This window comes from Anguilla rostrata, chromosome 12 (genome assembly GCF_018555375.3).
Source record: "Anguilla rostrata isolate EN2019 chromosome 12, ASM1855537v3, whole genome shotgun sequence".
In the NCBI taxonomy this organism is placed as follows: domain Eukaryota; kingdom Metazoa; phylum Chordata; class Actinopteri; order Anguilliformes; family Anguillidae; genus Anguilla; species Anguilla rostrata.
In genome coordinates this window covers 930,765-1,045,403 of record NC_057944.1, presented here as the reverse complement: position 1 = coordinate 1,045,403, position 114,639 = coordinate 930,765, and the positions used below count along the sequence as shown (strand labels likewise).

The 114,639-nt window shown below is 44.3% G+C and overlaps 3 protein-coding genes and 1 long non-coding RNA gene across 12 annotated transcripts; 1 reads left to right on the top strand and 3 right to left on the bottom strand.

The window, feature by feature from the left end:
* Positions 1-26,022: 26,022 nt before the first annotated feature.
* On the top strand, positions 26,023-28,780 carry LOC135235503 (heat shock protein beta-1-like). Its single transcript, XM_064301039.1, has 3 exons — positions 26,023-26,410; positions 27,611-27,674; positions 28,079-28,780. The coding sequence occupies exons 1-3, from the start codon at positions 26,077-26,079 to the stop codon at positions 28,215-28,217; spliced, it is 537 nt and encodes a 178-aa protein (XP_064157109.1). The 5' UTR covers positions 26,023-26,076; the 3' UTR covers positions 28,218-28,780.
* A 15,657-nt stretch (positions 28,781-44,437) lies between these two features.
* On the bottom strand, positions 44,438-68,449 carry LOC135235502 (14-3-3 protein gamma-1-like). Of its 9 annotated transcripts, none has more exons than XR_010324390.1 (3): positions 68,205-68,449; positions 45,764-51,379; positions 44,438-45,701 (listed from the first exon to the last, which is right to left on the bottom strand). XR_010324390.1 is itself a non-coding variant. In XM_064301038.1 (2 exons), the coding sequence occupies exons 1-2, from the start codon at positions 68,289-68,291 to the stop codon at positions 50,723-50,725; spliced, it is 744 nt and encodes a 247-aa protein (XP_064157108.1). In that variant the 5' UTR covers positions 68,292-68,449; the 3' UTR covers positions 44,438-50,722. The 9 variants fall into 9 exon arrangements, 1 of the variants encoding a protein (XP_064157108.1); XR_010324392.1 differs by having other exon boundaries at positions 45,876-51,379; XR_010324385.1 differs by having other exon boundaries at positions 44,438-46,067; positions 46,123-51,379.
* An 8,818-nt stretch (positions 68,450-77,267) lies between these two features.
* On the bottom strand, positions 77,268-105,484 carry LOC135236713 (scavenger receptor cysteine-rich domain-containing group B protein-like). The gene is made up of 8 exons (XM_064303210.1): positions 105,368-105,484; positions 95,824-96,220; positions 94,436-94,504; positions 87,046-87,430; positions 81,864-82,051; positions 80,658-80,969; positions 80,399-80,476; positions 77,268-79,938 (listed from the first exon to the last, which is right to left on the bottom strand). The coding sequence occupies exons 1-8, from the start codon at positions 105,482-105,484 to the stop codon at positions 79,622-79,624; spliced, it is 1,863 nt and encodes a 620-aa protein (XP_064159280.1). The 3' UTR covers positions 77,268-79,621.
* Positions 105,485-110,205: 4,721 nt separating this feature from the next.
* Positions 110,206-110,916, bottom strand: LOC135235509 (uncharacterized). Its single transcript, XR_010324398.1, has 2 exons — positions 110,401-110,916; positions 110,206-110,278 (listed from the first exon to the last, which is right to left on the bottom strand). It is a non-coding gene; the product is annotated as an uncharacterized LOC135235509 (long non-coding RNA).
* Between the last annotated feature and the right edge of the window lie 3,723 nt (positions 110,917-114,639).

The window sequence follows — 114,639 nt, the reverse complement described above, 5'->3', positions numbered from 1 at the left end:
GGAGTTAATTGGGAGTTAATTAGCACCTGTGGCTGTATTTAAGGGTCTACCTTTAGAACCACTGCCTTTTTGCCCTTGAAATTTTCTCTGTAAAGAACATTTGTTACCCTGCTCGCAGCGCTGAATCTGTGAAGGAAAATTTGTATAATAGTCATCGCTTAGACAGGGGGCACGAATCAAATACCCAAAACTTGGTGTATACCCTGTGGTGTTGAGCAGCATACCTGTGCCTTAGAGCTCTCAGCCCTTATTCACAAAACATCTTAACCAAACAACTCTTAAAAATAATGGGCGTCAGTCCTAATTTTAGGACTCCTAAATTTTTGGTCTGAGAGTATTTCACAAAGCGTTGTAGCGCTAAAACCAGCTCCTAAATCTGTGAATAGTTAGGGGTAGCCAAGAGGACTCCTAAATCACTAAGACCAAATCACAAACAATCCGAAACTGGCTGCTGCAGGCAACCCGCCTCGTAATCGCATCAACATTTTAGAAGCGTTTAATGATACTGAGCTTTTAAAAGGGTATCGCCTTAACCACGAGGGTATTATGATAATACTAGAGCTAGTCAAGGTTGCAGTCACTTCCCCAACAAACAGAAACAATCCAATTAGACCGGAGATCAAGGTTCTGACAACGCTACGCTACTTGGCCACAGGGAAAATGCAGATATGCAGCGCAGACGAACCAGGTATATCTCAGTCATCTGTCAGTAGAATAAATAATCAAACAATAAATGCCCTCTCCAGACCCCACATCGTCCGACAACTCATACGGTTTCCTCTCGATGTCCGCCAACTACAAAGAAACAAAGCCCACTTCATGGCCATAGCTGGACTACCCGGTGTAGTTGGTGCTATAGGTGGGACACATGTCCGAAGTATTGCACCATCACAAGATGAACACGCATTTGTCAACAGAAAAAAAAATCATAGCATCAACACACAGGTGGTTTTTGATTCCAACTACAATATTCCTGACATTTGCACCAAGTGGCCAGGCGCAACACATGACTCCCGGATCCTACAGGAGAGTGGCCTGAGGCTGCTGTTTGAGAGGCATCATGTCCCAGCTGGATGGGGGGACAGTGGCAATCCCTGCAGAACGTGGCTACTCACGCCTGTTCCAACAGAGATGCTGATGGAGCAAGACCACCATCAGCTGCTTCAGGACTGGCAGGAGCAGGGCCTGGAGAGAGGGGGACAGGAGCCAGTGGGGAAAGAAAAGGGGGCAGGAGCATTGCCATGATTGGCAGCAGAACTGTTGGCCCTAAAAATTATTATTATTATTATTATTATTATTATTATTATTATTATTATTATTATCATTATTTTGAAAGTCATTGTAATTATATATGTGTAATTCTGTGACTTTGATTAAATATGAGAATAATTAATGTTTGACTGGTTTGTGTCCCAGTTGTGAATAATTATATGAGGCAAATCTTCAATTAGAAAAACTTACTCATCACGTTCATTCAGCAATTGCATTGCAGGGTCAATGCTCCCCTCCAGCCCTATTATGCTGGTGTCTGAGTGCCCAAGGACACTGTACACCACTGAGGCAATAGGCGATAGAGCCTTGGGTGCTGAGCCTCCTCCTAATAAATGCAATTAATATTTAGAATTAAAGATTACACGTTAATATAATCTGCGATGACATGTATAGCGAGGTTCATTTATGTATAAATACATTTATGTTCATTTTTGCATAGGCTAAATACACTGAATGATAGAGAATAAAACATTGTGGTCTAGTGTAGTTGAAAATAATTGGACTACTGTCCTATTACCTGTGGCAGGTGTTTGTCGCTTGAATTCTGCAATCTCTGCCCTTGCCTGAGACTGCAAAGAATACCAGCGCTTTTCAGTCATCGGTGGTTCTGGACAGAAGTGGGAAAGCCGCATTTATTTGCAAAGATATATTTTCCCACGCTTCTTTTTTGGTTTTTGAAGTTATCCCAACTCCAGATTTTCCTTTAATAATGCCCTTCCTTTCATGCACAAGTTGGGCAAGAAGGAAAAGCTGTTCTTGTATCCAGTTTTGTTTTCGTTTTCGTTTGCAGTGCAAACGAAAACGAACACGTCTTCTTATTACCAGCCATGGTTATTCTAGATAATTAAAAGGCTGCTTATAGCATATTCGATAATTGTTTACGAGATACAGACATGTAAGAGGCTGCTGACAATTAGCTGAACATATACTTGACTAGTCAGTACATTATTCTTGGTTTCATGTTTGATCAGTGACACTTAGCCTACATTTTTCTTTTAAAATCTTTATTTGAATATGGCAACATGATACCTCTTTCTACAGTATTGCTAGTGCAGACGTCTTTTCGCTATGATGAAATCACTGACAGAGACCCATCCCCTATCAGCCAATCACTGTGGGCATAGTAAGTAAGCTTGTTCATGAAATATGACATCATCCATAGCAACAAGGTCAACCCCGCCCTTTCTCTTAGCTTAAGATTTCTCCACATTCCTTCGTAAAAGTTGGTCTCAGCAGCTTTGTGAATAGGTTTTAAGAGGAAACTCTTAAAACCAGGGTTAGCCTAGCATGGCTGTATAGTCTGTACATCACCAGGGTTAGCCTAGCATAGCTCTATAGCCTTTACATCACCAGGGTTAGCCTAGCATAGCTTTATAGTCTGTATGTCACTAGGGTTATCCTAGCAGAAGTTTATAGCCTGTACAACACCAGGGTTAGCCTAGCATAACTCTATAGCCTGTACGTCATCACTAGGCTTAGCCTAGCATAACTCTAAAGCCTGTACATCACTATGGTTAGCCTAGCATAACTCTATAGCCTGTACATCACTAGGGTTAGCCTAGTGTAACTCTATAGCCTGTATGTACACTAGGCTTAGCCTAGCATAACTCTATAGCTTGTACATCACTAGGGTTAGCCTAGCATAACTCTATAGCCTGTACATCACTAGGGTTAGCCTAGCATAACTCTATAGCCTGTAAGTCACTAGGGTTAGCCTAGCGTAACTCTATAGCCTGTACATCACTAGGCTTAGCCTAGCATAACTCTATAGCCTGTAAGTCACTAGGGTTAGCCTAGCATAACTCTATAGCCTGTACATCACAAGGGTTAGCCTAGCAGAACTCTATAGCCTGTACATCACTAGGGTTAGCCTAGCAGAACTCTAACAACAAAGCACAAAACTGTGCTTAATCATTGCAAGGTTTGCTTTGAAGATTTACAATGCACTCATCTTTGAAGTGGCTATATCCGTTCCCTTTTCAAAGGTAATGAGCAGCAGTTCAGCTCATCCCCAGTCAGCTCAGCTGGGCTTTTCTGCAGGTAATGCAGCCGCCCTGCTTTAGTAAGAGACCTGGGTGAGACGTGTAGTGCAGTCTGTAGGACAGCGGCTCTGAGTCATATGTGATTTCCCCCATGTGAGCGGGCACTCGATCCCCCATGGCACTTTCTCAGCTGGGGTCCCTTCTGCGTCAAACACGTATTTGTTTTGGATTCAAATACTTTTCTGTGCTCTATTGATCTTTCCTGGTGTAATTATGCCAATATGACAAGAAGGCGGTCTCAACCTTTTAAGAGTATTTAATTGGTTCCAATACACCAGACATGATCAGTAAAATGTATTTGACCCGTGACTGTCTCTGGTACCTTCTCTGCTTTGTATCTGTCTGAATAGACTCTCAGACTGATGGGAAAAGGATCTGCTTAGAAACTGCACAACATCCGCATTTTACGAAATGCCCTCCTGAGGGAAGTTAAAGGACTGAAACCAGAAAAGAGTGTGTGACAGGAAATAGACCTGCGGAAAAGCGTTGGTTCATTCGCTGTCAGTCGCTGTGCTGAAGAGAAGCTCTCTCATCACCCAGAGTTGTTTTGACAGCTTTATTATTGGCATCCGACTCACTTGCTTCGTTGCCCTACGAATCAATCTGACAGGACGTACAGTATTATCCCAAAGTGTGCTGCAGCTTGATAACAGCGCTGTAGGTCATTAGAGGAGCATCTATGTCACATTTTAAGAGGCTACTATTGCCAGTTTGGGCAAAGGCTGACATATTGTTTTCTTTCTGTCTGGGGTCCAGTGTCTTTTTCTACTGTAATGTTAATAAACCCTGATGGTTCAAAATGAGAAGGAAATAGGTTTAATTTCAGTGGGGAGTTTTTACATACAGTGACTAGAATGCCAGAAAATAATGAATAATGATGATCTTATTACCATCTTTGAACTGTTCTGTTCCTTCTAAGGCCAAATATTGCGTTATTTTTCACTCACACATGCACACGCACACGCACACGCACACACAAAAAAACACACACATGCACACACACACACACACCCACACACACACACAGATTTCCTGGTCTTTGAGATTTGGCCAAGCTTTTGTTTACTTCAGTATTTAATTATTATATGATGAATGAATTGTAGTATTGACATGAATTAAATTCTGTTTACAAATTCAAGATACAAAAAATATATTAGATTATCTCAGGAACAATATCAGATGTATATTTTTAAAAAAGCTTGAATGTGAAATCTTGAGTGTGAAATCACCTATACACGCATGCTATGGTGTAAAACTGCTGAAATATTTACAGGCAAAGATGGAGGGCAGAGAAACAGTGTGTTGTGGTTTGTGAGTGACCTTCTCTCTGTGCTGTAGGTCTCTGTCAGGTTCCAGGAAGAACAGGAGGAACAGTTGAGCATCTAACCTGGGCCCAGGGGAAACTGGAATCTGTGTTAGAATGTATGCAAAGAGGAAAGTTCCAAATTTCAGACCTGAATGAATGATGTGCTCTCCAGTTAATTATTCACTTCCATTTGAATAGCTCCTCCCACTCAGTGAAGGATTATGTTAGCTGTGGTCCTGCAGTACCCTAACACAGAAGGGTTATGACCTTAGCTGTGGTCCTGCAGTACCCTAACACAGAAGGGTTATGTTAGCTGTGGTCCTGCAGTACCCTAACACAGAAGGGTTATGAGCTTAGCTGTGGTCCTGCAGTACCCTAACACAGAAGGGTTATGAGCTTAGCTGTGGTCCTGCAGTACCCTAACACAGAAGGGTTATGACCTTAGCTGTGGTCCTGCAGTACCCTAACACAGAAGGGTTATGAGCTTAGCTGTGGTCCTGCAGTACCCTAACACAGAAGGGTTATGACCTTAGCTGTGGTCCTGCAGTACCCTAACACAGAAGGGTTATGAGCTTAGCTGTGGTCCTGCAGTGCCCTAACACAGAAGGCTTATGTTAGCTGTGATCCTGCAGTACCCTAACACAGAAGGGTTATGACCTTAGCTGTGATCCTGCAGTACCCTAACACAGAAAGGTTATGTTAGCTGTGGTCCTGCAGTACCCTAACACAGAAGGGTTATGACTTGCACTTTTCTGCTGTTCCCAAGACCAGTTCCCTGTGTTCTTTATCAGGTCTGGGAGCCCAAAAAACACAAACAAGGCCTACTCTAAATGCAGGAAAAAGTAATTACATTTTCTGAATCTTCTTCCAAATCTCCAAGTCTTTTTCTTCTCTCTGTTTCTGCCTATATATCCCAAGGCCTTTTTTTAGCTACAGGGAATTGATTACATGCGTCATCTGTCAAATCTTGAAAATACTCTCTATCTACCCCAGGGCCTGACACACCCCTCATATAATATTCTGAAAGACATCCTAATGATACAAACATTTTTATATGAATGTATAATAAACAAATGTTAATGCACCACAGATGACATTTCAGAATGCACTGCAGAGGGAGACAGACTCCATCCTGCAACCTTAGTCAGAGTATCTGAAAGCCCCTCTCCCGCACATGGCTGAAATGGCATTTTCCATATGCTCGAATGCATGCGTTAATGTGCACACATCTTCCATTATGTACACTAGAGTACCTTTTTATATGTATGATGACTGTGTGTGATTGTTTGTGTGTTTGTACACTCCGATCTTTGGTAGTGACTGCCAGGTGATGTGTGTCTGTCTGTCTGTAGGTGTCTCACTATGGAGATGGCTGATGTCTGTCTGTCTGTCTGTCTGTCTGTAGGTGTCTCACTATGGAGATGGCTTAAGTCTGTCTGTCTGTCTGTCTGTAGATGCTTGACTATGGAGATGGCTGATGCCTGTCTGTCTGTCTGTCTGTCTGTCTGTAGATGCTTGACTATGGAGATGGCTGATGCCTGTCTGTCTGTCTGTCTGTCTGTCTGTAGACTCTTGACTATGGAGATGGCTGATGTCTGTCTATCTGTCTGTAGACGCTTGACTATGGAGATGGCTGATGTGATGTGTGTCTGTCTGTCTGTCTGCCTGTAGACACTTCACTATGGAGATGGCTGATGTCTGTCTGTCTGTCTGTCTGTCTGTAGATACTTGACTATGGAGATGGCTGATGTGTGTCTGTCTGTTTGTCCGTCTGTCTGTAGGTGCCTCACTATGGAGATGGCTGATGTCTGTCTGTAGACGCTTGACTATGGTGATGGCTGATGTCTGTCTGTCTGTAGGTGCATCACTATGGAGATAGCTGATGTGTGTCTGTCTTTCTGTCTGTAGGCGCTTCACTATGGAGATGGCTGATGTGGGTTTGTCTGTCTGTCTGTAGGTGCCTCACTATGGAGATGGCTGAAGTTTGTCTGTCTGTCTGTAGGTGCTTCACATGGAATGGCTGATTGTGTGTTCTGTCTTCTGTCTGTAGGCCTGACTATTGAGATGGCTGATGAGTGTCTGTCTGTATGCTGATGTGACCTCATGGAGATGGCTGATGTGTGTTCTGTCTGTCTGTCTGTCCTGCTATGGATGGCACTCTCTTAGTGACTATGGAGATGGTGATGGTGTCTGTCTGTTCTGTCTGTAGATGCTTGACTATGGTGATGGCTGATGTCTGTCTGTCTGTAGATGATTGACTATGGAGATGGCTGATGTGTTTCTGTCTGTCTGTCTGTCTGTAGGCGCCTCACTATGGAGATGGCTGAAGTTTGTCTGTCTGTCTGTCTGTGTAGACGCTTGACTATGGGATGGCTGATGTTGTGTCTGTCTGTCTGTCTGTAGGTGCCTCACTATGGAGATGGCTGAGTCTGTCTTCTGTCCGTAGACGCTTGACTATTGGAGATGGTGATGTCGTCTGTCTGTCTGTAGGCGCTCACTATGGAGATGGCTGAAGTTTGTCTGTCTGTCTGTCGTAGACGCTTGATTATGGAGATGGCTGGATGTCGTTGTCTGTCTGTAGCGTACTATGGAGATGGCTGAGTTTGTCTGTCTGTCTGTAGGTGCCTCACTATGGAGATGGTGATGGTGTCTGTCTGTCTGTCTGTGAGCTGCATGATCGTTGTCTGTAGATGATTGACTATGGAGATGGCTGATGTGTCGTCTGTCTGTCGTCTGTCTGTAGGTGCCTCACTATGGAGATGGTTGAGTTGTCTGTCTTTCTGTCTGTAGACGCTTGACTATTGAGATGGCTGATGAGTGTCTGTCTGTAGATGATTGACTATGGAGATGGCTAATGTGGGATTGTCTGTCTGTCTGTAGACGCTTGACTATGGTGATGGCTGTGTCTGTGTCCCTTGGAATGCGTGTTGTGTCTTCGCTTAGCCTTCACTATGGAGATGGCTGATGTGGGTTTGTCTGTCTGTCTGTAGGTGCCTCACTATGGAGATGGCTGATGAGTGTCTGTCTAATCTGTCTGTCTGTAGACGCTTGAATATGGAGATGGCTGATTTGTGTGTGTGTGTCTGTCTGTCTGTCTGTAGGTGCCTTACTATGGAGATGGCTGATGAGTGTCTGTCTGTCTGTCTGTAGGTGCCTCACTATGGAGATGGCTAATGTGGGATTGTCTGTCTGTCTGTAGATGCTTGACTATGGTGATAGCTGATGTGTGTCTGTCTTTCTGTCTGTAGGCGCTTCACTATGGAGATGGCTGATGTGGGTTTGTCTGTCTGTCTGTAGGTGCCTCACTATGGAGATGGCTGATGAGTGTCTGTCTAATCTGTCTGTCTGTAGACGCTTGACTATGGAGATGGCTGATTTGTGTCTGTCTGTCTGTCTGTCTGTAGGCGCCTCACTATGGAGATGGCTGAAGTTTGTCTGTCTGTCTGTAGGTGCCTCACAATGGAGATGGTTGATGTGTGTCTGTCTTTCTGTCTGTAGATGCTTGACTATTGAGATGGCTGATGAGTGTCTGTCTGTAGATGATTGACTATGGAGATGGCTGATGTGTTTCTGTCTGTCTGTCTGTCTGTCTGTAGGTGCCTCACTATGGAGATGGTTGATGTGTGTCTGTCTTTCTGTCTGTAGACGCTTGACTATTGAGATGGCTGATGAGTGTCTGTCTGTAGATGATTGACTATGGAGATGGCTGATGTGTGTCTGTCTGTCTGTCTGTAGGTGCCTCACTATGGAGATGGCTAATGTGGGATTGTCTGTCTGTCTGTAGATGCTTGACTATGGTGATGGCTGATGTCTGTCTGTTTGTCTGTCTGTCTGTAGGTGCCTCACAATGGAGATGGTTGACGTGTGTCTGTCTTTCTGTCTGTAGACGCTTGACTATTGAGATGGCTGATGAGTGTCTGTCTGTACATGATTGACTATGGAGATGGCTGATGAGTGTCTGTCTGTCTGTCTGTCTGTAGACGCTTGACCTATGGAGATGGCTGATGAGTGTCTGTCTGTAGATGATTGACTATGGAGATGGCTGATGTGTTTCTGTCTGTCTGTCTGTCTGTCTGTAGGTGCCTCACTATGGAGATGGCTGATGAGTGTCTGTCTGTCTGTCTGTCTGTAGACGCTTGACTATGGAGATGGCTGATGTGTGTCTGTCTGTCTGTCTGTAGGCGCCTCACTATGGAGATGGCTGAAGTCTGTCTGTCTGTCCGTAGACGCTTGATTATGGAGATAGCGGATGTCTGTCTGTCTGTCTGTCTGTAGGCGCCTCATAATGCCTTGTGTCTGTAGGTCCCCCACAGTCGTGCCCTGCAGAGGGTCCCCCATAGTCGTGCCCTGCAGGGGGTCCCCCATAGTCGTGCCCAGCAAGGGGTCCCCCACAGTCGTGCCCAGCAGGGGGTCCCCCACAGTTTTGACTTTCAGGGGGTCCCATCGCAGATGAAGCTCCTGCAGCTTCCACAGTGCATGTGCTGGCAGACCCTCGCCTCCCTGCAGCTGGTCCTGCACAGCACCAGTCACTATGCACCTGGTCAGAAAAGCCTGTCTCCATGACAACTGTTTCCACGGAATTATGACTGTTATATTCGTGTTGTCCAGGCAGAGATTTCACTGGTCTTTTCTTAACTGCTTCAGGAAGAGTGCCATACTACTCAGTACTAGGGCCTTGTGAGGCCTCTTGGTCATAATTCATATGATGGTGGTTATCTACGAGGGGAATTGACTTGTGCAGTCAGTGCAATGTGAATACTGTGTGAACACATCTACATGTCGGTGCACAAAACAGTCCTGGTTTATGTATTTCCAAACAGGATCTGAAAAACCATATGACCTGTTGTTGACTGTAACTGAAACCCTCAGATCTACTCTTAAACCAAATGCGGAAGCTCCAGCTTTCATTGTTCATTGTTTAAGAGAAATGAGCCGTTATTGTTCCGGGATGCTGGGGCTTTTCGGTACACTGGGTCCATTGTGCATGTGTAAGTGTGATGTCATCCTAATCACAGCACTTTTTCCCCTTTATAACAGACCGGTCTCTGAACACAGACTGCATGTTCACCAGCCACCCTTCAGCAGCTCAGACTCTAACTGCAGCCTCAGCACGCCACTGTCCCAGTCCCAGCCCAGCCCCAGCTCCTGCTCCTGCCGCTGTCCCAGTCCAGTAACAGCCCCTGTCCCAGCCCCAGCCCCAGCCCCAGTCCCAGTCCCAGTCCAGTCCCAGTCCCAGTCTAGCCCCAGCCCCAGCCCCAGCCCCAGTCCCAGTCCCAGTCTCAGTCCCAGTCCCAGTCCAGTCCCAGTCCCAGCCACAGCCCCAGCCCCAGCCCCTGTCCCAGCCCCAGCCACAGCCCCAGCCCCTGTCACAGCCCCAGCCCCAGTCCCAGCCCCAGTCCCAGTCCCAGTCCCAGTCCCAGTCCCAGTCCCAGTCCCAGTCCCAGTCCCAGTCCCAGTCCCAACCCCAGTCCCAGTCCCAACCCCAGTCCCAGTCCCAGCCCCAGCCCCAGTCCCAGCCCCAGCCCCTGTCACAGCCCCAGCCCCAGTCCCAGCCCCAGTCCCAGTCCCAGCCCAGTCCCAGTCCCAGTCCCTGTCTCACACCACCAATCTCGCCAAGGCCTGGCAAAATGGGCGTCAAGATGGCAGCAGGAACAGGCAAGACAATGACCCTAACCAGACCAGAGGACAGAAATCTCAGGATGTATGTCCTACTTTCTATTTTGCCCTCTCTTAATCCTCTTTATTTGGATCTTCCGCACTATCTTCCATGCCAATTTAATTTTCATTTTTAATCTGATCAACTGTTGATCAGCGGTAGATCATTTCTTTTTTAATTCAACTTAACAGCCTTTACACAGCCTTTAGTACTTAACACAGAACTCCATAAAGGCTGTGTACTTAACACAGAGCTCCATAAAGGCTGTGTACTTAACACAGAGCTCCATAAAGGCTGTGTACTTAACACAGAGCTCCATATAGGCTGTGTACTTAACACAGAGCTCCATAAAGGTGGTGTACCTAACACAGAGCTCCATAAAGGCTGTGTACCTAACACAGAGCTCCACTAAGGCTGTGTGCCTAACACAGAGCTCCATAAAGGCTGTGTACTTAACACAGAGCTCCATAAAGGCTGTGTACCTAACACAGAGCTCCATAAATGCTGTGTACCTAACACAGAGCTCCATAAAGCACACAGCATTTATGGAGCTGTGTGTCAAGTACACAGCCTTTATGGAGCTCTGTGTTATATTCACAGCCTTTATGGAGCTCTGTCTTAAGTACATAGCCTTTCAGGAGATCCATGTTAAGGGTGTTTCTGATCCATTGCTGCTTTAGGAATGTTTTCTTGCTGTGATACTCCTTTCACTCCTCCTAGCTATGCCTGTGCATTTGGAAGTTGAGGAAGGGTCATAGTTAAATTATTTAGTGGAAGAGTGAGTGGGCTGCTGGGACCAAACATAAGGATGAAGTTTTCCTCCAGTTTGGTCTTCAGAGGAAAGGCAGCCATCATAATGATAATGAAGCAGACCCCTTCTGGAGAACCTGAGTTCTTACATACAGATCGTGGGGACATCACTCAGACTCATTATACCTGCTCCTAATTGCACACAGCACATGCCTATGGGATATTTATATGTAGTTTGAATATATATTTATAAGTATGAAATCTCCTCAAAAAACATTTCTGTATTGTTAGGACAAACATCGAGCCTCGCATGTAACGTCCGGCATTTTAAATACTGTAGAACTGAAGACTGGCTGATCCTATACTGCAAGCATGTAAATGTGTCTTGCGTACTTCAGCTTCTGTGGCAGTTCCTAAATTTAATTGAATCTTTCCTGAACCCCTGGCTCTCAGGTAATTATTTTCGCTCTCAGGTTTTCCTTCCACAGTCATCTAAATTGACAGCAAGCTTTATTTGAGCTAACAGGCTAAATGAAGGATTGGCCTTTCATTACTGGGGCAGTGTGGGCCTGCTATTAGCCCACACCCTCACCAGAACAACGCTGACTGCAGGCACGAGGGGACTTTTCTAGGCTGCCTTCAGTCTCAGAGGCACGTTAGAAATTAAGGTTTTTTTCACTGATAATTTGGAGGTTATATGTGCCATTTACTTGACATATGATGAATAGGCAGCATTTTGTCTCATTTCTGAACTCCTCACATTAATTTAATAATATTCTTTTTGGATTCTACTTGGTGTGGGCCTGGCATGTCCAAAGAAGTGCTTTCGCTTTGTTTCACAGACAGACAGACTCCTGGGAGTGAATTTAAAATCATTTGACAGCTTCCAAGAGAAACTCAGAACATTCAATTTACATAAATCTGAATCTAATACATTTCTGTGAAATCTCCTGCTCCCCCCCCCACCCCCCATAAAAAAAATAGTGCACAATTTGAGGGTTGTAATTTTTCTTGCATCCATTGGTTAATTACTATTCATGTGTGATTACTTTTCATTGGAATTGTATTTATCATTAGGTCTCTAACATTTGATTGTACTTTTCAAAAAAGCACCCATCACTGCAGGAAAGAGTACCTTTAAATTTTATTTTAATCACCTCTGTAAAGGACAGCATTCTGCTCAGTAAGCATCACACATATGCTGGAAGAGCTGACAGCTATAAGGTGCTGGAAAGAGGTGTTTCACGTTCTGAACAATCTGAGCTTGCTAGGCTGGCTGTGCATTATGGAATCGCCTGTCAGAACGCGCACTAATGTTGACATGTCTGTGAAACGATGTCCTTGTGCTGTCTAAGTGAGCAGGCACATATAAGAGGCACCTCACGGAGAGAGATACATGTCCCTCTCATCCACTCCAGCTGTTCTATTTTAGCCGCTGGATGAAGCACTTTACAGCATTCTTCCTGTGTCTGTGTGTGCAGTGTTTTCCAAAGGGGTATGAAACGTGTTCCAGTTCTGTGGTGTCAGCTCAATTTGGGCAGCACAGCACTGCCAAGAAGACAGTATGGACTGCAACTGGTTCAAATTTACTTCCCCACTCCCTTGCACACACACACACACACATGCACACACACACGCGCGCACACACACACACACACAAGCAAACACACGCACACACACACGCGCTCGCACACACACACACACAAGCAAACACACGCACACACACACATGCACACAGGCACACACACACACACACGCACGTGCACACACACGCACACAGCAGAGGCAGCCTTGCAAATTAGGCTTTATGGTGATTACAAATTGCAGATACTGACATTGATTCTGTTGTCACTAGGATGCAGAAGCAATTTTAAGGGCATTTACATTTAAGAACAGGGTCAACTTCAAATGTAACCAATAAAACAGATAATATTCTATTCATTTTTATGTCACAATCGCCACTAGATTTTATTTAAAAAGCCAGGATGAATGCTTATCTGAGATTGTATATGAGAGGAGGGTACAGTAAGATACTCTGGATAAATCAGATTACAGTAAGATACTCTGCATAAGGCAGATTACAGTAAGATACTCTGCATAAGGCAGATTACAGTAAGATACGTAAGATACTCTGGATAAGATACTCTGGATAAGGCAAGGGAGATTCAGGTTTGAAAGGCATCAGTGAGGTGTCACAATTTTTTTTCCCCTCAATCTTTAGGTGTGTCTCAAAGTGTTCCTTTAAAAGCCATCTTCTTGAAGAAGAGTCTCTCGAGTCCCCTTTAGACAAGATGGCGCCAGTCACGTTTTCCACCCTGACAGTGAGAGCCGTGACTTCTTTATCAGCTTCTCTGTCAGCCTTGCACCCTCTTTGTCAAACCCCCCCATCCAGCCATCCTGTTCTCCCCTGCCAACCCCCGTGCCACCTGTCAAACCTGCATGGCCGTGCTGTATATATGACTGTGCCCTTCAACCATGTGCCCTGCATCCATGTGCCCTCCATCCATGTGCCCTGCATCCATGTGCCCTGCATCCATGTGCCCTGCACAGTGTTTGTGGTTGTATCGGTGTTTTTCCCTTTCTGTGGTTTGCATTGCTTGCTTGTCATTGGTTGACATGAAAGGTGGGCAAGGCTCTGTTTAAGCATGTGCTCCTTATGCAGGTGAATTTGAAACTTATCCTCGCCTGACTTCAGTGTTTTTGTTTTTTAATCATCCTGTGATTTCTTTTTTCAGATTATTATTATTATTATTATCATCATCAATAGTACTGGAGTTCAAACTGCCACCGTTAGCCCTTTCATTTGGCCCTGTCTCCACTTGTCTGTGTATGATACAGGATATCCATTTAATGGCTTTTCTTCACAGCTCTATCTCCTTGTTTTACCGTAGGCATGCTGGGAAATGTGTTTGGTATCAGCCATCCTTTGGTCGTTGTCATGAATGTCTGTTCTCTTCAGAATAACACAGTAAGGTTTTTACTTGTTTTAATTCACCAAGCACAGAGTCGTGTGCTCATATTTAGTACACACACTGTCTGAAAATGTCACATATAACTTATAATCATTTGCCTCATTTACCTTATAGTCATTAATAATGCAAACCTGACTCTGTGCTGTCACACAGAGGTATACATTACCACTCTATAAGGAGCGCTGAGCATTGCCAGCACCCCCCCTTACATAATCAACATACAATTCTTCCTATCAGCCAATCACAAGCGTTTTGGACTCTGTGTTTTTAATTCCATCATGAGTTAATTAGATTTAATTTGGATTTGTATTTTAATATTATTACATAAAGCTGGCATCTGGGAGAATATCTGGGTGCTGTGTAGCATGCAGGTATCTGGCTCCCTAAAAGCAGACTTTTTAATTATAAAGGGGTATTGTTTCCCGTCTGCCTAGTAGCAGTTTATATTAAAAGAAGTTTCACAGCCGATGCTAAAGATCTGTGCTCCAGATATGAGGTTCCATCTGTTGGCTGCAGATATTCCACTGAAACAGGGAGGCGCAACATCAAAGCAACAGAAAGCAGTAGAGAGGCACTTGAGGATCAGTCATGCTTCTCTGTCATTCTAAACAACTGAGCTCGGAGGGTTTTCGATATAAACAGACTGTCACAATACTGCAGCGAAGCAGGTTGACTTTAAAAATGCCAAGATTAGATTTCATTGTGTGTAGCCCATCCAAAGGGTTCCATTATTCATTTCACTTAGAGTCATAGGGCATTCTGGAGGTCTAGCTAAAGATCAGGTGAGGAATGAGATTTTTGTTTGTTTCACTAAGAAAACTCTTTGTCCTGATTTTCTCTTTTTTCTTCACTGTTATACTGTAGCAAGGTATCCATGTACACACACACACACACCCAATATACTCCTTTAGGCTTTTAAAACAGAGCATTAGAATAGACACTATATGCCTGAATAGACTGAAACAGTCACTCAATCACTATGCCGTAATCCTATAGGTATGCATTTATATCTGTATTGTGTACGTGTAATCACATGTATTTGTGAAACATGGCTTTGCATTTAGAGGATTGAGGTGTATTGTCTGCAGAGATAAGGCACTGCCAGGTCCCTGTAAGGGAAAGCATTGTGTTCAGGGTCAGAGAACAAGGGCAGACCTTTTTTGGTATGCGGTACCACCACATGTTCACACTAGGACATGCTAAAAACAGATGTGTTGATCATGAAAGAACACATGCGTGTCATTTATTCTGTGGGCTGTCAGTGCTATGCAGGGGGTTGGAACCAGGCGTAAAAGGTTCCCACAATGCATTGTGCTGCAATGATGTCCTTGCCTGCAGCAGAGTGGGAAACAGTCGTTTGTATACGCATTTTCCCCTCCCCATATTGTGTTCCTGTTACCACCAGGAAAGGGTTTTGTGTCTTTTTCTCTTGCATTTTGTGACTCTAATGATGCACTTATGTTAGCCCACTTTTCCCTTTTCTTCATACCTAACCTACTAAAGGAGGGAAAGTGTCTTCATTGGTGAGTGCATGCTAAGCAAAAGGGATGGAAAAGGTTCACCAAGAAACGGGTCACTCTCACTTCTCTGCAGTCTGCAGGACATAAAAATCCACAAACAGAAATACGATGAATTGTTAGATTTTTTTTTTTCCCACTTGATTTATTTTCATATTTGTGAACCTTTTTGAATTTCTTCCTTTCATGTCCATGATGTTCTCTCATCTTTTTCTCTTTCATTATTTAGTTTTTGCTAGAGTTCTTGTCTTCTTCTCATATTAGTTTTGCCCTTGGTCATAATCTTTGCTTTACTTTCACATTTTCAGTCAAGTCTAATTTCATTCATTCTTATTGTAATTTTTCCTCTTCTCATTTAGTATTTTTGAGTTTGCATGCCCAAACATTGCATGTGCTCCACCAAAGGGGACTGTCTGTGAGCCTAAATCTAGGGACTATTTTTCATTTGGATATTTTTTATCTAAGAAAAAGTTATTTTTCACCACACCAACTTTCAGGGGGACTCTTCTGAGGAAATGTTTTGTTTGTTTGTTTCTTGGCCTTTCTCTACAGAATGAACCAACCACAGTGTGTCTGTACCCACGGGCTTCACTGTCTCTCCACCCGAAAGATGCAGAGGCAGTCGGGGTACCTGTCCCCACAGCTGCAGCGGGAGATGGGGGTGTAAGGTCCCCCTCAGTGTGCCCCGGTAAACGTAGGGGTCAGCGGGGAACATCGGAAAGGAAGTCCCATTCCCCTGCCCACAGCAGCGACTCACCCCCCTCGAGCCAGAGAGAGCTGCAGCCGGTCCTCCTCCTGAGAGCTGCAGCTGCTCCACCTCCTGAGAGCTGCAGCTGCTCCACCTCCCAAGAACGGCAGAGCCGGACCAAGTCCCCACGTTTCCCCACAGAACAGCCCACGGTGTGTTCCTGTGTCCCTGCCCTTCTGTCTTAGTTAACCTCATTAACCCTTTAAGGGGTAAGGTCACCAGTATATGATTTCAATGTTCTTAACTGAATGCTGATGCAACAATCACTTCTGGCAATTGAAAGCACTGGAGTTCCAGAACACTGGCTTAGGATTCTGAAATTGAAATTTTGGCTAATTTTCACAGATAGGATTGGGCAGTATAGTAGCAAAACTTTTGCTTACTATTTCTTAAATGGACCAACCAATTTTGTTATAAATGCCCTGGTAATATGTAAAGTCTTAGTGCCTTTGACTCTGATCAATTGTATTTGTGCTCTGGTAAATTTTAAACCCTTTGGTTGTTCAAAGAATAGGTTGGCTTTGTGACAGCCCTATGTAGCTCCTGTACTTACACAATGACCTTGATTCAGTTCACATGTGTCCTAACTTTGACTCAACATTAATTTGCGTTTATGTCACACAATGAGAATGTATTTGTCTGGGCCTGTCTGTGGAACAGGATGCTCCTGAACAGGGTGATCTTGTGACCAATCACAGGCCCTGTGCCCTACTCCAGGCTGCCTGCTTCAGCCCTCACATTTCCCCTTCGGTAAGAAGCACAGATCATATTGGACTTTACTAACATGTGGAAAATGTGGCACCTCCTCACAACTGCTGTTAAATGAGTGATAACCATGTACCAGCTACGCAGGAGCTTCTTAGGTAACTAGTCAAATTACGTAAAGAGTCCTGGGTGAATATGGGCTTGTGGTTTGGTGCTATCATGGGGGTAGGGCTGGGATTATTCTGATAACTGGTTTAATCTTCTGAACCATACAATTTTTACACATTGTTGACGTTCTAACAAAACTCCAGTCCTGAAGCACTGATGTGTTGGCTGTTTTTGTGTTTTAAACCTTTATTCTGGACTAATTTGCCGGACAGTACACACTAATACTTGTTGTCTCCAATAGTGAAACGTTTTCACCGAGGATGCGTGTGCAGTCTGTGTCTGTAGCTCACTGTTCTCAGGCATGTCAGAGCAGATGAATTACAGGGCTGGTGAAAGCATCAGGAGCACAGGCTGCTATGGAATCATGGGATATATTTGGCCTTGTTGAGCATGCCCATGTGAAGGCTTTGCTCTGCAATGAAATGCACTGACAGCACTACCGTTATTGTAGCATATTATATTTACCTTCACATTCATTTGGCCCTGATATTGATGAGGGCAGGAGGTTCAGGAGAAGCGCTGATGCTTGCGTGTGTGTGTGTGTGTGTGTGTGTGTGTGTGTGTGTGTGTAAGTGTGTGTGGTCTGCAGAGAGAAGGACAGCAACGGCCACATTCCCCACTCTCACACTGACTGCAGGGCCCACCATCACTCAAGAAGCTACTCCCCCATCCACAAACAGAGGAGTGACTCCCCATCCACAAACAGAGGAGTGACTCTCCCATCCACAAACAGAGGAGTGACTCCCCCATCCGTAAACAGAGGAGTGACTCCCCATCCACAAACAGAAGAGTGACTCTCCCATTCACAAACAGAGGAGTGACTCCCCATCCACAAACAGAGGAGTGACTCCCCATCCACAAACAGAGGAGTGACTCCCCTATCCACAAACGGAGGAGTGACTCCCCATCCACATACAGAGGAGTGACTCCCCATCCACAAACAGAGGAGTGACTCCCCCATCCACAAACAGAGGAGTGACTCCCCCATCCACAAACAGAGGAGTGACTCCCCCATCCACAAACAGAGGAGTGACTCCCTATCCACAAACAGAGGAGTGACTCTCCCATCCACAAACAGAGGAGTGACTCCCCATCCACATACAGAGGAGTGACTCCCCATCCACATACAGAGGAGTGACTCCCCATCCACAAACAGAGGAGTGACTCCCCATCCACAAACAGAGTGACTCGCCTAGCGTTATGGAGGCAAGGAGGATGACTAGGTGAGCTGCAGATGCGCAATGTGGAGACAGCTTCCTTGCTTCTTTTTCTGACCACCAGATGAGGGACTGCAAATGAACTGGGTGGCTATGTTTACACACTCAGGTGGAAATATTACCCTTTAAGCTCTGAAACAGTGAAGTATATATTTTCGAAACAGTGTCATCTACTGAAGAGATCTTGGGCTTCTCTTTGCAGTGCTGTAATATTTTTAAAATGTACCCATTATCCCATTGTAATTAAATCTTATTTTATGAAAACTATTCAGCATACATTTCTTGCTGAATTTACATATCCTGACTGTTGGGCATAGGTGTTGTGATATTCTTGTTTGGCAGTTCATCCTCATATTTTTTCACATGACACATTGTAATTTTTCACTTATTTCCTCCCCACTGTTGTATCAAGGTTCCTCCCCATGAAGAAAGAGGAATGCTTCTGAACTGTTACTATGGTAACAGGTGCCATGCAGCAGGGCTTGTTTTCTCGCCCCCGATCTGATCGTGTCTCCTGTGCACAGACGCCCTCCCGTTAAGTCCTTATTTAAAATTCACTGAAGCTTCTTATTTATCGTGCCAATAACAGTCCCCTAAGGCTAAATATTGTGTTGCTTCTTACAAGTGCTATCAAGAGTATATCCCTTCTGCAGAATTCTGCAGTGCGTCCATCTTATGTGGCTGTGCCTTAATTCGTTTCTGTCAGGGAATTTTCCTGGTAGATTTCATATTCATATGCATTTATACTGTACCCATAAGCAAGTGCAGAATAAGTAAAAGCATTGTCCACACACTCAGGACAAGGACTGAGAAAGGGAAGCCCTGTCTGTTCATTGTCTCACATTGCTCAACACATGGGAAAAAGGATGCACCCCTATCAGCACAACAGCGTATCCCAGGGATCATGCACTTCTGATCATGATTATTTGCATCAGCGTGTGTGTAGCTGATCACTGTCACTGAAAGGAGAGGTCCCACATCAAACCGTCGATGAACGGTCATAGAAATGGAAAAGTTTGTTGGCAGACAGGCTGGTTCCACACAGAGATTAATCAGGGGCGACATGGCTCAGGAGGTAAGAGCGATTGTCTGGCAGTCGAAGGGTTGCCGGTTTGATCCCCGCTCTGGGCGTGTCGAAGTGTCCCTGAGCAAGACACCAACCCCTAACTGCTCTGGTGAATGCGAGGCATCAATTGTAAAGCGCTTTGGATAAAAGTGCTATATAAATGCAGTCCATTTACCATTAATCAGAGCCAGAAGAACACAGTCCTGAAGTGCTGGAGTTTGTTTCTCTTTCCCTTGATCTGTGACCACCAGTACTCGTACGCTGGAATAGCTTGAGTTGAGATGGAAGCTAGAATATGGCAGTTCTCCCCCTTCCCTCTGCTGACCCTCCACCTCCTCCCGTACCTGAGCCCTGACTTTATTCTCCTCCTCTGCCCCTCCTCCTCCTCCTGTTCCTGAGCCCAGACTTTATTCTCCTCCTCTGCCCCCTCCACCTCCTCCTGTTCCTGAGCCCTGACTTTATTCTCCTCCTCTGCCCTCCTCTTCCTGTTCCTGAGCCCAGACCTTATTCTCCTCTTCTGGCCTCCTCCTCCTCCTCCTCCTGTTCCTGAGTCCAGACTTTATTCTCCTCCCCTCTGTCCTGCTGCCACACCTGAGCTGGAAATGAAGCAGGACTAAGTGCTCATAGAAATCTTACCTTGCAAGGGGAAAGAAACAGCAGTAGATCAGCGTAAGGCTTCCTTAGTCTTTAAGACCAAGAAAATGGTTCTAAAGCAAAAGTATTCATCCTTCTTATTGTATTGTCATAAGGGGGAGATCAACAAAAAAATAAAACACAAAAAAACTGAAATGGCTTCACGTGACACTGACAGCTATTTTTTAAGGAGGGGTGCTGTGTCCTATGTGGTTTATGAAAGGTTTACTCTGACTGTAAGTTATCCACTGTACATACCTTTATTTGTGTTAAAGCTGTCGTGGTCAACACTAGGCCCGGTGGCAGGATGAAGTGACTGAGGGGGCAGTTAAAAATGGCAAAGGGGCAAATCTTTTTGTGTAGTAAAACAGTGGGTTATCGGCCTGCTACGATCTTAAACCGGTTTGATTTTATACGAACCGACTGAACCGGCTTGTCATTATGAGACATTCTGGCAAATGAAAAAGTAGCCTACATCAGCAACCTGTGCTAAATCCAACTTGTATTGCATTAGTAATATGACAACGTGATTAACATAATATTATGTCTGTTTATAAACGGAGCCACTAGTGTCTGAGTGCAAAAAAAAGAAGCCATTTACTCATACAATCGCATTTCAGCTGGAAAATAACCCATTAAACCAGTTAAATTGCTGAGTTGTCTTAGAATCTTTATGGCCAAAGAATTTAGCAAGGCTGGCTGCGTTGGCATAGCAATGTACTGTCCAAATTAGTTATCTGGTTTCACAATGCTGACACAGTATTTTAGGAAAGTTTTTATCCATGTTTGATGTTCAGATTGATATCTTTTCAGATTGAGCTATTTACAGATTAAATGCAATTGCAAACTGATGATGATGAGGATAATAATAATAATAATAATAATAACAATTGAAGTACCAGGATTCTGTCATAGGATGTGCAGTGCTTTATGGCCTGCGGCTGATGTAGATGCAGAGATTCTTAAAAGTAGGATACTTTCTTGTTCAGTTTAATACTTGCAGTTGTGGGTCACTGGTTCACACAGCCTGTGTCCTCGTACTGTCTTTGTCTCTTTAGCGGGGTCCCTGCTGACTCTATGGGTCTGTCTACCTGTGCACAGATACTGTATGTCTCTGAATTTCTAAGTGTACTGATTTGAGCACTGGTGACACAATCAGGGAACCTCAGTCTTCTTTGTCAGTTATTATCTTTGTTTGTAACCTACCAATTGGTACATTAAAATGTAACCTTGTTCTGTAGTATGTTAGTTATACTCAAAAATACGTTTAACATGTTTTTACATTTTGGGCTATAGTTGTAGTAGTGTACTACTTATACAGTACAATAAAATGTAAACCAATGGAATTTTATCTTTTAGTCTCATTAAGTGAGTAGTACTTTACTCACACCGGTGTCTGCCATCAATATGAATTTATACAGTATGGCACTAGAATGTTCTTTCCTAGTGAAAGTACTGTGCTCACAGTATTATTAGAATGAGTCGTGTCGTCCCTGGCTGTAGAGCATGGGGCTTTGCTCATATCATAAAGTCAATTTCCAGACAAATAGCAGTTGGGAAACACCCTATGGGTGTTTTACACACAAATAAAACAGATTGCTTTGCAGCACATGAATGTAAAGGGCTGGGAAGATATTCCTTGCATAGAGTAACGGTTCTCTTCTTCTGTTCAACTCATTTACAGAGTTGCTGACTTGTTACGAGAGAAGCAATAAGGTCTGGCATGTACTGCACAATAAAGGGTTAAATGCAGCCTCACTAAGTTGCTAGGTCATATAACACAGCTGCCGCTCCTTCACAAACTGCCATGATTTCTAGTGCACAGCTGTAAACACCCATGGATTCCTCACACATGGAGGAGATGGTGTGGCTCTTATCAGGCCTGCGGAATGCCACACCATGCCAAGACAGAGTAATAATATGCCCTGGCTCGGTCTGCAGCTCTGCCTGCCTTGTTAAAACATTGCACTAAAAAGACATTCCAGACAGCTGAAACCTGGCACACGCAAGTTCATGTTTCAAGGATTCCTTCGTTGCCCAGTTGCTGCCTAAAATACCTGTTAAATCCTTTGTGCATCACATTAATTTTAGTGCTGTTTCTATGTCGTGTCCATGTTGGACTGCAGGCATTGCCATGACTGGTGTATCTGATTTAACCTTGACTTACTGTCATGCACTCTGTCTTTGCACGTCCCGCTGATGTCCTGGCGGTGTTCTGGTCTTACTGCTTTCCTGGGACGGGCCTGCTCTTTCTGTGCTGGATCGCCTATCATCACATCTTTACATTCAGCTAAGCTAGCAAGGGGTTTCTCCTTTAGGCTGTGCGTGTATTAGTGTCGTATTACTTGAAAACTCTAAAGTTGCGTGAGGAAGTTATACTGTGGAGAGTATTTGTGTGCTGCAATGGACATAAGACAGATAAAACCCATACATTATGGGGTATTCTGAGGAAAAACAACTGGAGGACACTGGTGAGTGTGTGTGTGTATGCGTGTGTAGGTGTGTGTCTGTATGCGTGTGTGTGTATGTGTATGCATGTGTGTGTGCGTGTGCGTGTGTGTGTGTGTGTAGGTGTGTGTGTATGGGTGTGTGTGTGTGTATGTGTGTAGGTGTGTGTGTGTGGGTGTGTGTGTGTGTGTGTGTGTGTGTGTTTTTCCTGGGATTTAAATTTTGGATCTAATTGGCTAACATCTACAGTCGATTGTGTCAACTCTTCACAACCTGCAACCCATTAATTAATTACATTTAAAGAGAAGATCATTTCATTTCTGGAGAGCATACAAGTTTTCCTTATTCTTTTTATATCATAATGCCTTCGCCGAATAAGCACAATGTTTATCATGGAAACTGAGTGGTCGATTACTCAGATGCCAATTGGATGCACAGAGAAAGAGGGATTTGTGCATACCTCTGACTAAGTTAAGTACCAAGGGCTCTGAGTTCATGCAAACATTTCATATCTCCTACTAGTAGTGTACTTTACAACACACCTGTCCTTTAAATAAAGTTACACTGCTGGCCATAAGTCCTGGTCCAGGACAGCCACAGGCTGTTCAGCAGATCTCCTTAAATTCCTGTATGGTCCCAAAAAGAAATTGCGTAATGAACTATTTTAATAAGTAACATTTTTTTTTGTAATTAAAAATTATGCATTTTTGTCCACTTTTTGGACATAAAACTATAATCTTATGTATATTGGAGTTTCATCACACGTTTCATTTAAAATATCTGAAAGCACATTTTATTCACATATATTTCGTTATGGTGGTCAACATGATTTCCAATCTGCATTAATCAAAAAATGACATTAAAAAAAAACAATACTATTTTTTTTTCGATATGAGACTACAATCTTTTGCTTTTTGATGTTTTTCAAAAAATATTTTATGATAAGTTTTGCCACAAACAATTTTATTCATTTATTTCACCATGGTTGTTAAATTACTGTCCAAATTTTACTGTCCATTTTAATGAATAAGTGACTTTTTAAAAATGTATGCATTTTCCCACTTCTTGGAAGTAAGGATTTATGTAAAAAAAAATTGATGTTTTTCAGTGAAACATTTTGTTCTTCATATATTTTGTAAAACACAATTAATTTCACTGTAGTTGTTTACACATTTTCCTATTCATCTGAATAAAAAAAGACATTGAAAAACATTTGTAATTTTTCATTTTTTGTACATAAGACTATAGTCTTATGTATTTGGATGTGTTTCCACAAAAATACAAGTTTCATCAAAAATCATGCTCAATCATAGATTATGAGAAACACATGTCTATTCATTTACTTCACCATGGCTATTAAGTAAACATTATTTCTTGTGCATCTGAATCAAAATCAATTATTTTTTGCATATTCTCACTTTTTGGATGAAGGGAGGAACATTTTCTTTATTATAAAACTACAAGCATGTACTGCAGCATCTACTTACATCTTCCAGCAAGGGCCCCAAGCAGAGAGAGAAGGAAAGAAGAAAAAAAGGAAACAAGGATGGAAAAAAGGAAACAAAGATGGAAATAGCAAACAAAAAAGGAACCAGGAAAACAAAGAATTAAACATAAAGGTAAACAAGGAAGGAAACAAAAACACAAGAAAGGAAACAGGGAAAAATGAAGGAAACAAAGAAAACAAGAAGAAACCAAGCAAGGAAGGAAACAAGGAAGCAAAGAAAAAAACAAAAAAGGAAACAAAGAAACAAGTAATGAAACAAGAAAATGTTTCAATCATGCTCAATAATAATTAGTAAAAAAACACATCTCAATTATTATGTTGTGCATCTGAATAAAAATTTCATTTATTATTTCAATTTTTTCACTTTTTTTGGATGAAGGGAGGACCATTTTCTATATTATAAATAACCAATAATTTATTTTGTTACATTTTACTATATACTTGTACCATACATTACATACTATGTACCATGTACCAATCAAATGTAGAATTATGTATGTTATTAGTAAAGCCCATTTGCTAATAAAAAGTAGGGACCACCCCAGCTTTCAATTTGGGCTTGTCCATCTGTTGTTTGTACGTGTCAGGATTTATTTCAGCAGAAAGAGTCTATTTATTATATGGATATACCTTGTTGTAACTGATTATTTCAAGGGGAGAATTTTCTTTTTTGGTGTCATCAAATTTCTTCAAACACATTTCAAATCATTTATTTTACCATGGATTTTAATGTACGGATAAAGTTACCATGATTTACACTATATATGAATCACAAAATATTTTTTTTATTTATTATTATTATTATTATTATTATTATTATTATTATTATCATTATTATTATTCATTTTTATTTTTATTTTTTTACATTTTTTGCAGTTTTATCACTGTTTGGACACAAAGTTAAAAACATTTTTTACTGCTATCACAAAAAAAAAAAAAAAACCTCAAATGGTTCAAATCTGATTACCTTGGTCATTTTTGGGTCCTGGTTACAGCCTTGAATACAGATTAATGGAATGCACCAAGGCACTGCAACCCTGGTCCTGGACAGCCACATCGTTTATGTTGGTTTTTCATTGTTACTGTGCAGTTAATTAATCAAGTAAAGGAGTTAACACACTTCACCTGGAGTTAACACACTTCACCTGGTTCTGTGGGTCTGAAGTGGGTGGTGATTTCAAGATAAAAATAAAAACCATCAGAGCTTGTTGCTCTACAGGACCAGGACTGCAGACTCCTGCAATTAACAAAGACATTCATCTCCATGTGGCAAAATATAACAAAATGGTGAGGGTGAATAGGGCAGCTTTTCTTAATGCAAACTCCTTGCCGAAAGAAAACAAAATGGCTTCTCATACTCCTTCTGAGCAGAAACAGACCATCTGAACTCTCCAGGCTTGCAGTTCTTCCCCTCATGGATGGTAATTAAATAAGCCTCTCTTCAACAGACCAGAAGGGTCTGAAAGTTTTTTTTTTTTTTTTTTAAGATACAGAAATTGATTCAAACAGATCTCCATTTTGAATGCATGCACTGAGGGACCCAGAGACAGGGAGAAGAAAGCTACTTAGACCTGGGTCAAATACATACCTGAAATACATTAACTCTTTAGATGATTATAAAATATCTTATATTTCCCCCCAACAACTTCTCCTTTGCAAATGTGTTTTTACCAGGTAAAAACCCAGAATGGCTCCAGGAGGCGAGGTCAAAAGCGGGAGGCAGCGGGGCTGGAGCATGCTCAGTGGCAGCTCCTACTGTAGCTGCGGCTGTGCTGAGTCGGGCAGCCTGCGCTGCACTGAAACAGCAGCGACAGGCCCCCGGATTCCTCACTGAGCCTGTAATGACAAGGAAGAGATTACCATTGTCTGGCAGCTGTGGCAGGGTGGGATTTTCACTCAGATTCCCTTTCGGCGGCATACTCTCTGTGAATAGACGCCCCTGGCCCCTCTAAAAATACCTCCCGTGGGGGCGTGAGGGGGGTGTGGTGGTGTTTATAAATCCCAGAGGTCCGAGCAGCAGGCACTACCTTCTCTCTCTCTCTCTCTCTCCGCTGTGTGAGGCAGAAGCCATGGGCGAGCGACGTGTCCCCTTCTCCTTCCTGCGCCACCCCAGCTGGGACCCCTTCCGCGACTGGCACCACGGCAGCCGGCTCGTCGACCAGTCCTTCGGCATGCCCGCCCTGATGGAAGACTGGTACCCGCATCCGAGCGGGCACTGGCCCGGGTACCTCTCCTCCGGCCCCATGGGCAGCCTTCCGATGCCAGCCTATGCTCGGGCCATGTCCCGGGGCATATCCGAGATCAAGAACTCCCAGAACACGTGGAAGGTCACCCTGGACGTCAACCACTTTTCCCCCGAGGAGCTGGTGGTGAAGACCAGGGATGGAGTCGTGGAGATCTCTGGTGAGTTTGGGTCTGCGGTGTTAGTGTTATTACATTACATTACATTACAGGCATTTGGCAGACGCTCTTATCCAGAGCGACGTACAACAAAGTGTATAACCATAACCAGGAACAAGTATGACGAAAACCCTAGAGAGAAGTACCAGTCCAAGTGCAGGGAACAACCGCATAGTTCAACTTGGACCCTGAAGGTTAAACTGATTAACACTAACACAAACGAGAGCAGCAACAATGGTCTATGGAAAAATACAAGCAGTAGTTAAGACAGGTGCATTAACTAAGTCACCTTAGTTATAATAGGGCTTGCAGACAGAGGAGCTGGTGGTGAAGACCAGGAATGGAGTCGTGGAGATCTCTGGTGAGTTTAGGTCTGCGGTGTTAGTGTTATAATAGGGCTTGCAGACATGTCTCAGTGGCCTTCTTCACCGCATCACTTGGTGCTCCAGTGCTAAAGGACCAGGAGGTGTGCTATGACCTGATCACTGGCTGTCTGATGCTTTAAACCAGGGATGTCCAACTCCAGCCGCAGTGTCTGCAGGTCTTTGTGGTTTCCTTATAAATAACTGCCAGTTCAGGCCTTGAGAACAAGGTGTGCCGCTTCTTTATCCAGTCAGTGCCTTAAAGAATCTCTGGTGCTGAAACGCTCTGAAAGTCAGCGAACGCTGTGGCCCCCCAGGACTAGAGTAATTCACCCTTCTGTCAAACCTTTCCTGTTAACTGTCCAATGCATTCAGAGCTGCATGACTTCTAAGCTTGTTCATCAAATAAATATTGTTAATATCCCATATTCCTTTAGAGTATATATTCTTGTTATTGCATTATTATTATACAGGTTTGCATTTTATGCTTTTATACACAGTAATGCACCTGACTGAGTTTGTAGCTTTGTGTAGACTTTTTCTTCCACACATCATGCCAAAACAGGCAGTTCCAAACCTTGGTTCATACAACCTGACCATAAAAGACTGGTGATTAGTTCAGCAAAACAGAGGAGCTGTCTGGTGTTCTCCTCCAGCAGCCAGAGATCTCATATGAGCCAGCAGGGAGAATGTTCAGACACGGCATTCCATTATCACGGGGTCATTGGAATGCCACCTTTAGTTACAGACACAGAAAAGTAAATAAAGGGTGCCTGACATTGCGTGCATATCCCTGACCTCAGTAGCAGAACTTACCTGTCAATGTCTATTGTATCTGTAGGGACTCATGAGGAAAGGAGAGATGAACATGGTTATGTGTCCAGATGCTTCACCAGGAAATACACGTGAGTATCTTCCTCTCTTACATATTCTCTGTTCTCAGGAACATATCCAAGCTCTCACCACCACCATACTTTTCCTCTGCATGTATTCCTGCAGCATTCCATACAAAATTAATAAAGGACAGTCAAGCTGAATACTGTTTCATGCTTTGTGGGATGAAGACTGAATTCACTGCAAGGATTCTGAAACTACACTTTATACTCAGCCTTTAGCACAGAGCAAAGCAACAGCTCGTGTTGGATTTGCGCAGGAATGTTGTTGAAGTTCAGCTGTAAGCGTCTCTGGAGTTAAGGCCAGGATGCGTTTGATTAACGGTGCTGTGTTGATTATGTGGGGCTGGCTCTGGGGAAAGGACTGCAGAGTCAGGCGTGGGTAATGCGTGTGCTGTGATCTCTCCCTGCTGCAGACTGCCCCCTGGTGCTGACAGTGAGAAGGTCGTCTGCTCCCTCTCTCCTGAGGGCCTGCTCATACTGGAGGCCCCCCTGCCCAAGGCAGACAACCCAGGAGGCGATGTCAGCATCCCTGTGTTCAAGTCCAAGAAGTAAAGCTTCCCAGGCGGGGCCCTGTCATTGGAGGAGGGGCCCTGTCATTGGAGGGGGGGCTCTGTCATTGGAGGGGGGTACCAGCTCACAAGTGCAAGCCATCACAAGTCAATGCAGCTGCTCCAGCTATGTTTTATTGTGTGTAGAGATACGTCGATTGTACCATCAAGGCATCTTTCCTTCTTAAAGACCTCAGTATTAAGACCTGTGTGAATACATCTGGAAGTATACTCTTATATACTCATATTCTTGAGAAAAGCAAACTGAAAACTCTCCAGCATTCTGCCTCTTCTCAGTTTCTCTGATCCTGTTGCTTAGCTGAGGAGCAGTTTGAGGAGTCTCTTTTATGTCAGTTTGTTTGGTGAGGTTTAATTTGATTGACACAGTTAAATCAGCTTTTTGGTAAATCAAAGCAAAGCCATGCTACTGTTTTGTAATCATTTTTGCTACTTTTTTCATATTGTGAAATGTATTACTTTTATTGGTCATGCATTTTAATATCTGGTCTGTGGTTGCATTTGTGGAGCTGTATCTGTTACAGGTGGGAAGTAATAAAATCAGTTTTTGACAAACAATGATACATTTTCTTGAAGTTTTTTTGAAATTTTAAGGTTATAAGGAACTTATATTTCAGCAAAGCATATCAATAAAAAAAAAAAAACAATCATTGAGGATTGTGTGATAATCTGACTTGAAAACATACAGATTTGGGTGTTCATTTTGGTGACTGCGAAGCTCACCAGACTGTAGGCAAAGTTAAAATAACGTGGAGATACAGCATACATTTTTCTTCTATAAGGAGAAATGTTTTTGATTGGTTACAGAAAGCACATTATTTCTCCACCCACTACAGTTCCTAAAGCCTCATCCTCCCTTGCCAGTTACAGCATGTCTATAAAGCCAACCAGCAATCTGTTACTGACATTAACAGTCTGATATATTCTCAAGTTATTCACTCCCAATCAGGTGGGAACACAAAACTAAGTGGGGAAAGGCAGCCTGAAGAAAAGCCTAACTGAGCTCAATAGCTTATTTTTGAATAAATAATACATGTAAAAAAAAACAGGGGACAGTAAATAATTGATGGCATGCCAGCCATCCATGAAGGCTGGCCGTATGTGTACTCCCTGCTGTACACATATTTCATAGGCATTACCATATTAAGATTAAGAGACCGAAGCTCCAGGTCACATCTGCAGTGTCTTTAGCAGTGTACCCATCTAAAAACACAATTATGTGAATTTATGGTACAGTTACAAATCAATAAAATCATTTCTGTCTCAACTGACCTATGATGAAGAGTTTCATAACATGGTTACCTGCTGAAGTATTTATATCTGGAGAAATACTGGTGCTTTATCTATTTTAACCTTCAGCTATTTTAAAGAGGAAAGCTTTCCAAGTGAGACACCCCTTCTAATCCCTGTTACAAAGCCCGTCAGTGAAATTCATCTCACATGGGCAAAGTTATATTACAAGTAGGAAAAGAAAAAAGACATCCAGGTTATTTCGGTTATCATATTTTCATTAATAAAGGGACCCCTGGATTTAATGAGCCCTACTGAGCACTAGTTTGAATCTGGGGCTTAGAAAAACTGCGGGGTCTTGGAAAAACCCAGGCAAATATTGGTAAGCAGTGGTAAGCATTGGTTAGCATTGCTATGCTTTGGTAAGCATTGGTTAGCATTGGTCAGCATTGTTAGCATTGTTAGCATTGGTAAGCATTGGTAAACATTGCTTAGCATTGGTATGCATTGGTAAGCATTTGTTAGCATTGGTTAGCATTGGTAAGCATTGGAAAACATTGGTATGCATTGGTATGCATTGGTAAGGATTGGTAAACATTGCTTAGCATTGGTATGCATTGGTAAGCATTTGTTAGCATTGGTTAACATTGGTATGCATTGGTATGCATTGGTAAGGATTGCCTCTGAAAGAGAACATGGGATTCTGATTTCAGCTTGGTCAGCAGGAGAGCGGCAGAAGGCACCAGTGTACTGAGCATTCCCCCATATATGTTTCTTTTTAATGGCTCTCCACTTGGCTGACGCACAGTATCTCTGAAACTGTCCCAGGAGCCTCGGCTACTCATTACTTACTGTCACATCCCACCTGTCCCATGATCTTAATTTAGCTGATGCATAAGCATATATATTTCACATGTAAAGAGAAACCAGCAGTACAAGGACCCGAAAGATTTTTCATCAAAGCCTGACTTGTGATCCATCCATATGGCTCAGATAGATGGTGTTCCCATGACACCAGACTACATTTGTGCATGTGGCGTCCCTGAGGTACGAAAGCAGACATGGGGAATGCCTGAGCCTTGGGGTCAGTGCAGTGCAGTGCTGAGGGAAGCTTACCCGTGGGTCCTCCAGTCAGATCAGACCGTGTACAGTGTAGAAATGTGCTTAAGGGCTTATATTTAACAATCAGAAATGAGAAATGAGCGGTAGGTAGTCTTAGCATCCCAGGGAGGATGGGTTTCAGTCACTGAGACATCCTGCACCTCACTGCACACTAGCAAGACCCCTGTAGTCTTCCTGCACCTCACTGCACACTAGCAAGACCCCTGTGGTCTCCCTGTGCCTCACTGCGCACTAGGAAGACCCGTGTAGTCTCCCTGTGCCTCACTGTGCACTAGGAAGACCCCTGTAGTCTTCCTGTGCCTCACTGTGCACTAGCAAGACCCCTGTGGTCTCCCTGTGCCTCACTGTGCACTAGCGAGACCCGTGTAGTCTTCCTGTGCCTCACTGTGCACTAGCAAAACCCCTGTGGTCTCCCTGTGCCTCACTGTGCACTAGCAAGACCCCTGTAGTCTTCCTGTGCCTCACTGTGCACTAGCAAGACCCCTGTGGTCTCCCTGTGCCTCACTGTGCACTAGCAAGACCTGTGTAGTCTTCCTGTGCCTCACTGTGCACTAGCAAAACCCCTGTAGTCTTCCTGTGCCTCACTGTGCACTAGCAAGACCCATGTAGTCTCCCTGTGCCTCACTGTGCACTAGCAAGACCCGTGTAGTCTCCCTGTGCCTCACTGTGCACTAGCAAGACCCGTGTAGTCTCCCTGTGCCTCACTGTGCACTAGCAAGACCCGTGTAGTCTCCCTGTGCCTCACTGTGCACTAGTAAGAGCCGTGTAGCCTTCCTGTGCCTCACTGTGCAGTTCTACAGCACAAAGACCATGTGGCTCAGCCACTTTGATAGTGGACTGAAAAACACTGTGAACTGTTCAGTGGCAAATCAAACAGGGTGCTCTGTTAGTGTTCAGTCATTACTGGGCATTTTACTGTGAAATAGGGGATGCTCATGCTTTGGAGGGCACACATGATTGTATTTCTAGAGGGTCCTGTATTATCCAAAGGGGTCAGTTAACAATTGCAAATGGGCATTCCAAATAGAAAGAAAATTTTTAAATGGGAATAAAATGATAAAAACACAATTAAATAATGTGTTCCACTTCCCTGTTTTAGGCGTGTTGCATATGGAAGCTAGTCCTCATTGCTTTTGTACCCTGAAGAGACGGACAGTAAAGCATGGATTAGGTCCCGGCAGATCAACTGTTCTCCTGTTGCCGTCTATCATGCTTCTCATCAATCTTTGGGGGTTACACCACAAAGACCTCAGTAACAGGACTACAAAGCCTCACCCTCCCAGAGTTCCCTGTATAGAAAGCCTCCGTATGCCCCTCACCACCTCTTTCACAAGGTCACGCAGCACTTCGCCCCGGGTTGGGCAGACCCTAAAATGGAAGCGTGGTTAATGCAGCATTTTTGTTCTTCGCAGGTGAGGTCCTCTCTGAATCACCTCTTTCTGCTGCCGCGCTGTTCTGATCATGCTCCTTAACCTGCGATCGAGGTGAGCACAGGATAGAAGCTGCCTACTGTGCCTGTTGTACCCTGAATACATGTCCCCGTTCATCTTTGAGCTCAGAATACCCCCCTGTTTCAGCATCAGTACACGAGGCTCACCAGAGGGATGGAACATTCTAAAAACAGCTGAGCTAGCAGAGAGGGCAGGGGGCTGGCTGTGTGGCTATGTGCTGAATGTATATCTATATGCATCACTCTATACTCCCACCCCAGCGGACTGGCACACGATACGGCATGTGCAGCAACCGCACTCATTGTCACACCTACATCATCAGCTCTATTTAACAGATGCTAAGGCTGGAACATACCCAGGGCTGTAGGAGAAATCCAGCAGGAGGACTCTAAAAAAGCCATCTCCGCTTCGCCGCCCTGAGAGGTCTAATTCCCTGAGTCCCTTCACATGCTCACGGTGCACATTCCTCGTGCCAGTCTGAGTCCAGGGGCCAAGCAGTCTTCCACATGCCAGCCTGAGTCCAGGGGCCGAACAGTCCTGCACATGCCTGCCTGAGACCAGGGGCCAAACAGTTCTCCACATGCCTGCTGGTGGCTTCCCTCTCTGCACCCTGGAGGACAAAGCACATGGCAGCTGTTCCAGCACATGTGAACATGGAACAGTATGTTTCCAAAGGCTGTATGTATGAACACCTTAATCACTTAGCCATCATTCAAAATTATAAACATAAATATTCATTTTAATATTTTGCAAGTAATTCTTTCCTTACGCATCAGTTTAAAATAAGTGAACATAAAATAAGACTGAAAATAAAATAAAACATATTTTTTTTTTAACAATGCCACTGCACAAGCTGCTCATGAGACTTGCTGTGTTTTTTTTTTTCTTTAGACCACAAGCTCGTGAATGCACCCATGCAGTCCATTTCAAAGCACGCAGACCGTAAGAAACTTCTGTAAGCATCTAAAACATCCTCCATCACAAATAAAAATATTATGGGCCAATCCAAAACATTCACTAAAAGTAATGTCAAGAAGTGAACCATCCTTTTAAAACTCTTGATAGCACTGTTACAGTTAACTTTTCCCTGCAAGTAATGTGAATTTATATTATGTAACTGAAATAAACCGTTTCATCTTTTCTTATGAACTCTTTTTTCTCACAGACACTGCATTTTTCCTGTCTGTGTTTATTCACAAATGGGCTGCAGTTGACCATGGTCCCTCACAACTGAAGTCGAGAAAAAAAACCTTTTAGACCCTGATGAGCAGAGAGGTTGTTCATAAAAAGATTCCAGTAGTGTATAGCCTTGTGGTGCCATCTGAAATTCTCACAAACTGCAAGGCACCGTATCATTGTACATGTAAATATGAATATGTAACAGTCTATATATATATATATATATGTAAAGCTCTTGCAGTGTTGAGGCTTAAAGAGCACACTGTACAAATACCAGTATGTTTGCTTTAAAACTGCATAAGATGATTTATTTATTTATTTATTTATTGATTGGGCTTGACGGTAAAAAAAAAAAAAAAAAACACTTTTCATTACAATTTCATAGAATTAAAAAAATGCATATAACTAATGCTACACCTTTCTTGGGCTTAAACCAGATAACCCAAATTCCATATAGTGTCCATGTGAAAAATGATTGATTAATTCACTAAGAAAAATCATTGGTATATCTGTACAAGAGCGGAACGTAAATTCTCTTGAAATAAGACTAAATCTGTTATAATCAAAATTGCAAGGGCAGTTGTACTTCTTTCCATCATTGAGTTATCCAACTGTTTTACACTCCACAGTCTGTGGCCTCTGCTGCCATCTAGCGTCATACAAAACTTCCTGCACCTGAGAGGACAAAGAAGATGTGCCAAACTCCAGTCCTGGAGGGCCGCAGCGTTCGCAGGTTTAACTCCAGTCCTGGAGGGCCGCAGCGTCCGCAGGTTTAACTCCAGTCCTGGAGGGCCGCAGAGTCTGCAGGTTTAACTCCAGTCCTGGAGGGCCGCAGCGTCTGCAGGTTTAACTCCAGTCCTGGAGGGCCGCAGAGTCTGCAGGTTTAACTCCAGTCCTGGAGGGCCGCAGGGTCCGCAGGTTTAACTCCAGTCCTGGAGGGCCGCAGAGTCTGCAGGTTTAACTCCAGTCCTGGAGGGCCACTGTGTCTGCGGGTTTAACTACAGTCCTGGAGGGCTGCAGTGTCTGCAAGTTATACTCTGGATTTTAGCCACCTTTCCTTCAAAGGCGGCCAGAAAATCATCTGCGGAAAAGTAAGAGGGAGATGGGGGTGGAGGAGGAGAAATGAGGAGGGAAGAGAAGGTGAATAATATTTTGTGTGGGTCAGAGACACATGCACTGATCTTTGACTGGAAAAATTAGGCTTTAGCTGATGTGAGGGCAGATGTGAAAGTTGCCAGCAGGGTATGATATGCGGTCAGGTCATCAGAGGATCTGGATTTCCTCCACTTCCTCTCTGCAGCCCGCAGTGATGTTCTGCTGGAGCGTAGTGACTCAGTCAGCCATGGGCAGGGGGGTGAAGAGCGTGCTGGTTTGCAGACAAGAGGACAAAGTGAGTCGAGGGACTGGGAGAGGAATGTGTGCTCTATAGGGCAGTGTGCTCTACAGAGACACAACAGCACTGTGCTCTACAGGGCAGTGTGCTCTACAGGGACACAGCAGCAGTGTGCTCTACAGGGACACAGCAGCAGTGTGCTCTACAGGGCAGTGTGCTCTACAGGGACACAGCAGCAGTGTGCTCTACAGGGACACAGCAGCAGTGTGCTCTACAGGGCAGTGTGCTCTACAGGGACACAGCAGCAGTGTGCTCTACAGGGCAGTGTGCTCTACAGGGACACAGCAGCAGTGTGCTCTACAGGGCAGTGTGCTCTACAGGGACACAGCAGCAGTGTGCTCTACAGGGCAGTGTGCTCTACAGGGACACAGCAGCAGTGTGCTCTACAGAAACACAGCAGCAGTGTGCTCTACAGGGACACAGCAGCAGTGTGCTCTACAGAAACACAGCAGCAGTGTGCTCTACAGAGACACAACAGCAGTGTGCTCTACAGGGCAGTGTGCTCTACAGGGACACAGCAGCAATGTGCTCTACAGGGCAGTGTGCTCTACAGGACACAGGCAGTGTGCTCTACAGGGACACAGCAGCAGTGTGCTCTACAGGGCAGTGTGCTCTACAGGGACACAGCAGCAGTGTGCTCTACAGGGACACAGCATCAGTGTGCTCTACAGGGCAGTGTGCTCTACAGGGACACAGCAGCAGTGTGCTCTACAGGGCAGTGTGCTCTACAGGGACACAGCAGCAGTGTGCTCTACAGGGACACAGCAGCAGTGTGCTCTACAGGGACACAGCAGCAGTGTGCTCTACAGGGCAGTGTGCTCTACAGGGACACAGCAGCAGTGTGCTCTACAGGGACACAGCAGCAGTGTGCTCTACAGGGACACAGCAGCAGTGTGCTCTACAGAAACACAGCAGCAGTGTGCTCTACAGGAACACAGCAGCAGTGTGCTCTACAGGAACACAGCAGCAGTGTGCTCTACAGGGACACAGCATCAGTGTGCTCTACAGGGCAGTGTGCTCTACAGGGACACAGCAGCAGTGTGCTCTACAGGGCAGTGTGCTCTACAGGGACACAGCAGCAGTGTGCTCTACAGGGCAGTGTGCTCTACAGGGACACAGCAGCAGTGTGCTCTACAGGGACACAACATCAGTGTGCTCTACAGGGACACAGCATCAGTGTGCTCTACAGGGACACAGCAGCAGTGTGCTCTACAGGGCAGTGTGCTCTACAGGGACACAGCAGCAGTGTGCTCTACAGGGCAGTGTGCTCTACAGAAACACAGCAGCAGTGTGCTCTACAGGGCAGTGTGCTCTACAGGGACACAGCAGCAGTGTGCTCTACAGGGAACACAGCAGCAGTGTGCTCTATACAGCGGACCGCAGCGTTGCTCTACAGGACACACAGCAGCAGTGTGCTCTACAGCAGAACACAGCAGTGTGCTCTACAGGGCAGTGTGCTCTACAGGGACACAGCAGCATGTGCTCTACAGGGACACAGCAGCGTTGTGGCTCTACAGGGACACAGCAGCAGTGTGCTCTACAGAACACAGCAGCAGTGTGCTCTACAGGACACAGCAGCAGTGTGCTCTACAGGGCAGTGTGCTCTACAGGGACACAGCAGCAGTGTGCTCTCAGGACACAGCGCAGTTGCTCAGGGCTCTCTAGGGACACAGCAGCAGTGTGCTCTACAGGCAGTGTGCTCACAGGGACACAGCAGCAGTGTGCTCTACAGGGACCAGTGTGCTCTACAGGGACAACACAGTGTGCTCTACAGGACACAGCACAGTGTGCTCTACAGGGACACAGCAGCAGTGTGCTCTACAGGGCAGTGTGCTCTACAGAAACACAGCAGCAGTGTGCTCTACAGGGACACAGCAGCAGTGTGCTCTACAGGGCAGTGTGCTCTACAGGGCAGTGTGCTCTACAGGGACACAGCAGCAGTGTGCTCTACAGGGACACAGCAGCAGTGTGCTCTACAGGGACACAGCAGCAGTGTGCTCTACAGGGCAGTGTGCTCTACAGGGACACAGCAGCAGTGTGCTCTACAGGGCAGTGTGCTCTACAGGGCAGTGTGCTCTACAGGGACACAGCAGCAGTGTGCTCTACAGGGACACAGCAGCAGTGTGCTCTACAGGGACACAGCAGCAGTGTGCTCTACAGGGACACAGCAGCAGTGTGCTCTACAGGGCAGTGTGCTCTACAGGGACACAGCAGCAGTGTGCTCTACAGGGCAGTGTGCTCTACAGGGACACAGCAGCAGTGTGCTCTACAGGGACACAGCAGCAGTGTGCTCTACAGGGACACAGCAGCAGTGTGCTCTACAGGACACAGCGCAGTGTGCTCTACAGGGCCAGTGTGCTCTACAGGGACACAGCAGCAGTGTGCTCTACAGGCACAGCAGATGGTGCTCTACAGAACAGCAGCAGTGTGCTCTACAGGACAGCAGGTGTGCTCTACAGGGACACAGCAGCAGTGTGCTCTACAGGGCAGCATGTGCTCTACAGGGACACAGCAGCAGTGTGCTCTACAGGGACACAGCAGCAGTGTGCTCTACAGGGCAGTGTGCTCTACAGGGACACAGCAGCAGTGTGCTCTACAGGGACACAGCAGCAGTGTGCTCTACAGGGCAGTGTGCTCTACAGGGACACAGCAGCAGTGTGCTCTACAGGGACACAGCAGCAGTGTGCTCTACAGGGACACAGCAGCAGTGTGCTCTACAGGGCAGTGTGCTCTACAGGGCAGTGTGCTCTACAGGGACACAGCAGCAGTGTGCTCTACAGGGCATGGCCTACAGACACAGTCCAGGCAGTGTGCTCTACAGGGACACAGCAGCAGTGTGCTCTACAGACCACAGCATCAGTGTGCTCTACAGGGACACAGCAGCAGTGTGCTCTACAGGGCAGTGTGCTCTACAGGGACACAGCAGCAGTGTGCTCTACAGGGACACAGCAGCAGTGTGCTCTACAGGGCTGTGCACTCTACAGGTACACACACTCCTTGCTGTGGTGCAGCCTGGCGCGGGGGGGGGGTGAGCACAGAGAAAGTGTGTTGCCTCATACTCAGGGAAATAAATAATGCAATTCACTGAGAGAGAAAGTGAGAGGATCTCATTATCTGAAGAGCAGCTGGTTGCAGGCTGCTGGGAAATGGAGCTGTCCTGCAGAATTCTGAGATCAAATCCATATACCCGGGATGCAATCAATGCTACAGCCACTGCCGCTGCAAGGATGCAGGTATATGCTACATTATCATGTTCTCAGAACATTGGGCTTCATTCACCAATATCTTCCTAAGTTTTTTCTTAAATTTGATCTTGAGAAAGGTCCTAAGAAAAGTCTACATCAGATTCATGACGTGTTCTTAAACGCAGAATTGTTCACAACTGTGTTCTTATAATGTTCGTAAACTGAAAGCGTGTGCCAGTTGTTCCCAATTAGCATAGGTAAACGCCCCGCCAATCCCCATAAAAGGGCATGAGACTGCAGGGCCTTGTACACACACAGAAATCACACACAGAAATTGAAAATAAAAGTTGAGAGAGAAGTCAGGAATGCCAAATGAAAATCTAAAAACGGTGGAGCACTAGACTCCAAACGTAAGAAAAACTTCAGTAGTTCTGAAGTGGAGGTACTGCTGCAGAAAGTGAACAGCAAACGACCTGTCATATTTAGTAGCGTCAGTAGTGGATGTAAAATAACACAAAAAAAGATGCATGGGATGCTATTACTCGTTCAGTGACCGCTGTATCCGGAGAAGGAAAAAAAATGGTTTGATGTCAAATCTGAGGCAAGAAAAGCGCTTCTCGTCACATTAATACCGCTAATTACATCAACTGGCAGCAAACTGCACAAAAGATTTATTGCCAGTCATTTTGGTGTCACCCCCCTCTGATGGTGTCACCCGGTGCGGTCCGCACCCCCCTAGTGAAGCCTCTGAATAAGTGTTCTCTTCTTCAACATGTCCATGTGTTTAAAAAGTGTTACCTAAGTGCTTAGTTTGTATTCAAAATTTAAACATTTGCTTTTGCAGTACAGACCAAACATTGCATAATTGAAACCCCCAAATATAATATAATATAATATAATATAATATAATATAATATAATATAATATAATATAATATAATATGTTCACTACAATGGTTTGATTTTTATAATTTATTTACAGATGAACTCCCGCTGAGGCAACCACCCTCTGAGGCAGAACCTGGCACCTTAATTCTAATGCACCTTAAAATAATGAAAATAATAATTAAAAAATATTATAAATGATAAAAATATTATTGTAATTTAAATCCTATAATATTATACAACTGTAGAATTGAAGAAAACGCAATAACCAATTATTTTGCACAAACAGGTCAACACTCAAATGTGCGTAAGTGTGCTCTTGAGTGTATATAGATTCTGTTCTTATCTAAGAACAAATCCCAAATAAGAAAACATTGGCGAATGTCAGAATCTTTGTGAAAACTGCTTAAGTGAGTTTTAAGAACGGTTGGTGAATGAGGCCCATTGGTCTTAAAAGGAACCTCCACACAGAAAAATATTCATGGGAGATCGATAAGAAAAAAGAATGATAAAGCTCTCCACTTTTCTTACAATTTCTATACTACTTATTTATTTTTGTTAATTACATTTTAGTTTTTTGTCAGCACAGGCTGAGACCTACACCATGGGACTGTACACATCAGGACTTCTACCTCCCTGGCTGGCTCTCTGTAAATGATTTTAAGCCTGATATAGGTGGGCTCACAGGGTGATGGCTCACAGGGTGGTGGTCTCACAGGGTGGTGGTCTCACAGGGTGATGGGCTCACAGGGTGGTGGTCGTCTTACAGGGTGGTGGTCTCACAGGGTGGTGGTCTCACAGGGTGATGGGCTCACAGGGTGGTGGTGGTCTCACAGGGTGGTGGTCTCACAGGGTGGTGGGTTCACAGGGTGGTGGTCTCACGGGGTGATGGGCTCACAGGGTGGTGGTCTCACGGGGTGATGGGCTCACAGGGTAGTGGTCTTTTTCTCATTTTGTTATTTTAGTTTGTTTTGTTGTGGTTCCCATCAGTTTGGTGCAGACCTCCTATTTCAGGGAGGCCCAGACCTCCTGTTGCAGGGAGGCCCAGACCTCCTAGCGCAGGGAGGCCCAGACCTCCCTTTTATGTTTATTTGATTTATTTGCTCACCAGCTTATTTTCTCTTCTTTGTTCTTTTTAAAATAAAAATTTTATTTTAAAAGTCTAACATTCCAACTTTGGCAAGTCATGTAAAAGCCTTATCATATGCACAGCACCAATAAGCCCTTATGCTGGCTATTAGTGTTGAGTAACCGATATAAGACATGCAGGATAGTCCTCTAAACAGGGCATTGAGTTGTGTAAACTTATATATCCCACCCAGAAATAACCATGTCTGTAGTTTTATTTTTTCACAGAATGTTATTCACTCTACCTTATCATCAAGGCAAACCACACACAAATTCAAAATAACTTGAAGGATCTGCATGGTACATTTGTTTTGATAATGAAATACATGGATTTCTGTTTAGAACAAAAGTAATCTCTTCAACAAAAACAGTTCTGAGAAGATGACATATAAGACTGTGTTAACGCAATAATGCATAATAATTCAATAAGCTATTTATGTCTCCCATAGAACAATATAGACATATTAGTACAGACATTGTTTGGAGTGTTGGGGAACTGACCATGATACAGCATTAGTGGCTGTAGTATAAATGGCTTCAGCAGGAAAATGATTTATTTGAAATTTTACTTTGACCAATATAAGGACCATTACCCAGAATACTGATATCCATTATTACAGGCATACGCCAGTGTGTCTGTAAACATAGTTTGGCACAATAAGAACAGTATTGTGTGCAATGAAGTTTATTTTGGCACCTGATTGATTTAAACGTGCAGGTCGGGGGTGCAATTCAGGGGCAAATGAACAAGTGAAAATAAATGAAAACTATACTAAGCAGTCAGATCAGAATTTTTTTGAGAATGATAAAGTTTTTAGGATGATTACGGTGAAATATTCTGACATTGTTTGTACCAAAAGCAGTTTTTTGTTTGTACTTATTGTTTGGTGGTTTGTTTGTTTGGAAGTAAATGGACATCACAGACTCAAATGGTGTCAAATGGTATCAATGTAAACCCCTTAAGAGTAGCTTAATCTGCACAAGCAGTGGGAAAGCCAAAGCAAGTATGGGCAGTCAGTTGGAATGCTGAGGGGGGACCATTCCAATGTCCTTACGTGGAATACCGAGGTAGAAACCACAAAAGGTTCTAATTGTGCATTTCCTTCAAGTCATTCATTCAACTTGCATTTGTTCCATGAAACAGCTGGAGGAAGGAAACATGTAAGTAAGGAAAATTGTCTTAGATGGCAAAACACAAAATTAAAATTGATCTATTGATTCATGTAGTCCAATGCTTGGCTAAAGACCGTTAAAAAGTGCTTGTCTGCTATTTAGAAATTAAAGAATGACCTTGAATTAATTTTCATAGGTACTATTTTTTCCCCCTCCAATATTTATTCTATTTTATTTGTTTTTCTTATACAGACTCTTGAGCAGACGATTATTCAGATTATGTAGGGATTCATAAACTCTCTTGTGTATTCTGGACCTTGGTTTTTGTTATTCTTCTGAAAATTTAAAGAACAATGAACACCCAACAAATGTGAAACATACTGCTAGCTCATTAGGCCGTGCCTTATCTGTAAAGAAAATTGTGAAGTCATCAGCCCTTGTATCAATTCTCAAAATTGCAACTGCCACAAACGCATCAAACGACTGCCATTGAAAACTGTTTGCAACAGCGCTTTAATGCGCTATTTCTTGCCCAGTTTTTTTGTATCTGATTGTCCCAGAAGCGCACTGGAGAGGGGGTTGGCTGAGGCAATATGTGATACTTATTATAGCCCTAGCAACAGGAACGGGATTGGTTACTTTGCTACTTTCACAAACCAGCTATTGGCTGAAAACGGAGACAGCAAAGCATAGAAATTCATTTCCTGAAAGAGGCATTCGGGAAGCTGTGGCTGAAGTCGGCTCGTCATCGGCATCTCGTGCAACCAGCCGCCAGCCTTCAATAGAGCGCGAGAGTTCCCTGGCTTCACGTGAAATAGAGAATAAGCATGACTACTTATCGGCTGTCTTTTCCGAACAAACTCCTCCGTGAGGGATGGAGCATTTCATGTAAATGTTGTCAAATGAATGGTAGTCTGATGACAAAGAGCAGGTAGTCAGGACAGTGTGGCTTGAACATATTAAGACAGTGGAAAAAATTCTAAATTAATTGGCTAAAATGAGTGAAAATTATTGATTGGAGATCAGAGCCTAAACCTGAGAATTATTTGCGTTTTATTGCTCCTGTTGTTCGTTTGACAAACTAAAATATTTTTTATTTCTGCGGAAAAGCAGAATGGATGTAGCTGATATTAAGAAGTGAGGCCATTGTCCAAAAGAATTACAGCTTTTTACATGGCTGGAAGGTAATTTATATTAGTGTTAGCGTAAAATGATTTTGCATGCAATGTTATTATTTGAATGATCATAGCGATGTATTAATAAATATATTTATAAAAGTAACAGAGTCCTTTTGTAAATTCAGAGTAATTTGTAATCGTTTATGGTTATTGATTAGTGACGTTATGCAGCATTACAGTTGGATTGCAATAGCAATGCTGTCACATGAGGGAATTTAGCCTCATTATTACTCTTAGCTGAGCATTAACATTAGTTTATTGCTTTATCCTGTGTAAAAGGCACACTACTCCATATTTAGAAACCATAAGGCAACCAAACAGCTGGTTTACTACGCCTCATTGCCCAGGAGTAGCCCATTGTTCAGCGATCATTGATAGGAGGCGGATAGCTGCTGCGGTTGCGGCTCTGTGCTCTGCATTGCAGTACCGTGCCGACGAAAGCAGGGAATCTGCCGTCACAGCACAGGTCCCCTCTCCTGGAAGTGCAGCAGGTGTATGTACCTGAATATAGCACACAGATACACAGTATTTATACCCGTTCACAGTATAAAATGTGCTTATCCCTAATTTTTTATTAATTTTTTCTGTGCAAGTCTCAAGGGAGGTATATAATTGGTGATTGTTTATTTGGCATTAGATTACACCCTGGCAATGTGTTGTACTTATCCATGCTGTTCTCATGACTGTAACCGGCCTTCAGCCAAAACATCAAACATTTTGCCTATGGAATATAAAGATTACAATGATTCCATTCCATATAATTAAGACTTTTAAGCCTGTTAGATGTCAGCCAACCTGTGGCATATTAACTTCCAGAACGTGTGGGGTGGAAACATCTTTTTTTTCAGGTACCTTGTTGTGGCAAGTGAGTGCCACCCCTCCTGCCCGCCAACAGACTCACTTGAGACAAGGTTTTTGGTTTTAGCACTGCGTGCTCTTATTTCACCACCGGCTTCGCCTGGCTACAACGTACCACAGATCTTTTTCGTTTTCGGTAATTCGGTGCAGTTCCGTCTTCTCTCCGGCGTTTTTCGCTCTCGAAGACTCCCGGTCTCCGCTTTTAAAAACCCCAGGCTCACTGTTGAAAACAATCAGAGGCAATCAGTGCAATTAAACAATTGACAATTATCGGCGCTGATTACCTCCACCTGACAGTTGTGACGAAGGATCCGAGAGCCGCTCCTCTCACTCAATCTCTCTGCAGCCGACGCTCAAACCACGCCCACCCCACCACACTTGTATTCCAGGGAAACATGTGGAAGTCAGTGTATTTCCTGTACTGTAATAGTTCTTACAATAAGAGGTAATATCACGGCAGGTATCAGATCAGTCAGTCGGTCCTGCCGTGGACATGTGCTGATTCCAGGCTCTCTTGTGTGAAATCAGATCAAGTACAGATTACATGCTGTTTTGGAGCAGATGGATTCTTTTTTATTTGCCAAGCTATGTTGGAAATGGAAAAATGCACAATCATATTATGTTCTTGGTCAAACCTTTTTATGAAGTACCTGTATGTTTGAAATACATCTGTGAAACATTCAATCATCTATCAACAGTAGAGGTTCAGCTATTAATAATAATAAAGGCATGTAAACAGGACAGTGGTAGCCACAGCTTAAAAAAGCTGAAAAAGATGTGGTTATGATGTTTATGCCGACTCACAGTGTCTAGGAGGGGACAGAGTTCAGCAGCTCCACCCTGTTGTGTAGCCTGGCAATCACCCCTTGCTAAGATATCCTCTCCACCAGGAATGTGCTTAAATACAGGACGTAAACTGAGCTGAAGGTCACATTTATGTGCCACGTTCATCCTATTTCACAATCGATTTGACAGTTTCATCTGAAACTGTGCTCAGAGGAGCTCTGTACTTGTGTAGCCCGTTACTCTCATGAGAGATCATTAATCCTGTTGGTAATTTTCCCCCAGTAAACAAAGCAAAACAAAAGGAGCACAGGAACCATGGGAAAGCAGTGTTTTCTGTCTGTGTGTGGCCTACTTTTCTGTGCGTAAAACCGAAAGTTTTTTTATATTACAAAAATGCCACATCTTACCACTTCTTCGACAGCTGAGGAGAAAGTGAAGCAACTCGTTTTAAATGTACATTAAGGCAAATCCAAACTTTAGCAATGTACATAAAATGTCACCCAAGCCTTACTGTATCTGAAAAGGTCAACAATCCTCAAATCCAAACCAGTTGTTCCCATGTCCCCAATGTAATGCATAAGAGTTTCTGTGTATGTAAAAGCAATACATCCAGGTAGATGTAGCATTACAATGTTTGAGTCCAGAGGAAAGAGTCTTGGCCCCGTGTGATCACAATGAGAAAAATGACCAAAAAGGTGATCATTTATGCAAAGAAACCAGTATCTTTAATGAGTGACACAATGCAACCAACTTTCCTAGAAACATACACATGCTTTTACAACAGTACTCTGTTTCCCTCCTGATGTCTCCCCCTCTCAATGGGGCTTTTTAAACATTTTTCTTTTCAGTTTTTTATGGTGAAGTTTATGTCCTAGCCCTTCCGCTAGACAGTGCTTATCACAGACAAAGACAACATGGTTCCTTCCACTTTTAAAATCTCATCACCTTGGTAACTCCAATGATCTTGCTTTCCTGATCTCCCACTTCTATGAGATGATGCAGTTGAGCATGCATACAGTACTGTGAAATGCCATATGATCAGCTAAGAGCATCTGGTCACCTTCTGATTTTCTATTGACTTATCTAAGGACTAAACAATGTGGTAAAATGAGAGAATACAAAGAAAAATGTACCGTACAACATATTATATATCAAAATGTCCACGTAAACCACCTAACTTAAAACACACATTGTACATTTAAAGAAATGAAGGGTGTGGCTTTCATGGGGCAAGAGCCTGATTGTGTTTAGTGGCCCAGTACACATGAATGCACCTAGGAAAGGATGCTGTCACCTGTAACTCAAACGCCACTCCTCTCCCTCTCCTGGCCAAAATGGCCACATGGTCATACAGTCTACAATCACCCCTCTGCCACGGCCATACAGTCTACAATGACCACTCTGCCAAGGTCATACAGTCTACAATCACCACTCAGCCAAGGTCATACGGTCTACAATAACCTCTCTGCCACGGTCATACAGTCTACAATTACCCCTCTGCCATGGACATACAGTCTACCATGACCCCTCTGCCACAGTCAACAATGACCACTCTGCCACGGTCATACAGTCTACCATGACCCCTCTGCCACAGTCTAGAATGACCACCCTGCCACGGTCTACAATGTCCCCTCTGCCATGGTCAAACAGTCTACAATGACCCCTCTGCCACGGTCATACAGTCTACAATGACCCCTCTGCCACAGTCATACAGTCTACAATGACCCCTCGGCCACAGTCATACAGTATAAAATGACTCTTCTGCCACAGTTTACAATAACCCTCTGCCACGGTCATACAGTCTACAATGACCTTCTGTCACGGTCATACAGTCTACCATGACCCCTCTGCCATGGTCATACATTCTACAATGACCCCTCTGCCACAGTCTACAATGACCACTCTGCCACGGTCATACAGCCTACAATGACCCCTCTGCCACGGTCATACAGTCTACCATGACCTCTCTGCCATGGTCATGCAGTCTACAGACATCTCTGCCACGGTCATACAGTCTACCATGACTCCTCTGCCATGGTCATACAGTCTACCATGACCCCTCTGCAACAGTCTACAATGACCACCCTGCCACGGTCATACAGTCTAACATGACCCCTCTGCCACAGTCTACAATGACCCCTCTACCACGGTCATACAGTCTACAATCACCCCTCTGCCATGGTCATACAGTCTACATTGACCCCTCTGCCACGGTCATACAGCCTACAATGACTCCTCTTCCACGGCCATACAGTCCACAATGACCACTCTGCCAAGGTCATACAGTCTACATTGACCCGTCTACCATGGTCATACAGTCTACAATGACCTTCTGCCACGGTCATACAGTCTACAATGACTCTTCTGCCACAGTCTACAATGACCTTCTGCCACGGTCATACAGTCTACAATCACCCCTCTGCCACAGTCATACAGTCTACATTGACCCCTCTGCCACGGTCTACAATAACCCCTCTGCCACGGTCATACAGTCTACAATGACCCCTCTGCCACGGTCATACAGTCTACAATGACCCCTCTGCCACGGTCATACAGTCTACAATGACCCCTCTGCCACGGTCATACAGTCTACAATGACCCCTCTGCCACGGTCATACAGTCTACAATGACCCCTCTGCCACGGTCATACAGTCTACAATGACCCCTCTGCCACAGTCATACAGTCTACAATGACTCTTCTGCCACAGTCTACAATGACCTTCTGCCACGGTCATACAGTCTACAATCACCCCTCTGCCATGGTCATACAGTCTACAATGACCCCTCTGCCACGGTCTACAATAACCCTCTGCCACGGTCATACAGTCTACAATGACCCCTCTGCCACGGTCATACAGTCTACAATGACCCCTCTGCCACGGTCATACAGTCTACCATGACCGGTCTGCCACAGTCATACAGTCTACCATGACCCCTCTACTACGGTCTACAATAACCCCTCTGCCAGTCATACAGTCTACCATGACCCCTCTGCCACGGTCATACAGTCTACAGTGACCCCTCTGCCACGCCATACAGTCTACAATGACCCCTCGGCCACGTCATACAGTCTACAATGACTCTTCTGCCACGGTCATACAGTCTACAATGACCCCTCTGCCAGTCATACAGTCTACCATGACCCCTCTGCCACGGTCATACAGTCTATAGTGACCCCTCTGCCACGATCATACAGTCTAGAATGACCACTCTGCCACGGTCATACAGCCTACAATGAGCCCTCTGCCATGGTCATCAAATCGCTGCGTCTGCTCATTCAACCGCAGGCAAAGTAAGGCGCACAGAATCACTTAGACAGAGCGGAACCTTCCAGCGAATATCATGTTGCATTTTGGTGGGGGATAATTACTCAGCTCTAATTACTCTGCTTCTTTAAGTAAACTCAAAGCGGATATGAAAAGCATTATCTCAGCATCTCTATAGTAACACCGTATGACACTACGCTCCTTAGAGCTGTCACGTGTGCCATCACCACAACACCTCAGATAGGGGGACCCTGAATTCACCTAGACCTCCCAAACAAATGAGAACTCCTCACCAGAAAGGGGGCACAAAATGTGTAGTCTCATTTATTATTAAACGTCTCTGCCAGAAACAAAAAAAATGACATCCTAAAGACTTTTCCCAGCTCTACCATTATTCTGCTTTTAACCTAAATTTCAGAAGGGAGACCTTGTGAAATTGATGTCACTGATAGTGATATAGAGATGGTTCAAGGCACTCTGTACACATTTTCCCCAATCTGCAAGACTACTGCTTCAGTGTCCGACTTGAGGTTAGTTGAGGACATTTTGTCCAACACCCCCCCCCCCCCCTTCCAGTTTGTCCAACACTAATATTTCTTAAAATGCTCCATTACCTGCATGAGACCTGCAAGCTGTACTGTTGCCATAGATACTGAGGGATTACCATTCCTATCTGACATGCAGGTCTTTTCTGTGTGTTTCACCAAAGGAAGGTACATCACTGTCACATGTGAAAGAGAAAAAACTATTTAGTTTATAACTGGGTTTGTTCAGCATTTACAGTATTTTACTCAACATTAAGGTTCATAAAATTACTTAAGTTTTTATAGTAAATCTTTTTGAGGAGTAATCCTATTTCTCGTTTTCCTCCCTTTCATTACACTGTCAGATTATACTGTCCATTACATATATATGATAATAACAACAACAACAACTAAAAAAAACTTGAAACTGGCTGAGTTGACATTTTGTTCCTTCTCACAAGAATCAATGTAATGCCCATATTTGATGGCTTAATTTTTTTTCTTAATTTCTCACTGGAATTTGCACTTGCAGAAAGATAGGAAATGGATTCCCAATTCTCAGTGTACTGCTTTGTTTGTGTCTACTTTATAGCACATTCTCTTAGCACACTGAACAGCATTTTGTCTTCTCTTCTGAGTTCACTCTTAAAGACCTACAATAAAGCACCCCTTGTCCTCTATCCTGTGGCTGGGCCTTCTCCATTCCAGCTCCACGTCTCATTCCCCCACAGCTCGCACTGTAAAAGTCCTCAAAATTCAAAAACACAAGCGGACTTAGGCAGGACTAAGGCCCCATGTGTCTGCTTGTGCATGACAACAAAAGCCGTTGTCTAGTGGGGAAAAGCAGAATGAAGCCAGAATGGAAATGGCCAGCTGTGGTATTCCAGCCTGGTTATCTGTTGCATTTAGTCGATTTATCTAACAGTGTCATACTGTGCTCAACAGCTGTGGGGGAATTAAATGGCAGAACTTTTCCTATATAAATTAAGGAGGACAGGAAAACACACTGTGGTGACACTGCAAAAATGTATTTTCCTTAATATGTGCATCCCAATTCAGTTTTGTTTTTTTTGTCACTCATTATTTCTTTGCAAGGAAACAGTATTCTATAGTGTCAATGCTAGTCACTTTTAAATTGATTTAAAAGCACAATGCAGCCATTCACAAAAATCAGATTCAAACCAGTTTACAATGCAACAGTGCATTACAATTACTGCAGTGTCCACAAATGCCACACATGGAGAGGAGGGTTAACATCAGTTTCAGAGAAAAGTGTATTCACCAGAGAATTCCCATTCTTCTGCCCACACAAATAAGAGCGAGCCTTTTACTCTGGAGCCAGAGAATAAAAACCTGAGACATGGCAACAAAATAAAATGTCATAAATGACAAAATAAAACATTAATAAATAGTCAAACTTGAACATGTCTGCAAAAAAAAGTACTGTGTGTACTAGGTCTTATGGACACTGTGTCCGAGCCACAAGCCATCACAGAAGATAAACAAACTTAAAAAACAACAACCGTCAGCCACACAGAGGAATAAAATTGTGTAAAACAAACATATTTTCTCACACATCACATTTATCATTGCAAAACAAAAGTGTACCACAAGATGACAATGCAGTGCAAGAACAGCCGGAAAATGGTGCAGTTAGAGCGTAGTCATATTTCGTTTTTTTTTATTATAATTATTATTTTGTTATTATTATTTTTCTCTTGTGCAACTGCTACATAATCACTCACATTCAAGATATTTATCACTTATGAGACAGCTAGAAAAACCGAAATTATTAAAACATACCATCAGAAATAAATTATGGTCCGTGTGCAAACACTGATTCTGAAAGTTTTACCACTGTTCACCCTCACTGCAGAACATGGCTGAAGAAGCACAGACAGAGAGGTCATTCTAACGACATAAGAACATATTGTTTTACAATGTCAGAATTATAATTTCACCATGACAAACACCAGACAGTAAGATTAAGCTAACACTGGTGTTTTCTTCTTTTTTTTTTCTTCCTTGTTTGCGTTAACAAATCAGATACAAGAATTGCGTGTCACTATAGCAACATCCATAACAGATCAATTAATTGTTAACGATCACTGTTTTGGTATAGCATATAAGCAAATGGAAAAAACAACAAAAAATAATAAATTAAAAGTAATCTGATTTATGCCTAGTCATTTTCTTGTTCATAGGAATACATAACACCTACATTACAAGTTAATAAAGTCAAGCTACTGTATATAAATACATCACCAGCATGCACAATATTGAATTATCAAGAATATTGAAGATGTAATCGTCTTACACTGAAGAAACAGTATAATAGATAGCAAGTGCATTTATCTGAAAAAGAGTAGACCAAACTTCAAAGCCGCTTGAAGATCATCATTCACTTAGGACTGTTAGTCTCTGCTTTCAATTGTACCTTAGTCAGCAAAAGACTGGTTCCAGTAGACTCTGTAGTGTTTAAGGGGTAGACTGATTTTAATATAGGTTGGACACCCAGAAGGCTAATCTACACATTTTAAATTTCAGGAATATAGTAATAGAGAGGAATCCAGTATAGGGGGAAACAGGATCACCCTTGTTATCACCTTCTGTCATTTACCATTCCTTTACAAACTGGGTTTATATCTCAAATGGATTTATATTTTCTTGTATTTAACGTGCATCTATATATCTAAATCTTTATCACAGGGTTAATTTTGATGTGTAAATTTGGGCAAATATTCCTTAGAAGTACTTCTTAAATGGCAAAAACATGGCATATTCATCGTGCATACTGGAACCACTGCAATCCCGATTTTGCGAGGCTACCACACTCAAGCTTTTTAAATGCGTCTTCCACCCCTAAAGTTAAATAAGCAGCTCGTCTTTGTACTACAAGAACAGTCTGTATGCCAGCGTGAGGCTGTTGTTCCAACCCAACAGCCACTTCTGACTGACTGACTTTTTCCTCTAAGTGGTTTTGGCAAATATCGAAGAGGCCACGAGGAAGGAGATTTTTGTTTAACTACATATTTTCCAGCTAAGGTTTGACCTCCCCTCTCAACTCCTCTTTTTCATTTGTTTATTTTACTCTTTAAACTCGTGGAAAAATAAAGAACTGCTGCGGTAGTAGCATCGGCAAAAGTGGCTGCCAAAGTCCACCGGCCCCGGGTAGCGCTGCGGGCGGCTCGTTCCTAATTGTTGGCCTCGCCTCCCTCGTCGTCCTGCTGGTCGCTTGTCCACAGTGTGAGGTTGTCCCGCAGCAGCTGCATGATGAGCGTGGAGTCCTTGTAGGAGTCCTCGTTGAGGGTGTCCAGCTCGGCGATGGCGTCGTCGAAGGCGGTCTTGGCCAGGTGGCAGGCCTGCTCGGGCGCGTTCTGGATCTCGTAGTAGAAGACGGAGTAGTTGAGTGCCAGGCCCAGGCGGATGGGGTGGGTGGGCTGCATGTGCTCCTTGCTGATCTCGTGGGCCTCGCTGTAGGCCTTCTCGGAGGACTCCACCACGGCGGCCCTCTTCTCGCCCGTGGCCACCTCGGCCAGGTAGCGGTAGTAGTCGCCCTTCATCTTCAGGTAGAAGACCTTGCTCTCGTGCTGCGTCTCGCTGCAGTTCTTGATCAGGAAGTTGTCCAGCAGGTTGAGCACGTCCTGGCAGACGGCCTCCAGCTCCTTCTCGATCTTCTCGCGGTACGCCCGCACCATCTCGATCTTCTTCTCGTTGCCGTCGGCCGAGGTCTTCTGCTCGATGCTGGAGATGACCCGCCAGGAGGAGCGCCGCGCCCCCACCACGTTCTTGTAGGCCACGGACAGCAGGTTCCTCTCCTCATTAGACAGGGCCTCATTCAGCTCAGTCACCTGGAGACGACACAGACCGGGGAGTCAGCGTCAGACCAATGTCCCCAAACTTTCCCAAGACCCACTTAAGGATTGAATATGTTTCCCGCGACCCGCTGCTAATTAAACTGTAGCTGAGGCCCAAGGGTATGTTTGACTACAAAAATACATTTTACAAAGTATTTACCAACAGTCGTCACAACAGGATTTACAGTGACCCCTGGCCTAAACCCCCATAAGAGAGTGTGACAGTTACACATTTGCCAGCTCATAAATGACATCATCGGTTTAAAAATATGGTAGTTCTGGCGTTACGCAGTAAATATGTGATCTTACTAACAAAATTTAACAACTGTTACAGCTTACACAAAGGTCTACGACAAGCATACACATAGGACTTCTTACATGGGACCAGATCACAGCAATATAATTTAAAATCGGTACTGCAGTACAAATAGTGTCAATCTGCAGTGAGGTGGAGCAATTAAGAATATGAACAGGCATTCCACATCTAGGAGGAAAAAGGGGGAAACGTTCTACAAAGAGATTTGAGAAACTGGAGATAATTCTCAGATCATTCTTACTGCATGCCAAAAAACTTGTACAAAAACGACTCATTCTTGTTCAGGAGAACATTACAATCAGTTTACTACAGAACACCATCAAGGGTATTTCAAACCTCCAATTACTTTACAAACCTTGGACACGTCACGACTGGCAAACACACACACGTACACGCATGTACACACTCGTAAAAAATACACTTGTGACCGATCAGGTCCAAAGAGCATTTCTTAAAACCAAGAGTCAGCACAGTTCAGGTTTGGTCCATTACTAAGTCTTTTTTAACGCCTACAGCTCTAGCACCTTAATTGTATTGATACAGCCTAAAACCAACTAATAGCTATACGCACATCCCATCTTGGGTGCTGGGCTCAAAATCAGACCCAACAAAGAAAAAACAGGACTCTGCTCCAGCTATATCTCTGATTTTATACGTTCTCTTCGTTGCACTGACACAGCCCATCTATTACTTGTAATGGCATAGTCAATTCATTTTTAATGTGAAGGTAACTTTTAAACAGTTCTTATGAATGTGCATGCAGCCGATGGTGCCGTTAGGCCAGGAGACCAGGGGGAGGGGACCAGGCGTGCACGCGTGGCCGAAACAGTGAGAAGAAGGCAGGCGGTTTTGCAGTTTGCCTTGTCGCCCACAGGAGAACCATCTGTGTGGCAGCAGAGATCATTATCAGAGCAGCAGGTGAAGGTGCCATCGTGTGTGTGCAGAGCAGATCAAAGTGAGCTGGATTCTGACAGCAAGGGAACAGGTGACTGATCACTGCAACACCGCATGGGCTGTGGATGAGGCAGCAGCCAGGAGCCCACAACAGCAGCAGCAGCACCAACACCAACACCAGCAGCACCAACACCAACACCAACACCAACAACAGCAACAGCAGCTGCACCAACACCAACACCAGCAGCACCAACACCAACACCAACACCAGCAGCACCAACACCAACACCAGCAGCACCAACACCAACACCTGCAGCACCAACAGCAGCAGCACCAACACCAACACCAACACCAACACCAACAACACCAACACCAGCAGCACCAACACCAACACCTGCAGCACCAACAACACCAACACCAGCAGCACCAACACCAACACCAACACCAACACCAACAACACCAACACCAGCAGCACCAACACCAACACCTGCAGCACCAACAGCAGCAGCACCACCACCAACACCAGCAGCACCAACACCAACACCAACAACACCAACACCAGCAGCACCAACACCAACACCAGAAGCACCAACACCAACACCAACACCAGCAGCACCAACACCAACACCTGCAGCACCAACAGCAGCAGCACCAACACCAATAGCAGCAGCACCAACACCAACAGCAACAACAGCAGCAGCAACACCAACACTAACACCAGCAGCACCAACACCAACACCAACACCAACAACAGCAACAGCAGCTGCACCAACACCAACACCAGCAGCACCAACACCAACACCAACACCAGCAGCACCAACACCAATAGCAGCAGCACCAACACCAACAGCAACACCAACAACAGCAACAGCAGCTGCACCAACACCAACACCAGCAGCACCAACACCAACACCAACACCAGCAGCACCAACACCAATAGCAGCAGCACCAACACCAACAGCAGCAACAGCAGCAGCAACACCAACACCAGCAGCACCAACACCAACACCAGCAGCAGCAACACCAACACCAACACCAGCAGCAGCAACACCAACACCAGCAACACCAACACCAACACCAGCAGCACCAACACCAGCAGCAGCAACAGCAGCAGCAACACCAACACCAACAGCAGCAGCAACACAAACACCAGCAACACCAGCAGCAGCAACACCAACACCAACACCAGCAGCAACACCAGCAGCAGCAATACCAACAACAGCAACATCACCAACAACACCAGCAGCAGCAACACCAACAAAAGCAACAGCACCAACAACACCAGCAGCAGCAACACCAGCAGCAACAGCAGCAGCAGCAGCAGCAGCAGCAGCAACAACAGCAGCAGGAACACCAACACCAGCAGCAGCAACAAAAACAACACCAGCAACAGCAACAAGCAGCAGCAGTAGCAGCAACAGAAACAGCAGCTACAGTAGCAATAGCACGAGCAGTAGCAGGAGCAGCAACAATAGTAGGAGCAGCAGCAGTAGCAGAAACAGCAGCTACAGTAGCAATAGCAGGAGCAGTAGTAGCAGCAGCAACAGCAGTAGCAGGAGCAGTAGCAGTAGCAGTAGCATTTGATCAGTCGAACATCAGAAGAACATTAGTGCTGCAGCAGCCAAAGAAATGCGTGATAGATGTGTTAGCTCATGCTGAGAGGACAATTTGTCTATTTTGAATGATTACTTCAGATTTAGTAGGTTTTTAAATAGTATTTTTGGAAATGGCAAGGGCTGGAAATTGCTATTTAATATATGTTTATAATACATACATACAGTGAGCGTCACAATGTTTGGGAAAAGACATATTTTTAATTTATTTGGTTGTGTAGTCAACAATTTTAGATTTGTAATCAAATAATTCACGTGGTTGAAGTGCACATTCCCAGCTTTTATTCATTGGTATTTTGAGGCCGAGAAATAAGAAATACCAGTCAGAAACGTAGATCAAACCTTAGGTAGGGAGGTCAAACCTGTTTTGACGATCTTTCAGAAAACATATTTTGACAGTTCATTTTTCACGCATAACATCCTAAATGCTACAGCATAATCAAATAAAACATATAAATCACTAACATGCCAGAATATATTGATTGTTTGCTTCATTATGACGTTAAAAATTAGCCACTTCCCTCTGCATGTAATCACTACTGTTGGAGGGAAACGCATCATCGGTTGTGTGACTTTTAAGGTGGGGTTATCTTTTTTCATCAATAACATGAACCAGTATTTAATGGCATTCGTACAGTAAAACCAGTACACTGTAGGTATGTACTCGTATTGTGGGATGCAACGTTTAATGAAAAGTGTACCCTCATAACGCATCACGGGCCAAAATGCCTCCGTTTCAAACAGAGGCCCCGGGACTTCACAACTCCACTGCAGCCGGGGACTCAAATCAACCAGGCTCTTGTCCCCTTATTCACTGTAATTAAAAAATACCCATTTGTGAAACTGAAAGGCTTTATACCACACTGCAAACAAGATCTTGGCAACGAAAAACATGTTAAAATGTTGTTCCACCAGGTTCTCCCGATGACTTAGCCACTGTGGCACACTATTCTACCTGCAGGGGATTCGGAATCCAGAAGGTGCCACATGCCTCCTTTTCACCGTAATTACTAGCGATGGCAAGTTCGATTTTTTTCCCCTGACTCATTCACTTGAGTCAGCAACCCCCACTTCCTCCCAGCGCATAGGAACCCTCCCTACCAGCAAATAAAGATCTCAAAATGTTGCGATTCTTCTTCAGAGCCGGCCTTACCATTCACAAACCGTTCATTCAGACACGTCTCGTTCATTCAGTGGAGATAGCTGTCCTTTGGAATCGTTCCGACTCTAAACACAACTACATAATGTACCTGAACAGATTATTCTTGAGCCCTGAATGAGTTCTGATTATTGGTCATTTTGTTCAGTAGCCTAGGGTAATTCCCATTCGTTCGCTCATAAAACACAAGTTTAGGCAGTCAGCAGCTAATGGGTTTACTTTTGGTTTTACAATGTTATGTCCTGCAACATTGCTTCATTTACTGCAAATGCATTTGCACAACGCGATAAATTATCATGTGTAAAAACATGTTTGTTGGAAGCTGAGTGCAGATGTAGGCGGTGCTGCTTGGTCAATTGAATGAGTAAGATGCACTACTCAACTGAGAAAACAAATCATTACTCCCGTGTCAATAAAAAGAGTTGTTCAATTCGAATGGATCATTTGCCAACTGCACACCACTAGTAATTACAAAAAACACCCATTCGTAAAACTACAATGCTTTATACCACACTGTAGACAAGATGACGGCAAATATATAAATGTAAAAATATTGTTGTTAAATCTAGGTTTAGCTGTCTAGCCATGTCAGTAAACATTTCACAGGGCCTCTTTCCCAGCATAACTTGGACAAATCGGATTTGAATAATCTGGATGATATCAAGACAGGGGTTGGCTACAATTTGAATAACATTTCATTTCAGCAATACAAAATCCCTTCTGGGGTTATTTTGAATAAGATAGCGAGCGTCGCCTTTTTTTGGTGCCATTTCGAAATAGTGGTAAAATTTAAGTCCCTCAGGATGCTGGCAGCTGTAACTTTTTTTAGGCCACCGAAATATACGAATGTATGAATAAACAATAACCAATTAACATCTAAGACATTTCACAGTGAGTTTTTCTTGTGATGAAATGTGTAATAATGCCTTCAATGTGGTTAGATCTTTTATAATGGCCCCACTGATTTTGGTGAAGCATCAAGTGCAGGCACAAATGCTCATAAAGAGTCAAATTAGCAAAATAATTTCTAAAGTAAAAAAGTTACATCGCTGAACTGTCAGTGCTCTTTTGAATCGATTTAATAGCTCTAATCTATCTAGCTCAATCTAGTCTGATGTTGTATATTTTCTTGTTAAATTACCTAAAATGCCTATTTTGTTTTATGTTTGTGTGAGGAACACCCATTGTGATTACACTGCAGGCAGAACACTGGGCCCCCCTACCTTACGCTAATACACGTGCACATCACTGTACATATAATTGTATTCATTTATTTCATCAACGCTGAAGCCCTGCACAGACTATGTGGTGCTCAGGCAATGAATTCTGCACAATTTGGACTGTGGACTGAGGCCTATTTTTCAGACATAACAAAAACACAAAACACACATGCGCAGGCACACACACACATACACATCCACGCACACACACACACTCTGTCAGATGCATCTGGATAAGGGTCGATGAGTCACAAAAAGCCCTGAATAAAACAGTTAAAATGATGAATAAAAGTTAATGATGGCACAGCCACAAGTGCAATGATGTTCATTAATTACTCTGGGAGTGCAATAATCATAAAAGTGCTAAAATAACAAGTGTAATAATACAAAAACAAACCAATAAATAAGCAAAAGAGCACATGCAAATCCATGGCCCATATATAGGCCATATATAACCACAGCCGTACTCTCTAAGCTCTGCCCCATAGGACTATTCCAATACATTGCACAATCAAATAAGAGCACTCCAACACATATACAATCATTAAGACTGAAGAGGAAGAATTGCTCCAGTCCTGTCCTTTGCTTCATGGTCATGGACTGCGTCAGCCCTGTTCCTCCCCTGCCCATGCCTTGATGCTGTCTGGAGCTCCAGATCCATCACCCAGCTCCCCTGAACTGCACTATACTGAACTATACCATTTGGTCTTCTACTATTCTTGTTAGTTTTCACCTCAGATGTAACCTATTCAGCCCATTTTATTTGCTGTCTTTTACTCTACACCAGGCCAGCCATTGTAGGATGGGCTCCCCCTCTATAGCCAGGTTCCTCTCGAGATCTCTTCCCATCAGGGAGTTTTTTCTTGCCACCGTCTGAAGGTTTTCTCCCCACTAAGAGTTTTTACCTTATGTACTTGCTATTTGGGGGTTCAGGCCTGGTGTTTGCTGTTTGCTCTTGTTGCTCTGTCTGTTGCCTTGCTACACTGTAAAGTGTCTTTGTGACAGTTCTCTGTAAAAAGTAGCATGCAAATAAAATTGAAATAAAACTGAAAAAAGTGGAGTGCTGCCACAGAATATTTTAAGTAGATAAACTCCAGGTAGAGCAAACCAAGGTGCTCTTGAGGGTAGGGTACTTACAGAGTCGCTGGAGGAATAAAGTTGTAAAGAATTTAACTTACTAGAAACCATGATGAAAACTCTGCGAGGTTGAAAACGGTCTGTTTTTTTTAACCTAATATCAGCAGATATGCCACTATAATAAAGGCTTTTGAAGTATTTTATTCTACGCGTGTGCCTGAAGTTTCTAGTAAGTTTCCTCCTGCGACAAGCCCAATCATGAGGACCCACACGATCACATTTTGATATCATAGGACTGATCCAGGCAAGCCAGTGATACATTTCCGTCTGTTAACACAAAACATTTTAAGGTAAACAAGCACTACTGGAATGCTTTGGAGCAAATTTGCATGCGCTAAGCTTGCAGACATTATCAACGCTGCCCAAAAGGCTGTTTGTGTTCTTCAAAGAAGAAGGAAACAGGACACTTTCTAATAGTTTATTTCACCTCCTTGCATCCATTCCTCGCGTCCTTTCCTCGCTTCATTAGCTCCACCCAAGGAAGGACACAAGCAAAATGATGCAAAGAAAGGATGCGAGGATGGAGGAATCAGGGAAAAGTGCATTAGGCAAATGCAACTTCCTTGTTCAGTCAAGCATCACTTTGAAGCCACATCAATTACAGGCATGGCAGATGGGGAGAGGTGGATCCACGGGTCGATCATTTATGTGTTACATGTTCAGAGAAAAGACTTCCACAAAGGATGCATATGTTTCCCTGCTCAAGCATCCTTCGGTACGCCACTAGCTCCTTGCTCCTTCAAGCAGCATTAAAAGGGTTGTAATGTACTGTAAAAAGATGGCGAACCTCGATTGATTTCCATGTCAGACGAGGACTGAGGAGACAAGGGCGGATAAAATGAGCCCATAGAAGACAGACAACAAATACTGTGCTGTGTGATAAAGAAATAAAATTTAACACAGCAACATTTAAACAGAAAGACACAATCACAACACACATATACTGCATCAACACACATATCTATCTTGCATATGTGTCAATCAATACAGATATTATTTTAAATTGGAATAATCCATGTAAAGGCTTTAGAGGTTACTCTGTGAAATGAGAATTTTTATTTTCTCTATATATCAGCATAGATCCAAAAGAAAGGGGAACAGGAGAACTGGAGGAACGGTATGAGCATATAACCCCGAAGGTTCACCATGTGCGTTCATGCCCTACTGTACAGTATAATCATATTAATAACGTTCTCTTTTGTGCTGGCGGGGTGGTGAAATGTCTGAATCGTACAGCGTTTTTTCGGGGGAGCGAGCGTGCTATCCCTCGTTTCCATGACGAACCCACCACTCATTTAGCACAGCAGCCCAGCTCAGTAATTGCATGTGAGTGCGCTGGAGACAGTGGGGGGGGGAGGGAGGGTAGAGAGCGGGAGGGGGAGGAGGTTAGAGAAGCGGGTGAAGGGGAGGGAGGGAGGGAGGGAGGGAGGGGGAGGTTAGAGAAATGGATGAACGGGAGGGAGGGAGGGAGGGAGGAAGTGCACTGGAGACAGTGGGGAGGGAGGGAGGGAGGGAGGGAGTGCGCTGGAGACAGTGGGGAGGGAGGGAGGGAGGTTAGAGAAACGGGTGAAGGGGAGGGAGGGAGGGAGGGAGGTTAGGAGACAGTGGGTGAGGGAGGGAGGGAGGGAGGGAGGGTGAGAAGTGGGGGAGGGAGGGAGCGAGGGAGGTTAGAGAACGGTGAAGGGAGGGAGGGAGGGGGAGGGAGGGGTTGGAGACAGGGTGAGGGGAGGGAGGGAGGGAGGGAGGAAGTGCCTGGAGACAGTGGGGAGGGAGGGAGGGAGGTAGGAAGCGTGAGACAGGAGGGAGGGAGGGAGGGTTAGAGAAACAGAGTGAAAGGGAGGGAGGGAAAGGGAGGGAGGGAGGGAGGGAGGCGGGAGAGGAGGGAGGGAGGGAGGGAGGTTAGAGAAACGGATGAAGAGGAGGGAGGGAGGTTATAGAAGCGGGTGAAGGGGAGGGAGGGAGGGAGGGGTTAGGGAGGATGAAGGGAGGGAGGGAGGGAGGGAGGGAGGTTATAGAATCGGGTGAAGGGGAGGGAGGGAGGGAGGGGTTAGAGAATCGGGTGAAGGGGAGGGAGGGAGGGAGGGAGGTTATAGAAGGGTGAAGGGGACGGAGGGAGGGAGGGAGGAGGTTAAGAAGCGTGAAGGGAGGGAGGGGGAGGTTATAGAAGCGGGTGAAGGGGAGGAGGGGAGGGAGGGAGGTTATAGAAGCGGGTGAAGGGGAGGGAGGGAGGGAGGTTTAGAAGCGGGTGAAGGGAAGGGAGGGAGGGAGGGAGGAGGTTATAGAAGCGGGTGAAGGGGAGGGAGGGAGGGAGGGAGGGTTATAGAAGCGGGTGAAGGGGAGGGAGGGAGGGAGGTTATAGAAGCGGTTGAAGGGGAGGGAGGGAGGGAGGGGAGGGGGGGATATTCTCAGGAGCTCTCTGGGCCAGCTGTACTGTAAGCAAAGCTGAGCGGTGCATGGGCAGCTCACGTGTCACATGACATTTCCCCCCAGCACAAACTGACCTTTTCACCTGCTTGACTCCGAGCCCCGTCCGTTTCATCTCAGCATGTTCTCCGAGTCTCTGACAGAGAACTTCACTGTTTCAACAGCAAGCGAGGGCCAAAGAGCAACTCCGGCCAATACACACCAGCGAACCAGTTCAGGGTCTGAAACCTGCTTTCTCTCTTCTAATAGCCTAACTGAATTACTGTAGGGTCACCTAAAAACTTATAGTACACGTTCCATGTCATGACTGCGTTGCGCTACCACACTACTTCTGCACAAAACTGCCAAACAGACATTTCACTGCATCTTAACTTCAAAATAATCTTTGGGGAGCGACAGTGAGATTGAGTGTATCAGCATTATTGCTTGCAATACTTGCTGGCTACCAGAGCAATATAGATGTGCAAGCAGAATTCTACACAATTCTGTACAAACTGAAATATTATTTTGTCCTGTCGGCTATATTTGTATGCAAAAAGGAGGATTTCTGCCCAAAGCAATACATTCATACTATTAGATCTAAGTTGTATTGCATAATAAAAAACTACATAAAGCATCACTTTCTTAAATGATAAGTCAGCTTGTGCATTTAAAATATTTTCATGATCAAAGGGGAGTATCACAACAGAAAAAAATCATTGTTTCGCTTAATGTTTAATTTGCAAGAAAATATTCAAATATCTTCAAATCTGTGACTATATGAAAGAGATCCTCTTCATCATATATTGTAAAGAATCTGAAAATGTGATAAATTGCAGACAATGATACAATTGCTTGGTGTATAATTATCCTGATAATAAAAGTGTTAAGAATTAACCTTGCGAATGATAGTTTAACAGCTTTGGAAATCACCAAGTAAGTATTGAATTTAATTACATAAATAAAAATAAACATTTTCACCTTCATGCATAAATTATTTAATTAAGCCAAGCAACGGTAAGCCTGTTTATTTTTACTGTCATATAGTTTTCAGAAAACTATAAATCAATTGATTAAATCATTACCGGCTGAAATGTCAGGATGTTCATTTCTTGCATGCAAATCTGTAAACATGAGGGAATAAGTCAATCTAACCTGTTTTCCCTTCCCCTATAGCAAGCCAACAGCAAGTCCTTTGTTGCCTCACAAATGAACACATACTGTTTTCAATACAAGCTTTTTCATATATATTTCTTCCAAAAACTGCAGTTATTACTTGCTGAAAATGAGACTGGAAAACTGAGAGTCTGTCACTTAAACAGACTGCAGGTAGGAACAGAGCTTATGGAACACGCATTGCAGTGAAACCAGTGAGAGAGACTTAGGGCTGGAGGGACATACATGTTATTCCTCTATATTGTGTCTATTTCGTGTTATATTTTTTTATTTTATATTTTCCTGTTTTAACTGTTTATTATTATTATTTCCTTGGTGTGAAGCACTCTGGGCTGCTACTGCTGTATGAAAGGTGCTATATAAATAAAGTTTATTATTATTATTAGTATTAGTATTATTATTATTATTATTATTATTATTATTATTATTATTATTATTATGTGAGAACTGTGGGGTAGAGAAACAGACCCTGCTACAGCGTATCCGTTAGAAAGATTTCAGCATTAATATTAAGACAGTCAATGGCCATTCTCACATGATAAGGGGCTGCTGGTCTGTTTCAGGAGGTCTGAAGCAAAAAAATAAATAAAGATTTTCGATTGAATAAGCAATTTGGTGAGAAAACAGTTAGTGTCTCTGATAAACATCTGCCCCCACCTCCAAAAGCTCATGCCACGATTCAATATCATATTTTATTATGTATACAAATATGTACACCACTGGTATAGTCTGGATCACCCCACTTACACTACTGTCCATGTCAGTGCTCCTCCATTTCCACATATAGCTGATGGCATGGCCAACTTGTCAATGCAATCTATAATGGTATCACACACAACTCGTGGCGCTATCCTTAATATCGACCGAACATCCAGTCACAGGCTACCTCTAACCCATTGTTTATTTACACAAAGTATACAGAGGGCATATATTTGACTGGAGGAGACCCCCTGTGCTCAGTGTCTTTCCGTTTACTGTAGTTATCTCAGCTCAGACTGCTTACTGATACTGTAGAGGACGAACATCACCAGTAACATCACCAGTAAATCAAGGTTTGAACACAAGGGTTCCCAATCTCGGTCCTCAGGAGCCCCTGTTACCTCTTTCTGTGTAATTGCCTGTAATAGGACGGAGTGTGGCACAGTGGGTAAGGAACTGCGCTTGTAACCGAAAGGTTGCAGGTTCGATTCCCGGGTAAGGACACTGCCGTTGTACCCTTGAGCAAGGTACTTAACCTGCATTGCTTCAGTATATATCCAGCTGTATAAATGGATACAATGTAAAGTGCTATGTAAAAAGTTGTGTAAGTCGCTCTGGATAAGAGCGTCTGCTAAATGCCTGTAATGTAATGTAATGTAATATACAGCAGCACAATAAGCACATGCGAACTTAAACTAACATAGGAATTGTATCCTTGCATAGCTATTTCTCACATAATGTGGCTTAAAAGGGTTAATAATCCATCTAACTATGAAAATCACCTAATTAAGAAAACATAACAGCTTGTTAAAATTCTGGAATCGCAATTGCGGCTGGAATGAAAACCAGCGAACACAGTGGGCCCCCAAAACCAAGCTGGGGAACGACTGCTTTAACAGGAATAACCACCTTACAGCAACCCCACCATTCTGATCTTCTCATTAACACCCCCACCGAGCGCCATGTTTCACTGAGTAAAACCCTCCAGCATCCCAGGACTGAGCAGGGAACTCATCAAGGAACCTGGTCTCACAAACATCTTCAGACAGATTCTGCGTTTGATATTTATTTTTTATTTTTTAAGTATATGCCCGTTGTAGTAATGTTCTGCAGAAAGGTGTGAGGAACAGTTTCCTGCATCGTGAGGCTTGAACAGGAAAGAGCGACGTTTTCAATAATGGCTGTCAAATCAGCATGAATGCCTGTGTCTTACAGTAGCACTGGAGCGGGAGGTGAGTGGGAACATTAGCATACACGTAGGAGTAACAAAAGAACCCTGCTGCTGAAATTTTATTAATGCCCTGAAAGTCCGCTGATTACATCATAAATTAGCTGCTCTGAAAATCAGTTGAAAATGTGCACATAATCTGAGCAGAGGAAATAAGAGCGTCGCAAAGATGTGCACTGAGCAGGTAATCGTGAACTGGCAGAGCACAGCTAGAATGCAGAGGCATGATTCCTCCTGCACAAGCTGACGGGGATTCCTGCCTTCCCTCTCAAGAAAAATGCTGCACCAAAATGGCCTGTGCTGCCTGAGCACACAGCTCCTGCAGGTATGGATGGCCTGTGCTGCCTGAGCACACAGCTCCTGCAGGTATGGATGGCCTGTGCTCCCTGAGCACACAGCTCCTGCAGGTATGAATGGCCTGTGCTATCTGAACACACAGCTCCTGCAGGTATGGATGGCCTGTGCTACCTGAGCACACAGCTCCTGCAGGTATGGATGGCCTGTGCTCCCTGAGCACACAGCTCCTGCAGGTATGGATGGCCTGTGCTACCTGAGCACACAGCTCCTGCAGGTATGGATGGCCTGTGCTACCTGAGCACACAGCTCCTGCAGGTATGGATGGCCTGTGCTACCTGAGCACACAGCTCCTGCAGGTATGGATGGCCTGTGCTACCTGAGCACACAGCTCCTGCAGGTATGGATGGCCTGTGCTATCTGAGCACAAAGCTCCTGCAGGTATGGATGGCCTGTGCTACCTGAGCACACAGCTCCTGCAGGTATGGATGGCCTGTGCTGTCTGAGCACACAGCTCCTGTAGGTATGGATGGCCTGTGCTACCTGAGCACACAGCTCCTGCAGGTATGGATGGCCTGTGCTGTCTGAGCACACAGCTCCTGCAGGTATGGATGGCCTGTGCTACCTGAGCACACAGCTCCTGCAGGTATGGATGGCCTGTGCTGCCTGAGCACACAGCTCCAGCAGGTATGGATGGCCTGTGCTATCTGAGCACACAGCTCCTGCAGGTATGGATGGCCTGTGCTACCTGAGCACACAGCTCCTGCAGGTGTGGATGGCCTGTGCTACCTGAGCACACAGCTCCTGCAGGTATGGATGGCCTGTGCTACCTGAGCACACAGCTCCTGCATCTATGGATGGCCTGTGCTACCTGAGCACACAGCTCCTGCAGGTATGGATGGCCTGTGCTACCTGAGCACACAGCTCCTGCAGGTATGGATGGCCTGTGCTACCTGAGCACACAGCTCCTGCAGGTATGGATGGCCTGTGCTACCTGAGCACACAGCTCCTGCAGGTATGGATGGCCTGTGCTACCTGAGCACACAGCTCCTGCAGGTATGGATGGCCTGTGCTACCTGAGCACACAGCTCCTGCAGGTATGGATGGCCTGTGCTACCTGAGCACACAGCTCCTGCAGGTATGGATGGCCTGTGCTACCTGAGCACACAGCTCCTGCAGGTATGGATGGCCTGTGCTACCTGAGCACACAGCTCCTGCATCTATGGATGGCCTGTGCTACCTGAGCACACAGCTCCTGCAGGTATGGATGGCCTGTGCTGGCTGAGCACACAGCTCCTGCAGGTATGGATGGCCTGTGCTATCTGAGCACACAGCTCCTGCAGGTATGGATGGCCTGTGCTACCTAGGTATTTATGGTCTGTGCTACCTGAGCACACAGGTCCAGCAGGTATGGATGGCTCACTAAAACACTTCAGATGAGGAGAAGGTTCTCACGGCCTTGCTCTCTCCTGGCTTAGCTTTTCATAAACGAAACACGTGAAAAATCAAAGAGCGCAAACAAATTCACAAGCCAGCGTTGGTGACTCACACTGCAAGCGGGTCCGCGGGAGGTTTGTTTTGTGCGTGTCAAAATTCAGAGCAGACAAACAGACGAGTCTTCAGCGCAGGACAAACGCAGAGGAAATGTGGCCGCTGCTCGAAACGTGCTCATTAAGCAGGTCCGCACAAAAAGGAAACGGATTTTATTTCAACGATTGATTCGGATTTATTCGCTTTTAAGAAATGGTGTCATATGAGGACAGACTTGCCTTGGCATTAATAAGAGGAAGGGCTTCTCAGCCTCTTACGTTGTTTTTACGAGCCATTTACTGGGAAGGAACATGAGCAGGTTCAGTAGTTCTTAAAGGCCTGGGGCCTGTAACCATGACAATATTTCCTCACTTTAAGCTGCCTGACCATATCATCTTCTGCATTATCAAAAATAAGCTATTAAATACATTAAATATGTAAAATTCATTTGGAATAGAAAAATGAAATAGCTCCAGAAACTAAGGCTTTGGCTTTTGTTATTGCGATCTGACACTGATATCATGGATGGATGCATCCAGGATTACTGATTCTGTAATTAAGTTTCCACTAAATGGTTGAAAGGGAAATGCTCAATTTCTGAAGTCCTGGCTGTGATAGAGCAGCAAATCATATGTAGTACACCAGCTGAGATTGGGTGCAGTTACTACCACTGCATACAGCAATGCAGAGATGAAATCAAATGAACAGCAAGCATTGTACATGAGGCATTAGCATGAAAACAAATGGGTATTGTGCCAGCAGACACAAGATAGCTGTTTATACAACCTCCAGAAAAGGATATTCGACTATATCACCTCATGAACAAATGTAGTAGCAGTACTCGTAGTAGCAGTATTCGTATTAGTAGTAGCAGCAACATCAGTATTGGTAGTAGTAGTAGTAGTAGTAGTAGTAGTAGTAGCAGCAGCATCAGTAGTGGTAGTAGTAGTAATGATTGTAGTAGCAGAAGTAGTAGTAGCAGCAGCAATAGTACCAGTTAAATTAGCACAAGATATTTACTATGTACAGAATGGTACTATGCCCTCACAGGGTCTTCACAAGCTCTCACGCTCCCTTACACAGATCTGTTGGTGCTACTGGAGGGCCATCAGATCTGCAGCAGGCAGGGGTTTCCCGTGGCTCACTGGGCGAGGCTGGGGACACGCCCCTCTGCTGCACTGAGGCCCAGGGGCCACTGCACTGCCCAGGCACACACTTTTAACAGGAAATACACACAACATGGCCACCGTGACAAGCAGCCTGACATTAGCACCTTTTTCTCCGTACCCACAAGGAACTTTGGTTACAGGTTTTACACCAATTAATCAAAGAATGAAATCCCAATATGAACTGCAATTAATGTCAAATATCTGTTTAATGTGGTAGCATATCTGCACATCTGAATTAATTATGTATAAACCTTGAGCATATGATTTACCAGCACATTTGCAATGACTGGTGAGGAGGTACTGTTTCTCTGTATTGCACAAAGGATCTCGACTGACTATGTATTTATCATTAAGATTTACATTATCAAGTCCTGTGCATTTGACATTCCAAATGAAAGTGTAAAGATATATATATATCAAAAATGAATAATAATAAGCACTCTTGTCTGGTGACCCGCTAGAAAACCAACGGTGAAGCAGGATGTGTGCAACATAATGCAGCCCGCACAGCCCGAGTCTGCTTACTATTACGCATTAATAACACAAGGCCGTGGAAGACCCATCTCAGGCGGAGCGATGTAACGTCTTCGGGGTATTATCGTGCAATATGACACGTATTTCTATGAGTAAAATAATTGCTTGTACAGAATCAACAACCAAATTTCATCAAAAGTGTTGAAAAAGAATACGTTAACTGCAAGAAGACCATATAAACCAGGATAGCCTACGCCAAAGTCATCTTCCGCAGTTTCACCACGTTCAACAATGCTAGTATTAACCTGTGTCTAAAGTCGTCTGCCCCTGAAATACTGGTCCTGCCTAAATACCCACAAATACAGTAATATTGTGGAGAGGAAGGAAACCGAGGAATATCCAATCTGAATACCGACTGTCACTGCAATATGACAACTAGGGAACATTCTGGAAGGAATACTGCTGCCTCCAACGTTTGTTTTGTGTAAAGAGCTCTTATATTTCCAACGTGTAGACGGAAATATCGAATGAAGGTTATTATTGATGGCGACGCGTCAAACAGTTTTATCGGAGAAAAATGAGCCATTGCTATACATCAGCAATGTATAGCACAAATCTGAGATTTAAATCGGCGCAGTAAACCCCCAACACGATGTACAAGCCTTGTTTAGCATGACAAGCTAATAAAGAATCCCCGGGGATGTTATCAGAACGCAATCTTACAATGAGAGAAGCTCAATTCAAATGACCGATTCAGACTTCCAACATCTCTAAATCCAGCTCAGTTCTCCTTATGCCACATTAGAGCTCAAAAACTTAAATGTAGGCTACATCATCTTTATATTCACGCGAGAATATTTCAGTAACTTGCTCTGTTTCATTTTTGCAACGTCTTGCTCTATTTTATTCTTTGTAAAAATGCTGAGTTATTGTATAAGCCATAGCAGAAGGCACCGCCCCAAGATCAAACAGTGCCATCAGTAAATTTTGGCTTCAGTTGTATTTTATAGCCGTCCATATACTATTCAGTGTTAACGTAGGCTATGCCAGTGCACAGTACAAATAATGATTTTGTAGTATTATGCATCTACGACCATATAGCAGCATACAGTGATTGAGAGAGAGAAGGTGGGGGCGAGAGACAGCTAGATACTAGGACATGTTGTACAGACGTGCTCCCGGCATATCAAATTTTTACATTTTATAACGTTTTGGTTCGTAATCTGTACAAGTAAGGTACGATTCCACGTAACCCCGTTGTATTCGCAATACACCGAGTTACCTGAAAATGTCCTTTTTCAAATTGTTTCAGTCAGGACCGCAAACATGTTAACATGCAATAAACATAGGCTAATAGAATAGGCTACATGGTATCCGCAATAGTGAGTCTTGGGGGGACATAAAGAGAACTTTGAAATCTAAGGAGCCATATAATAATAGTAGCCGCCGCTCTTTGCTCATATGCTATTTTAAAATAGAGAAATGTGATTTTGAAGGATAAACTCACCGATTTCATGGCTGCAGCCATATCATCATATCTTTCTGCCTGTTCTGCCAGCCTGGCTTTCTGTACCAGTTGCTCGCGATCTACCATTTTAATTGTCGTTGGTTTTGAGCCTTTATCTGTCTTTTTAAATGAAATGTCAAAATGTTGGCTGCTCGCAAAACGCTGAAACGCTACACGATCTTCTTGCCGCAGCTGCTCTCTGCTGTCTGCGCGTGCCGACGGGACACCCCTACCCCCTCCTCGCACTTTCTCTAGGCTGCGTCATCACTCTAAAAAGGCGGGTGCCTGGGTCATATGTGACCATCCTTATTCGGTAGTCCGGGTTTCCTGAGAAGCTGTAGTACAGCGAATCAGACTCACGGGTTTGAGTCAGACTCAGACAGGAGTTTTGTCAGACATGGCAAACTCCATGGACTACATGCTAATTCAGCTGACAGTTTGATGTAGTTTATCCCTATTCCCTTCTATTATCCTCACCCGGGAATCTGCCATTTTAAACGGCCTACATTACTTGTGTAATTGTATTGTATTAATTTCATATCAGCGTTCTTCATGATCTCTCTTATAAAACTAAAAAATAAAAAAAATCCCTGTAAACCATCTCTGTTTGAAAACAAATCTACTCTGCCATGGTAAACATACACAATGGTGAGTGGTAATACATAATTTACAAATGCTTGTGAAGGCCATAACCTATACCAAAAATAAATATATTGGCATATATTTCCATATATCCATAATATATGTGTACTATATGTCAGTATATGTTTATTCCTGTTCAAATTTGAACAGGAATTAACATATACTGACATATAGTACACATATATTATGGATATATGGAAATATATGCCAATATATTTATTATATTCATATTATAGATTATATTCAGAATATACAGAACATATATTTGAATATTTGAATATATGCTTAAAATATGTCGCAGTATATTTTGGTTAGAGATATATGGACAAGAATATATGCATAAATATATGTCACAGTACATTTTGGTTAAGAAATATATAGACAAAAATATGCAAAGGTATACAATTAGCCTACACTCCTAGCTATGAAATGTACACTAAAATGAATGTATGTGGCATGTTTAGGCCAACTACTTGTGCTTGAATAGCTATTGTATATTTGATTCTGTGGGTCAAGGAAACCCCAAACATCCTTGTGTAAGTTAGGTCCCCTGCAAATGAGGAATAGTTAAGTTTCACTAATTTATCACAATGGCAGACAATTAAGAATCAATTCTAATCATAGGTTTAACTATCCACCGTTAGTTATAATCATATCTAATTAAAATTTTCTCATATGGGGTTCCTGGGACAAAATCTCAAACCTTGACATTAAATATTTTTTATGATTGATATACAACATTGTTTAAAAATAAATTCTATGTAGATTGTCTTCACAGTCATTATAATAGTCAGAAAACATATGTGGAAATATATGTGGGGGGCAAACCCAGGACAAACAGAGCTCGGAGTGCTAGCCATCAAACAAGAGCTATGGAAACGTCCAACCTGTGGTATTATTTTATTTATTTATTTTACCTTCATTTTACCAGGAAGTCCCATTGAGATCAAAAATCTCTTTTACAAGAGAGACCTGGCCAAGGTAGCAGCCGTACAAAATCACAACATATTAAAATACAACATATACAACATGATAAACAAACATCCACAATAATACAGAAGAACAGCTCTTCAAACACAGTGGCCTCTCAACAAAAAAACAACAACATGCCTCAGTCACTACATTCTTTATGATGCATTTAAATTCATCAAAGGATATAAATGTGTCTAATTTCAGATCTTTTTGCAGATTATTCCATGCCCAAGGTGCATAGTAGGAAAATGCAATTTAACCCAGATCTGTCAAAGCCCAGGGAACATTAAAAGCAACCACTTGGAGGAGCGTAGCTGGTAACTACCAGAGCTGAGACAGAGAAGGGTACAGAGGTAAGCTGGAAGTTTACCCAGTATCGCTTTATAGATAAAAATATACCAGTGCTGTTGTCTGTGAGTGGTCAATGATGTCCAACCCACCAAATCATAAAGAATGCAATGGTGAGTAAGGGACTTTGCATTTGTAATGAAGCGTAGAGATGCATGGTACACTGAATCAAGGTTCCGTAAAATGGAGTAGGCTGCATGCATATACAATATGTCACCGTAATCAATCACAGACAGAAAAGTAGCTTCCACAAGTTTTTTCTTGGCATTGAAAGTAAAACAAGATTTATTTCTAAAATAAAAGCCAATCTTCACTTTGAGCTTCCTAACTAGATTAGCAATATGTACATCAAATAAAAGCTTGTCGTCTATTCATATACCCAAGTACTTGTACGAGGGCACCCTTTCAATGGATTTACCATCGGATGTGAAAATGCTAAGATCATCAAGTAACTGTAAGCGAGCTTTTGAGAAGACCATGAACTTTGTTTTCTGAGCATTTAAAACCAATTTTAAGTTCAGCAGAGCCATTAGTAATGGCTGAAATGCGGTCTGAAGCTCTTGTCGCCTGTACTAGGGAGGGGCCATGTGTATAAATTACAGTGTCATCAGCATAGAAGTGTATTTTTGCTTGAATGCCCTTACCCAAGTCATTTATAAAAATAGAGAACAAAATAGGTCCCAAAATGCAACCTTAGGGGACACCTTCAGTTACCTCAAGAAAATCAAATTTGTGCCCCTCTGCATGGACACACCGAGTTCGATCTTCAAAATAATTTCTGAACCATTTAACAGCCTTAGGACCAAAACCAGCATCCGTAAGTTTGTTCAGCAATTTGTGATCCACTGAATCAAACGCCTTAGATAGATCCACAAATAAGGCAGTGCAATGCTGTTATTTGTCACAACTATAGCAGCAGTAATGGTACTGTGTCCAGTTCTAAAACCAGATTGAAAATCACTTAAGATGTTATTATCAAGTTAATTATTAAGTATATATATTTTATTTTTCTCTTTTGTTCCTAGACCACCCGTGTCTCTTTTGTTACAGTCAAAGGCATTAGTTCCTGTATTGAGGTTAAGACTGTATCCCAAACCTCAATTGCTCTCTGCCACAGCCTCCGTGCCAGTTTGACTGGAGGCTCTGTGAAATCACTTGAAATGTTATTAAAATGAGGCGCATCCACTTCAAGGCCAGATGAGGTAATAAGCAGGAAGTTTAAAGTAATTGGTTCTATATGGGAGACCAGTGTGTGGAGGTTCTGATTCTTGCCAACGAAAGATGGATGTATCAGGACACTTCTTCAGAGTCCTCTTGGATTGCCCATGAGAGGCTCTCCCTGTCACGGCTGTGACGCCCAGCTCTTCTACTAACCCTGTCTCCCTCTCTCCTCCCTAGTGTCTCTCCCTCTGGTGTTCTACCCAGGGGTATAATTGCTAAATTAATGCAATGATTGATTAATTGATTGTTTGATTGTTTCCCTCATGTGTAGCCCTATCTCTCTGTGTGTCACTGGCTATCTGCAATCAGTCATTACCCCCATTTTGTATTTAGGTCTGTTTCCCCCATTCAGTCAGTGCTTAGTTGTCAGTCTGCCTAGTCTGTATTATTCTGAGCCGCTACGTGTCGTAGTTAAACTTCTGCCTGTCAGTTTTTGTTTTGAGTCAGCCAGAGATCTCCTTCTCAGTGCTCTTCTGTACCTGCCTGCCTTCTGCTGTTACACAATAAATACCCCTGAATTGGATTTACGCTTCATCTACATCCTGCCAGTTTTTTTCTGCACTTGGATCCACACCTTTCAGCCTGCTTACAGTACAACTAAGCCAGTTATGGATCCAGCAGAAAGTGAGCCACAGCAACAGCTACAGGCAGCCGTCCAGGCTCAAGGGGCGACCATCGGTCGTCATGACCAGATGCTTCGGGAGATCATGAACCAACTTCAACACATCTCCATGTTAATACAGCAGGACCCCAGGCCCCCTGCTGCATCAGCTACCCCGCCGCCCGCTGCTACGGCTGCCCCCCAACCCCCTAACCCACCGGTTTTCCGTGAGCCACACTTACCTCCACCAGAGCGCTATCATGGTGATCCTGGGACCTGCCGAGCCTTCCTCACCCAGTGCTCCTGGGTGTTTGAGTTACAGCCCTCCATGTTCCCAACCGACCTCTCCCGCATTGCCTACCTCATCACCCTGTTGTCTGGTAAGGCCCTAGTTTGGGCACCGGTGTTGGGTGCCGTCGATCGCCATTACACTGTCAGGCAAAGGGTTACATTATCAGGACCTGATCTCTTGGTGCCTCTCCACCTGCCTAGCCTATACTTCAGCCTCAGTGGTACCTAGCTAGGATAATTTGATTATGTTAGTGTATCTGGTAGGATTGTTTTTGTATGATTAGGGTGATTCCAGTGCTAGTTGTACTTTGTACTTGGGTAGATTCTTGCTGCTGAACAAGCTTACTCTACAGGGTTGGAGTCTGATCGGTGTCACTTCTGGCACTACGATCCTTACTTCACTCTAGTGTTTCTTTTGCGCCTCTAAATCTTGAAACCTATGCACTTGTTGTACGTCGCTCTGGATAAGAGCGTCTGCTAAATGCCTGTAATGTAATGTAATGTAATCTAAGGGACTGTTCAATCTACGCCAGGGTCAGCGTAACGTGGCTGATTATTCCATTGAGTTCCACACCCTAGCAGCGGAGAGTGGCTGGAATTCTGAATCCCTGTTAGGTGCTTTCCAACATGGCCTGACTGGTATCCAGGGAGCTGCCTGACAGTCTCGATGCCCTCATTTCCCTTGCCATTCGAATTGACAGCAGCCTCCGTGAGCGCAGGAGAGAGAGAGGCTCTGGGTCCAGGTACAGCGCCAGGTACAGCACCACGCCGTGTCACGTTCAGCTGCCCCCGCCTGTCAGGGTCTGGGGTAGGACTCAGAAGCAGACCAGAGTTAAAAAGACGTGGCGATTTATTTCCAAAATACAGAATCCAAATCCAGGAAATCAACACGATCAGGCAGAGGTACAAAACGGGAACCGGGAACAGGTCAGAAAATACAGGCGAGAGTCGAAAAATCCAAAACTAAGGGCAGAACAGGCAGACTAATCTCGTAGTCAAAAACAGAACAGGCAAAAAGTTGAAACCGGGAAAGACAACACACTAGAAATGCTCGAAAGGCTACTCAGAAAAACAGAGGCACGATCTGGCGAAAACTAAAGCGCTCACAGAAACTAAATAGCAACAGTAATGAGTGGATGATGGGACGCAGGTGAAGATGGCTTGTGGAGGCTTGATTGAAGATGAGGTAACAGGCGGGACTGGGGCGGGGCGTGGGCAGGAACCAGGAACCTAAGGGGGAAAAAATAACTAACGCACACCTAAGCACACGAACACCGAAAACACAAACGCAAACGAAACAAAGTAAACTGAAAATAAAAAAATTTAAAAAATTAAAAATAAGAAATAAACAAAAAGAAACAGGAACACAAAGAGAATCAGGCTGAATTCCTGACACCGCCGCTGTCGGTCAGGCCGACTCCTTCCGACGGGAACCGAGGGGATCCGAACTCTCGTCAGAGGAGGAGCCCATGCAGTTGGGCAGGACTAAGCTGTCCCCTGCAGAACGCCAGCGGAGGATGCTGTCTCTATTGGTGTCTCTATACCCAGAGGTGCTGCCTCTATTGCGGCCAGGCCGGCCATTTCATTACTTCATGCCCGGTAAAAGAGTCGGCTCACCAGTAAAAGAGGCAATACTGTTGAGCCGATCCAAGACCTTATCCCTCCGCCCTCATTCCTTCTTCTCCGCCATTCTCACCTGGAAAACCTGGACCTACCCCTGCATGCTTTTGTGGATTCGGGAGCCGATGAAAGTTTCATTGATTCAGCCCTGGTGCGTCGGCTGGCTATTTCCACCATGCCCATGAAGTCCCCGTTTGAGGTTAGTGCCCTGGATGGGAGGGTCATCGGGTCTGTCACTCACCTCACGGTTCCACTAAACCTCTGTGTCTGTAACCATCATGAGTACATCCAGTTCTACCTGTTGGATTCCCCGTTCACTGCTGTCATTCTGGGTCGGCCCTGGTTAGAGAAGCACAACCTGCAGATCAACTGGACCACCAGCACAGTCACGAATTGGAGTTCATTCTGCCATCAGCATTGCCTCAGATCAGCCGTCACCACCCCCCCCCATCTGTCCCCCCTGCTCCTTCATGCCCTGGTGAGTTCCCAGACTTATCTTCTGTTCCCTCTGTTTATCTAGACGTCAAGGAGGTGTTCAGTAAGCAGCGCGCCACATTACTGCCCCCTCACCGTGCCTATGACTGCGCCATTGACCTCCTCCTGGGTACCATGCCTCCTCGTGGTCGTCTGTATTCCCACACTGCTCCAGAGAACGCAGCCATGGATAAGTACATCAATGATTCTCTGGCAGCTGTTCTTATCCGTCCTTCTTCTTCCCCTGCTGGGGAACGACATCACTATCAAGAACCGGTATCCACTTCCCCTCATCTCCTTTGCATTCGAACTTCTCCAGGGAGCCACCATCTTTACCAAGCTCGACCTGCGCAATGCTTACCACCTAGTGCGCATCTGAGAAGGAGATGAGTGGAAGACGGCTTTCAACACCCACAGTGGCCACTACGAGTACCTGGTCATGCCGTTTGGTCTCACCAATGCACCAGCAGTGTTTCAGGCCCTTGTCAACGATGTTCTCCGTGACATGCTCAACCGGTTTGTGTTTGTCTGCTTGGACGACATTCTGATCTTTTCCAAGTCCCAGCAAGACCATGTACAGCACGTTAAGCAAGTTCTCCACCGGCTGCTGGAGAACCAGCTGTTTGTGAAGGCAGAGAAATGTGAGTTCCATGTTTCCACCGTTTCATTCCTGGGATTTGTAGTGTCTGACGGTCATGTGCACATGGACCCAGCCAAAGTCAAAGCAGTGGTGGATTGGCCCGTCCCATCTTCTCTGAAACAGTTACAGCGTTTTCTGGGATTCGACAATTTTTACCGATGCTTCATCCGCAACTACAGCTCCATAGCCGCCCCGCTGACTGCCCTCACCTCCCGTTCTCTCTTCTTCATCTGGACCCCTGAAGCTGAGAATGCCTTTCTCAAGCTTAAACGTCGGTTCACCTCTGCCCCCATTCTGGTTCACCCTGACCCATCTCTCTCCTTCATAGTGGAAGTCGATGCGTCAGATGTGGGAGTAGGGGCCATCTTGTCTCAGCGCTCACCCACAGACCAGAAAATCCATCCATGCGGCTTCTTCTCTCGTCGCCTGTCTCCAGTGGAGAGGAACTACAGCTCTACACTGCTAATGTGTGTGGCTCTACACTGCTAATGTGTGCAGCTCTACCCTGCTAATGTGTGCGGCTCTACACTGCTAATGTGTGTGGCTCTACACTGCTAATGTGTGCGGCTCTACCCTGCTAATGTGTGCGGCTCTACACTGTGTGTGGCTCTACCCTGCTAATGTGTGTGGCTCTACACTGTGTGCGGCTCTACATTGCTAATGTGTGTGGCTCTACCCTGCTAATGTGTGCGGCTCTACACTGTGTGCGGCTCTACCCTGCTAATGTGTGCGGCTCTACACTGTATGTGGCTCTACCCTGCTAATGTGTGTGGCTCTACACTGTGTGTGGCTCTACCCTGCTAATGTGTGCGGCTCTACACTCTGTGTGGCTCTACACTGCTAATGTGTGCGGCTCTACTCTGTGTGTGGCTCTACACTGTGTGTGGCTCTACACCGTGTGTGGCTCTACCCTGCTAATGTGTGCGGCTCTACTCTGTGTGTGGCTCTACACTGTGTGCGGCTCTACACCGTGTGTGGCTCTACACTGCTAATGTGTGCCAGAAAAACTGCTGGAACTGTGTTGCTGTGCAGTCAGCATGGACTAAAATGCCTTAGGAATTTTTCCAGAACCTTTTTGAATCCATGCCATGAAGATTTCAGCCTGTTCTGTAGGCAAAACGGGCTCCTGCTCCTACTTCATAGGTGTACCTATTAAATGGTATAATGATTGAGTATATTCTTATTCTACACATTGTCTCTCTACATTTCAGAAATTGAATAATTAATTCTAATGGTGGTTTCAGGAAGTCACACCATTAAGCATACTTATTTTTTACAAAATAAATCATATAAATTAGATCTGACATAGTGGAGATTCTAAAAAGTGTGAAAATGCATTTGCAATAAAAAAAATCCAACCCTTTTTGCTGGAATTGTAATTTTTTACCTTCCAAAATTAGTTTTCATTTATTCTTTGACAAAAATACCTCAAATACTACAAACGTGATGATAATAATAATCGAACATGATGAAGCAGAAGAAGTAGGTGGAACTCTTCTTCTTATGTTGTTTTGGTCCCAGGACTTGTGATGTCACTGTATATAGTGTGTAGTCTCACTGCAGCCAGGTGTTTTTTGTCTACTATGCCTGAGAGCACCCTGCATTTAGTTTCCATGGTGATTGGGCTCAGGTAAAACTGAGGAATCAGATCAAACTGAAATGATTTGTATTATGCTGATAAATCATTGTCCTACAGTAACAGTATTATATTTGTAACTGAATACATTTAATTTATGAATACTTTGATTCATGTCTGAATGATAAAATTTTTAGCCAGAATGTAAGCCAAGTACTGTAAAGCCTTTTTAAAATAATGGACAAAAATGCGTAGTTTTAGATTGTTAGGTACAATGTCAAATAATATTCATAACTGAATTATTGAAGCTGATTGTGAAATATAAAAATTCAACATACATTTGGATGCTAAAAAACATGACATTCCTGAAATAGAAGAGTTACAACTGCAGAGGGGATTAAACCGTATTTTTGATTGATACCGCCAGAAATACCATTGCTGTGAGTCTAAAATGGAAATAAAATAGGAAAATAAAAATGTAAATTTAGTGTTGTGAATACAATCTGAGCTAAATACAGTTTCCCAGATCAACATGTATAGTTGCCCAATATAAAATATATACTTTATGTACTGTAGAAAAGCATGCTTGTGTTATTCTGGATTTCCTCATTAAAATAAGACTGTACTGAATAAAATATTAAAATGCTGCTACTGAAAATGAATTATATAACGGCAAAAAGGAATTAGCAGAGAACAGAAAGAGTGCTGAACTCATGCGAACACTGTTGTTTTTATCAGAGTGGCGAGTGTCTGTAATGAGTGAAGGGCCTGAGGATGGGAGATGGGATCTGTACGCTGGGCATCTTCCGGAATGCAGGCCTGAAAGGCTCTGTCCTCAGCTGGGCTTGCTCTGTGTGCACATTTGTGGTTGTAGAGGGTGAGGGAGGACATCTTCCCCCTATACATTATTTACGTCCCAGCATCTGTACACCTTAAAGATTTTTAAAGCGTGGAGTGTGTGGTAAATATTTCAGTACCTTGAGAGGAATAAAGTAAAAGAGTATCGAGCTTTAGTTTCTTTTGCGAAAAATGAAAATTGTTCACATACAATCCAACATGTAAGTATATACTGATCAGTCGCAATATTAAAACCACCTGCCTAATATTGTGTAGGTCTACCTTGTGCCGCCAAAACAGCACTGACCCATCAAGGCATGGACTCTACCTCTGAAGGTGTCCTCTGGTATATTTGGATTTCTGTATATATTTGTATCTACTGTATATTTATATCTGATTGTGTTACTTTTTTGTCTTTGATACTGCAACAGTGCAAATTCCCCCCTGGGATCAATAAAGTATACTACTACTACTACTACTAATTTCATTATTGGTTTTTATTACATTACAAATTTGAAATGTATTACATTTTGGGAGTTATTACACTATTGGTAGTTTATTACATTATTAGTTGCTACAGGGCTATAAAAAGCTAAGATATTGTTAGAGGGTGAATTATTTCCACATTATTTAAAAAAACTCTCAACTGGTTAGAGCTGTCTTGGTGGTACAAGGGGGACCTACACAATATTAGGCAGGTGGTTTTAATGTTGTGACTGATCAGTGTATTTACTTATAATAATGTACATACAATGCTGATCACAATAGCACATTTGCTTTCATTGCAAAATTTGTGAGGTGCTATCAACAAAATGTACAGGCTGTGAAGGTCCTGGGTTCCCTCAGTAGGAGAGTGTGATGGTCCTGGGTTCCTTCAGTAGGGCAGTGTGAAGGTCCTGGGTTCCCCCAGTAAGAGCGTGTGAAGGTCCTGGGTTCCCTCAGGAGGAGAGTGTGAGGGTTCTGGGTTCCCTCAGTAAGACAGTGTGAAGGTCCTGGGTTCCCTCAGGAGGAGAGTGTGTAGGTCCTTAGTTCCCTCAGGAGGACTGTGGGACTGTACACAGGCTGTGAAGTTCCTGGGTCCCCTCAGTATGAGAGTGTGAAGGTTCTGGGTTCCCTCAGTATGAGAGTGTGAAGGTTCTGGGTTCCCTCAGTAGGTGCGTATGAAGGTCTTGGGTTCTGTCAGTAGGACAGTATGAAGGTCCTGGGTTCCCTTAGTAGGATAGTGTGATGGTCCTGGGTTCCTTCAGTAGGACAGTAAGATGGTCCTGGGTTCCCGCAGTAGGACAGTGTGAAGATTCTGTGTTCCCTCAGTTAGAGAGTGTGAAGGTTTTGGGTTTCCTCAGTTAGAAAGTGTGAAGGTTTTGGGTTCCCTCAGTAAGAGCATGTGAAGGTCCTGGGTTCCCTCAGGAGGAGGGTGTGAAGGTCCTTGGTTCCCTCAGGAGGATTGTGGGACTGTACACAGGCTGTGAAGGTCCTAGGTCCCCTCAGTAGGAGAGTGTGAAGGTCCTGGGTTCCCTCAGTAGGACAGTGTGAAGGTCCTGGGTTCCCTCAGTAGGAGAGTGTGAAGGTCCTGGGTTCCCTCAGTAGGAGAGTGTGAAGGTCCTGGGTTCCCTCAGTAGGACAGTGTGAAGGTCCTGGGTTCCCTCAGGAGGAGAGTGTGAAGGACCTGGGTTCCCTCAGTAGGACAGTGTGAAGGTCCTGGGTTCCCTCAGTAGGAGAGTCTAAAGGTTTTGGGTTCCCTCAGTAAGACAGTGTGAAGAACCTGGGTTCCCTCAGTATGACAGTGTGAAAGACTTGGGTTCCTTCAGTACGGCAATGTGAAGGTCTTGGGTTCCCTCAGTAGGACAGTGTGAAGGACTTGGGTTCCCTCAGTAGGACAGTGTGAAGGTCTTGGGTTCCCTCAGTAGGACAGTGTGAAGGACTTGGGTTCCCTCAGTAGGACAGTGTGAAGGACCTGGGTTCCCTCAGTACGACAGTGTGACGGCTCTGGGTTCCCTCAGTAGGAGAGTGTGAAGGACTTGGGTTCCCTCAGGAGGAGAGTGCGAAGGACTTAGGTTCCTTCAGGAGGAGAGTGTGAAGAACCTGGGTTCCCTCAGTAGGAGAGTATGATGTTTTTGAGTTCCCTCAGTAGGAGGGTGTAACGGCCCTGGGTTCCCTTCGGAGGAGAGAAGGCTGGGAGGTTTGGCTGTGTCGAGTCACCACAGCATACACGTCACACCCGCGTCCTCTGAGTGATCGCAGTTGTGCACGTCCCACCGTACGTGGGAGCACTCCAGCAGGGAGGCCTCCTCGCCCCTACATTTGAGGTTGTCCAGCAAGATTGTGCCTCCACCTCTTCCAAAAAAGGCCTCATCCTTGGCGTCCTTAGCCTTCCCACAGCCCACCTGTCTGCAGACCACCTGGGCGTCGGGCAGGTCCCAGGCGTCATCACACACCGTCCCCCACTGGCCCTCCAGGAACACCTCCACACGCCCTTCGCACCAGTGGGTCCCATTCACCAGCCTCACCTGCCCTGGGGAAACCAAGGAAGACCTCCATTACCCACAGCACCACCCTCATTTTCTACCCAACACAGCTGAGCTCCAGCAGTTGCTGCGCCAGAGGACTGAAGGCACTCAACCAACCAGAGCGGCCATTAAGGACAGAGAGAGCATGGAGACTGCTCACCTGATGCTGTGGCTAAATATGTGTTGATTGTAGGACTTGTGTGACTACAGTTGGCGCTGGTATGATCCAGATACTGTATGATTTGGAGTACGTGGTGCATCACTGTGCCTCTGGGGTATATGCCTTTCCAGAGACCCTCAGATCCCATTGCCAAATGTCTATATGGGATTGCACAGAGCTGTCCTACCAGCAGAATGGTCATTGCATGTATTTACCATCCTTAGACCCTGCAATAATAGCCCAAGTGCTTTAGGGACTGCACACTCTGCAACGGAAACAAAATCTCCAGTATAAATAAAACTCACCCTCCGCTGGTAATTCTGTAGTAACCGCCCTTGCCGTTGAGCCAAATTCATGTGAAGCTCCTGCAAGGCTTTCCAATGCTGAAAAAAGAGAAGCAAATTTTATTATCTTTGGGTTTTTTTTTTTTTTGTATGTATTGATGGCACAGATTCATGTTATTATGCCTGAAAACAAGCAAGAATATCAAATGACTGTTCAATTAAAAACTGTGTTTTAAATAAGCATTCTGTGCCTGAAGTTGTCTGTTGGAAGACGTCTTACACAAACAGATGATGCCTGCATCTTCATGGTGGCCACAGTTATGCTGTCCCCAGCCCAGGTGGAAGCAGTCCATTAGCTGCTCCTCGTTTCCCCTGCAGTCCATGTTGTCCAGCAGGATGGGCCCCGAGCCATAGCCGAAATAGCCCAGGACCTTGGCGCCCGCGGCCGGCCCACACCCCAGCTGCCGACAGGCCACCTGCGCATCGGGCAGGTCCCAGCCGTCGTCACACACCGTCCCCCACTGCTCCGCGTGGAACAGCTCCACACGGCCCTGGCAGCCGCTGCTCCCATTCACCACCCGGATGGCTCCGCCTACCCGGGGCAAAAAGAGCAAATGCAATGATTCCTTTCTCACCATGGTATGGTTTCTCTTCTCACCTAATTCCTGAGGTCTAAACTGGTTATTGATTGTGTTATGTTCTTCTAGCACTCCTTTGTTTTTTCTTGCACATTTCCCCAGGAGTCAGTCTTACTTGTACATGCCAGGACTGAAGATACCTGAATTAATTATATCTGGGCTGCATCCTATATAGAGGCTTTTCTGTATATACAAAGTTCCTGTACATAGAGATTTCCTGTATATAGAGGCTTTCCTGCATATAGAGATTTCCTGTATATAGAGGTTTTCCCGTATATAGAGGCTTTCCTGTATATAGAGATTCCCTGTATACCGAGGCTTTCCTGTATATAGAGATTCCCTGTATATAAAGGCTTTCCTGTATATAGACATTTACTGCATACGGAGGCTTTCTTGTCTCTCTTGCGATTCTGACCTGTTGCCAGTTATCTGAACTCCAGCCAGGGTGGATGGTTTTTTGTGTGTTTGTTTATATTGGCTGTGCTAACTGGCAATACTTGTGTACCAGCTGAGGTGAGGGGAGCCAGACAAGCAGCAGCACCCATTCTGGAATATGTATTTGAGTCTGTCACATTGGTGTGTGCGTATATCTGTGTGTGCGTGTGTGTGTGAGTGAGAGTGTGTGTGTGCGTGCATACTTGTAACTGAGGTAAGATAAGATAAGATAACACTTTATTAATCCCCAGGGGGGGAAATTCAGGTGTTACAGCAGCAGAGAGTGAGTACAAAAGAAGCAGAAAAAGCCAAGCATACATAGTAATAATAATAAACAAGTGAAACATAAAGGAAAATAAATAACTATTTCAATGTAAAGTGACAAGTGTTGAGGGGGAGGGGGTCTCAGGCACTGTTGGACAGTCTGATGGCTGTTGGCACAAAGGAGTGCCTGAACCGCTCCGTTTGGCACCTGGGAGGGGTGAGCCTGTGGCTGAAGGTGCTGCCCATCTGCCACAGCTCCTCATAAAGGGGACAGGAGGGGTTGTCCAGGATGATCTTCATCTTGTCCCTCATCCTCCTCTCCACCACTGCCTCCAGACTAGGGTTGGGTATCGTTTTAAAATTTTTGATACCAATACCAAAACTGATACCTTTAATTCGATACGATACCTTCACGATACTTTTTTTTCGATACTTTATATTATGAAAACCTTATAGGATTATTGGCCAACTATTTTTCTATAAATGATCATACAGTGAGCACCATAATCTGTACTCTAGCACTTTGAGATTGAAAGGATACAATGACAATGAGGTCAACGTGCAGACTGGCAACTTTAATGTGAGGACATCTTCATACATATCAGATGATCATATATAAAAAACACGTTTTTTTATATTTGCCATCTACGTGGTCACTAATGTTAACCCCTTAGTGCACATGCCAAATCTGGCCAATCCTTGCCCATTTAGGGGGTACCCTATTTAAAGCTTTATAACTCCAAATGTGAACACCACAGAGACTTGAAAAATGGATTAAATGAAGCAAGACATTTGTACCATTTACAATACTAGCTTAAATTACTTTATATTCATAATTTTGGAAGAAATAAACTGCCACAAATGCAATTGTCTAGGCAAAAAATCTAAAATGAATTTGTTCTTTTTAGTTCGCAATGAAATACTGGGAGATTGCATATATACAGCGGGTTAAAGTATACATGCCCTGGATCAAAAGCTTCTTCACCACAAGTTAATAAAATCTAAGGGTGGATATGTAGAACTACTAAAGATCTATGAAGCAAAAACTAAGCAGTGTACCCAGCGTCTCCAAATCTGCCCAAAATGCTAAAATTATGCATTGCTATAAATCACAACAGATTCACATATTTCACTGAAAATCAACTGTTTTTACTCAAGAAACTCACTATTGCATCATTTTCAAGTGGGAATTACAAGCTTTCTGTCAGTACAGTGGTCTAAAATAGCTATGGGTCCAGAATGTCCAGGGTCCAGGATTCTGCCTTTTTTGTTTCTGTTTTTCCTTTCAGTTCAGTTTTGTGTTTCAGTATTATTGTTTTCCATTATTCTATCCTTGTTTCTGTTTGCGTCTCGTTATCCCTTCCCTGTCTGGTGTGATTGTGTATTGCGCTCACCTGTGTCTTATTAGTTGCCTAGCTATTTAAATAGTTATATTAGGCAGCTAGATGCCCAAGGTTGAGGAGACTTATTTGATTACAAATAGAGTCTAAGGGATGCAAAGTCCCGCTAGTACACCTTTAATTCATCATCTTCTAAAAACCAAAATGGTCTTGAACTCAGATCTTACAATATCCGAGAAGTCATCGGGCGAATGGTAACATAGGAAGGAAAAGCTAACACAATTTCAGCATACAGAAGTTTGCTTTGCTTTATGTGCTGGAGATGTATTATCTGTGTATGTCATTTAGGATGTTTTTCAGATAACAATCTGAAATCTAGCATCTCACTGCCACTCCCAACCCAAACAACATTATGCAGATGCTGTGTCCCTACCAGTACAGGAAATGAGACAGCCATGGATAAAATGTCCTAATTAATTACATTTAGAAAACAACAGTAAAAGTTGAGCATGTGAGACTCAAGCACAGCATTCAAATCCCCTGCCTTTCATGCAATACAGACGCTACCCATCTAACTTCATGGACAGTTACTGTATTGAAATTATAGTGCAGCACGCTTCAGAGAAAGATTAGTCAAATTCATAGAAAATATGCTTTGGTTGATCATGATGACAGTTACCATATCAGATGTCCTAGAAATGTAATAATGCTGGTTCTGATATTTTTCTTTTGAAGGACATTGTGTGTTACATTACCTGCTGGTGGCAGCTGGCTGGCGGGTTCTCCTGTGGTTTCACTGGCTACAGCTGTGATATCTGTTACTGAAACACAGCGGGGTTGGGGGGAGGGTGAGGCTCTCTAATGTGGATCCTTTACAGAGTCACTGAAACACAGCGGGTTGGGGAGGGAGGGAGGGAGGGGGTGAGGTTCTCTAATGTGGATCCTTTACAGAGTCCCTGAAACACAGCGGGCTGGGGGGGGTGAGGTTCTCTAATGTGGATCCTTTACAGAGTCACTGAAACACAGCGGTGGGGGGGGGGGGGTGAGGCTCTCTAATGTGGATCCTTTACAGAGTCACTGAAACACAGCGAGTTGGGGGGGGTGAGGCTCTCTAATGTGGATCCTTTACAGAGTCACTGAAACACGGGGGGTAGTGAGGCTCTCTAATGTGGATCCTTTACAGAGTCCCTGAAACACAGCGGGCTGGGGGGGGTGAGGTTCTCAATGTGGATCCTTTACAGAGTCACTGAAACACAGCGGGCTGGGGAGGGGGGGGGGTGAGGCTCTCTAATGTGGATCCTTTACAGAGTCACTGAAACACGGGGGGTAGTGAGGCTCTCTAATGTGGATCCTTTACAGAGTCCCTGAAACACAGCGGGCTGGGGGGGGGGTGAGGTTCTCTAATGTGGATCCTTTACAGAGTCACTGAAACACAGCGGGTTGGGGGGGGGATGAGGCTCTCTAATGTGGATCCTTTACAGAGTCACTGAAACACAGCGGGTTGGGGGGGGGTGAGGCTCTCTAATGTGGATCCTTTACAGAGTCACTGAAACACAGCGGGTTGGGGGGGGATGAGGCTCTCTAATGTGGATCCTTTACAGAGTCACTGAAACACAGCGGGTTGGGGGGGGGGGTGAGGCTCTCTAATGTGGATCCTTTACAGAGTCACTGAAACACGGGGGGATGAGGCTCTCTAATGTGGATCCTTTACAGAGTCACTGAAACACAGCGGGTTGGGGGGGGTGAGGCTCTCTAATGTGGATCCTTTACAGAGTCACTGAAACACAGCGGGCTGGGGGGGGGGGGTGAGGTTCTCTAATGTGGATCCTTTACAGAGTCACTGAAACACAGCGGGTTGGGGGGGTGAGGCTCTCTAATGTGGATCCTTTACAGAGTCACTGAAACACAGCGGGTTGGGGGGGTCGGGGGTGAGGCTCTCTAATGTGGATCCTTTACAGAGTCACTGAAACACAGCGGGTTGGGGAGGGGGGGGGTGAGGTTCTCTAATGTGGATCCTTTACAGAGTCACTGAAACACAGCGGGTTGGGGAGGGGGGGGTGAGGTTCTCTAATGTGGATCCTTTACAGAGTCACTGAAACACAGCGGGTTGGGGGGGGATGAGGCTCTCTAATGTGAATCCTTTACAGAGTCACTGAAACACAGCGGGTTGGGGGGGATGAGGCTCTCTAATGTGGATCCTTTACAGAGTCACTGAAACACAGCGGGTTGGGGGGGGTGAGGCTCTCTAATGTGGATCCTTTACAGAGTCACTGAAACACAGCGGGTTGGGGAGGGAGGGGGTGAGGTTCTCTAATGTGGATCCTTTACAGAGTCACTGAAACACAGCGGGTTGGGGGGGGGGTGAGGCTCTCTAATGTGGATCCTTTACAGAGTCACTGAAACACAGCGGGTTGGGGGGGGGTGAGGCTCTCTAATGTGGATCCTTCACAGAGTCACTGAAACACAGTGGGTTGGGGGGGGGATGAGGCTCTCACAGAGTCACTGAAACACAGTGGGTTGGGGGGGATGAGGCTCTCACAGAGTCACTGAAACACAGTGGGTTGGGGGGGATGAGGCTCTCACAGAGTCACTGAAACACAGTGGGTTGGGGGGGATGAGGCTCTCACAGAGTCACTGAAACACAGCGGGTTGGGGGGGGTGAGGTTCTCTAATGTGGATCCTTCACAGAGTCACTGAAACACAGCAGGTTGGGGAGGGGGGTGAGGTTCTCTAATGTGGATCCTTTACAGAGTCACTGAAACACAGCAGGTTGGGGAGGGAGGGAGGGAGGGGGTGAGGTTCTCTAATGTGGATCCTTTACAGAGTCACTGAAACACAGAGGGTTGGGGAGGGAGGGAGGGAGGGGGTGAGGTCTCTAATGTGGATCCTTTACAGAGTCACTGAAACACAGCGAGTTGGGGAGGGGGGGGGGTGAGACTCTCTAATGTGGATCCTTTAAAGAGTCACTGAAACACAGCGGGTTGGGGGGGGGGGGGTGAGGCTCTCTAATGTAGATCCTTTACAGAGTCCCTGTTCCATCACATATTGTAAACAACCCTTTTTATGAACAATAATTTAACACCTGCTATACTTCAGTATTTTGTGAAGGGCAATTCTGAATATTTATACATCAGGCTTTTAGACTGATAAATTTTGATATCTCCTTCCAAAATCAGGAACCTGCCCTAATAATATTTAGCTCTTCATATCTTTGGTTCTCTTTAATTCAAAATGTATGCCACCTACCACAATTAATACAACAGTTGTATCAGTATTTATACAATGCACATACTGTAGCTCTGACTTTGTCCTTTTTAAACCTTGTTTTTATATGAGGATGACTAATTAACTAAGTAAATACAGAGAAGCAGCAGTTTAGGAGGCACCAAAATAATTTTTACTTAATTTGTTCAGCACAATCACATATTGTAATTCAGCCTGAATGATGCCCTCTGTTGGTAAATATTGGGTCAGGCAGCTGGAGTCTATGAACTGCCTGTAAACTGTAATGTCACTAAGAGCATGGATAACAGGCTAAAAAATCATTACATTTTGAAATCTGAGAAAAAAGGGTTCTGTATGTAGACATACCAGTTGTGCTTTCTGTCTGGAAGAACTTGCCATTTCCTCCCATTTCCGTTTCCAAAGGAACCTTAATTGTTGCTGCTGAACCTGGAGGTACCATAGAGTTTACCACAGTGAGGCAGAGTGAATGTCACCCATCCAATGAGATATGATAATGCTGAGACAACTGAGACTGAATTAAAACATTGTGTGACCATGTCCATTTCCAAAGCCTATATTTAAGTCCAATTCTTTAGTGAGAACATCAGTTGCAACTCATTTAGTAGGGGAACAAATGGTTCTTAATATTTTCTCAAATGTAAGCGTAATCTAGGGGCACAAGGACAGCGTTTACACCCTAAAATGCACCCTCAGAAATTAACAGATTAAAGGGAAAAAAAGAGCAAACCCCGGCCTATCCTCCCACCCCCGCCCCAGTCTCTTGCCCTGGGTATTTTTTAGGTTGTGGTCGCGCCCCGGGCCGGGGGCGGAGCTACCTGTGCAGATGACCCCGGCATCCTCATGGTGGCCGCAGTTATGAACCCCCCAGCCCAGGCTGTAGCAGGCCGCCAGCCGCTCCTCGTCGCCATGGCAGTTGACGTTGTCGAGGAGGATGGGGCCGGTGCCGGAGCCGAAGTAAGCGCTGGCGGTGGCGGTGACACCACGTCCGCACCCCGCCTGCCGGCACACCACATCCGCGTCCGGCAGGCCCCAGTCATCATCGCACACCGTGCCCCATTTCCCCTGGGAGTGGACTTCCACTCGACCCTGACAGGGGGTCAGCCCCCCCACGAGTCTGACAGAGCCCTGCGCTGCAACACAGGAAGGTGACTGCATTACTGCCCTCTGCTGTTTATCACACGCAACTACACACTCTGAACACAGGGAGGTGACTGCATTACCGCCCTCTGCTGTTTATCACAAGCAACTACACACTCTGAGCACAGGGAAGGAACTGCATTACCACCCTCTGCTGTTTATCACACGCAACTACACACTCTGAACACAGGGAGGGGACTGCACTACTGCCCTCTCCTGTTTATCACACGCAACTACACACTCTGAACACAGGGAGGGAACTGCATTACCGCCTTCTGCTGTTTATCACATGCAACTACACACTCTGAACACAGGGAGGGAAGTGCATTACCACCCTCTGCTGTTTATCACACGCAACTACACACTCTGAGCACAGGGAGGAGACTGCATTACTGCCCTCTGCTGTTTATCACACGCAACTACACACTCTGAGCACAGGGAGGGGACTGCATTACCACCCTCTGCTGTTTATCACATGCAACTACACACTCTGAACACAGGGAGGGGACTGCATTACCGCCCTCTGCTGTTTATCACACGCAACTACACACTGAACACAGGGAGAGGACTGCATTACCGCCCTCTGCTGTTTATCACACGCAACTACACACTCTGAACACAGGGAGGGGACTGCATTACTGCCCTCTGCTGTTTATCACACGCAACTACACACTCTGAACACAGGGAGGGGACAGAACTACTGCCCTCTGCTGTTTATCACACGCAACTACACACTCTGAGCACAGGGAGGAGACTGCATTACTGCCCTCTCCTGTTTATCACATGCAACTACACACTCTGAACACAGGGAGGGGACTGCATTACTGCCCTCTGCTGTTTATCACACGCAACTACACACTCTGAACACAGGGAGGGAACTGCATTACTGCCCTCTGCTGTTTATCACACGCAACTACACACTCTGAACACAGGGAGGGGACAGCACTACTGCCCTCTGCTGTTTATCACACGCAACTACACACTCTGAACACAGGGAGGGAACTGCATTACTGCCCTCTGCTGTTTATCACACGCAACTACACACTCTGAACACAGGGAGGGGACAGCACTACTGCCCTCTGCTGTTTATCACACGCAACTACACACTCTGAGCACAGGGAGGAGACTGCATTACTGCCCTCTCCTGTTTATCACACGCAACTACACACTCTGAACACAGGGAGAGGACTGCATTACTGCCCTCTGCTGTTTATCACACGCAACTACACACTCTGAACACAAGAAGGCGACTGTATTACTGCACGACTGCCCTCTGCTGTTTATCATATGAAAGTACACACTGTGCCCTATATTTATTTATACATAATTACTCTAAATTTCTTTCATCAGCTATAACTGAAAGGTTTCAATTTTATACTGTGGCAAAAGTGGCAGCAATCAGCAAAAAAGATGATGAATTCAATAATATCACACTCCACAAAGTTGATCATAACAGGCAGCTGAATAAAACACAGGTAACTGGGAACAATTGTTATTTATGTTCTTAAGCTAATTAGATAATTATTTTTTATACAAGCTTGACATGTTTCAAGTCACTCCACTGAGAGCTTATGCCAAAGCAGTTCCCATTGACTCAAAACATTTGTGATTTTGCCAGTTCATCTGTGTTTATGAAACATCCCATTCATGAATTTTCTACCAAAGATGCTATACATTTTTTACTGAACAGACATTATGGCATCATTATCATAATTCCTGAAATTGATGCCATATTGATAATACTGTACGGATTAGTACATGAAAAAAAAACGTGCCTAGCGTTTCTGAAATGGCAGAAGCTCTAGCTTTGAGACGGATATTGCGTCTCGCTTCCTGTCCCCATTTGGGGTTTCATAGAAGGGATTGCAAGGTCAGCTGACGCTTTCGCCTCAGGTCTCAATTCCTGGGAACGTTGTTACTTTCTCTGTAAAGTACCTGTCTTCTATGTACACAAAATGGTTGGTTCATCCTTCATCACCATCAAACGAAGGGCAAAACCCCCTAGTGGGATGTGTAGTGATATGTTTTGTTTTACACTAGGAAGTTTTTTTCCCCCATAAGATTTACATTTTTTAATTTATTTTTATTTAACCTTTATTTACCCAGGGCAGGTTCACTGAGCACGGATACTGTTTTGCAAGAACGCCCTGCTCCACACTCATACACATTCACACCTGGGAGCTGCCCAGTACAACCACAATCTTCTATTGTTGGCCACTGAGCAGCTCCACTGGAGGGAGAGAACATTATTTAGCCAATTAAATCAGGGGATGATTAGGTGGCAAGTTTTTGCGAGAGCCAGATCTGGGATTTTAGCCAGGACACCGGGGAACCCCCTACTCTTTGCAAATAGTGTCAATAGTGTCTTTGCGAATAGTGAAACATCTTATGCATACTTTACAATCTAGGCACATGCATTTTTAGCTGTGGTACAAATGAAAAATATTTTTGCGACACGTCCAAAATTTTAAAAAGTTACTGTTTTCCAGTCAAGACAAACAGCACTGACTATTTTACAAGTGACTTTATACATACCCTTTTAGAGAAAATACATGCAAAGAGTATTCTTTCTAAAGGGTGAGGATCAACAAAACCTTGAACAAGCCAGTGAAGAAGGAACTCAATTATTCATCCATATTTGAAATTAAATCATCTTTGTTTCCAGAGGCAGCCTTAGTAATACTCTTTTCTCATGAGAGGCCAGGATTGTCCCTGAGGGATTTGGAGAAAGCAAAAGGTATGGACCAGAATAGGCAGCCAGCACTACTCATACCAGCAATCTTCCCTGACTAGCCTTTGAACTGTATTGGCTAGCAGAGGAAGCACCGCATATGGATCATGGATATTGATGTATCACAGCGGGCCTAAAGCTGGCAGTATACTCAGTAAAAAGAAAGAACTTAAGGATTGAGAACCACCGGCAAACATGTCCATAAACACCGTTGTCGGTATTAGGGTTGCAAAATTCCGGGAATATTCAAGGATGGAAACGTTCCATGGGAATTAATGGGAATTTATGGGAATTAACAGGAATTTATGGGAATTAACGGGAAATAACGGGAATAAAATGGAAATATAGCCTTATTTGCTCAGGCTGCATTTGCCATGTCATATGCAGATATAAACAAACATTTTGCCATATCATAAGCAGACATAATTGCAAACATTCCCAATGACCCCCCTCCAAAAAAAAGACTATTCTCTTAACACCTAAAAAAAAAGCCCAAAAACAGTGTTCCGAGTGTTGTTTTAGAATTCTATTTACATAGATAGTTGAAGTGCAAGTTTTTAGAAAAAGTCAAGGAATGACAGACGTGTGGAATAAACATTAACAAAATATGGAGTGACATAGCTCAGGAGGTAAGACCGATTGTCTGGCAGTCGGAGGGTTGCCGGTTCAAACCCTGCCCTGGGCGTGTCGAAGTGTCCTTGAGCAAGACACCTAACCCCTAACTGCTCTGGCGAATGAGAGGCATCAGTTGTAAAGCGCTTTGGATAAAAGCGCTATATAAATGCAGTCCATTTACCAAATACATCCCATTTTACTGCGCGAGGGGTCCGTTGACCCCGTGGTTCTAGTGACGAGCAGTATACCGTGAGTAGTGCCAAATGACGTCGGCAGCACACTACGTGACCAAAGTTACCAATATTTATACGACGTCTCCATGCCGCTTCACAGCGATAAAAATATCCTACTTATCAGACGGTGTTAATTTCGTCAACGAAAAATATTCTTATGACCCCTTTTGACATGACGAAAACAAAACATAATGAAATAACAATTCAGAATATGCCTTAGGGTTTAAAGTGAACAACTCATTTATAAAATAAATGTTTTACAATAAAGAATGAATGGAAATAGACTCTTCCATTAGCATGCTCAATCAAGCTACATGACATGGTAACCTTGTACTTTGCATTAGACTACTATCTACCGGTTAACTGAAATATCATAAAAAATAAAAAAATATACTCGCTCTAGTAATATAATCAAAACTGACCTCAAAGCATGTAGTCCTTTGGCTCAGACAGTGTGGTAGTGTTGGCAGAAATGTGGGCTGCACACGTGATGGGAGAATGCACTGCGCATGCAGAGGGTTGTAATTTTACTGAATTCCTATTTAAAGGTGCAGTGTGTAGAATTTAGTGGCATCTAGCAGTGAGGTTGAAGATTGCAACCAACTGAATACCCCCTCTCACCCCTCCCTTTCCAATGACGTAGGAGAAGCTACGGTGGCCTGTAAGTTCCAAAAATGATGTCATCGTCATTCCTCGATAGATTTATAAATTGTATTTAGGTATATAGTCCGTAAAACTATATGTCATAGCTTACAAGTAAGATAGCGATTATGATTGTTAATTGTTCTGCATTGTGGTAGCGTTTTATTGCTAACGTTAGCTGCTTTGCATGGTAAATCATAGAAAGACATGATGCGTCACAAAAACTATTACACTACTAACTAACGCTTACATTAAAGTGTGAAATATCCTCATTATAAAATACCACTAACCTATGTAAAGACACTATTCCAAAAGCAAAATTAGACATTGTTATACATCGTTAGAAAGCTTATACTCTCACCTACTGAATAAATGGATTGTCAATCAAGCCAGACTGTACTAAAAAGGACAACAAGAGCCGTAAACAACACGTGTGGTATTACGCACAGCTATTTTGGAAAGTAACCAGGCATCACAAATGTGTCCTCTCTAGAGCCGTTTGTCCGTTCTGGGCTTACTGTAGAAACATGGCGGTGCAACATGACGGCCTCCGTGGAAGCGGACCCGCTCCCTATGTAGATATAAAGGGCTCACTCTAACGAAAACACAACGATTCTTATTTTCATGGGATTATACACTAATTAAAACATACTTATGAATATTGTATTCCATTTCTGCCAAGTCCGTTCCGCTAGATGCCACTAAATTCTACACACTGCACCTTTAAAGGGATGCTGACAAATTATCAGTACATGTGACGGAACCGGAGTGTGCTGCTGAATGCAGTGCATGGTTACAATTCAATTAAATGGGAAACCTTTAACCAAAACATGCCATAAGACCTAGTGTTGCTTTTTTATGTGTATCCTGCCCCCCACCCACCCAAATAAGTTCACTATTAAAAGGTAAGATTTTTATATTGAAATTGTGCACTATTAACTGAGGCTGGAATCTCACCCAGACCTCCGTCTCGCGGCTACGCCATGGATGATAGAAAAATTATGCTTAGCCACAGCAATAAGAAACAGTAAATGGAAAATTACAAATGTACCTCTCACCCCTCCCTTAAAAGATGTGTTGTGCTGAACCCAAGGATGTAAGGGAGGGGGAGAAGATTAAGGGAACTATGCGAGACACGCCTATGAAGTGTTAGAAGCTTATAAAAGAGAAGACTCTCTAGTGCTCAGAGAGCCTTCATGCAGAAACCTTTTTTCTCTGTGTGAACTCTCCTATTTTGCCAAATAAACGTTTGAACTGAATATTGTGTGAAAGTCTATTTGACTCTTCTCACCGAACTTGGAGATCTCGAGAATTTCCACCACAATGTATAAAGAGAAGGGCTACGTGAGATCACAACACAAAACAACAGTGATAGAAGCACAAATGCGACAGAGACAGGGAGAGGAGTTTAAAGTGGCTTTAGTTTATCTAGCTATGCGAAAGAAGAAAAATAGGTGAAGGAGATGGTACGTTTGCCCTCTAAATCAGAGTAGGATGGAGAATGAAGAGTTTTGTCTGTACATTCGCCGAACGCCAAACGAGGAGGTCGACTTCTCTTATTTCCAAATGTGTGCTAGGCATTTGGATGACTTGCTGAAACGAGTAGCACCATTCATCAAACATGCGGGAACTCACAGAAATCCAATCTCTACAGAAGAGAGATTGGCGTTGACTCTCCGTACATTAGCATGTGAAGTCTGCTCTCTGAACTCTCAACCATGACGTAACCAACCATGTGATATTTGGACCAATAGCTGAGAGGGGGAGGTCGGAGAACAAGAAAGACATTTTCCAAAAGTTCTCCTTGGAGGCCGTCGCACACTGCACCGTGAGAACACAAAACACTGCATGTTTTTGTTCTTAAGTTGTTCTCATTTTTTTGCTCAAAAAGTTCTATTTCTTACTAAGTATACCGCCTACTTAAGTGGCCATCAGGAGATGGATGAGAAGAATGAATAATGGAGGCTTACCGAGTTCTGATATGCTAGGAGATGATAATGGAGGCTTACCGAGCTCTGATATCCTAGGAGATGATAATGGAGGCTTACTGAGCTCTCATATCCTAGGAGATGATAATGGAGGCTTACCGAGCTCTGATATCCTAGGAGATGATAATGGAGGCTTACTGAGCTCTCATATCCTAGGAGATGATAATGGAGGCTTACCGAGCTCTGATATCCTAGGAGATGATAATGGAGGCTTACTGAGCTCTCATATCCTAGGAGATGATAATGGAGGCTTACCAAGCTCTGATATGCCAGGAAATTGAGCTGTGCTTTCATGCCCTTGTGCAGATAAGGATAATGGAGGCTTACCGAGCTCTGATATCCTAGGAGATGATAATGGAGGCTTACTGAGCTCTCATATCCTAGGAGATGATAATGGAGGTTTACTGAGCTCTGATATGCCAGGAGATGATAATGGAGGCTTACCGAGCTCTGATATGCCAGGAGATGATAATGGAGGCTTACCGAGCTCTGATATCCTAGGAGATGATAATGGAGGCTTACTGAGCTCTCATATCCTAGGAGATGATAATGGAGGCTTACCGAGCTCTGATATGCCAGGAGATGATCATGGAGGCTTACCGAGCTCTGGTATGCCAGGAGATGATAATGGAGGCTTACCGAGCTCTGATATGCCAGGGGATGGACCTGTACTTTCATGCCCTTGTGCAGATAAGGATAATGGAGGCTTACCGAACTCTGATATGCCGGGAGATGATAATGGAGGCTTACCGAGCTCTGGTATGCCAGGAGATGATAATGGAGGCTTACCGAGCTCTGATATGCCAGGAGATGGAGTTGTGCTGTTTTCATGCCCTTGTGCAGATAGCAGGGAGTTGTCTGTCCACACAAAGACATCAGAAAGATTCATTACAAAAAAATACCATTTGTTCTGTCCATTCTTTTTCAATGACCACATTTTCCTTACATTTCCATACGTTCCTTTCCTTAAATGTTGAACCAAATGTTGAACACACACAGACATGCACAGACACACAGACACACACACACACACACACTCACTGTAGTGGCTTCTTAACCAAACAAATAGCCACCGTCCAAACAAGGCAGGGTTTTTGATGCTCACTAAAGCTTCGCAATCAAAAAGTCATACATCCAGGGTAAAATTGCAACAGAATTGTGGATTTATTTTCCTTTAAGTTTAAACATTAAATTCACTGTCCAACTTGAGAGAAATAAAGCAAATAAAACAACAAAAAATTGTATGTACACTTCTGGCTCACTCCACCTGTGTGCGGTCAAAAGACTATAAATTTATCCAGGCTTGTTAGGACTCCTTCTACTAGGCCTAACTTCCTGCTGTTTATTTTGGGTTTGCCGCAGTTCAAAGAAATGTGCACTAGGGGAAGCCGTCTTACAACACCATATATGTTATATCATTCAAAAATATGCATTTGGCTCCAACACTCACAGAAACACACACACTTGCACACAGAAGCACAAAAACACACACACAGACAGTCACACTCAAACATACACACAAACACAAATCTGCACACACACACACACAGACAAGCATGCTCATAAAGTTACAGTTTAAAGTTTCTTATGCGTAACAATAAATGACAAAAACACATTTATGTTAATGAAAAGGAAACAAGCTTTCCAAAATTAAACTTGGTGCTTAACCTCAAGATATAATCCCAAAATACAAAGAAAGGTGGCTCTCTGTCAATGTACATTTTCAGTACATTTTTTAGTTTTGAGAAAATACTGAAGCCACAGCATGTATAGAAGATGTATATTGATGGAGTGCTGCCTTTCGTTGCATTGTGAAATTACATGACACCTTACATTAGAATGTCATCGGTTTTCCAAGAACTATCCTTAATGATCTTGTACAGTAATGAAAAGAGGTGGCTGAGAAGCTGGGCCAGAAAAAAAAAAGATAAGTAGATATCAAAGTGAAGAAGTCACAAACTACACACAAGCAGAGCACAATCAATCCCTGAAACCACACTTCCTAGACTTCTTTATTCACATCAGCAACCCCACCTGGGATTGGAATGAAAATCAGTCCATCACTTAAGTTTGCTGCTGATGGATTCTGTGGTTGCTTAACCACTACTCTGTGCCTCGCTGTGTCTGCTTAACCTCACTGAGCCCAGGATTTGCTTCACATAAGTGGAAGGCCTGACCTTTGCAAGTGATTCCCACGTCTTCGTGGTGGTAGCAGTTGTGGACCCCCCATCCCAAACTCCCACACTGATCCAGGGTCGGTTCCCCGCCCTTGCAGTCGACGTTATCCAATAGGATTGCCCCGTCTCCCTTCCCGAAGGCGGAGCTGCTGGCCGGGGCCAGGACCGCACCACAGTCAAGCTGGTGACACACCACGCTGGCGTCCAGCAGGTCCCAGTCATCGTCACAGACCGTGCCCCAGACCCCGCCGTGCTGCACCTCCACCCGGCCCTCGCACCGGGTCCATCCGCCCACCAGCCGCACTACAGAGGCACAGCCAGAATAAACCCACACCCAGCCACCAACCACACTACAGAGGGATAGCCAGAATAAACCCACACCCAGCCACCAACCACACTACAGAGGCATAGCCAGAATAAACCCACACCCAGCCACCAACCAAACTATAGAGGCACAGCCAGAATAACCCCACACCCAGCCACACAGGTACCTACTGCACATCACAGGCCACACAGGTACCTACTGCACATCACAGGCTACACAGGTACCTACTGCACACCACAGGCCACACAGGTACCTACTGCACACCACAGGCTACACAGGTACCTACTGCACATCACAGGCTACACAGGTACCTACTGCACATCACAGGCCACACAGGTACCTACTGCACATCACAGGCCACACAGGTACCTACTGCACATCACAGGCTACACAGGTACCTACTGCACATCACAGGCTACACAGGTACCTACTGCACATCACAGGCCACACAGGTACCTACTGCACATCACAGGCCACACAGGTACCTACTGCACATCACAGGCCACACAGGTACCTACTGCACACCACAGGCCACACAGGTACCTACTGCACATCACAGGCTACACAGGTACCTACTGCACACCACAGGCTACACAGGTACCTACTGCGTACTGCACATCACAGGCCACACAGGTACCTACTGCAAACCACAGACCACACAGGTACCTACAGCATACTGCACATCACAGGCCACACAGGTACCTACTGCACATCACAGGCCACACAGGTACCTACTGCACACCACAGGCCACACAGGTACCTACTGCATACTGCACATCACAGGCCACACAGGTACCTACTGCACATCACAGGCCACACAGGTACCTACTGCACACACAGCCACCAGGTACCTCTCACACACAGGTACCACAAGGTACCTACTGCACATAACAGGCTACACAGGTACCTACTGCACACCACAGCTACACAGGTACCTACTGCTACTGCACATGCCACACAGTCCTACAGTGCACTCACAGGCCACAGGTACCTACTGCACATCACAGGCACACAGGTACCTACTGCCAACACACAGACCACCACACAGGTCCACAGTCCTACTGCACATCACAGGCCACACAGGTACCTACTGCCATACGCACAGTCTACCATCACAGGCACACAGGTACCTACTGCACATCACAGGCCACACAGGTACTACTGCAATACAGCCACAGGTACCTACTGCACATACAGGCTACACAGGTACCTACTGCACATCACAGGCTACACAGGTACCTACTGCACACACAGCTACACAGTACCTACTGCACCACAGGCCACACAGGTACCTACTGCACAGCACACAGGCTACACATACCCACAGGCCACACGGTACCTACTCACACACGGTACTACAGCATACTGCACATCACAGGCCACACTGGTACCTACTGCATACTGCACATCACAGGCCACACAGGTACCTACTGCACACCACAGGCCACACAGGTACCCAATGCGTACTGCACATAACAGGCCACACAGGTACCTACTGCACATCACAACCTGTCGAAATAGCACTAACAGTACAGAATTAAAAAATATTTTTGAAATGAGTAGTGTTCATTTTTTGGAACTAAGACCAAAAAACTGATGTGGACATACCGTACTAACAAGACTAACAATCCATCCTGAAAGTTGTTTTAGAAAAACAGAAATCTAACAGAGATGCTTTCTAACCTTTGGACTGAGTCGTCACTGAAGTTGAAGCATTCGCTGTAGATGATGTAGAGGAAGCTAGATGAGGGACAGAAGAGCTATCATTGGTTAATTAGCTACAGCATATCTCTACCCTCCTGGATTGTAGCTTTGCATTCCTGCTTTTCAAGCAATTGAGGTCTGTTTCTGCTGGGTGGAGACTAAAGAATACCTGTAGAAAACCTCACAGGAATTCAAGAGTTATTATCAAAGAACTTTCCAATTCTCATATGTCTAACTGCTTTTCATTCTGTTTCTGTCCAATCGGTCTGAAATGTGCAGACGTGTCTCATCAGTGTACGGTCTTTCGTCAGTCTGGGAGAGCCCTTGCTTCTGAGATTGCATGCAGCCAGCAGTCCTCCTCCTCTCACTGAGCAGCCCTCCTCCTCCTCCTCCTTTCACTGAGCAGCCCTCTTCCTCCTTTCACTGAGCAGCCCCCCTTTCACTGAGCAGCCCTCTTCCTTTCACTGAGCAGCCCTCCTTTCACTGAGTAGCCCTCCTTTCACTGAGCAGCCCTCCTTTCACTGAGCAGCCCCCCTTTCACTGAGCAGCCCTCCTTTCACTGAGCAGCCCTCCTCCTCCTTTCACTGAGCAGCCCTCCTCCTCCTCCTCCTCTCACTGGGCCGCCCTCCTCCTCCTCCTCCTCTCACTGAGCAGCCCTCCTCCTCCTCCTCCTCTCACTGGGCCACCCTCCTCCTCCTCCTCCTCCTCTCACTGAGCAGCCCTCCTCCTCCTCCTCCTCTCACTGGGCCGCCCTCCTCCTCCTCCTCCTCTCACTGAGCAGCCCTCCTCCTCCTCCTCCTCTCACTGGGCCGCCCTCCTCCTCCTCCTCCTCTCACTGAGCAGCCCTCCTCCTCCTCCTCCTCTCACTGGGCCGCCCTCCTCCTCCTCCTCCTCTCACTGAGTAGCCCTCCTCCTCCTCCTCCTCTCACTGATCAGCCCTCCTCCTCTCACTGGGCTGCCCCCCTGCAGAGCTGCACAGAGTCATGAGTGCATACTCAGCTGGGATATACACCCTGGGGACCGAACCTCCCTCTGCGGGCTGCTCTGACTATGCGCTGTGCTGCAGGACTGCGGGCTGCTCTGACTACACGCTGTGCTGCAGGACTGCGGGCTGCTCTGACTGCGCGCTGTGCTGCAGGACTGCGGGCTGCTCTGACTATGCGCTGTGCTGCAGGACTGCGGGCTGCTCTGACTGCGCGCTGTGCTGCAGGACTGCGGGCTGCTCTGACTATGCGCTGTGCTGCAGGACTGCGGGCTGCTCTGACTACGCGCTGTGCTGCAGGACTGCGGGCTGCTCTGACTGCGCGCTGTGCTGCAGGACTGCGGGCTGCTCTGACTATGCGCTGTGCTGCAGGACTGCGGGCTGCTCTGACTATGCGCTGTGCTGCAGGACTGCGGGCTGCTCTGACTATGCGCTGTGCTGCAGGACTGCGGGCTGCTCTGACTATGCGCTGTGCTGCAGGACTGCGGGCTGCTCTGACTGCGCGCTGTGCTGCAGGACTGCGGGCTGCTCTGACTATGCGCTGTGCTGCAGGACTGCGGGCTGCTCTGACTATGCGCTGTGCTGCAGGACTGCGGGCTGCTCTGACTACGCGCTGTGCTGCAGGACTGCGGGCTGCTCTGACTATGCGCTGTGCTGCAGGACTGCGGGCTGCTCTGACTATGCGCTGTGCTGCAGGACTGCGGGCTGCTCTGACTATGCGCTGTGCTGCAGGACTGCGGGCTGCTCTGACTACGCGCTGTGCTGCAGGACTGCGGGCTGCTCTGACTATGCGCTGTGCTGCAGGACTGCGGGCTGCTCTGACTATGCGCTGTGCTGCAGGACTGCGAGCTGCTCTGACTATGCGCTGTGCTGCAGGACTGCGGGCTGCTCTGACTATGCGCTGTGCTGCAGGACTGCGGGCTGCTCTGACTACACGCTGTGCTGCAGGACTGCGGGCTGTAGACAGCTCTGCTGCTCTCTGGACTGCATTACCATGTAATGGGGCATATCACTGGATCAAAGACGCAATGCCTGGGAGACCTGAAGGAAGCTATTTCTAAGTTCATTCCGTTAATAGCCTGTAAAAATGTGTACACCCATATACTCTATCATTGTCTGTATAACTTTAATGAATGACACATGTCTAAAGCAGTAAGTAGAGCTGTATTAATAAAATAACCATATGAATATAAAACCAGCTATAACAAATGAAGTGGAGATCACATACTCACATTCCATCTCTCGGTTGGTCAATTTTACATCTACAAACAGAGAAATCATGAAATTCAATTATATAAATATATAAATAAGGAAATAAAAGATACATTTTTTCTCCCCATTGATTAATGCATTACAATGAGGTATGATGGAAAATACATAACAGAAACAAGCAACTAGGAACATGATCAAATCTTGGTTCCCTAACAGGACATTTCTCATAAGAAATACTTCCCTTCATTGACACATCTCTATCATATCGTGATTAAATTTCCTTGTATTACATTGTTTTATCGTTTTATGACATCCTGTCCCTCCCCTTCTGTAAATAATCTCTGGTAATTTTCTTTGACTTACCGAACTCCCAAACCATGCAAATGGTTGTCATGACCACAGACAGGAAGAGGACCAGCAGCCAGGTGGCAGACCTCCTGTAGGTGTGCAGCATGCCTGGAGCACGTTGCCTTCCCATTTTGTTTTGGTTTTATGGTCTGAAACTCCATGCAGACCAACACACTGGATCAGCTGTGATCATTGTCCAATGGGAAACACTCCTTAAACTGAAGAAAAAAGAGCTTAACTTTAAATGGATAATTCAGTAAACCACAGGGGGAGGGGTGGGGGAGGGGTAGGGGCGAGGGTTTGGGTGGGGGTGGGGTCACGGGGGTTTGGAGGACAGTTGCACTTAGGTTATAGTTATAATTGATGGCCAAAGTGGGGAGATTAAAGTGGGACAGGGGTTAAGAGATGCTTGAAGTGCTAAACCACATAGCTCTGCATGGGTACGGGTTAACTAGTGTAGATTAGCTTCGATGTTGTGGCGAATCCAGTGCTGTAAATATTAGCATAGTGGAGCTACACTCTGTGTGCTGAAGGCAGATCCACAGCCCCGCAGCGCCTGCAAAGCCGCTGGAGCGTTAAGATGGCCCATTTCCCCAGGCTGTCCCACTGCTATTCTTGGTGAACAGACTGCTAAATGCAAACATTGATTTAGTTAATTGTTATATTGTCGGGAGTTTGGGCAGTGAAAATCTTTTTCTTTTTCTTTTTTTGGTGCTGTTGTTTATTTGTTTTTCCATTTCAGTTCAGTTCCAGTTTGGATAAGTCCGTTTTCACAACCCTCTCAATGATCAGAATGTACTCTGAATGAGATCACCTGAGGCTAGAATTCGAGAGAAGCAGAAGTGAGCTGATTGTCCAATGTTGAGCAGCAATGGAGGAAGCTGCATAAATGCAATTCACTATAGACTCCAATGTATCATACCTGTGAGCACATCAGTACAGTTAATTGTTCTGATATTCAACCCTGGCATCACTTTGATGCAGCTATTATAAATGCTCTGCTCTGCTGATACGACACAGAGGAACTTGGGGGGGGGGGGGGTAGCCATGTGAGGTGTGAGTGTGTGTGAGTGTGTGTGTGTGAGTGAGTGTGTGTGTGTGTCTGTGTGTGTGTGTGAGTGTGTGTGTGTGTGTGTGTCAGCAGGGGAGGCCTGGTTAAGTTGGTATTATTCATACTCATAGGATTCTGTACCTCAAAATTCAAATTAATTTTGAGTATACTGGTGCCTTAACTTTGGCCTTTTGGGAGGCCAGAGTTAATTTTGGGATTCCCATTAGAAGAGGCAAGCTGTGGTTTTGCATCTTCTTTCATTCATTTCATTTGTGACTGTAACTTCTCTGCATCGGTAACATTCATTATTTTTATTTATATTTGTCTTTTTCTTCAATAATAATTAACAGATTAAATCAGACATTTATTTTACATGTTGGATAAGTGCCTCACAGCAACCTCGTGTGCACGGTTTTATCCGGGTAGCCTACTCCGGCTTCCTCCCACAGTCCAAAGACATGCAGGTTGGGTTAATTAGAGAGTCTAAATTGGTCCTAGGTGTGAGTGTGTGCGGGCCTGCGATGGACTGGTGAACTGTCCAGGGTGTTTTTCTGCCTCTTGCTCCCGCACCTTACATGACCCTGAACAGGCATAAGCGGGTGTAGATGATGGATGATGGATAGATGAATGGATGAATGGATGAATGGATGGATATGTGAGGAGTTTTAACTGTTTATGCACTTGTGTTAGGTATTCTGAGTGTCAAACATTAACTATGTCGTTAGCTGTTGAAATGGCTAGATTATGAAATAAAACATATTTGACTTAATCCTCACTTCCCCGACAGTACCATCTATAACATTCATTATGACTATAATGATATTATTTTTTATATCATACATTTGGTGCTGGGGATGAGGCAGTAATATGTCTGCTCATTTCCTCAACCACCATGTCATATTTTCCAGTCCGATGTCATTTTTCAACCGAAACAATTATTTTTGCTAACAAAAAGCTAACACTGCTGCGCATGTTATTTACGTCACAGCTCTTGCGGTTCCCTGGCAACGCTTGTGAAGTGCAAGTGGCCTAGTTATATTAAGATGTTTACAACAATATATACAACTGTAAAAAAAAAAAATAGAAAAATGTATAATTTATTACACTAACGGGAAACAACGGGAAGAAAATTGGTTTTGCACATGTATTGAAACAGCTCTGTGTGTGATGTTGTAATTGTGCGACAGGTCATCTCGGGTGGCTAACCACTTAGCCGTTAGCAATTGGCTTTATAAAATGACACAGAATGTTTTTAGATTATTAAAAAAAATGGGTAAAAGCATTATTTTTTCATATACAAAAAACGTCCAAATGTCATAATTTATTTTAAAGGAATTCAGAAATCGGCATTCATTTGTCCCATAGGGGCGTTTATTTTTTTAACCGGAAGTCTCGAAAATGCTAACAAACCCGATGGGAATGACGACACGACTTCCTATTGAACTTTTGGATTGTTAAGAGAGATAAACATCTAGAACAGTGTTTCTCAACTTGGGCCAGAAAGGGCCGGTGTGGGTGCAGGCTTTTGTTCCAACCAAGCAGTTACACACCTGATTCTACTAATCATGGTCCTTAGTAAAGACTCCAAAGGTTGATTAGTAGAACAATCAGCTTTTTATGACTATATCTATTTTCTACTTCCATCCACTATATTTTCTACACTGTATTTTCTGTATGTTTTCTAATTAATGTTTTTCAATGTTTAAACGCTTGCTTTGGCAATATGTACAGTGTTACGTCATGCCAATAAAGCCATTTGAATTTGAGAGAGGGAGAGAGTAGAATGCAACTGTGTGTAGTGGAAGAGAGAGAGAGAGAGCACAATTTTATATTCAGAGGCAGAGATAGCGAACATTCCCAACTAACAGTCTGCTTATCTGCTCATCTGCTTATCAGATTTACCACAACATGCATTGCAGACATTTTACACCACTGACCAATACACACCAATATTATACAATATTGGTTTTATTAATAAATAGACTCCCATACAGAAGATGCAATTACTTCTGTGAATATTACAGCACTGTTTTGACTGTTGGAGTGGACTCCATTATTCTGGCAGTGATGGTTCCTTTTAGGAACATACACAATATAAGCAATTACAGGACATATCAGGAAGCAGGAGAACTTTGTAGAGGCCATTGTAAATGAAATGAGGAAATGTTCACAGGGAATATAGAGGCCAGGCTATGTGCACATCATGCTAAATACCACATGAATCCTCATAGACAAATGGCCCAGTTAGGAAAGAGGAAAAATAATCTAGTCCCTAATGTTATGTTTTTCCATACTCCATTCATCTTTGTTGTACACTAGAGAATAATGCTATCTTGTGTCCTCTCTCTCTCTCTCTCTCTCTCTCTCTCAAATTCAAATTCAAAGTGCTTTATTGGCATGCCAAAATTTTCATTTGTATTGTCAAAGCATGGCAAGGAACATATGAACATGTGAAACAAAGAATTATAACAGGATAATATGACTGTATATATAGTACACATGATATATATACATACAGCACATACATACATACATACATATATATACGAACATATACATATACACATACAAATATAGATGCACATACATACATACAAACATATACACATACATACACATACAGGTACACACATACATATACATAAACAGTCATAATTACATATTAATTTGTATAACACTAATATGCTAATAACATGATAATAATAACAGCCAACATGTGTTGATTCTAAGCATGTGTGATTGTGTGTGTGTGTCTGTAAACTGTAGTATTATGTGATAATGTTTGTTTTGTCACTCACTGTCTCTCATTATATGGCATTCAGACTCATTTTTTGCTGCAATATGTGCTGTTGGTCCCTCCCCCAAAACTATTGGCAGTTTGTTGCTCTCTTCAAGATTGAGGAAGTTGGGGATATGTTTTTTAAAATTTCTTAAAATATCTTTCCCTAATATCGTCATATTTTTGGCATTTTAGAAGGAAGTGCACCTCTGTTTCAACCTCACCTGTCGTACAGTGACCGCCTATTCTCTGTTCTTCTGGTAGCCAGGATTTTCTATGCCTACCTTTTTCAATGGCTAGATTGTGGTCACTGAGTCTGTACTTGGTAAGGACTCGTCTCTGCTTCATATCTCGGACAGTCACAAGATATTCAGCTAATTTATATTCTCGATTTAGGGCCAGGTAGCAATTAAGCTTGTTTTGTGTTCTGGTTTGGCTGTTCCAATGTTCCAGATAAATGCTTTTATTTTGTTTAACAGTTTGGTTTATTCTGATTTGTGTTTGTGAAGCAGTGCTGGTCTGAGATATGTTATTGTTAGGTGTGAGATGATTAGTTAGTCTCAGTACCAGCTGACTTATTGGACTCTTTTCAGGGTTCAGCTCTTGGGTTTGAAGTGCATGAAACTGCGTCCCAAAGTCCCAAAACTGTTTTGGGACTTGATTTCAGATGCATCCAGAATTTGAGTGACCTTTTTTGAATGTTTATACAATCGTCCTAATTCAGCCCTACATGCATTGTTTGGTGTTTTTCGTTGGGTGTTTAGGATTGTTCTGCAGAATTCTGCATGTAGGGCTTCAATTAGACACTTCTCCCATCTAATGTAGTCGTGCTGAGTGAGTGGACCCCATACTTCACTTCCATACAAAGCAATTGGCAGGATTACACTGTCAAATATTTTTGACCAAATTCTAATTGGAATACCAATCTGGAAGAATTTTTTTCTGATTGCATAGGAGGCTATGCAGGCCTCACTGAATTCACTGCCAGACCAAAGTTTCCTGAGGAACTAATTTTCAGCCCCAGGTAATCATAGAACAGGGAGTGCTCTAGGGTGATGTTTCCTAGAACGAACGTGTGTCTGCTTTCCTGAGATCTTGCCTTTTTTTTGGAAGATCATTATTTTTTTATTTTTTAGGGTTTACTGTCAGGGCCCAGTTCTGGCAGTACTGCTCTAGCAGGTCCAGATGCCGCTGTAGCCCCTGTTCAGTGGGTGACAGCAGCACCAGGTCATCTGCATAGAGAAGGAATTTAATTTCCATCTTGTTTAGTGTTAGGCCAGGGGCTGCAGATCCAATAACTCATTTATACAGATATCAAATAGAGTAGGGGACAAGTTACATCCCTGCCTAACACCTCGCCCTTGAGTGAAGAGATTAGTTCTTTTATTGCCAATTTTTACTCCGCATTTTTTATTTACATAAATTGACTTAATTATGTCATATACTTTACCCCCTACACCACTTTGGAGAATCTTATAATATAAACCTTCTTGCCAAATCAAATCAATTGCCTTTTTAAAACCAATAAATTTTCTTTTCTTTTGCTGGTGTACATGTTGATTGATTAGGGTGTGTAGGGTGTAAATATGATCAGTAGTTCGGTGGTTTGGTAGAAAGCCAATTTGTCCTTTACTCAAGACATTGTGTTCGGTAAGAAAGACCAGTATTCGGGCATTAATAATACTGCTCAAAACCTTCCCCAGATTATTGCTTACACAAATGCCTCGGTAGTTATTAGGGTCTAATTTGTCTCCATTCTTGTGTATTGGGGAAATAAGCCCCCAGCTCCAGTTCTCAGGGAAGCAGCCAGCTTGGAGAACTAGATTGAACAATTTGAGGAGGGCCTGCTGAGGGGTGCTGTGTTTAAGCATCTCTGTCCTAATGCTGTTATTTCCACAAGCTTTTCTAGGTTTAAGTTTTTTAATTTGGTCTTCTAATTCTTTCATTGAGATTTGGTAGTCAAGTGGGTTCTGATTGTTTTTGATAGTTGATTCTAGGGTTTTTAGTTTTTCTTTGATTTTGCTCTGTTCCAAATTGAGATTGTTTGGTGATATTTCTTTAAGTTTTCAAAATGTGTTTTCCATATATTGCAGTCTTGTATGGCCAGATTGTGTGTGCTCTTGTTGCTCAATTTGTTCCATTGTTCCCAGAACTGATTTTTGTCAATTGAATCCTCAATTTCTCTGAAGTTTTGATTATAATGATTGTGTTTTTTGTGTCTAAAGATCTTTTTATATTCTCTCAGTATTTCAGCATAGTTTTGACGAATTTCAATATTGTGTGGTTCATGGTGTTTTTGGTTGGATAAGTGTCTTAATTTTTTTCTGACACTTCTGCAGTCCTCATCAAACCACTTTTCTTTTTGTGGTCTCAGGTCAGATTTGTGATTTTTGTTTTTGAGACCTGCTTTATTGGCTGATTTATAATATATTTTGTTGATTTGTGTTACAGCCATATTTATGCCAGGTTGGTTTGGTTGAAATATATGTCATTATTGCATTGAATGGTGTTGTTTAATTTTAGCCACACGTATGTTGGTTTTCCTTCAATTTCAAATAAACTGGATGATAGGTCCTCTTTATACCATATCACCACCCCTCCCAAGTCTCTGCCATGTTTGATATTTCTATGTTTTAGAGATGGAAGTAAAATTTCTCTATATTTTTGGGGACAGTGAGTGTTTGTGTCATCGCGGCACCATGTTTCTAAAAGAACTATGATGTCGTGACCAGAGATGTTTGTATGGAAATCTGAATTTGTGTTTCTGAATCCAAATGTTGATGAATAAAAACCATGAATATTCCAAGAGCTAATCAATAGTGATCTCATTTTCATTTCAATTTCATTGATCATAGATTTGTACAATAAAAAGCAATACAGATAAATTGGAAAGTAATAACAAAGGAACAAGTAGTGACGTATATATATATTCTATCCAATAATTCTACAGATAAGCTGTAATAACTGCCTCACCTCTCCAGAGTCTGGAGGATCTGGGTGATTTTTACAGTACTTGAGCGTAGGTGGGCTGTGTGTTAGGGGGTGGTGTGACCTGCACTGTGCTGTGCTGTGCTCCTCTGTAGTGCGCTGTGCCAGACTCATTGTCTCCAGGCCACGCTCTGTTTGGCGGGGGCCTCCTCTGTGATGGGTGGGCTGTGTTGGGTGGGGCTCTGCTGGGCAGGGGCCTCCTCTGTGATGGGTGGGCTGTGTTGGGTGGGGCTCCGCTGGGCAGGGGCCTCCTCTGTGATGGGTGGGCTGTGTTGGGTGGGGTCCATTGGGCAGGGGCCTCCTCTGTGATGGGGGGGCTGTGTTGGGTGGGGCTCCACAGGGCAGGGGCCTCCTCTGTGATGGGTGGGCTGTGTTGGGCGGGGCTCCATTGGGCAGGGGCCTCCTCTGTGATGGGTGGGCTGTGTTGGGTGGGGCTCCACAGGGCAGGGGCCTCCTCTGTGATGGGTGGCTGTGTTGGGCGGGGCTCCATTGGGCAGGGGCCTCCTCTGTGATGGGTGGGCTGTGTTGGGTGGGGCTCCATTGGGCAGGGGCCTCCTCTGTGATGGGTGGGCTGTGTTGGGTGGGGCTCCTCTGGGCAGGGCCTCCTCTGTGATGGGTGGGCTGTGTTGGGTGGGGCTCCTCTGGGCAGGGGCCTCCTCTGTGATGGGTGGGCTGTGTTGGGTGGGGTTCCATTGGGCAGGGTCCTCCATTGTGATGGGTGGGCTATGTTGGGTGGGGCTCCATTGGGCAGGGTCCTCCGTTGTGATGGGAGGGCTGTGTTGGGTGGGGCTCCATTGGGCAGGGGCCTCCTCTGTGATGGGTGTGCTGTGTTGGGTGGGGCTCCATTGGGCAGGGGCCTCCTCTGTGATGGGTGGGCTGTGTTGGGTGGGGCTCCTCTGGGCAGGGGCCTCCTCTGTGATGGGTGTGCTGTGTTGGGTGGGGCTCCATTGGGCAGGGGCCTCCTCTGTGATGGGTGGGCTGTGTTGGGTGGGGCTCCATTGGGCAGGGGCCTCCTCTGTGGTGGGTGTGCTGTGCGTTGTGTTCCCTGGTGGTAGTGTGGTGGTCCTCTGATGGGGTGAGGGGTTGGAGATTTGGGGCCGGGTTTTGCTCCTCTCAGGTGGTCAAGGTGTGCATGGTCGTATAAGTGATCAGGTCAGAGTGGGGTGATGTATGATTTTAACACCAGCCAGTGCAGCACAGTCTGTGGTGATCGCTTGGTTTATTTTATTAATCATTCCAGGAGGGACGTCCTTCCGTGGCAGTAAAGTGGAGATGGTGATACTGGCTGCGGGGAACTCCCTGCGTGCTTTTTGAGCCACCTTTGTCACTGCCTGTGAAACCCTCTCTCCCTGAGAATGCAGGTCATTTGTACCTGTGTGTATGATGATGTTATCAGGTTTGCCTATTCGAGAAGGACAGGAGTTTGAGTGCTGTGTCAGTAGTGGGACACCAGAATTTTCCTACCCTGTGTGTGGGGAACATCTCTCTGTGCTGCAGGAACTTGCCATTAGAGTCGACGAGTATGGCAGTTTTAGGGGGCTGTTGTGGTGGTGGTGGCTGGTTCTCAGCAGCAGGCCGTGGGCTGGGCCGGGTAGGGGCTGAGTGTGTGGGCTGGGCTGTAGCTCTGCCTGGCTGCTCTCAGGCTGTGATGCTGAGGGAGGGCTGGGGTCCTGAGGGGGGGCGGTTCTGAGCTCTGGGCTGGGCTGTAGCTCTGCCTGGCTGCTCTCAGTCTGTGATGAACAGTCTGTGATCTGCAGTGAGTCTGAGGGGTGAGCTGCTCTCACACTGAGCATCTGATCTCTGAGACGATGGTTCTGTGTGCCTCTTTGCTCCAGTGCCTCTTTTACTTCACTCAGTTCTGCTCTTAGGTCCTCATTTTCCTTACGGAGATCAGTTATGTTTTCTCCTAGTTGGCCAATTTTTCTCCAGGTTTTTTTGGAAAATTCCAAGAGATATATAACACCTGCTGTACACCCATCACTATATCAGAGCACATGTCACTAAATATATAAATATATTTTTGTTTTATTTTTGTTTGCCAATGTTTGCAAAACACTACGACCTAAAAAGCCAAGAATAGGAGGTGGTTAAAATGTTGAGAATAGGAGGTGGTTTGGGGAATTTCCAAGGAACGTAGCCACAGTGATTTCATAAAGTCAGCACAATTGAGTGTCAACCAATGAACATCATTTTATGCAAAGTAAACAGATAAGAAATCGATAAACCATTGTGGTGCATTGAAAGAGGAAACGCCCATAAGGAGGGAATTAAGGGGGGTTAAGTCTGAAACAGTGTATAAAAAAGAATGTAACTGAGATGATGGCAGAGCTTTCTGCAGAAAGGTCTCGGCTTTGTGATCACTGGTTGAGAATAAAGTCTGATATTCCGAAGATTCTGCCTCATCCTCTTTATTGCAAATATTGAAGATATTCTGTGCAAAGATTGAAGAACTTGTCGTCTGGAAACCACGAGAGTTTCCTCTTTGAATTGTGTAAATTCAGTTGTGAGATTCTAAATACTGCAAGTCTCTGAGAGTTTGTTCTCTCTCGTTTCTATTCATTCTACCTCTAGGAGGGATAGGCAGTCCTGGATGCATTGTACAGCCACAGGTGTTCTGGGTGTGGCAGGGCTGTGGGCTGTCAGTGTGCTGGAGGAGGTTGGCTGAGCAGTGCTGGGCACTGTGTTTGTAGGGGAGGCTGACACTGTTACACTGGGAGCTGATGTAACTTTAGAGGGCACAGAGGATTGTAATTTACTGTCAGTTCCTTGGATCATGACAGTGTCGTTGTTGTAGATATTAATGTTAAATTTGGGGGTGGTGTCTAGGCATAACTACCTCTTGTCCTTCTATCTTCTGCATGGAGAGCAGAATGCCAGGCTTCTGGGTACTCTGTGTAGAACAGGAGGTCTGATTTGACCTCTTTCTCATTTAGCACAGTAAAATCTGCTCTCAGTGTTACTGGAGTGTCTCTCAGTAGCCTAGCCTTGTACTCTTTTCCCTGTTTCACTGCTGACTTCTTCAGTGTATGTGATTGCTAGGTTACACAAGCTCCGCCCACTATTTTGCTGTACAAATGTATCCAACTGTCAAAAATGTCTGTTGCTTATTTACTCATAGAACTGGAGGCTAGCTGGATTAGCTACTTGACCAGTCAGATTATAAAGATTATAATTATAAAGAAACCTACCTTCCTATTTCCTATTTCCTTTATCCAGTTTATTTTGTTGCTGTCTTTCCTCCTGTCCCTTTTTCTTTTTTCTAATTGTGGTTTTCTGCATTTTATCCCACTTCTCCTGTTGTGGCAATTGACAGTTCTGTGGCAGTTGGTTAGCTAGCTAGCCATGTTTTCTGTCTTTGTAATATTTTTTCCTTTTTTTGGTTGGATGGTAAGGTCCCTTTTAAAGTTAAAGGTATTCAAGTTGTTCCTGAGTTGTTTAGATTTAATTTAAGATATTACTTTTCATTGTACGTAACTAAAAAACAACAAAATTCAATGAAAGTTTAGCGGATCATAATCATGAGCTCTTACTCTTACTCTCTTACATTCTCTCTCTCTCTCTCTCAATTCAATTCAAAATGCTTTATTGGCATGACAAGATACAACTTATGTTGCCAAAACACAGAAAAGAACATATAAAGAACATACACCATTGAACACATGAACATATACATGGACATACAGTTTACAGACATATAGGCTTACCCAAATAGGCTCACTGGTTGTCCCTTTGTTTATGGCAAGCAGTGCTGCAATTTGCCGCTAGTCTTATGCATTTTTTGTGTTAATAGGGGAGCTTTTGGTGGCCATTTAATGTTTCAAATTCAGGGAATATTTTCGTGAATTTCTGTTAGAAATTTTGTCCAGGTATTTTCCACATGTTATGAGGAAGTGTAGCTCTGTCTCCACCACTCCTTGACTGCAGTGTGAGCACAGTCTGTCCTATCTGGACAGCCAGGTCTGCCTGTGTCGGCCTTTCTGTCATTTCTTTCCAATAGGTCAAATATTTTTCATTATATATATAATTGTATTTGTTTCATTATAATTGTGTTTGGTCAAATTTTCTGAGCTGGAAGGATGTCACTGTCCTGGAACTGACTATTATTAGTGGTGTTAGGATTTTCGTCAGTGAGTCCCAGGACCAGTTGACTGAGGTGACTCTTCTTTATATTCATCTCTTGGCATTTCAGGGCTTTGTAATAATAGCAGTGGGGGTCACTCATTTTTAAATGTTTCCAAAATTTGATGGCTCTTTTCTGAATATTAATTAGTAGTGGATATTGGCCTAATTCTCCCCTGCGTGCATTATTTGTGGTTTTCCTCTGAACCCATAGGATACTTTTACAGAACTCAGCATGGTAAATGGACTGCATTTATATAGCGCTTTTATCCAAAGCGCTTTACAATTGATGCCTCTCATTCGCCAGAGCAGTTAGGGGTTAGGGGTTAGGTGTCTTGCTCAAGGACACTTCGACACGCCCAGGGCGGGGTTTAAACCGGCAACCCTCCGACTGCCAGACAATCGGTCTTACCTCCTGAGCTATGTCGCCCCACTATAAGCATGCAGGGTACCAATTGGATGTTTGTCCCATTTTACAAATGTGTGTTGTGTGAGTGGACCCCACACCTCACTGCCATAAAGTGCAATTGGGTCAATTACTGATTTGAACATTTTTAGAAAGCCCTTTTTTCTTTCTCTTCAAGTTCATTCACTGTCATGGTTCTATGTTTCTGTCTTTGTTTTTCCTTGTTGGGCTGCCAGATGGTGGCACTTCTGTTCTGTGTCCTGCTCGTTCCCATGTTAATTGTATTATTGTTTTCCATTGTCTCGTTATTTTCTGGTTTGATTGTTCTTTGAGTTCACCTGTGTCTTGTTACCCCTGTTTATTTAAGTTCTTTGTCCCCTTGACTCGGGTGCTGGTTCCTTGTATTTGTTTCTTACCGTATGTACCTACCCATGTACTCTGCCTGCCTGTGTTCTGCCCTGCCTGTGTTTTGAATTCCACTTGTTTTCTGTTTTTCTTAAATTTTTTTTGATTTTGTGTTTTTGCCCACCATGGCCTTTCCCTGTTTGTGTTTGCCTTTTTGTTAATAAAGTCTTTGTTAATTTTCCTTTTTTGAGTTTGTCTTTCCTTACTCTGCGTTTGGGTCCTCCCTACCCGTTATGTGACATTCACAGCCAAATGAAAGCTTCCTGTAGGAACTGATTTTGAATCCTAAGTATGTGTAATTTGTAGTTTGTTCAATTTTAGTTGTTCCTAATGTGATAATTATTTTGGGTCCCTGATGTCTGGATCTGTGTTGGAATGAAAGAACTTTAGTTTTTGTGGGGTTTATTGTCAGGGCCCAGGTCTGACAAAATGACTCTAGCAGATCCAGGTTTTGCTGTAGACCCTGTTCTGTTGGTGAGAGTAGAACAAAGTCATATAGGGCAAGGCCAGGCGCTGTAGATTTTTCAAATAGTGTTGCCAATCCATTTATATAAATATTAAAAAGAGTGGGTGAGATATAAGAGCCCTGCACCTCGCCACGCCCCTGGGAGAAATATTTACTTTGTTTAGTTCCAATTTTAACTGCACGTTTGTTGTTTGTATGCATCAATTTAATTACATCATATGTTTTTCCCCCTACACCACTTTCAATACATTAGGAATAGACCATCATGCCAAATAGAATGAAAAGCTTTCTGGAAATCTATAAAGCAGACAAATTTTGCTTTTGTTTTGGTGAACATATTTGTAAATTAGGGTATTTGGGGTGAAAATATGATCCGATGTTCTATAATTTGGTAAGAATCCAATTTGTCTTTTACTCAAGACATTGTGCTCCATAAGGAAGTTTATAAGTCTTTTATTTATTATAATACAGAATACCTTCCCCAGATTACTGTTCACACATATGACTGTAATTATTTGGGTCAAATTTGTCTCCAGTTTTATATATGGGCGTTATGGGTCCTTTGTTCCAGACATTAGGGAAGTAACCGACACTCAGAACCAAGTTGTACAGTTTCAGGATAGCCAATTTCAATTTATGATCGGTGTGTTTTAGCATCTCGTTTAGGATGCCATCTGCACGGTGGGCTTTTCTGGGTTGTAGGTCCTTCAGTTTTTCAAATAGCTCTTTTTCAGTTATTGGGGAGTCTATAAACGGTTTTGGTAATCTTTTATAGTCCGTTCAAGCTTTTCCAATTCTTCACATATTTGCTTTTGCTCTGGGCTTAGTGTCTTTTTCTGGTATAAATTTTCAAAGTGGTTTTGCCAAATGTCTCCATTTTGACGATTCATCATGGTCCTTTTTGTGTAATCTGTTCCAGTTGTCCCAGAAACTGTTAGAATCAATAGATTCTTCAATGATGCTGAGTTTATTCTTAATGTACTGTTCTTTCTTGGTTCTGAGTGTGTTTTTGTATTGTGTTAGTACCTGACAATAAGCGAGGCGTAATTCCTCATTTTCTGGTTGTCTGTGTTTTTGGTTTGATATTTTGAGTTTTTTTCTCATGTCATGGCAGTCTGAATCAAACCATTTTTCATGGTTTGGTTTTTTGGTTTTTCTATTGGAAGATTTCAGGTTGGACATTGATGCCAAATATTTAGATTATTCACTGCCAGGTTTACAGCTTCTTTATTGTGAGTGTATGCATTCTCCAGAAAGTTGTCTAAGAGGGATTGAGTCAATTGGCTGCCAGTTGCTTTCTGGTATTTTTCTTTGCTGTTTTGGGCCCATCTGTAGGATTTTTCAATGTTGTACAGCTTACTGGGAAGTGTTTCTGTGTTGGATGTTTCTGTCCTTTTGTAATATGGCTGTGATCTGACAGAGGTGTTAGTGGTTTGACTGTGAATGCTCTGAAAGATGATGGGTCCAGACGTGTAAACATATAATCTACGGTGCTGATGCCAAGAGGTGAAGAGTAAGTCAGTCTTCCTAGAGAGTCCCCTCTCTGCAAGAGCTGCCTTCCATTTGTATTTGTCTGTTTGTCATAATTATTCCTGTGTGAATGAAAAGGAAGATCACAATGGTTATTCCCAAATATGTAATTATTTCCCTGACTATTGATAAAGTCAGGTTCTTCACCAGTTCTTGAGTTTAAATCACCACATATCAACACATTCCCCTGGGCCTGGAAATGGTTGATCTCTCTCTCAATGTTGAGAAAGGTGTCCTCTTTGAAGTACGGGGATTCTATGGGGGAGATATATATATTGCGCAAAGGAAAACATTTTGCATGCTAAAAATGATGTCTTTTAAAATCTTGAGCCATAAATGATTTTCATCTTTTTTCATTAATTCTATGTGCTTCTGAAGCTCTGCCTTAAGCCGAATCAGTATGCCGCCAGAGTCTCTGCCCTGGGTTACTCCTGGCAATTTAGTGGAGGGAACCACCAGCTCTGTGTACCCAGAGGGACAACCAGTGTGCCCTTCTCCTCT

What these genes read in the sequence shown, in the direction of transcription:
- LOC135235503 (XM_064301039.1), top strand. Translation starts at nt 26,077, where the DNA reads ATGGGCGAGCGACGTGTCCCCTTCTCCTTCCTGCGCCACCCCAGCTGG. An exon ending in TGGAGTCGTGGAGATCTCTG is followed by an intron (nt 26,411 to 27,610) that starts GTGAGTTTGGGT and finishes TTGTATCTGTAG; the next exon opens with GGACTCATGAGGAAAGGAGA. An exon ending in TGCTTCACCAGGAAATACAC is followed by an intron (nt 27,675 to 28,078) that starts GTGAGTATCTTC and finishes TCCCTGCTGCAG; the next exon opens with ACTGCCCCCTGGTGCTGACA.
- LOC135235502 (XM_064301038.1), bottom strand. Translation starts at nt 68,291, where the DNA reads ATGGTAGATCGCGAGCAACTGGTACAGAAAGCCAGGCTGGCAGAACAG. An exon ending in TGGCTGCAGCCATGAAATCG is followed by an intron (nt 51,380 to 68,204) that starts GTGAGTTTATCC and finishes TGTCGTCTCCAG; the next exon opens with GTGACTGAGCTGAATGAGGC.
- LOC135236713 (XM_064303210.1), bottom strand. Translation starts at nt 105,484, where the DNA reads ATGGAAATTAAATTCCTTCTCTATGCAGATGACCTGGTGCTGCTGTCA. An exon ending in AGCCATCAGACTGTCCAACA is followed by an intron (nt 80,970 to 81,863) that starts GTGCCTGAGACC and finishes TGCCCCGGGTAG; the next exon opens with GCGGAGCCATCCGGGTGGTG. An exon ending in TGCAGGCATCATCTGTTTGT is followed by an intron (nt 80,477 to 80,657) that starts GTAAGACGTCTT and finishes CTCTTTTTTCAG; the next exon opens with CATTGGAAAGCCTTGCAGGA.